Source organism: Astyanax mexicanus, chromosome 1, assembly GCF_023375975.1.
Source record: "Astyanax mexicanus isolate ESR-SI-001 chromosome 1, AstMex3_surface, whole genome shotgun sequence".
In the NCBI taxonomy this organism is placed as follows: Eukaryota; Metazoa; Chordata; class Actinopteri; order Characiformes; family Acestrorhamphidae; genus Astyanax; species Astyanax mexicanus.
Window position 1 is genome coordinate 103,107,948 of NC_064408.1, and position 123,102 is coordinate 103,231,049.

General features: G+C 37.9%; 3 protein-coding genes and 1 pseudogene across 6 annotated transcripts in view; 3 read left to right on the forward strand and 1 right to left on the reverse strand.

Annotated features, from left to right (window-relative positions):
* Window positions 1-517: 517 nt before the first annotated feature.
* On the forward strand, window positions 518-117,844 carry tmem108 (transmembrane protein 108). Of its 3 annotated transcripts, XM_049463290.1 has the most exons (7): window positions 518-788; window positions 1,955-2,126; window positions 80,685-80,768; window positions 107,147-108,361; window positions 110,880-111,034; window positions 113,040-113,086; window positions 114,308-114,394. In XM_049463290.1, the coding sequence occupies exons 3-6, from the start codon at window positions 80,729-80,731 to the stop codon at window positions 113,079-113,081; spliced, it is 1,452 nt and encodes a 483-aa protein (XP_049319247.1). In that variant the 5' UTR covers window positions 518-788; window positions 1,955-2,126; window positions 80,685-80,728; the 3' UTR covers window positions 113,082-113,086; window positions 114,308-114,394. The 3 variants fall into 3 exon arrangements, with proteins under 3 accessions (XP_049319247.1, XP_007258662.3, XP_007258663.3); XM_007258600.4 differs by lacking the exon at window positions 113,040-113,086 and having other exon boundaries at window positions 520-788; window positions 114,308-117,844; XM_007258601.4 differs by lacking the exon at window positions 113,040-113,086 and having other exon boundaries at window positions 520-788; window positions 2,049-2,126; window positions 114,308-117,844.
* Window positions 25,046-29,285, forward strand: LOC125780689 (uncharacterized protein K02A2.6-like; annotated as a pseudogene).
* On the reverse strand, window positions 63,548-72,739 carry LOC125799519 (uncharacterized). Its single transcript, XM_049476446.1, has 3 exons — window positions 72,122-72,739; window positions 70,196-71,890; window positions 63,548-63,586 (listed from the first exon to the last, which is right to left on the reverse strand). Exons 1-3 carry the CDS (start codon window positions 72,737-72,739, stop codon window positions 63,548-63,550), a joined length of 2,352 nt encoding a protein of 783 aa, XP_049332403.1.
* A 5,023-nt stretch (window positions 117,845-122,867) lies between the features above and the next one.
* The window catches only part of cdv3 (carnitine deficiency-associated gene expressed in ventricle 3), an 8,635-nt gene continuing 8,400 nt past the window's right edge, over window positions 122,868-123,102 (forward strand). For both annotated transcript variants that reach the window (XM_007258602.3, XM_007258603.3), the window contains exon 1: window positions 122,868-123,102. This exon is cut by the window's right edge and continues 208 nt beyond it. The gene's annotated coding sequence lies outside the window, so the exon portion shown is untranslated.

The window sequence follows — 123,102 nt, forward strand, 5'->3', positions numbered from 1 at the left end:
AGTATTCATTTACATTGTAGGAAAAAAATTAAAAACATTTTTGTGTAACAACAAAGTGTTTAACTCTCTGTAGTGAATCTGTTGGATGTGTTGTATGTGTTGTCTGGTCCTGCTCTGCTGTCAGTGACCTGCAGGCATGTTTTCCTCTCTCAGGTCAGTTGAGCTGAGGCTGATCTGCGGGGGGGTCTGGGGTAAAGCGAGGCTGTAATGTACAGAGTGAGAAGCGGGAGGTGGAGGTAGAGGTATAGGGCCGGTCTGCTGGTGCAGCAGAGTGCAGAGCTCATTAACATGCAGAGCTCGTCCTGAGTCCGGGGGAAACACGGGGCTGTCAGTGACACGCCGCGCGCGCGCTGCTCCTGCTCCGGTATCGCTCCGCTTAGCGTGTTCTCCTCAGCGGAGAGAGGGAGAGCCGGAGTGCGGGGCCAGCCTGTTGCCCGCTGTGCTGCACCCCGGTCTGCTGCGGGGCTGGGTGGGGGGATTAATCAGCTGCGTGGGGTGGAGGGGGTGGAGCTTCCCGGATAGTCCGGGTTTAGTCCGTCAGCTCCAGTCAGATCCCCCGGGAGGAGGACGCGCTGCTGCTGCTGGCCGTGGCCGGGTTCGATGCGCTGGAGCCGGGCTGAGGCGGTTGCTCACACCGCGGGGGGAACATGTGCGCGGGGCTCGTGTGGTGACAGAGACACGCGCACACTTACATACAGGGGCGCGCGCACACACAACACACGCACACACACACACCGTTCCGCCCGGAGAGGCGAGCTGAGCCACCGGACGAGCTCTGTGTCGGATAGGTAGGTGCTGTTTTCTGACTGATATGAGCTTTTATAGGACGCGTGTAGGACTGTGTGTGTGTGTCAGTGTGTGTTTGAATGCTTAAGTGATAGACAGGATCCCCAGCATTAATGCTCAGTAACACAGACCAGTAACACTGTCCTGATCATCCTGTGTCCTGTATAAGAGCAGGATGAGTCCTTATTCTCAGTCTGCAGGATTTATATTATAACAGGCTTTATGATCTTGAAAAATCATCCGTTTAATCAGGACTTCAATAAGAGAATAAGAATAATCATGGTTTAATTCAAAGACATATCAGAAGATATTTAAATTTCCTTTAATCTCTCTCCTGCTTTTATTTTTATGCTATTCTTTTTTCCTATTTTCTGGATCCTCTCTATGTTTCTGTCCTTTGTTTCTTGTCTTTTCACAATGTATCTTCTTTTGCTCTCTTTTTTTCTTTCCTTTCTTTCTTTTCTGTCTTTTCTTTCTTATTACATCCTGTCTTTCCTTCTCTCTTCCTCTCTCCATTTCTGTTGCTATTTCATTCACTTATTTTCTGTCTCGTACCCTCTCTCTATATATGCTCTCCATTTTTAAATCTTTTTTCTCACATATTTTCTAATCTCTCTGTTCCCTCTCGTCTCCCATTCTTGTTCTCTTATCTATTATTATACTCTTCTGTATTTCTCTTCTCTTGTTCTCTCTTCTCTTCTCTTCTCTTCTCTTCTCTTCTCTTCTCTTCTCTTCTCTATTGCCTCTTCTTTTAATATACCATTCTCTTTTCTGGCTTTCTTTTCTACTTATATTGACTTATTCCTTATTCTTTCATTCTCTCTTTAATTCTCTCATACATTTTCTCTTCTCTTCTCTTCTCTCAATCTCTGTCACTTTATTTCCTTTAATTTTTATGTTTTTTCTCTTTTCTGTCTTCTCCCCTCTTTCTGTTCTTATCTCTTTCTTTCTTCTTTTCTATTTTCTCTATTCTCTCCTTGTCTTTCTCTCCTTTACTACCTCTACTATCTCACATTGTCTTTCTCCTTGTCTCCCTTCCTTCCCCCTTTTTTTCTTCTCTCTCACTCTCTCTCTCTCTCTCTCTCTCTCTCTCTCTCTCTCTCTCTCTCTCTCTCTCTCTCCTCCTTCTTCCCTTCTTGTCCCCCCTTTTATTCTTCACTCACACCAGGGTACATGTGAATCAGTACATGCACTTGACGGTGCAACAGTCTGAGTAAAAGGAGGGGCTTCTGAGACTGTTCCCAACTTCTGTGTTTCTCAAGATCCAAAGGATTTTAATGCTGCCAAACGTCATGCCATGTCCACGGCGTCCCTGATCCATTCTCTCCCATCAGGATAAGGTAAGGGACCATTTCATCCAGCTTCCTTGCAGTTCTTTTGACGTGTTAAGCTTGTTCAGAGTGAGCAGAGTGTCCTAGATGTGGGTGTGCGTTTCTGACTCGCTTCACCGGAGCTCAAAAGATTTTCTGTCACGACATGGAATTGCTGACTTTGTGTACAATAAGGGTGTTAAAATGACTGGACTGGAACTTTCCGCTGGAGGCACTGCACTGTTCTGTAGTCACTTATGGATCACTGCTGATTAGGCCAGTCTAGATGGACTCCAGAGGTGTTGTATAACAGCTATATGCATAACTTCCTCTGATGCTTTATTCTTTAGTTTTTTTCAAAGATGCTGGATTTCTATTGTTTTTCTGGACTTTTCATTTGTTTTTTCAGTCTGGAGCAGTGCGTTCTGCCAAGCAGGATTGTTTGTGCACAGGCTGTTTGTGCACAGTGTTAAAATCCTGTGTTCTGTTTGTGCTGCTTCATTGACATTCAGTTGTAAACAATGGAGTGACTCACTTAAACCAGTCTTATATAAAAACACTCCTGTTGTGAACGGTGTGTGTGTCCCTTTTTTGTAGACTATAGCTGAAAGGTAAACGTTTCGAAGTGCTGGGTCATTAGGAGTCTCGTCGCCAGGGACAATCGTGATTGGAATGCTGGCTAAAGTCCTTAACTGGGCACCCCCAACATTTGCTTTGTTCTGCGGGGACAATCCCCTGCTGCTTTATCCAATAGGAATTTAGGAAAGGGAGCTTGCAGTTGGGGGTTGGGGGTCAAGTGGCAAGGCATTGACATATGTCGCTGACAACTTCTTCAATGTCAGGATTGAACTTAAGACAGCGGGACCTTTTCACATGGGCAAGTGAGCATGATGGAAAACATGCGTTTCTGTGACCACGCTAGCTGGACATTGGCATTCTTACATAAATATCTGGACAATTTGGTGGATATTTGTGTTCTTACACAAGTGGATGGACAATCAGCTGGGTATTTGGATTTTCCACAGAACTTTTGATTTGTTGCTGCACATTTGTTGTTTTCACACGAAATTAGCTGCATATAATTGTTATAATACAATGATATGGACTATTAGTTTAATGTATGTGTTCTGTTTTTATACACAACTCATTCTTAGCATTCTAAGATAGCTTACATAAAATCTGAATAAGTGGCTTGGCTCTTATGCTCTTACACAAATATCTGGACATTTTATATAGACACAAAAAGATTAGGACCAATATGAAGGATTTCTAATACATATCATGTCATGAGCTATGAATTGCTATTATGGCATGATGATTGCTTGATTAAATTTTAATATGCCTATTTCTTTAAAATCAATGTCGAGATTGATTTAAGAGAGCAGGAAATATTTACATGGACATCAGAGCATGATGGAAAACCACATTAGCTGGACATTACGTTTCCTATACAAATGTCTGGGCAATTAGCTGATTTTTGAAGTTTTACACAAAAAATAATTTGTTGCTTTGTACACAACACTTATTTGGACAATTATCTGGACGAATATCTGGACAAATTTTAAGGAAATTAGCATTCTTATGCAAATACATTGATAATTGGATGGCAATTACAAAAAAAATATGATGCCATACACTGTTGATTATGCCTATTTTAATAAAGAAAATCTGTGTCAGGAATACATTTTAGACAGTGGGACCTTTTTACCTGGGTAAGTATGATAAAAAAACATGCTTTCCTGTGACCATATTAGCTGGACACTGGCATTCTACACAAGTTTATGGACGATTAACTGGATATTTGCATTCTTACATAAATGGCTGGATAATAAACTAGGCAAATACAGACATGGTAGACATTTGTAGTTTTTTTTGTAATTTTTGACAAATAAATATGTTGGGTGTTGATGTTCTTATATAATAATTGCTTAAAATGTAATTGCTTAAAATGAACCATTAGTATTGGTCCTTCCAGCACATCGAACCAAATCCAGGATTCTGTTGCTCCTGGAAATCTGCTTCAAGGTGTTGGGTCACTCATACAGATACTTTAATGTTTTTTTTTATTTTATTGTATACAGATTATGGTTATTATGATTATTATAGTCTGTTAAAAACCTTTAAATCTAATATTCTTTTGTTTATTTTTATTGTTTTTAAAATTAAATTTGATTTCTTGATTAAACATTAAAAATTTGAATAATGTATGACTTTAAAAATAATACTCAATATTAGCAGTATTTCCCAAGCAGTACATGTTATGAAATAAATTCTTACATTGTTTGTTTACTGTCCCATTCAGAGAAAGCAGCGTGTCTGAATAGTGGTTACAGGTGCTCTAAGATGACACCTAAAGGTCAGGATGTCACAAAGGATTTCTTTTCGGTGTGCAGAAATGCATACCTCATAAATGTTTGAGTGACACTGGAACCATGTTTCCTCCCCGATGGGAGAGATTATGGCCGTGTCAGAGCCATCGTCCGTCACCCACGTAAATCGGGGTCATGTCAGCTTGAAAGAAGCACCAAAACAGATCGGCTGTCCCGGGTCATAGCCTCTGCCCTGGCTAGGCATCACTCAGGTGTCCGTCGAGGGCAAAGTATCATAGTGACCTGCAGCTGTGCTTTTAGTGCTTTATCAAGAGACTGCCTTCCTACAAACCAGCTAACATCTGGGAACGTCCTTGGCCTCTTATCTGGAAAGCATTTCCCATTGACTTATCAGGGAATGGCCAGAAGAGTGGAAACAATAAGACAGGCGTGTATGCACATTCCGGTCCTGTTTTTTCTGTTAATGTCTCTCTCTCATGTTCTTTCTCTCTGCTTTTCTGTGTCTCCTTTAGGGTGTGCAATATGGCCCTGAAGTAATATCATGATGTTTCAGGATATTTTTGCATTTACAGTATGCTTGGTGATATGACAAAATGTTAAAAAAAAAAAAAAAAGAATACACTTCTAGAACAAAATGAATATAACATTTTATCGGTCAATATTATTGCATACAATATAATGTGGCACACCCTTAAATGAGATTTTTACCAAAAGGATACAACATGTCAGGGTATTTTAGTGATAATGATATTCAAATGTTGTAAACAATTATTGTGTATGATACAGTATGGCACACTCCAGAATATTTTTTACTAGGGATTATTCAGAAAAGAGTAAAATTTACACTGACTGCCCCTTAACTTTAAATTAGCCACTTAAAATACTCTAAACTAAACATTTTTGGTAAATGAAGCTTTACGTTAACTTCTCTAGCTGCTGCATACTAGATGTTAAGAAATCCAGCTGATGTTAGCCAGATGTTATCTACTCTAGCCATTGTTTATTAAATGTGATCTACTCTAGCTGACATTACTTACATGTTAAACAGTGTATTTGATATCTACTAGATGCTAACCACTCTAGCTGATGTCAATTACTTTAAATATTCTAGTTGGTGTTATTAAATTGAAGTACAATTAAAACTGTTCTAGCTGATGTTAGCTAGATGGTAACTACTCAATCTGAATTTAGCTGTATGTAAAAAATACTATAGCTGAAGTTTATTATATGCTAAGTGCTCCAGCTGATTTTATTTAGATATTTACTAATCTTACTGACATTAGCTGGATGTTAAACATACTATGGCAGATGTTTACTAGATATTAACTATTTATGCTGATGTTAGTTAGATATTAACTAGTCTGACTGACATTAGCTGGATATTTTCTACAACAGCTGTTAATAGCTAGATGTTAATTTGACTGTTTAGTAGATATTAACTGTTCCAGCTGATGTTAGTTAAATATTAACTACTCTGGCTGACATAAGCTGGATGTTTACTACTTTAGCTGACATTCGATAGAAGATAACTACTCTATCTGATGTTAGATATGTTTATTATTCCAACTGATGTTAGATAAACGTCTCCACTTCTATCTAATGTTGACTAAATATTAACTTCTTTATCAAATCTAATTTCCACATCAAATACTCTAGACAGTTACTATCCAAGAAACATATCATATCATATCAAACAAATATCATAGTAAATGCCGAGCAGTACTCTAACAACCACATGTGATACCATATAAGCCATCTGAAGAATATTGCATCTGCGTAGCAGAACTGAACCAACATCCTTCTCATAAGCAACAACCTTAGAGCAACCACCTATCAACACACTACCAACCCTAGCATCACTGGGAGATGCTTAAGTTGAGCTTCTTTTATTTGTTACCACATATATTGCAGTGAAAATAAATGAATCAAGAAATCAAACTTCAGACACCCAACATCTCCTGGCTGATGGCTAACTATTACGGCTACATGCAGTTAGTCAGCACAAGTTTCAGCACAAGTTTCCAAACTCAACAGCCGTGCCCTGGAGAGTGGTACTGTGTTGTTTGGAATGTGACCTGTGCGTAAAGACTCCATGGTCTTCCTGCACTGGAGTGTATCAGCACTTCCCTGAGCAACAGACTGGAGGAAGCAACAGGATGCATTCAAATCAGAGAGCGAAGAGCCTTGTTTGTTTTCATGCTTTTTACACAGTGCTAGCTGCTCTGCAGTCTCCTCTGAGATACGTTTCTTCTCGTGAGCCGTGAGGTAGATGGAGGCGGCTGGTTGTAGCATTTGGTAATGCGCAGACTACGGGGCGCTGCGTGCAGGAGGATCCTGGAGGTCTGGAGGGAAATGCATTTCCCCTCGTTTCCTCTTTCCCGCTGATGATCCTATCAGCCAGAGCGCTCTCCCAAAGGACAGAGCCATGCCTCTGGTCAGTCGAGCTGAACGGCAGTAATTGTAAAAAAAAAAAAAGAAAAAAGAAGAAGAAATGGGGTGCAAGGGTGGTTTGACGGAGTATGGGTGGAAGGGGGGCACTACTACAGGACATTTAAGTCATAGGTCTTGGAAATACCCACACGTATAAATTGTCAGGTTTTATCTTGTGAGCGAGGGTAAACTTATGACAAGACAACATGAATTATTGAAGTTATCGAAGTTATCAATGTTATCAAAGGTATCGAAGAGTAAGGCCTGGTAGTGGCTTCCAGATGGATGGCACATTCTATTTCTAAAGTTATACAAGCGTTTGGTTCGAATCCAAGTCATGTAGCTTGCCATCAGCTGCCAAAGCCCTGAGAAAGCCAATTGGCCTTGCTCTGTCTGGGTGGGTAGATAGCATTCTTTCCCCTCATCACTCCAAATGGTGATGTATCGGAACCGAGACGCTGCACTTTCCTCCGAGTGCCCTGAATACTTGACAATCAGCATCAGCATCAGTTCGCATCAGTTGCAGTTTGAGAAGAGGCAGTGACTGACTTGACATGTGTTGGAAGAGGTATGTGTTGTCTTCACCCTCCTTGTGATAGGGGATATACTGACTAGCACCTGAATGGGTGGGACAATTAACCTAGCTAAATTGAGAGAAAACAGTGTCAAATCCACTGCAAACAGAAAAGCAGCTTTTTCATTCAATGCAGAATCTAGGTCCTACTAGCATTTTCACGGGCCAGTGCACTGTTATTTAGCTTCTATGGGACATGGCAAAAGTTTTAGAATACAATACTAGTCTCTGCCCCATGACATGTGGCGTGTCAATGTATTTATATTATGTTAACCTGAACTTGAACCATCCCAGAGTTCAGAATCCATGATGGCTGTAGTTAAATACATTTTATTAGCACTTCTATCTATTTGTGTTTTATTACCATATATCAGGCATATACACAGTCTTATCACATTTATATTTGCGGACATGCTTTCATGGTGTTTGAATTTGCTAAATACTGTACAATTCTGTATAATAATCAATCAATTCGGGGGTGACGTCATTGCTACTTCTGACATCTGACATCTGAGATAAATGGAGCACAACATCAGTAACAAATATAGATATCAAAGAGATAAAAAGAGGCTGGGAAATTACCATGTAAACATTGTTCTTAATGACTTTTTTTGTCTCATAAACCTTTACAAACCTTCGGCGTTGACTTCAAGAGAATCACAGGGTATGGTCCTTTAACAGATCATGGGTTGTATCCCTTTCTAGAAATCCCTGTTCTCATAGAAAAGCATCATGTTGTGATGCAGCAGGTGTGCTGAAGGACACAATGCTGGTGACAGCAGGTCTGTGTGTGCCGTGGAGAGAGCTCAGAAGAACCAAGAGAGTTCAGGCGCCCATTACTACGATTAGAGTGCGAGAGATGGATGGATGGGGTGAGATAAGGGGAAAAAGGGAAGGCCAGGAGGAGGAGAGGAGCAGACTGATGGAGCGGAAAGTGTGTACAGGGGAAATTCTTGGAATTCCTTGCCCGCCATCCCAGCACTCTGGTCTTTGCCTTCCTGTCTTAATGGGCCACACACACACACTTACAGGAATATGTGCATGCCTGTCCTCACCATGCTAATGAGCTAATGAAGAAATGACTTCAGAAGCATTTTTGGTTCCTTCATATCAGCAGATTATATTAAGCAAAAAAAGTGAAGCTTTAAACGGAAGTAGTTTTCAGCCATGTAGTTTTCTTTCTAGATTTTTCCACTGTATTAAAACCATAACTCCCGATGACCAGAATTTCTTCAAATTATCTGTGTCAACACTGTCACGTTATTTAAGTACTGGTATATTGACTGGTAAAGGTTACTGTCTACAGTAAGTAGGGGTGTCACAATATAGTGTTCAATACCATCCACCCATTTGAACCTGTTTTGAATCTCAAAAATCTGGACCAGAGTTCATGGTTCAACCAAGGTATATATTTCTGGAACACTAATTTGATCACAGAGTTGTATCAAAGCCTGCCTCTACAACAAAATCCAACTCCCTTAGTTTGCATGCAAATTATGCAACAGCCCTTTGATATCTTTTATTTTTGTTCACAAATAAGGGTTAGTCTACAGTTACAGTAGATACAGGAATCACCACTGAAATCTGTTGTGCTTATATTATGTGTTTTACAAAAGTCTTTGGTTCAATGTTTCAAAGTACAAATTAACTGGACCATGCTTCAGTTGATCCAAACAGAGACTATGACCAGATTTTGGCTTTTTTACAGCTGCTGTTTTGATTCAGGCCAAATAAAATAGGTTTAAAAGCACTCTGTTTCTGTGATGAATATTAAAAATTCTGCTGGATGACAGCTAAGCTAGCGTAGCATCTCATGAGCACATGTCAAATAAAACCTTACATTTCGGATGATCAACTGCATCTGGGACAAGTAATAAATCATGTTTATTTTCCACAAAACTACATGTTAAAAGAGTAATGCCAGCCTGTGATTTTAGAAAGTTCTATCCCTAGTATGCTTTTAAGAAATACAAAAAAATGGGAGAAACACTCTGGAGCATTTGGTGAACAGAAGTCACCCTCAATGCCTAATCTCTTAATAGTCTGTGTACTTGTGATCTGTTTCTTATATTTCACATTCATTTTATTTTAGAGTAGCGCTAAGTGGGCTTTATCATCAGGCCGGGAACATTGTTTATCTGATTTGCATATTGTGATGTGACGTCCATGCCTAGAGCAAAGTTTAACCTGAGGGGGCTCTGCTGCAGCTGAACTGACTGCAATGAGGATGTTATTTTGACAGTCTGAGAAGACGTGATAATGCTAATGATAACTGAAGGCACAGTGGTACAGACAGGCAGATTGACACAAGGATGAAGAATATTTGAGTGGTACAAACTAGATTTCTAGTGAGAGAATGTTTGTACTTGAATGATCTTTCTCATTTTAAGTGTATTACAGAGTCATTTACAACAATTATGCACCACACATACTGTATTTTGATGCATCTGACCTCAGAGCTGGACTAACTAGAGCTTCAAATGCAGTATAGAAACACTATGAAACACATTTAAACTTCTTGCTTAATGACTCTTTATTTGCATGTTTGCATTGTGTATATCGTTGCCGTCAAATGAAAAACAAGTATCTTCATTTTTGTAAATTTTCAGTTTACTACATAATTTGAACACAAAAACTGTCCCTTGTAATGAGCCAAAATTTCTTGATGAATGGACCAATAGAAATTCTCCTAAATTACCTGAAATAATTGTTTAACATTGACTTCCATCAAAAGATAAGAAGTTTTTTTTATTATTCTCCTGTAGAGTTGCTTTTTTTAAAGATACATGTTTTACATTGGACAACAATGATATAAAGATATGTGCATGCATAATATTTACCTGTAGCTTATTTAATCAGCAGCTGTGCTTAAAGCTTGTTACAGTGATTAGTGCTGGCTGTTAGTAATCAAATCCCTAAAGCCTTATCTAAGACTTATTTATCTTAGACCAGACTATGACATATCACTTCATAATGTGAGCATAAAGAGCTACGGGTATATACACCCATTCAAATTAAACAAACAGGTGAAAACATTTGTCAGTCCATGATGAATGAACATATGTAAAATACATTAAACAGATCTGTTTAATCAGCTAATGCTAATTGTCATTGCATAATAATTATGCTAAAAATATATGTTCTATATATGTCACATTTTGGAATACAAAAGAAAAGGGAAAGAAAATAGCCGAATTATTTTTTTAACCCTTGGAACCCCATTGACACAAATTGCGTCAAAAATAATGCATTGTTTATACAGCCTAATTATGCAGGAATGCCTCAACGCACCAACATGATTCATACATTGTGACAAACAGGGAACCCTATTGTTTCTAAAAATAGCACTGACCTCATGCTGAACTGAAGTGTTTTAAAGAAATCTATTGTGAAATACACCCAAAAGAATAGGCTTACCTTCCTATTACAATGCGTTATTCTTTCATTATAATGCCATTTATTGTCTAAAAAAAACATTATCCATGTGTTCATTCTGTAATTCTCATGACGTCATTGCTGGTGCTAATTTGTCAAAATATATATATATAATAATAATGGAAAAAAATAAAATAAAAAACACCTTTTTCAGCCAATAATATTTACTTATAGTGCTTCTAAACTATTAATATGAGGTATGAAATCAAATAACATTTGAATAAACCCAGTAGTGTTCAGATTAGCCAAAATTACCGAAACTCTTAGCCTGCTATGATTGTCAAGGTTTTAGCAATCTGCACCCTAGAGGTGGGAATATCAAGAAAAATAAAACCGCCTGGTGCTGCTGATGTATTCGGTCACAGTAATAAGCAATATAATGGATGATTATCAAAATCCTTATACGTTCAACCAATATACACTCCAGGCTAACTATTGTTGTGAATTATATGTGAATTGATTTGAAGTCTGTACATTAAAAAAATAAGTAAAAAAAAAAAAAAAGGCACTGGGTAAAAGTTTAATCAAAACATGATCAATTCCATGAAGATTTACAAATTCTGGAAGCATTTGCATCTCAAATGAGGACATTTTTGATCAGCTCAATGTCTTCTGGTATAAAGAAAAATAATAGCATGTGGCCTCTTATAATAGCATGTAATAGCATGTGTGTCTCCTAACATATAACTGTGTTATAACAAGTGAAACGGGAACTGAAAAAACAGAGAAAAAACACACCAAAAAAGGCTGGGGTTCAAAGGGTTAATAAAGCACAGTAGCCAAAAATGCAAACATAAGGCTTCTTTATGAGACATGGTGTTGATTCTGTCTCTTGAGACGTGCCTTTTTACTAACCAGCCTGAGATATTTTGATGGTGAGATTTGTCAGCTTAGCGTACATGGCTAAATCCCCCCTGAAGGGGCTGGTTCGAAAGGCTCTGGTACTCTTTGTACGCTTCAGTCATAAGGCTGAGCTTTTCCCTCTGCTTGATCTTAAAGCTCAGCTCTGTCTGTTACCTAATTTAAGCTACTAAAAGCACAGCTTTGCTACATACTTCACATGCACTGAAAGAGTGAAGACTTACGCAACCTCTTTTGCAGAATGAGTTTCCCTGGTAATCACAGCTAGTGGGCCAGTACCCATTCTCACTGCTTCTGTTCTCAAGGCTTAGAATAAAAAAAGCCTGCATTATGTTGTTTTTTTGTCATTTTGCAACCCCTCACAACCATGTAACCTCTGAAAACGTCAAGCATTGTCACTGAAGACAAGGGCAAGTGTAATCGTGCTTTATGTGATTTATTATTCGTCATGAACATCATCACAAAAGGTTTTTGTTGTCTTTGTTGTTTAGAGAATGCATCTTTAGTATCTTTAGGCATTTTCATACCTACCTTGGACTACAGAACATAGGCCTATTTTTGATCATTTAGTTAAAGTCATTGGTATAATTTAAACTGACACACAATTCAACCAATCTATCTTAAAGAAGTATACATATGGTAAGTAGGATTTCTTGTATTACTTTAATTTTGAAACATGTTGAAATTATGAGTCTCTACTCTTCTAGAACATAATGGGTAGAATATATAGGCTATATAGCTCACCTTTTATTCAGAATGTGAAAAAAAACAAGTGCTTGTGCCGCATTTTATTTTCTATATTTAACCAACACAGTAGGCACCCATGTACATTATTTGGTGCACTTTAGTAAATGCAGAAACATCTACAGACTCATTTCTGCTCAACATTGCTAGGGATGCACAATAATATGAGAATTATATCAGTATCAGATGATGATTGCTTTTTTGTCCAATATTTCAAATCGGTATTTGCTGATGTATATATTGTTTGCCAGAAAAGGACCTAGCGATGCTGACCTCACTACAACAATTGCCTGACACTGGACACACTACTTAATTGTAATATATAATGTACTGATTTAGGTTTTTTTTTTATTTTTTATTTTTTGTTTATTGTATTTGTTTTAAAGTTATACCAGAATGTATTAAAGTGTATATCAGCATTAACATCTAATCGCCAGTGTGTGTGTGTAATATCAGTGTATCTCTAAACATAAAATATGAATACTGATAAAGATGGAGCTTTATCAGTATCAATATTTTTTCCATATTGATGCATGTTTTCTAAAAGCTTATGGATACTGATTGAAAGGAGCAATGCAACTGGAAATTATTGGGGCAGTAAGGAGCAATGACTGGACAACCTTTAGTTGATCAAGAAGTTCTGGATTGAGATGATAGTGAGGACTACTTACCCATCAATTTAAGTAGATATATTCATCCGTTAGCTAGTAGTCTTAGGCCATGTGCTAAGGGCAGTCATGAAAGAACTGTCAGAAGTAGCAGAAACATCTATTCAATTGTTTTTTTGCATGGAACTGGTGGCACTGGACATGCATTAGCAGTACCAGTGGAGCTAGGTATAGACTTAACCACTAGTAAGGCCAGTGTGTCTCTACATGTGTAAAGTTGGTTAAGTGCCTAAAGCCTGGGACTCATTGTTGAACCTTCTGGAAGTGTTGTGGGCTTATTTCAATAAGACTATTTCACTCATTTGGGCCAATTTCTCTACAAGCTGGACTTTTGAATTGCTTCACTTTAATGCTAACACACTTAATGGGCGTACATTGATTCACAGAGACAGTCATTGTTGATTCTAATAGTAATCCCCTAACTCTTGTATTATCTTGTAATTATAGGAACTGAACAATACGAAACCATGCAGAGCTTTTCAAAGATTCCAGAAAAGGAGATAAAAAGATAAACAAAGAAGCCTTTAAAACGACTTGCTCAAAATTGCTTGTTTGATCTGAGAAATATGAAAGTCTATAGATGCGGCAAATCAGCAGTTTTGAGCAGCATGGCCCAAATGAATAAGACTAATAGGATTATCCGGACTGGGATGAGGGATGAAGTTGAGCAGGGGATGAGGGGCAATTTCTGACCCCCCTCTACACCTACCATCACACACAGTGGCCCACACCGAGGGAGGGATTTGGGGAGGGAGTCATGTGATTCAGAAGAACAATGCTGGCAGGTGTTTGGCTGTGATTAGACCTTTGTTAGGCCCAAAGCAGGCCAAGCTCGTCCAAAGCTTCTGGATTAGATCCGCACTTTATAGTCAAGAGGTTATGATGAGCGCTAATGAGCCACCTTAGAGATCAGCCAGACAAATCAGCAACAAAAACAGCCTTGTAGGTGGGAATCGGTTTCAGGAGTGAATGGATGTTATAAGCTAGATGATACTGTTTCCATGGCAATACCTGTGAGAGGAAGTGTGGTGCATCATAGATGTTGCTTTATTATCTGGTCTGATTACTGTGAACTTTCGCTCAGGCTGTTTCGATAAAAGAGACAGATTTTCTTTTTTTTTTTCGAGAGAAAGTTACTTGTTGAAGCTTCTGTTGGTGCAAACTACAAGTGATATGCCATTTTTCATTTTCAATTCAGGTTTGAAACCAGTTGAACTGCCAAACCATAACAAATCCAGGTTAATTTGGGTTTTATAAAATATTGATACACTTGAGTATTATTAGATCATGTTTTGCAATGCTGTATGTCGTCTTTTTTTTCAAATGAAAACTGACAGTTGTTTCTATTAGGGTTGGGTGGCATGACAGTACCATATAACACGTTTTTAAAACCTTTTAGCTGTATTTAAAAATGATGACAGTCTGAGTACCAGGCCAAAAAAACTCATTCATTTATGTGCATTTAGGATGGCCACAGGATGGGAGTGCTCTCTGAATCTGTTGTTGTAAGTTTAGAAATGAGCTCCGTTCAAATCAAAATAAAGCCTCGTATGATCATCCACTTGACTGTGTGCACAGGTTTGAAGCTTTATCTTTTAAGCATGTGTGATCTGAACCTCATTCAGCTGGAACATGGTCTGTGTTGTGGTGTTAGGCTAGCTGTTAGTCTTCTAGTTGTTAGCCTGTTAGTGGGTAGCTTTCAAGCAGTTTGTTTTTCTAAAGGTTAGCCTGTTAGCAGTTAGTCTGTTAGCAGTTAGCCTTCTTGCGGTTAGCCTGCTAGTGGTTAGATTTTTAGCAGTTAGCCTTTTAGGGGTTAGCCTGTTAGTGGTTAGCCTTTTAGCAGTTAGCTTTCAAGGGGTTAGCTTGTTAGCAGTTAGCCTTTTAGCAGTTGCCCTTTAAGCAGTTAGTTAGCCTTCTATTGTTAGCTTTTTAGGGGTTAGCGAACAACTGAATGCTGTGTTTGATTATTTTTCAGTGTAAAAATAACCCAGAATTTGACGGTATTGTAGCCACATATATTACACAGGACTGTATAATACTGTATAACATATGTTTTGACACTGTAAGACTTTATAAAGAAAGTGGATATCGCCAAACCATTGTTCATATGGTTTTTATGTTTAGATTTTTTTTTCCTAATGTTTCATAACATTTGTTTTAAAAATCTATATTTTGTCTTGCTTACAGTATCACATTATTCCTATTTTTATTTTAATTCATATCACCTTATTATGATGCATATTGTTTTAAATGTTTTTTTCTTTTTTCTGCTATTTGGCTACTGCTGATAGAAGCCACATTTAGCTAATTTTACTGATAAAAGCTAAATATCATGTCTGTATTAAGTAGCTGTTGCATCGGGGGTTGTTAGTCCAGTTTGTTTTCAATTTAGCAGATGTTGGTAAGAAGAATTTGTAAAGCCACTGGCCTAGAGTTACCTTTTGATCCTGATCGGATACCTGCTCACCTCCCAGCTGCACACCACTTTTGGCCTCCTTCCTTGACCTTTTCCTGTTTTGGTTATGGCAGATTTTCTTTAAAGGAGACAGCATTGTTTTAGGTTCACAGTATGTCAATTCCATATAAACAAACCCTTTTATTATTATAATATGCCAGGTAAAATAGTTTTCCGTAATAGGACACATTTAAAGATTACATTTTAGGCAAAAAGGTTACTTTGATGTGGTAATGTAGACAGTCTGAAGGTAGCATATTCATGTGTTTTCTAATACCAATCTGTAGATCTGCAAAAAATGACATAAAAGCATCCATTTGTTTAGTAGAAAGAGATGGCTGAAACTGCAGTAGGCTAAGTTTTAACCAAAGTCATTTACCAAGCTAAACAATAAAAATGACTTATGTGAACAAAAAATAAATTTTAAGTATAAGACTATTAGAAAAAAGTGCATGCAAGTGAGGGGCATTTAAAGTGTGTGCTTTCTTATTGAAAAAGAGATGCAGGAAAATCTTAAATAGACATTATCATCATGCAAATAGCTCATTAATCACTGAGAGGCTGCAATTTTGTCATTTACAAGTCAGTGAGATTCAGTTTTACAATTTTTGCATAGGACAGGTTTGGGATTTGCAGGTAATGTTAATGTTATGCCTTTACATCACTCTTATTAATGCTGTTATATAGGGGTGGGCGATATGGCTCTAAAATAATATCACGATATTTCAGGGTATTTTTGCGATAACGATATACTTGGCGATATAGAAAAACAGAAAATTAATTAATTAATTTCAGGAATATAGTATAAGAGTATAACAGCATAACCATAATGTGGCAAAATAAATAATATAGCATAAAATAATATAATGCAGCAAAAAATATTGCAGAATATTTTCATGCATATAAACTGCAAACTAAAACATTTATACAATAAATACACCTAAAGCTTCACAGTAAATAATAGACTACTTTTAAGACAGAACAGCCCTATTATCACGATATGGATTTTTAATATCATGATATTTCTGTGTCACGATATATTGTATACGATATAATATTGCCCACCCCTACTGTTATATAATCATGTCCTTCGTTCAGTCCTTATGCTGAGATATGCTGTTTGAAAAAGAGCTGAAAATGTCATATTATATTTTAGCAAAAGTACCTAGAGAGGCTTCTGGAGGATTCAAAGCTGGAAGAAATTTGGAAGTAACAGTGTTAAACTAATAGAAAAGTACATGCTTACAGCTTACTTGTTTGTGTGATGAGCAGACATAGTGGTTGTGTTATATGTAATTTAGTGTGCCACAGTGTGGTAGATGTCTGGTTTGTGGTCACTGTGGACGAGGCACATGGACTGGTAAATAAGTGTTGGATTTTAATTTTGCATTTGCCTTTGCATTTCTAATGGCAGGATTTCTCCATCTAAGAACTTCTCGTATCTCCAAACACTAGATTTTTATTACCAGATTTCATACATGAAAAAGCTTTTAAGTATGTAAAACTATATTACTATAATATTAATACTGATAATTCTGACATTACCGTGTACCATGGCAGCTAAAGAATGCTTTACTGACCTATGGGATTTGTTTGTGGCCTCCTGCACTGTATGGGCTGTTCTCATGGACCATTCTAGTCAGATGAAGCCATTCATGATCATTCTTCTATCAAATATCCAGGTACACATGGATTATGGAAACACTGTGGATTATTATGTCTTGCTTGAACTTCAACAGTAATTCATGATACTTTGACATGACTTCACAACCTATACAGGCATAAGCATCCCCATGCTGTTCCCTGAGGTTCCGCTTTTCTCTTTCTCCCACCAAAGTGGAGAGTAACTTCACTTCATAACAGAGGCTCTTTAAACTCCTCAATCAAATACTGAGCTGCTTTCAAGTGTTTTAACTAAAGAGCTACTTTACAGGCAGCATTCTGCTCTGTGAACTTAAGCTGATTAAGTTGGCCTGGAAATGGAAGAGTACCAGCTTGACCCTCTCCGCCATTACATTAAGTACAAATCGGTTTCTGCATAAGACCAGGTTATTGGATAATTCGATTGTGTTAGACCCCATGCAGAGTTTAATTCTTAGTGCCATATGCACAGAAGCTGTTAACCTGAATGTATGGCTACTGGTAATCGGTGGGATATCACTGTCGCCTGCTGAGATGGAAGGGATCTGTGGATAGAGCGACCCCATGTCCAACAAACAGCCAAACCTACTTCCACTGTAGTGATTTGGTGTAATGGGTTGTTTTGACAGTATCATGACTTGAATGTTTCACACACTGAACTGCACTTAAACTAATTAACCAGGGCTAATGAGGCTGTTTTTATAATGAACATGAACAACATGAAGCTGGTCGATGTTCTTTAAGTACTGAAGATATGAATGATATCTTCCCTCATCTTGCATTTTCTGTGTTTCTCATTTTCATTCATTGTTTTAGTTAAATTTGGATATTGTTTTGTATGTTATGTAAAAAATTCATGTTTAACAGACCAATAGAAATGCTTCAAAATTGATAAAAACTGATGAAAGTGCACTATGCATTTTTCCACCAGCAAATGTCATACTAGCGCACAAGCATGTCAGACCAAAACTAATTATTTGTATTTAGACATGCGTACTGTTTATTTGCTTCAACTTTTCTAAGGCGGACTATTAGCATTGCAGCTAAACTGCTCAACATTTCCATGCCTGGCTGCTGTGTCTGTTAGCATTGCAGCTCTAAGCCTACTGAGGGTGGCTGTTAGCATTGTGGCTACTGCCTCAACCCTGAAGTCTTCCTGCTGTGGTAGCAATGCAGCTCTGACCGTGATGAGGCCAGCTGTTAGCTTTGTGGCTAAACTGTCCCAAACTTGCCAAGTCTAGCGGCTGTGCTGTTGGTAATGCAATTCTATGCCTGTTGATGCTGTTAGTATCCTTATTAACCTGTCCCTGGTTACTACCTGTGACTACCCTGCTCCAAATGTCAAAATTTTGTAAAGTTGACATTTTAGAGATGTGATTGACATAAATGATAACATATCATCATATTAACATATGAATGAGCTCTACAATAACATATCATATTGCACATCCTTTTTGCACCTTGCCATTCTCTAACCTACTAAACTGTCAGACTTCCTTTAGGTCAGCCGCTCTAGACGCCTGCTTGGTGTCAAGTTTACTTGTCAGGTTACATGGATCCAATAACCAAAACAGTTCAGGTGAATCCAAGTTGGAGTTGGGGATCTGATGCATTCCTCTAGCTGTTCAAAGATGAATGTGCTGAATGGGCCAACTCCTTAGTGTTGAGGGCAATGCCCTCAATAGTGATAGGAGGAAGTCATGTGAGCAGGCATAAGGTAATTGGCTGTCCAAATTGGGGAAAATAATAGGGTAATATTAGTATTAGTATTAAAGTATTATAAGTATTAAAATTGTAAAAAAAAAAAAATTAAAATAACCATAATTGTGTCAGAAATTAAAAGCCTTTTAAAGCTTTAAAGAACCTTCATTTGAACAAATAGGGTCTCTTCAACCAGTAGCAAAGCTTAAATATTTTTTGTTAGGACCTTTACATTTAAGAGCATGGGCCTGGGATTTCTGTCAACATTGACTGTTTGGTACATATTACATTTTAATAACATATATTAAAGTCATATTTTAGATGTTCATCCCCCAGTTTGAGAAACGCTGTCCTTCAGATGATGCAGGTCGATTTTTGAATAATGTCAACTAAAGCAAGTATTGTCCAGCCAGCCGATAGAAAGCTAACCAGGAATCAATGAACTGGTAATTTATTTCTTCTGTAGCCAGCTCGTCTGTTTTCCCTTCTGGTGCTCTCTCTCTCTCTCTCTCTCTCTCTCTCTCTCTCTCTCTCTCTCTCCTCTCTCTCTCTCTCTCTCTCTCTCTGTAACTGTGCTACTCTCAGCTCATTTCATGGCTGTTGATCTTCTGATTGATTGTTTAGAGAGACCCCCAATGGCATTCCCCATGTGCTCTTCAAGGCCAGAGGGGATTGCCCTAGGCAAACCTTTTCAGAGGAGCAACAAGACAACTAAGTCTTCATTCAGACAGCAATACATCAAATATGACTTTCCTCAAAGCATTTGACACACACCTGACCTTCTCCTCAACGTCTACACAGCCAACAACAGCCAACAACAGCATCTCAACAGCATCTCAAAAGATCAATTCAGCTAAAAGATTTGTATGTTTGTATTTGTACAGTCTTTTTCAGCAACACAAGGCCGCTACAGGAGGTCTTTTTTGTCTGCTGCTATTAACAGCCTCCTAGTGATCACACTCAACTAAATCTATCATTATTTTCATCTGCGATCTTATAATATTATGTTTTAGAGCTCACCATGTTCATACTTATTGATCTCAGTATTTACATATTAGATTTTATTTACTTACAATAAACCCAGTGATTATTACATCTAGTTTTTAGTTATTATGGCAGTACTTATCTATTGAACTCAGTACATACTTATTTAACTCAGTACTTAATAATTAAATTGAGTGCTTATTTATTAAACTCAGTACTTACATACTTATCATTCTCAATACTTAGTACTTACTTTCTGCCCTGCTTTCTTATGAAACTATGTACTAATTAGTATCATTACTTATTCATTTTAATACATATTTTCAGTACTTGCTTATTAAACTTAGAACTTAGTTTTAGTACTCAGTATCAAATTTGAGTACTGACTTACCTATTGAAGTTATCTCAATACTTATTTATAATCTCTATTTATTTTCAGTACAGACTTATTGAACCTAATTATTAAATTCACTACTTACTAATATCAGTACTAATTACTCTTAGTACCTCATACTTGTATTCATTACTGATTTACTTATTGAACTCAGTACTTAGTATTAATAAATATTCATCTCAGTACTTATTTTTAGTAGCTGCTTATTAATCTCATTACTTATTTAGTTTCAGTACTTAGTATTTAATTTCAATACTGACTTGCTTATTAATATCAGTACTTATGTACTTTTTATTCCAGTACTCAATATGTTTTCAGTACTTATTATTAATCTCAATATTAATTAAACTCTGTATTAATCGAAGTACTCTATTTCTTAGTTGTTTCAGTAAATTACACGCGTCTTTATTGGTTTGTGGTTCTGGATGGACTGGCCCTCTGCCCAGGGGGTATTCCTGCTTTGCGCTGGTAGCTTCTGTACCCACATTACCCTGACTAGATCAACAGATGATGGACTGGTGTTTTTGTTTGTGGCTTTTGTGTATTTAGAATTTTGTCTGATTTTAAGTGAGTCTTGTTATATTATTGTCTACAGAAGCTGAAATATCTGACAGAGTCAATGTAACTTTAAGAAAGATTGCATGTTTGTGCATATTTAATTTAGTTTTAAAGACGCCTCTGTAGAGATGGGATTTCTGATGCCTATTAAACACTAAATTAATGTGGCTTTCAAGGGAACAGGGTATACCTTTTTTCTATTACAGCACCTATTGTGTGATTGGGTTAAATATGTGCTGTCACTCTTTACTTTTCTCCTTACTGCCTGCTATCTCTTTATCTCTCTGTCTCTCTTTTTTCCATCTGCTTGTGTCTCTCAGTCTGAGCAGCTTCCATTTCTCATGGGGATTGAGTAGAAGTGTCTGGTAATCTGAGATGACATTAACATTGAATAAGATGGAGAGAGGCGTCAGGCTGGCAAATGAATTTCCATACAGCTCACAGAGCTGCTGACTATAATGAATAAAGAAGCAACACCCAGTGTGTCTGTGTGTGTTTGTATGTGTGTTTATGTGTTATGTGTGGATATGAGGTGGGGAGACCATTATCTTGTACAGCCGTGTCACCATGGATACAGTGGAACACTTTGAGTGAGTGCTGGTGTTTTTGGGGGTGGATAAAGAGACCCATGAATGTGTCTGAACACCTTCAGGCTTTAACTGCCAGTCCAACAACTTCACTGTTTAAAATGTTTTTATTATTGTTTATTATGGTGTTCTGCATCAATGCCAGGCAGCCTGTTTAGATATTAGACATTTCTTAGTGGACGAAAAGACATTATTTATTTATTTTTAATTTATTTCTAACTTTCTACTTTTCTAATCCCATTTTCTACTTAATTTGAAAGCCTAATCACCCAATCCCTGTTTATATTAACTCCTATTAACAACAATGCCCCCAACACTTTCCAACTGCTGCCAATGCAACATTACTGTTTAACAAAGAAGAAAGCACAGCTCCCCAGCCCTGATTTATCAGCTAACAGACACCTGTACTGACCAACAATACAATAGGAGTGATGTGGGGAGAGAGTGCCATCTACGCACCTTTCTGACTCCCACTGCTGATGGCCGGCAGCATGTCCCAGGATTCAAACCGGCCTTAGTTCTCTGGACCACTCAGAGAAAAAGCTCTTCTTTTTAACTAAAACTATTGGTGGCTAATCACCACCAATACAAGCCATCCCAAAAAACAAATACAAATCAATCATAACACTAGTATCAGAAAGCAGTTTGCTGTAAAACTAGTTGAATGAAAAAAAAATAAATTAGCATTTCTGTGATCACCCATAACATTAAAATTACTGACATGAACAAAAGAATGAAAAATAGTATTGATTATCTCTACAATGGTGTCTGTCAAGCGATGGGATATTAAATATTACATATTGAGCAGTAAGTGAACAGTCAGTTCTGAAGTTAAAGTGTTGGAAATAGAAAAAACGGGTAAGCTTAAGGATCTCAGTGACCTCAAAGCCAAATTGTGATGGCTAGACAACTGGGTCAGAACATCTTCAAAACATGAAATTGGCCTTGAGTGGTGTTCTTGGTAAGCAGTTGTCTGTACAAGGGAGGACAACTGGTGAACCAGCAACAGGGTTGTGGGTGCCCAAGAGTTAATGTGATCCATGGAAGTGCCAGAATGAGATCCCTTTAAGAATCCCTGCACAAGGAGCCAACACAAAATTAATCAGTTGGTTATATTGTTATGGCTGATTTTAATGTTGCAGATGGTCTGACCCATGGTCTGATATTGAAATTACAAAACTTATCCATTTTGGATTTGTGTCTGTTTATCATTTACAATTGTCGTTTTCCTCTTTTTGGTTTAGTTTCCTGGTTCTAGGTTTCCCATATCAGTTTTGATGGCTATCAGATTGTTACTATGCTTGATTCCTGGTTGTTGCCCACAAGTTTTTATTAATTAAAGCTGATGTCTGTAAGCTTTGGGATTTTCAGAAACTTCACATCAACTACACACTTTGTTTATACGATGGGTGATTGAGCTACTGAGGTAGGAGTTTTCTCTTCTGAAGTCTCCATTGCTTCACCAGCCGCTCGCGTTCAGTAACACTGAGTCGGATCTTCTTTTAGAGGCTGTACGTGTGACGTAAGTACTTAAGAAGTGTGACGTGGCCAGAGGAACAAAAAAGCGAACCGATACCCCAGTTTTTAGAATTAATATATTAGGCTTAGCAGGAATGGTCGTTTCTGCACACTGGTACCATTAAACACAAGATTTTATCCCTTCTCCACTCTTCTCTCACTGTTTATAAACAAAATAATACGGACTGCTGCTTTAAAGTGACTGACAATCTTATATATATATGCTGTCCTATGAAAAATACTTATCTCCGTTTTTGTCGATTTTTAGTTTACTATATAATTTGAACAGCCAAACTGTCCCTTACACTGTGCCTGGTTTTCTTGATGAACGAACCAATAGAAACTCTCTAAAATGACCTGAAATTTACTATTTTACATTGCCTTCCAATGAAAGTTTACAAGGTTTTTTCTCTCTCCTGTAAAGTTGCTGTTTTGGAGATAAGTGTTTTTCATTGGACAGTGATGATATACATATATATATCTGCAGCGGTTACATGTTATCAAGCTGGTCTGTCTGATCCTCAGGGATAGCTCAATATAAAGTTGTGAATGGTGCCTCACTGCACATGTAAATCTCAATACTGGCACGCTTGGACAGATCAATATTATTTTCCTCTGCAGCCAGCCAACCTGCAAACAATCAATAAGCAGAGATGATCCGCTTCGCCAACAGCGTGTCACCTTACCCCTTATTCGGAGATCTGCAGGCAAATTGAGTAGAGGCTTCACAGTTTAGCAGACGACCTAGAAAGAAAGCACAGCTAGTGCAGACCTTGCAGTTCCAAACTGCTTCCAGCTTCTTGTTTGAGATGTTTCGCTCGCAGCACTTTGTGTCTTTGGTACTGCATGAATAATGAATTTAAAAAGATGAAGGCCTTATTTCTTCAAGCGCTTGTCCGATATTGCCTTTAAGGATCCTGAAATGGTTTGTAAACGAGTCTGGACTTGGCGTAATCCCCACCCTCCAGCATATTTTGGAAAGCTCCTTCTCGGCCACAGAGCAAATGGATGACTTGGCGTTTCTCTTTACTTTGCGAGTGACTGTAAATTGGCCAGAGTGATTGTTGCAGTGCAGCCATTTTGGAGCCAGTACAGACTCTGCAGAGGAGAGCTTTTGGAGACTGCAGGGGTGTAAATCTATTGTGTTTAATATGGTGAAACTGTTTGATGTTTTGTTGTGATTGAGTTCAGATGATCGAGTTCCTGTTCAACTAGAGTCAAATCATCAAATCACAATGTGCAGTCAGTGATATCACTGACACTATACACTGACCTGTCAACAGTAATGGCATAGAAGTATGTAAATTAATCATGAAGCTCCTCAGGGGAGGTATGGGAACACCCACACCTGTTTAAGTTGTGAGTGTGATGTATTTGCAGTCAGTTGTTGTTACTATTACAAGACTGCGTGTAGCGCTGTTTTCCCAGAGAGTCATTACTCTCTGAGTGTGGAAATAAAGTTTATCTGAAGAAGTGTAGCCACGGTCTCAGCCTGTTTTTCAGTGTAGCTCTCTCTCTAACTTATACTGATAGGTTAATATAAAGACATTGTCTGGCAAACTAAATGGAAAACTATAATAATATAAATTGGCGACGAGTACGGATTGAGCCCCATGCTTGCAAAGGGAGCAGCAGGAGCCGGTACTGACCAAGCAGGCTAACAAAGGAGGTAGCACGAGAGTGGAGCTGAAGATTTACTTCACACAAGCCAAGACAAAGCCCACAGAGGAAAATGGCGCATATTATCGGACAGATTGAGACATTCGACGAAGCAAGAGAGCAGTGGTCTACCTACATGGAGAGGTTTGAGCATTTTGTTCAAGCTAATGGCATAACTGAGGAAAAACAAGTGGCAGTGTTTTTGAGTGTAATAGGAGCTACTACATACGGCTTACTCCGTAGCCTTATCGCTCCAGAAAAGCCAGGAGAGAAAACGTACACACAAATAGTGGAGGTGTTACAGGCTCATTTTTCTCCAAAGCCCATTGTAATTGCAGAGCGTTACCGTTTCCATAAACGCAACCAACAAGAAGGAGAAAGTGTAGCACAATATGTAGCAGTTTTAAAGAAGCTGGCCGAGCACTGCGAATTTGGAGATTATTTACAAGATGCGCTACGTGACAGATTGGTGTGTGGTCTAAACAATGATGCCATACAGAAAAAGCTCTTGACAGAAGCCACACTCACATACAAAAAAAGCTGTGGATATAGCCATGTCCATGGAAATAGTAGCGAGAGAATCTCAACACCTCAGTAATTCATTGAAAGTCAATGCAATGGCCATCACCACCTGTAAATGTCCAAGATGTGGCAAGACGAATCACAAGGAAAGTGAATGTTTTTACAAGGAACAGCATTGCCACAACTGTAACAAGAAAGGACACATTTCTCGTATGTGCAGAAACAAAAGGATGGTGAAAAACTCAGAAAAGCCTGAAAGTAAAAATCAACACAAAATGTGGAGAGGCAACCGTAAGAAAGGACACATACACAAGGTTGAAACTAACAACACAAGTGAAAAGGATTCAACTACAGACACAGATTCAGAACTGGCATTACATAAAGTTACAGCTGTCCAGAATGGCACTGCAGGGGTGAGTGTGACAAAGGATACATGTTCGATGCTGTCAGTGATTTTGATAAAGCCAGAAGTAGAAGGAGTGTCAATCAACATGGAACTTGATACAGGTGCAGCAGTATCTCTGATCTCCGAAGAGCTGTACAGAGAGAAACTAGCTCTGCGTAACACTAGCATGGTCCTTAAGACTTACACTGGTGAGATGATGGCACCTGAAGGAGTCATTAAAGTGAGAGTCAAGTTGAACAAACAGAGAGTTCGTCTTCCTCTCTATGTAGTAAAAGGAAATGGACCTGCACTTTTTGGCTGTGAGTGGCTTCGCAGAATAAGACTAAACTGGAGTGAGATCAAAACAGTAAGGTGTGTACACAAATCTGATGTTGAGACACTGGACACTCTGCTCAAAAGACACACTAATGTCTTTAAAGAAGGCCTGGGAACAGTCAAAGGTTTCCAAGCTACATTGACTCTAAAACCTGATCAGCAGCCTAAATTTCTACAATCACGCGTGGTACCATATGCACTCCGCTCCAAAGTGGAAGCTGAGCTAGAGTGTCTACAAAATCAAGGAGTGATTTCGCCAGTCAAGTTCAGTGAATGGGCAACCCCCATTGTACCAGTGATTAAAAAGTGCGGTGGAGTAAGAATTTGTGGAGACTTCAAAGTAACAGTGAACCCAGCTCTGTGCGCTGAGTATTATCCCCTGCCACGTATAGAGGATTTGTTTTCATCACTTGCTGGTGGACAGCGCTTTAGCAAGCTGGATCTTTCACATGCTTACCTGCAGGTGCCAGTCAGTGAGAAGTCACGTCGGTACCTCACCATCACCACTCATAAGGGTCTGTTTGTTTATAACAGGCTACCCTTTGGAATTACGTCATCACCCTCCATCTTCCAAAGAGTGATGGATCAAGTGCTGCAAGGACTTCCTAATGTGCATTGTTTCTTAGATGATATCTTAGTCACAGGCAACAATGATGTTCAGCATCTGAAAAACCTGGGGGCAGTTTTAAGTCGTCTCGAGGAATTTGGCCTCCGTGTACAGCAGGAAAAGTGTGAGTTCTTTAAGAGCTCATTGGAGTACCTGGGACACACTATTGATGCAGCAGGACTTCACAAGTCTCCAGACAAGGTACGGGCGATTGTAGAGGCTCCAGCTCCAGTTAACGTGAGTTAACTTCGATCGTTTTTGGGACTCATTAACTATTATGCCAGATTTGTCCCTAATCTAGCTACCGTACTACATCAGCTGAATGCTTTGTTGCACAAAAGTACGAAGTGGATTTGGTCAGTAGAATGTGAGAAGGCATTCCAAGAAGCCAAAAGCCAGTTGGCAAGCAAGAGTGTACTTACTCATTATGACCCACGACTTCCAATCCGGCTAGCATGTGACGCTTCACCATATGGCGTCGGGGCAGTGATTTCTCATGTGCTGGCTGATGGGCAGGAGAAACCCATAGCTTTCGCCTCAAGAACATTAAGTAAGGCAGAACAGAATTATGCCCAGATAGAACGGGAGGCATTGGGGATTATCTTTGGTGTCAGGAAGTTTCATGCTTATCTCTATGGACGGCATTTCACCTTGCTCACTGACCATCGTCCTTTAACAACTATCCTGAGCCCCAACAAAGCAACTCCATCCATGGCTGCAGCCCGACTGCAAAGATGGGCACTTGTACTTGCAGCTCATAGTTACACGATTCAGTACAGAAGTGCTTCTGATCATGGTAATGCTGTTGGATTGTCCCGTTTACCACTCCCAGTACAACACAAAGAGAAAACTGGATCAGTTGAGGCAGACACTATACACTGACCTGTCAACAGTAATGGCATAGAAGTATGTAAATTAATCATGAAGCTCCTCAGGGGAGGTATGGGAACACCCACACCTGTTTAAGTTGTGAGTGTGATGTATTTGCAGTCAGTTGTTGTTACTATTACAAGACTGCGTGTAGCGATGTTTTCCCAGAGAGTCATTACTCTCTGAGTGTGGCAATAAAGTTTATCTGAAGAAGTGTAGCCACGGTCTCAGCCTGTTTTTCAGTGTAGCTCTCTCTCTAACTTATACTGAAGCAACTCCATCCACTTATACTGAAGCAACTCCATCCATGGCTGCAGCCCGACTGCAAAGATGGGCACTTGTACTTGCAGCTCATAGTTACACGATTCAGTACAGAAGTGCTTCTGATCATGGTAATGCTGATGGATTGTCCCGTTTACCACTCCCAGTACAACACAAAGAGAAAACTGGATCAGTTGAGGCCTTTCTTGTCCATCATTTGGAAGTATTGCCAGTATACAGCTCAGACATCTCTAAAGAGACCAAGGCTGACCCTACCCTTTCTAAGATCTCAGAAATGGTGTCGACTGGATGTTTCCCCACCACAAAAGGTTTTGATAGTGACCTAACACCATATCTAATCAGACGGAACAAGCTTTCAATCTTGCAAGGCTGTCTGATGTGGGGTATCCGAGTAATTGTACCACCTAAACTGAGACAACCAGTGTTGGAAGAGTTACACACAGGGCATCCTGGTGTGGTAAAGATGAAGGCTGTGGCACGAAGTTATGTTTGGTGGCCAGGCATCGACGCTCAAATTGAAGAAAAATCTAAAACTTGTGCATCATGCCAGCACAACCAAAGATCTCCGAGTCTGTCACCACTACATCCTTGGCCATGGCCAGGAGCACCATGACAGCGGATCCATGTAGATTTCGCAGGGCCATTCGAAGGACGCATGTTCTTTATTGCAGTGGATGCCCATTCCAAATGGCCAGAGGTTTGTTTGATGGATTCAACAACTTCATCCAGGACCATCCAAGTACTAAGGGGCATGTTTAGTCGCTATGGCTTACCCGAAGTTCTGGTGAGCGACAATGGTCCACAATTTGTTTCGGATGAGTTTTCCAGGTTCCTCAAAGCCAACGGAGTGAAGCATATGCGTTCTGGTCCATTTCATCCTGCAACTAATGGCCTCGCTGAGCGTTTTGTGCAAACATTCAAGCACTCCCTAAAGTCATCCAGGGGATCCACATCTCTTCAAGAAAGGCTGGATGCTTTCCTTCTGCACTACCGAAATTCGCCGCATGCCACAACGAAAGAAACACCCGCCATGCTCTTTGTACACCGAAGACTCCGCACACGCCTGGATCTTCTGAAACCAAACTTAGCAGCTGTAGTCAGTCACGCACAGGACACTCAATGCAGCTGGAGAGCTAAGCATTCTAAAGACCGCAAATTCGAAGTGGGTGATCCGGTGTTGGTCCGCGATTATCGGCGCAGGGAGGAAAAGTGGACACCTGGCAATGTGTCATCCAAAACGGGTCCAGTATCTTACACAGTTGAAGTTGGATCTTCTCAGCTTTGGAAACGACACACAGAGCAGATGTTGGCTTGTCACCCAGAAATTGCCAAACAACCAGAACAACCACAGTCCAGTGAAAGGCTGACACCTTTTGACATGGACAATGTACAACAAACTTCAGGAGCTGTTGAACAACCTGAACCAGAGTCTGTGGCTAGCAGGTCTGTGGTAAATGCTTCAGAACACATTGAAGCCACACCTGCAACACCACAAGCTTCACCTGCACAGACCATAAGAAGACGTCCATTTCGAGTTCATAAACCACCTGATAGACTGAACTTATAAGGCAAATGTATATGGTGGAAAACCTGGACATTTCTGTGTACAAAGTTTAGCTAGTGAGTCGGGTCCCAACACAAGGCAGAATAATCCTTGACCCCACTCAAAGTCTTGGGGCAGTCTACCCCCAGACTTAGTTTAGTAAAAAAAAATTGAATGTGTATGTTTAATAAAAGGGGGGTAGTTGTGATGTATTTGCAGTCAGTTGTTGTTACTATTACAAGACTGCGTGTAGCGCTGTTTTCCCAGAGAGTCATTACTCTTTGAGTGTGGCAATAAAGTTTATCTGAAGAAGTGTAGCCACGGTCTCAGCCTGTTTTTCAGTGTAGCTCTCTCTCTAACTTATACTGATAGGTTAATATAGAGACATTGTCTGGCAAACTAAATGGAAAACATAATAGTGAGCTGTTATCTTGTAAAGCCAGCATGCTCATGAAAAGTAGTAAGGCTTGAAGGTCTGGGAAATATATCAAAAATATATTGTAAATTACCATATCGTAATATTGTGCCTGATATACATGTTGTAGAAACTATAAAATTGAAGGTAGCAGCATGACAGCTAGTTTATAATTTACATCTCATTAAGGTTTTCATCATATTGTATTGTATTTTATATTGCCCACCTCCAAAGCACATGGAGATATGAGGGTTTAGTCATATCACTGAGCAACTAGCATTAACATGCCTAAATCCACAGTGTTACGTGTGTATCGATGAAACGAAATAGAAGGCATCCCCACCTATAGTGGACAGTGCAGGGCATGGAAATGATCTTGACTGGCAGCCTCTGGCTAGATTTGTCCATACAAACAGATTCTACAAAAAAATCACATCCACATTCGATGCTTTACATGCATATCCTCCAGCATGTAGTGTTGTTTCTTATAAGTGTAAATGGCAACGCTAACAGTTTGAATTCAAATAATTCAACAACTCTGGTTCATGTAAAATTAGATATTTTCAAACATTACTAAACTACTCTGAGTAAGGAGAACATTTCCCCAGGCTACCTTAAGTAAAATTGTATATCAAATGTTATGATTAACTACCTGGCCTCAGTGTTTTAGGCTGTAAAACCATGTTATTCAAGAGCTGTTGAGTCTTTGTTGGTTTGTGCTATTACTGTTCACTCTAGCATTTTCTTTTATGTCTTTTTTTTCCTCTTCCATCTCATTTTCTAGGAGTATTTGTTTTAGAGTTAGTTAAGGTTACATTTTTGCTGCAAATTCCAGAAAAACCTTGTACTGAAATTTCACAAGACACTCTTCGGCTTCCATTTCCTCCTCATTTGTCAGCTCTCTTTATCCTGCCGTTGTCTTCGTAATGTTTTTCCTTGCTGTCATCTCCTGAGGAAACTGTCACCACAGAAACCTCAGAGGGAATGTCTCAAGCCTCTGCCCTCTTCCCTTCACCATTCATTTCATTCCTCTCCTCTTTTCCTCCATTAACACTTCTAACTGCCCAAAAGAAAGACACATTCTAGTTAAGATCTCCTCTTAATATGATTCAGTTCTCGCGGGCATTGTAAGGTTTTGTTTGATTTTTTTTTATCCTTCTTGTGAAATTCAGCTCCTGAGAAACAACCCTTGGGTTTTCTCACTTTGATCAAAACAATGCCTCAGGTCTAACTTACTTTGGTCAGACTGATCTCATCCCATTCTTAGCTTTATAATATTCATTTAAGGAAGAATGTAAGAAGAGTTCAGAAGAACTTACTACATGATGATGTTGATCTCCTCAGTGATATATGAAACAGTGATATTTCATTGTAACATTATTGAGATCTGCTTTATGTTTCTATAAAGAAAAGACAAGACAATTTTGTGCTTTGGGAGGCTGTAAAACATTCTTAGAGTCAAAGTTTAGAATTTAATCTAATCTGGTATACTGTAAATTGACATACAACCATTGAGAAAGCTGCACTGACCTACAGGATATGGGTGGGGGGCCTCTGAATGTGGATGTGATTTCTGTGAGTCACTTATCCGTTTCCCAGAAGCCACTGATTACAATCATTACTACCCAATGCACTGTCCACTGTGAGTGGTAATGCCTTATATGAGGATATAAGGATTGAGGAACATTAATTGCCCACTCAGCTTCAAATATGGAATATCCCATTCATCTGGCATCCACTATCAGACCTTGCTTTGATAATTCTCTGAGAATTCATGGTGCTTTGCCATGAGTATACTGGAAAGTGTTCAGCCCTCACTCAAAAGACAACAGCTCACAATGTATACAAGTGTAGACATTTCCAAGCTGTCTCCTGATGTGACACCATACAGTCAATTTATTTGCTGCTATCCCATGACTTTAGGCATACATAGTGTGATTTAAAAACTGTGCTTCATGTATAAATAACACTTGTTTTTATAGAAAAAAAAATTCTATATAATCCCAAACAAGGTTTTATTGTGGATCCTTGTTCAGTAATATAAAGAACTTGTTATATTAAGTATGATATATGTAATAATGTATGTGTAAAATATATCACATAAAAAGTCAATAAACCAACCAAAAAACATAAAAGTACAAATTACCCATTGGTTAATAATGAATGTAACTGGAATAGTTTATATGAACAAGCATTGATATTATACAATTTATAGTTTTTCAGTTGTCTTTTATGAGTCAAATTATTATTTTTACTTCTTTACCTTTATTTAAAAAAAAATTGTGCAGTACTTATAATCCATGCATGAAAAAATAAACACTCTTTAAAAATCGCTTTATGTAATAACCAAAAAAGGCTGTATCAAAATTTTAAGAATACTTTGGTGTTTCATTAGACCTTCAAAAAGACAAACAAGAAAATGTTTTAAATGGTCATACACAAAATTATTTTTTTAATCCTAAAGAAGAACAATCAAATGGTGCTTTATAGAACCATTGCCTTTACTTACAAAAATACAGAAAAAACTGTGCTTAATTTTGGGTTGCTCAGTTTTAAAATCATCAATTTATAAACTTCACATATACATGCTTTCAACACTACATAAAAAGATAATTGCAATTGTTCCATCTGGGTTATTTGAATGTAAGTTGTGTAGAGATATGGATATTAAACTGTTTAAAAACATGTGATGGGATGCATAGGACACATTAAAGCATGGGTGTTGTTGGTGCTGATGTTGGAGCTAGAAAGCTGTTAAAGCACAGCAGAGAAAGAGAGAGAGGTGGTGAAATACCTTCATTTAGAATCTGTGTGCTGTGGGGGCGCTCTCTCTCTCCCAAGGGTGAGGCGTTTGACATTTAACAAGTCCAGTCATAAACAGGCCAGAGGAATGCCATTGACATTCATTCCGTCTGGCAGACTTTTTATCCGGCTGAATTTTGGTCTCCTTGCTGCACTCTGCTGCGATTCATCAAATCCGGCGACACATTTCAGCCTCGTAAAACCGCATCCTCCTCCAAGTAATAAACCATAAATCAAACACCAAATCCACCAGCAAAAGTCACAGCCATAAATTCACTTTGTCTAAAAAACATTCTAATTATCGAAGTTGTGGGGAAGTTCCTAAGAGTTGACTGATGACAACACACTAATGCACTCATTATGGTTCCTCTTTGATTAAGATTTTTAATTACAGAAGGGAGGCTCTGGTCATTGTTGTGTGCATCTTAAATTCATTCCCTCATATTTTAACAACCATTAATTAAATTTGGTCTGTCTCTTGCATACACTTTAAGCTCTTAAACTCTTATAACACTATCAGTATATAATCTGCATTATTTGCATAGAATCATGAAGCACTCCACAAATCTGGTAAATTAAACAGCTATCAAAAAATAAGGTCCAATAATTTCCTCTTTATAAGTTACCAACTTATTTATTAATCTGGACTGATTGATAGTTTCAGGTGGTACATAGTCAGTGGACTACATGTCAACACTTCTCTTTGAATAAATAGTGGGAATTATTTCTGATAGGAAAATGTCCATTGAGCTTTACTTTAATAAAAAATCTTACTAATATGTATAAATAAGTAGGTCAGACTGCAAAATTAATCAATCTTAGCAGTATCCTTTGTTATTTACCTTAGCCATTAGCTGTAGCTGCTTATGGTCAAGGCCTTGTTTGTTTTTAGCTTTAGCTTTAGCTTGTTTGATCAATGCTTCATTTACTGTATTTTTTGTATTTTAAAGCAGCACTTGTAAAGAACAGGGGTGTTGCCATGTTTTCCCTCTAATTCATCAGGTCTCACCGCTGGCTGATGGTGGGGGGTAACTAAGTTGACTAAAGCTAAGCTAATTAAACAAAACTGTAATTCTTAAAAGGCCAGCTAAAAGTCAAACAAGCACTGAATGTTAATCAACACAGATTTCTCTCATGAAAACTGTTTATTTGGATGAGTAAAGTGCTTTCGTTTATTTACAGTAAGCTTAGATTTCCAGATTTCCACTAAGGCTATGTGCAGCAGCATTAGCATCAGTGGCTAACCACTAGCGCTATCTGAGGTTAGTGCTAGTAAATGCCGCCTAAAAGTGCTACACTGAGAAAACTTGAGTGTACTGGTAAGCCAGGGCAATATTAGCTAGTGGTTTGTCACACTTAGATGGGTTTTAACACGGTAAACACACAGACTACAGTCCAATATACTCACTTCTGAATGGCGAAAGAGCTAGCGTTTAGCACAGTCAGTGGTTAATGCTAATATGGAAACTCCTGTATAACACTGTACTTCAGCAGATGACTTAACTGTTCCTTACAGCCTCACTGGTAAAACTCATACATAAGGCATCGGATTAAAAGGCGCACTGGTGATTTTTTGGAAAATAAAAGGATTTTAAGTGCGCCTTATAGTGCGAAAAATACAGTAGTCTTGCTACAGCTTGACTATACTTGACACTGAGATATTGCATTGCTGCTGTTGTGCTTTACTCACATTTCACAGGTCATAGTGGCCCCACCATGGTCATTGAACTGTGCTATGCTAAGCCCATGCTAGCCTGGCAAACTAGACAATCCTGCTGTGTTTATTCATCCATTTATTCAATCAAAGATGACTGATGACATGGCCATACCACAGCTCTCTGTCTTCTGATAATTAAACGTCTGTCTGAGCAAACACACTCACAAATACCCACACATCCCCCTCTCTTCTTACAGGAACTAGCATCCCTGGTGACCAGGCTAGCACTGGGTAATTAGCGTGCTGAGTGGTTGCATTGATTGCTTCATTATGTGTGAGATAAGCATCTGTTGGGGGCGTTTGATTGATGTCATGGCTTTGACATTAATCCATGCTAAAGCCCTTTAATAACACCATCCAGAGCCGAGGACAGGACTTGGAGCTGTCTCAGACTTCAAACTGCCGCTTCGCTCGCGACAAGGCTAACGATGTGTGGAGGAGGCCTTGGCCCTAAAAGAGATTTGATGGTGTCAGAATTTGATCTCCTTGCATCATTCTCTTGTTTGCCCAACATGGTAAAGCAATGGAGGCTTTTATAGATATAAACAAAATTTAAAGGTATGAAGAAACAGCGTTATGCGGCTTAACAGGATGGAGGAGGGGGCTAAACCAAGGAAACATTAATGTGAAGACTGTAGGCCAATACGCTTCTATGATTTTTTTAAATGTATTTACTTATCTACGCTTATCATGCATGGAGAAAAAAAATTGAATTGCAGTGCTAGTCAGAAAGGAAATAAAGGTTAACAGGAACATTAATTTATTAAAATTTAACCAGGGACAACGGATGAAAAATAGCCTTTAGGCTAATTCTGGTGCATTTACAGTAATGTTAATTAATGTACACTGTCCCTGTTAAATAAACTATTACATTTTTATTGTTTTTTCTTATTTATTTATAGGTATATGTTTGAATAAAATGAACATTGTTGTTTTATTCTAGAAACTAAGGACATTTCTTCCAAAGTCCAAATAAAAATATTGTCATTTAGAGAATTTATTTGCAGAAAATGAGAAATGGCTGAAATAACAAAAAAAGATAATGCAAAGAAAACAAGTTTTAAGTTTTAAAAGTTCAGAAATCATTGTTTGGTAGAATAACCCTGTTTTTTAATTACAGTTTTCATGCATGTTCTCCTCCACCAGTCTTACACACTGCTTTTGGATAACTTTATGCCACTCCTGGTGCAGATCACCTTTGATCTTCATTTACATGTTATGTTAACATGGTGCTGCCACCAGTGTCCCTTCCTTTTCTGGACATACACTCTGGTGAACTATTCCACTAGGACAATACTCATGCTCATACTTCTGCCGTCTCAGGAACTTGCCTTGTTCACAGATGCTATGCCTTGGCCATGATTGAAAATGTGTGGGATACTATTTGACGTGCTATAATTCTTGGAATGATTCATCTTAAAACATACAATGTGGTGTTTGTAATTATTGTGAAATAATTTTTTTATCATAGTAAACTCACCATACACTGTAACATAAGAATACATTCAAACATATTAATGCAGAAACAAAAATTGCTTTAATTATCACAACTTTTAATTAAGAGTTGGAAATGAATTAGCTGAATTTTCAAAATTTCCTTTTTATAGCTTGTAAAATATATAATGTTATATAATGTATAAAATAAGATATGTTATATTATATAACAAAATATTTTTGCACAGTAATATATGTACTCTTTTAAGGGCAGTAATAGCAATTTGGACATGATCTTTGGAAACATTTTAGAAGGGACACCGCCAGCAGTCATCAAATGCAAGAAGAATGGAGCTAATGAGAAGAAAACAACCCAGAGCAATCATTATCTTCTTTATAAGAGGACTGCACTCAGAATAGCTCAATGTTTAAACATGACTGGACAAAATAGAGAGGGGTTTAAATGAGGATAAAAGAAACGTGCACAGCATTTCTATCATGCTTCAGCATAAATTCTGTTCTTTGCTCAAGTAGATGGAGGTCAAATGATAAGAGACAAATTAAAACTAAATGCCTGTATGAAGGGTAATTTAATTGAAATCTCACAGAGGTGATTAGTCGTGATTGTTATATACAGTATTTGTTGAATGGAACAGAGCTTACATTCACCCTTTATATTTTCACAAAGTATCTACAGTAAAGCCTTTAATACCATTAACATTCACAATAAAACTAAAATGTACAGCAGATTCTATATAGCACTTTATTTTAGTGCACCTTGTGACTCCAGTCATCTTATAATTCATTATGCACATTTTATTTCAATGCTCATTATAATTCTTAATGTTTTATTCCTAAACGTATTTGATACCTTTGATGTTTTTTTTGTAACACAAATCTTTGTTGGAATTACAAATATATCAATATATACAACAAAGTATATCAGCCTGGCCATTTTGATTAAGGCATAAAACAGGGAAGGGAATTGAAAAGTAGATAATTTACATGCCGTTGTATTGAAAATTGTGTGATGCTAACAACCATCATTGTTAACTAGATTCATTTAATATGTTGATACAAATACATTTGTTATGTACTAATATAAATTAAAATCATCTTCAGGAAAATGAATAAATAATACTTATTTTTTAAAGCATCAGTTTGTATGTTTTGAGGATTTAGGCATTTTGAGTTCTCCTGTTTAAGAATGTGTATTTGCACAGAACATGTTGAAGAGAACATTTAGTGCACATTAATGCAAATAATTGCTGTGTGTAATGTGTAAAATTCTGCTTTTGTGTTTTTAAAATTTTTTTTATTTTTCATTTATTAAATACCATAAAAAAATTAATGTATAGAGCAATTACATCCAACAGACCTAACAGACCACTCTGTTTTTAGAATAAATAAATTAGACATTGCAGATATAGTTGTTCCAGGACACTGATACTGTTAATTGCAGTTAATCCCATTTAAGGAAAACAACTTCTTTCAGTTTAAAATTAAAGAAAAATCTTAGGGACTGCTTCTTTAAACATAGCTTCTATTTATATGCAAAAATTTGAAACATGATCAACCTTTTCCACTAAAAAGAAGAGAAGAATTTAGTACATATATCAGTCCTAACAGTGTAGTAACATAATCAGATCTAAATAGAGCTTGAGTAAATTGTGAAATAATATCCTCCACTGAGGATATATCCATTGCCTGATTTCCATTCAGCCTACAGGCTGAATTTGCCCACACTGACCCCTATCATCTCAAGCACCTATTTATATATAACACGCACAGGGTAAAAGGCACAGATATGAATCAGATGTGGCTGCATATTATGCGTAGCTTGGGTAAATTTTACCATATCCCCAGAAGGACTGACTCAGCCCGTATGTCTGGCTGTGGTGATCGGAGCTTTTATCTAATAAAGTGGCCTCCTCTGCTCTCCAGTGAAAGGTCCTCACTATGATGTATGTGCCTGAGTTTATGCAGAGAAAGGGCAGAGTCTGTATTACGGCCAGTGAGTCGCTGTGTCTGTTTTTTTTGTTGTTGTTGTTTTTTTACCATGTAATGTACATAGCCATATTAATGCACTGTCCTGCTCACAGTCTGAATGTGGATAGTATATGCACAGTTTTAGGAAAAAAAAAAATGATTTAAAGGCAGAGGCCACAGTCCATCTGTGATTTCAGCATAAATATTCAGCATACATTTGTTCATTTTTTAAGTAAGTATATAATGTAGTTAGTACTGGACTACAACTTGTAATAGTTAAAACGTATCATATTTTTCAACAGGTCTTGTCACCCAGTGGCTAAGGTAAGTTAAGTAAATAAAAATGTCATTAAAAAAAACATTCTAAATGAGTCAGGCAAGTCAAACGAGCACTGGAGGTTAATCTACACAGATTTCTATCCTGAAATGTTTTACAGTAAAAAAAAATATTAACAGTAAGCTTAGAATTGAATTAAATTTAATTTAATTTCCAGATTTCCACTCAAGCTAGCATTAGCATTAGCAGCTAACCACTAACGGTTGGAGCCCTGAGTTACACTGAGGAACCTTGAGTGTCCCAGTAAGCCAGGGCGATATAAGCTAGCGTGTTGTCCTATGTAGCTTTTTTTAACACAGTAAACACACGGTCAGTTTTGCCAACTTAGCGACTTTGTCGCTATATTTAGCGACTTTTCAGACCCTTTAGCTACTTTTTTGTAAAAAAAAGCGACTAGCGACAAATCAAGCGAGTTTTTCGTGGTGTTATTAGAGACTTTTGGCGACTCTGAGAACACATGCTCTTCAGTTACTGACCTCCGCGCTTCAGCGGGTGCTGCCTTGAGCCCCGCCCACAACACTCACAGTGCAGTCTCTCACAGATGTAAAGACACAAAAGGCGTTGCATAACAGTCAGACCACACCCACACCGCTCCACGAACACACTGTAAATGAACCGCGCGTGCCCACAGCCACTGCTGACTGACCCTGCCCCATATTTACAAAGCAGGATATAAATATAACTGTCTTCATTGTGACACGAAAAGAAATCACTGAATTTAACTCACACAGTCTCAGTCAGTCACCTCACTCACCACATAGCCTGTCACTTACCTCCTCCACAGTGTCTGCCTGTTTGTAAAAAGCTAAATATCTATTTAACCATTGAACAATTTGTCCATAATAGGTTTAAAAATAAAGAAAACTTAAGAAAACAAACAAAAAAATATCAAACAAACAAAAAAACTAAAAAAAAAATGTGGTTAATGAAGTTATTGTAAAAAGGTGAAAGCTGGTTTTGGGGATTTTTGGAAAAAATAAAGGATTTAAAGTGCACCTTATAGTGTGAAAAATAATATGGTAGCTGAATAAAACTGTTTATTTCTGTTTAAAATCACTTGTTTTTTAATAAGGTATTTAATTTATTCAGTAATAACTTAAGATATGCAGGTGCATCTCAAAAATTAGATTATCATTTAAAAGTTTCAAACCATCACTGACTGTAGAAACTTCACAATAGACCTTAAGCAGTTTTGTATTGTGTGCCTCTCCACTCTTCCTCCACATTCTGGGACCTTGATTTCCAATGAAATGCAAAATATCCTGATGGTTTGGTGGTGGTTTCGGGAGAGACTTTTTGTCAAGGTGGCTCTTTTGCTTCTGTGCCTACATTTCTACTGTGATGCACAGTGTCTTTCAACATTATTCCTATGAGATGTTCTTGTGATTTAGTGTGAGGTTTCATTTTTATTTGGAAAGCTTTAATGATCAGTCAGAGCAGATTCCTAGACAGACAGCAAGAAAAGAACCAAAATGATCCCTTATATCCCTTATAGTGCAAAACTACTTTTAGATCCAGTTTAGCAGTTTCTAACTGGGGCATAAGGCACACAACAAAACAATGTCTGACCTAAATCATTGGTTATGTGAATTTCTAGCTTTAGAATGTCATTATAGGATTGTCACAAAATGTTTTCGAGAGTCAAACCCTGAAATACAATCAGAAAGGGGCTTTGTGCTGTCATTTCTTCACATTCTCAGGATAGTACATTTCTCTTTCTCTCTCTCAGTCTCTGTCTGCCTTTCTGCAGCTGCATCCATCAGTTCCTAAGCGTTAAACTTAAGGAAGTTCTTCACAATGCCTAAACTACTCCACAACACATCCTTCCCGCTCCTGCCTCCATTCCTGCTATTGTCAGTGTGTCAAGGGTCTGTGTGCTACGAGGCAAAATTAGCAAGCTTCGTAATGTGTATGTGTGTGTGTGTGTGTGTGTGTGTGTGTGTGTGTGTGTGTGTGTGTGTGTTTTCCTGTTCCTATAGCTCCTGTGTGTGTATGTGAGTGACGCTAGTAGCAAAGCAAAGCAGGAAATATTCAAGCATGCTGGAAAGTTAATTACTGTGTAATTGTTTTAGAACCGTATTGCTGCTGCAGCTGGCATAGTGACTTCTCCTTCTTGGTAAAAAGTGCAGAAATATAATTCACACAGTTCCCCCCTTTACCAAAATTTACTGTACCATTTGCTGTGATGCTAATGTTGCTTTCAGTGTAAATGTGTGGATTAGAAAGAACTGCATGCATAGTGCAAGTCCTCACAAACTGTGTTGTGTGTTTAAAACAACTAAGAACTTAAACCTATGTCAAGTAACATTCCAGTAATCAATATATGAGCAGCCAGGCTCCTATCTCTATGAATAGACAGATACAAAAAAAAGTGTAAACTACATAAAATTATATAAAAAAAAGAATAACTAACAAAATAAGGGACTTTTTTAGCTTACTCCGGTTAATGTTTGTGCTTCTGCATTTGCACTGATCTCTACAAGCACTTTGACTCTGCTCTGTTTTGGCATAACCAGCAAGCAGATTGTATATTTTTGTTGAATTGTGTGAATTTATCCATAAACAGAACTGCTGGCTGTAGTGGCTTTTACAGGGGGCAGCAGCACCAGAATGTGACATCATCCTAAGGAATTTGCATGTAATAGTAGATGAGGAAAACAGTGATTTATTTGATACAGAACTGACAATACTGTAATTGCAGCAGAGGTGAAGGCCAGATTTCATAGATTTTTGATTTGTATAGATATCTGACATATGATATTGTTGTTGATATAAATATATATAATATATGATATAAATCACATTGGGCAATCTGTTTGGTTCTGAATTAGCATTCTGTCTATAGAGACACAATCTTTGAAACTTTGGCATTTCTTTTGGTTTATTCACTATTATGGGCTATAAGCAAAACAGCTTAAAAACTCACTTACAAATGATGAGTCCCTTTGATTTCATGAAATTTAAAACTTGTGGAATATAATTAAGAGGAAGATGGATGATTACAAGCCATCAAACCACACTGAACTGCTTAAATTTTTGCACCAGGAGTGGCATAAATCAAAAAGCAGTGTGTAAGACTGGGTGAGGAGAACATTCCAAGATGCATGAAAACTGTGATTTAAAACTGGTTATTCCACCACATATTTATTATTGAACTCTTAAAACTTTATGAATATGAACTTGTTTTCTTTGCATTATTTGAGGTCTGAAAGCTCTGCATATTTTTTGTTATTTGAGCCATTTATCATTTTCTGCAAACAAATGCTTTAAATTAGAATATGTTTATTTGGACTTGGGAGAAATGTTTTCTGTAGTTTATAGAATAAAACAATAATGTTTATTTTACTCAAACATAAACCTATAAATAGCAAAATCAGATAAACTGATTCAGAAACTGAAGTGGTCTCTTAATTTTTTGTCCAGAGCTGTATCATGATTTTACCAAAATGGCCTTTTATGGATCTGTTTCATGAACACAATAGTGACCAACACATTAAAACTCTCCCTTTCTCTCTTTAATGAAAATAAAAGACTGTCAAAGCATATCTGGTCCACAGAAGGCAGCTCCTATTCCACAGCAGCTAGAACAATGCAGTGAGTCATGTTATTTCTCAGCTGCACTGCACAACATTATCCTCCCCTGTTTATCAGCCGCAGTTGTTTGTCAAGTAAGCTTTTTCCAGAAGCCTCTCGTGGATTAATGGTCTAACATTGGGGCAGTGTATAAACTGTAATTTCAGGGGCATTGTTTTGGTAGTTGTTTTGGACTTCGGTACAGACGAGGCAACGGGACTGCTGTGCTGTCAGCGTAACATTTTTTTGGGGTGGGAGTTAAATGGATTTCAGCAGCCTTTTGAGGCACTGCTAAATCCAGGGTAAGTGCAGGGTATGCAACTGTTGATTGCTCCTTGATGGATTAACAATGAACCACACATTTGGAACAGCATTCACTGCTGAGGTTTCTCAGGCGTGAATGTACATGTTCTTGTTATATTCAAGCTTTCACAGAGTCAATGAGGGCATTTACATGCACTTCATAATTTGATTACTGCAGAACATGAAGCATGAGTATGAAGACATTTACATAAACTTAGGGACTACAGCTTTTTTTATACAAGAAGTCGTAGTATTCACATACATCAGCTAAAAGATTAAGCTTAATTTAGTACCATAGTCTGTCTTCACGCATACACTAGGGTGACCATATTTTCATTTGGGTAAACCAGGACACCTGGTAGCGGGGGTGTGGATGAGGGGTGGAGCGGTGTGTGTGTGTGCGGAGGACAGTAAATGACGAGCGTGTTTTCATCTCAGAGTGTCCAAAGGTCTCCAATAACACCGCAAAAACTCACTAGATTTGTCAGTCGTCGCATTTTTTAACAAAAAAGGTTGACTGACAGTCCCGCTGTCGACTGCTCTCTGAGGCGGCTCAGGGATTATGTCACACGCAGCGCCGTTCGCAGTGCCCTAGTGCCTGTAAATTTAATGGTCCAATGACGGTGCTTTAAAAACCAGGACATTTCCTTACTTTTAAAAAAAAAAACGGAACACCCGGGACAGAACGTGAAATACGAACATGTCCCGGGAAATACGGACGTTTGGTCACCCTAGCATACACATCTGGTTAAGAGTACACATGCAGAGTTCTAAGTGGTCCGGTGGACTAAGGTGCTGCCACTATAATTCAAGGATTGCTGGTTTGAATCTCAGTCATGCTGTTTGCCATCAGCAGCCAGACTCCGAGAGAGCACAATTAGCTATGCTCTCTCTGAGTGGGTAGATGGCAAAGGTAATGTCAGCCAGCAGAAGGCATCTGTGAGTTGATGGATTGGAGCCGAGTTGCTGCTCTTTCCTCAGTTATAGTAAACATGCTCTGAGAAAAACAATTACTGAGCAAAAATACAGCTTTCTTTATCAAATGTTTTGACCTAAATCAGATTTTTATATCTTACTCAAATCCAAGAAATTGAAATATAATGTTTACATGAATATTTGAATTATCAGATAACTCCAGTCCATGTAAATGCAGTCACTAACATGCTAGAGGTTAATGATAGCGCTGGTAAATCTGAATTATGTAAAAGATCTGCCCCATTCAGACTGAGGAATTCATTACAAATCTAACTTTAATGGACAGGGTTAAATTGTACGTTGGAGATTATTGACTTTTGTAAAGCAACATCATAATGCACCATAACAACACTTCTTTTTCAATAGATTAGTTATTTTTAATGAGTTTTCCAATTAGAGATGCATTAATACTTAAGAGTACTTTGTTAACAGCAGACAGGTGTTGCCCAGTAACATATACTGATACGCCAAAGTCATTGGGCAGAAACAAGTATTGTGTCCCATGACTTTTGACATGTTTTGTGGAAGCTAAAGTACAGTGCAGGATATGCTTGTGAGTTTCCTGTGTTGAATGTGGATGTGATTTCTGTCAGAGTCGTTTTTCTGCTTGCATGGACATTTCTATGCCATTTAAAGTCTTTGACTGTTTTAAATAGAGCCAGTTAGCCAATCAGATTTAGAAAGAACAGGCTTCTTTTTTATGTGCATATTGTGCAGCCCTGTTGCTGAACTATTTGCCCCAGCAACAGGCTTCATGTAGACAGTTCCACAGCATAGTTAACAGCATTCGAACAGAGACCAAGCCTGGCTTGTGCATATTCAATTTCTGCCTCTTTAATGATGTTTGGATTTGCCTTGTAGTGTTCTGAGGGGAAATTACCCTCCAGAAAAAAAGCTGGATAAAATTGAGTTGTTTTATCAGTGCCTGTGTGCCTGTTACTGAAGGCCTTGTGGGAGAGCTCAGTTGGGCAGAGTCAGAACCCATCTCCTGCACTCCTGCTCACGTTTACCTGAACCCTCAGGGATGCTGGTTATCACTGCTGATTTGTTCCATATATTAACATGCCCGTCAGACACCCCCGAGGGCATCTCCGAACCCCCCACACCCCCCTTCCAGCTCACTAACCATTATCATATGTTATAAATCATTCATAAGACTTGATACTTCCATAATTTGCTTCTGGGATTTTAACCCTTTGGGATGGACTGGCTAAAGGAGCGGTTTGCTAATAGGGCAGTTGCATGGTACAGTCCTGATTGAAGTCCTTGAAAGCCATTAGCCATTTAATGAGGGGCAGTAGAATAGTTTGGCAGGTCATTAATTGGAAACCAGAGGTGAATTGGGATTTCTTTGTGGAAGCATATGATTGTAAGTTCCCCATGGGGTCTAATAATGTGTAATAAATTTAGATTTAGGTCTGCGTGTGTAAATGAACACATGGATTGTTAATATAGACCATGTGTATAAACCATAAAGGAAAAAAATAATAATCAGTGTGGCCTCTGCTAAAGTTTAGACATGTTATGCATTAAAAAGGCTGACAACGTCTTGCTAAACCTGGATTAGCAAATAGGCCTGAGGCATATCAATAACTATAATTAGGCTCTGTCATCTGAACAAATTTTCAGGCTTTATAATTTCAAATTTCAAAAAATTCAAGCAGTTCAGATTGGTTTAATGGCTTGTGATCATCCATCTTGCTCTTGATTTTTTTCAGAAGTTTTCAATTTGGTAAAATCAAATAAACTCATCATTTTTAAGTGGTCTCTTCATTTTATTTCCAACCTCATTTTCTAAAAAAAAAAATTAATAAAAGAAAAGAAGTAGCAAATAGCCTGTATCACATATATAACTGCATGTAATACACATGCATTGATATTTGCTGAGCTGTAACGCAGGTGAGATGAGACGCTGTGTGAAGTCTCCCTGTGTGCTGGTTTATTGCATACTGGGAGAGGAGAGATGGATGTTTGTTGACAGCTTCCCTGCTGGCGTTTCAGCACTGCTGTGTCATGTTCCCGCACCAGCCGCCACCACACAGTTTATCTCCATTTACCCAGGATGCCTTGGGACGTCCCCTCTTCCACTGCCTACCCCCCCAACCACGTGTATCTGGGGCTGAAAATGCATCTGCTTTGGTCATCTGGCCAATCAGTGGAGAGAGAGCTGGGGAGGCAGATGCTGATAGATCGTTGGACAGGGAAATCACTCCTCTCCTGTGGCAGTTGCAGAGTTATGTGCACACACACCCCATGACTCACACCCACACACACCACATTTGTGATTATGCGATATGAAATAACCTTGAATCAGAGGTGGCCAGTTCAGTATACTGGCACCTGGATGCAATCTGGACTCAGGGTTTGCCAGAGTCGCTTATGCTGTGATAATAATAAATTGCAGCTGTTTTAAGGCTTCACTGATATAACATTTGGCTAATGAAAATCAGCCGTTATTACACATTTGTTTATGGTCTATTTATACCAGACACACACACTATTATCTGTTTATCTGGTTTATTACTTTGGGTCACTACTTTAAACTCAACTCAAGGACAGGGCCACTAGGGCAGCTGCCACCCGTACCCTATTGAAGGCTCTGTCTCTGTCAGTCAATATAACTTGTTTAGTTTGTATATATATATATATATATATATATATATATATATATATATATATATATATATATATATATATATATATATATATATATATATATACTTTATTTTTGTTACTAATAATCAATTTGTTTCTTCAAAAGAAGATTTTACTCATCAATTTTGTACAATTCGAGAAATGTGCAGTAATTTAAACCCTTTCAAACCACAGCTTTTATTCAATTTATTCCTGTAGGGATTAAAACAGGACATACTGGCTAGAATTTTTTCAGTTTCAACACTACAGCAGACTTGGGAAGAAAGGAAAAAAATTACTCAGAATTGTGGAGCAGTTTTATAAAAATATTTAAGAGCAAATAAACCAGTAGGAGGGGCTCTTCTCTATAGAAAGCCTTTAATTGTTCAGATCTTCCTGATTCGTTATGTCCATTAAATGAAAATAATTGTCAACAAAAGTTACATTAAATTAAATTTAAATGTCACAAATTAATCAGAACCAAAGATGATGAGAAATGTGCAGCAAGGCTTTAATAAGGAAATAAACAAACAAAAGGTATTGGTAATTCAAAATCGAGGTCTAACAAGCGAGGGTCCAAACACAGCAGTAAACTCTAGCAGAAGCTAGGCTAAACTTGTAAAACTAGAAAACAAAGCAAAGGGGTTAAAAAGACTAAACAAAACAAAACATATACTAAAACAGAGAAACAAGGTCAATACACGGAAAGGTCAAAACACAGGCAGGACAACAGGTGTGTATACTAGTGTATCTCCAAAAACTTGAATATTACTAAAACAAATGTTCTTTATTTCAGTGATAGAGCCATGTCGTCTGCTGGTGTTGGTCCACTGTGTTATATCAAGTCCAAAGTCAGTGCAGCGTTTTGCTTAAAATAGATCACTCTGTGTTTAATACATCTATATGATATATTAGTTTCACATTTTAAAATGTAACTTTTCAATTATATTTTTATTTTTTGAGATGCACTACAATATACAGGGGAACACAGGTGGAGACAATCAGGCAATCAGATCAGACTGGGGAAGAGACATGTGACGTGTAGAGTAATAGTCTGGGGCATGCTGGGAACTATTGTTCTTTGACAATAGTTCAGTTCTGAAGCCGGTTCTGCCCCCTTAGCAGTTCCAGAATAAACAGACGTGAGGTGAAATAAAAACATTATTATTACACAACCAACCCCTATATCCCAAAATACGAGTTACAGCTACCAGCTATTTTCCACTGTAATGTTTCTTTAACCACAATGCTTACATTATCTAAAACAAATGTAAAAATGTATTATCGGAATATTCTCGATAGTCAGAACATAACTGTTGTTCAGTATGACATTTTTCCAGTCCTCTCTATCATCATTCCCAGACTACCGATGCTGTGACCTCCCAGAAGTATTATTAAATCTCTTTAAATCCGAGTTCACAAACTCAAATCCTGGAGAACTGCAGCGCTGTAGTGTTGTTATCACTCTGGCTCTGTGCAGGCACTGTGGACTGCATTTCTACACAATCCACTTAGTGCTATAATACCTAGTGGCAGCAAGAGTATTAAAGGTTGATCAGAAATTTACAGCATTGTACAAACAGTGCAAAAATACCTTTAAAGGTACAGAGTGTTGCTTCCGGTCCAGGTTTGGCCCTTAAATGTAGTGGAAAACCTTTGCAAAGTAATATAGTACATAAATATCTCCATTAACTAAAGGTATTGATGACGTAACCTTAAGGGGAACTATTCGACTGAGAAGAGGGGGACTACTCCAGTGACAGCTTTGTACAATTTTTGATGAGAATGTGTATCATCTAAAATCAAAATTGCTCTTTCTTAGTTTTCTATTATTTTATTTCACATTTCATTCCATTTTCTCCACAATTTACACGGCCAATTACCCAACACACTCATTAGGAGTCCCCCTATCACTAGTGATGCCCCAACACCAGGAGGGTGAAGACTAGCACATGCCTCCTCCGATACATGTGAAGTCAGCCACCGCCTCTTTTTGAACTGCTGCTGAGTAGCATCACAGGGTTTAGAGGAAAGTGCCCCTTATGCTGCGGACATCACCCTTTGGAGTGATGTGGGGAGAGAGTGCCATCTACCCACCCAGAGAGAGCAAGGCCAGTTGTGCTCTCTCAGGGCTCCAGTAGCTGATGGCGAGCTTCATGAACAGGATTCGAACCGGCAATCTTCTGATTATAGTGGCAGCGCTTAGCCCGCTGGACCACTCAGAGCCCCTTTCTTAGTTTTCTAATGCAACATTAGAGAAAAACTGTCTAATCTCTTTGCAAGCAAAATCTTTGAATGTATTTTGTTTCTAATTTGTTTAAATTCATTTATTTCACCTAATTTTCTTCCCAATTTGGTAGGCCAGTTACCCAGTCCCAATCCATATGGACTCCCCTATCACTAGTTATACACCATAAGAGACCACATGGCCAAAAGTGGTCTCTTGGACTCCGGCTGCTGATGGCAAACATCATGATCTGGAATTCGAATCGGCAGCACTCTAATAATAGTGACAGTGCCTTAGTCAGCTTTACGACTTGGAGCCCTTTACAGCTCCAATATATTAGCTAAAAGATGCTTGTTCCAGAAGTCATTTCCAACATCAAGAGTAATGTGAGGAAAAAGTGCCATTAATCCACCCCTGAGAGAGCAATCATGCTCTCACTGATGATCCAAGATTTGAACAAGCAATCGTCGGATCATAGTAACAACGCCTTCGTTTTCTGGAGGTTTTAAGGAAATTTAAGATGTTCAGATTTTGTTGATCTTGTTGACTGGTGATGTAAAGATTTCGATAGCCTCAAAATCCGCCCAGTAGAGCAGATATTCTCTTTTATCAGATAGCTTTGAGTCTGAATCTTGTGAAATATTTTCTTTGAAAAAAAAAAAGAAGATTTCAGCATAACATGACCTGAAAAGAGAAGACACGTTAGAGTGCAGATATTTTGCATCCCATTTAAGAAGTTACTTGGACCTTTCAAACATGGTGTTCATGAATTCGCAGACAGTGCTGGGCAGCAAAACTTTCCCCCAGTGATGAAATTTCAGACGAGAAAGAAGGAAACGAAAGCAAGCTCTCTGTGGTGCCAGAGTGATGCAGGGAAAAAGTAGATGCATGTAGACGTTAGATAAAATCCACCTCTGCTGATCTATCTAAAATTCCACTGTGAGAGTGTGTAGTTCTTAAAGACATTTCATAGCTTAATGTCTCATTACAGCAGAATTAATTATCAAAAATGATACTTATGAATTTTTAAACTGACTGTCTCTGCTACCTCATTTAGTTTTCAACCTTTTACAAATACATATTCTGATTTTACCTTCAATTTCAGTTTTAGTTGCTCACCAAGATAAAACAAACTCCACTCTTATAAATAAGAGACATTAATAAAGAAAATTAAGTTTTTTTTAAATATCTTTTGTTTTAACACTATAAAGTATTTTAGAAAATAAAATATAAACCTTCAGTTAAATTACGTTTAAAGCTCACCTTCCGCGAAAATCCAATTTTTCTTGGTTTTTGTGGAATACAGTAGGTCTCTCCGAGTTGAATGTGTACACCTGCACATGAAACTGTTTTGCAGCCCCCATTGTCTGCAGGAGCTAAGCAAAGAAATCCCCCCTCCCCCCCTCCGAAAAACGGGTGAATTTTGAATTATCTTTCTGCCTACGTAGGCAGAAACTCACAGACCAGCCCACCTTGGCTCGAGAAACTCCCAGAGGCGGAGCTGAAGCGATGCAACATCACCGCTCATCAGTTAGGAGGTGGGAGGCAGTGAGCGGCAGAGCAGTGGAGGGGCGTCGCAGTGCTCCTAGCCAATCAGAGGAGAGATATTTGCATGCTGTTTGCATGTATGAATATTCATGAGCAAAGCTGGAATCCGGTCATTTTGGACACACCCCTAAAACAGTCCATTAAAAAAGAGCTATACAGAGACACCTGAGCACTTTTTTTTTTTACAAAAACGGCTCACATGTCATTCATTCATACTAGAGACCACAACTAGACATTTTAAAATGAAAGAAAAAACGACGGAAGGTGAGCTTTAACTATGTTTAATTTATGTTCAACTATGTCAAGTGTAATTAAGCAATTTAATAATTAATGATTAATATTCACAGTTCATATCTTGATGTTATCATTTTTAACATATGCAGAGACTTAATAAATGAGGATACCAATATTTTTTGTCCATTGCTGAGCCTGATGCTTCAACCTGTCCAGGTTTATATTACATTTTTTTCATTTATATCAGTATATATATATATATATATATATATATATATATATATATATATATATATATATATATATATATATATATATATATATTTTTTTTACGGGGTGTTGCTCTCTACTCAATAAATATTTAGTAATTCACTCTTTACATTCACTGCAGCCTCCTACTGTAAAGATGGTCTTTAGTTAATAACTATATTCTTGTGGTTAATGTTAGACCAGAAATTGCACCTTTACACTAGGCTCCTTTATTCCTCCTCAGGGTCAAAGCTGCTAATTAAACGACTAGCCTAGCTGAGCACTTTTAAATGTAGTGTCTGTGTGGACCCATATTGGAAATAGGTTAAAGTATTAGATTTCCCATTGTTAGCTTATTAGAGACCAGTTACTGCTACCAATAATCAATATTTAAATTGAGAAGGGGCTTTGTATAAGCATGCTCACTAACTAGGGATAGTCATTCAAGGCTACTACAGTCACATTAGCATTTACGTAAACACAGCTACTACAGAATGTAGGATACAGCAGTGTAGGCTAAGTTAGGAGATAGGCTTAATGTGCATCAATATTGCTGGAGGTGTGTAAAATGTATGGTAGGCTAATAGCATAATTAGCACAGCTCTGGAAGTAGTATTAGCAAGAGTCTATTTTTTTCCACCGCTTGTAGAACTTGACCTTTAGGCTAATCGTACACATGTTTTGCATTTCAGAATAAATCTAAGCATAATAACTTTTAATATAAGAATTGATCTGTTGAGGCCCTGTAGCTCTGGACACTGACCACAGATCAATCCATGTGAAGCTGAACAAGGCTGCCACAAATCAGATTAACATGAAAACCCTGCCAGCTTTATGGATTCGCTGCTTAGTTTTTGTTTTTTTTAACCCCAGCAGTTTAGCTCAAGCAGGCTGAATGGTCAGTGTAACGTTTAACAGTTTAATTTTCTGACCATATCAAGATAAATTAAAAAATGTAAAATTGGGTATGAAACGTATTTTTTTTTCCATTCAGTAATAGTGAAGAATAAATGTGTCTAATTTAATTATCTAGTTTTTCGTTTCGACCTTTTACAAACAGAATTTTAAGAAAAAAGAAAAGTTAAATCTTCTCTCAATTTTTAGATTTGTCCATTTTTGTATCTTGTAACACAAATCTGATGGTATAATCCAACTTAATAAATGCAAAAATTAAAAATTTGAAAATATAAAAAATCCTAAAATTCTGATTGTGAGGGGCAGAGATGAAAAAACTAAAATAAAAAATAGATAAATACTTCCCTTTTGTACAATAAACTACATTAAAACAATAAATAATGAGTTTTTAAGTTCAGTTTTCTATTTTTGCTTTTAGCCTAAAATAGTCAGAAAATATAACTATATATATATATATATATATATATATATATATATATATATATATATATATAACCATACCTGTCAAGTTTTATATTTAAAAATAAGGGATATTTTCCTCCGTCCGCTTAAAGTCGTCCCACCAGCCCAACCAAGATTTAGTATTCCTTACATTTTAAGACAGGTTTACAAGAAATCTAAAATAACCACATGTGAACCACTTACACACTAAATTTAGATTATCAGAATCTGATATACCTCTGCGCTCCGCGAAACCAGCAAGCTGATTGGCTGTTTCTCCTGAAAGGCGAGACTTTCTCCTTGAACCGGCACCACGATTGGTTAAGAGACACAGATCGGTCAGTGCCCTGTCTCCTCAATAATAAAGTTTTTTTAATTTTAATATAATACGGGAAATTTACGGGAAAATATTAATACGGGAGGACGGCGGGAAAGAGGAGTAAAATACGGTAGTTTCCCGGCCAAAACGGGAGACTTGACAGGTATGTATATAACTAATATAACTAAATATACACTCTTTAATAAGTACCTGTGTGTTTGATATGTCAGAATCCAGGATGGCTTTAATACACAATATTACATGTAATATTAATGTGCAAATGAACACCAGTGTTCCCCACTGCAGCCTGGCCTCCATCTCTCTTGGGGGGCTGCAGTCATGCCGTTTCATCCTTCCAGCGCACTCCTTTTCTTATCTTTCTTTATTGTCCTTGTTTATTTTTGATGTGCCCGTGGGCAACCGGGAGCCTTCCTATTAAAAAATCTCCCCCCTGTGATCAAAGATGGTGGTGAATATGAGACCTGTGGAAGCCATTCTGTAAGTGTGAGAGAAGCCCATCACATTATATAACAGGATTTTGGCAGCAGCATGTCACAGTTATTGTGTCTCCCCGGGGTGGTTGTGATTTTATACAGTGACAGTGACCTTTGTTCAATCCCCAGGTTGCTTTTAATGCGTTGTGAGCGTGCCGTAGGAGAGAAGCAACATGAGGCAGAGCTGCTCACTGGTTTAGCTAATGGCTAGTTCTAGTTTGTAGTTGTTTCTGAAACAGTAGTTACTTTATAGACTACCGCTGAGAACCTGTTTTAACTCTGCATGGCCTATTCTGTTGTTGACAGCCCATAATAGTCATTCAAATGCTTTAAAACCAAATTTTATTGAGTTTTATTTTGCGAATAGATTAATGTAGTGTATATAAACATCACTGCTGTGCACCAAAATGTAACATACATCACCCAGTCTTTATAGATTACTGTATACAGCTCGGGAAAAAATTAAGAGACCACTTCAGTTTCTGAATCAGTTTCTCTGATTTTGCTATTTATAGGTTTATGTTTGAGTAAAACAAACATTGTTGTTTTATTCTAATTCTAAAATATTGTTTTATCATTTAGAGCATTTATTTGCAGAAAATGGGAAATGACTGAAATAACTAGATGCAGAGCTTTCAGACCAAAAGTACATATTTATAAAGTTTTAAGATTTCAGAAATCAATATTTGGTGGAATAAACCTGGGTTTCAATCACAGTTTTTATGCATCTTGGCATGCTCTCCTTCACCAGTCTTACACACTGCCTTTGAATAACGTTATGCCACTCCTGGTGCAAAAACTCAAGCAGTTCAGCTTGGTTTGATGGCTTGTGATCATCCATCTTCTTCTTGATCATATTCCAGAGGTTTTTAATTTGATAAAATCAAAGAAACTAATTTTAAGTGACCTTTTATTTTTTCCAGAGCTTTATATGAAAACGTGTCTCTAAAATCTGTAATTAACTACACTGTATATCAACTCCAAAAATACAAAGAGGTCTGTTTGAATGAAGCACAATGGAGTTTTTGTCATGTTTCCATTTACTGAAATATCAAACGTCAAGGAATATCAGTCAAATGTTACCTTAGAGATTGACTTGGGAATTCCCAAGTTGAGTTGTGAGGTGGTATATTGTAAGTAACATTGAATCATGGCAAGACAACATGAATTATAAAGCTTGTTCAACAAGGATGAACAAGGACCAGTCGTTGCCATATAGATGGGGCATTTGATTTCTTAAGGTGTGTGGGCCTTTGTTGAAATACTAATCATAGATTATGGTCTGATTTCTTTTCACCTTCAGAAAAAAAGATAAATATGAGAGCAGCCTTGGCTTCAAATGAATATTTTAAAATATACCCTTTTGTCACCCTTGTATATTTCCTTTACTTGCAATAGAAAAGAAAACCCATTGACTAGAAAACACATTTCCGGCTAAGACATCTGCCCACCCTTTTTTTTTTTGTAAGTGATTTTCAGTTTAACAGGTTTTCTGCTATTTTCAAATTACAGAGAAATTATTTTCCGTGGTAATTGACTGCATGCTACAGTAGTGCCAGATTGAAAAACACTGTACTCCTTAAAAAAAACATAATTCACAAAAGGTATTTTAAATGCATTCACACTGAGGCATGGTCCTTTTACTCTTCTGGACAATAGTGAGTGCTTTGTGAACACTGAGGCTCCGAAATTCGACCCTGGCCTTTCCAGAACGATGCCCTGCCACTTATGATGCGCCTGTCCACTTGATGTTCAGCATATTAAGCGTATAATAAAAGAGCGTGATCCGTAGATGATGAGCGTGACGAGTCTCATGAAAGTGCAGCGAATTCAGGTGACAAATATAGTTTATTTTATCTTTGCTCAGCTGTGAAAAGAAGTTCTGACAAGCATAACTGTTCTGTATTAGTGATTATATAATATGGGGACCTCCCTTTTTGTGTATTTACTCAGACACATAGTGGAAGTTGTGAGATTTAATGGAAGTTTAGATTAATTTGCAGAAAATTGCTTTTGTTATATGAGCACTTCAAACCAGTAACCATTTATCAACCTTTTCTCTGTTTGTGGAGAAATCAGTTTTCTTTTTTTCATTTGCACTTCTTTTTTTATATAACAAAACTAAACTGTGCTTGATTTTGAATTATAGGTGTTGTTGAAAATGAATGGGAGTGAATGGGAGGAGTGAGGGATGAAACAACAAACAAATAGATGACTGTGGGTCGGTATGGCTGTAGATCATAGCTTGGGTACCTGTGCTGAAGTATTACAGTTTGGTGGCTGTCAGGCAAAAGGAATACCGGGATTTGGTATGGGTGAAAAAGAATGGGAGACAATAGGAGGAAAGAGGGATGAAATTAAAATGTGACACAAAGAAGCAGTGGTCAAAAGTACAGTGAATTTGTGCTCTGGGGCCTGTTCTGATGGTGAAAAATGGTGAAAATTGGTCAAGCAGAAGTGCAGTAGATGGGCATGCACGTTTCCTTCACATTCATTCTTAAAAAACTAAGAGAATTCCAAAAATTGTATGACAATATAGTGTGCATTGCCTCCCAAAAGGTAGGAATGGTTAATAGATGGTTATTTGTAAGAAGTTCTCATATGTTTTTAGTATTTTAGTATTTTAAAATGTCACTACTGTAAGAAATGTACAGTAATTTAGAATATAGTTTCTTAAATTATATTAAAGCATTTAAGACTACATTTGTAGTGTGTTAGGCTATGGTCAGACTGTCAGCCTAAATCCGAATATCTAGCTAGATTGTAGATTGCTTTTCTTTTTAATAATGTAAAGCAAGGGCAGGTAACATCATTGTTAGGTAACTGTTGAGACAAAAAAAACTGTTGAGGATGAGGAATCCAGTGCTGCAGTTTAAAATATCACATAACATATGGCAAATAACATTGATGAGTAGTTTTAAGCCGGAATTCCTCATTAATAGTATGAAATGTGTGAAGAAAATGAACTGAATGGATATTTTCAAGGCTTATTCAGTAACCAGTACATTCCAGACCGATGCCTGCAGCTATCATGCAGAACATTTGTTAATTACTATATCTCATGCTTGCTAGGATTGAATTGATTACATCGCAATTTGCGTTATTCCAGCTTCCATTTGCAGGAGAGCTGCAGTATTGGCTCATATTTGATCTCAATCTCCAGCTCCCTCAAGGACGTCTGTGACGGCCAGCAGTCGCGCCACTGTGGAATTAAGTGGAGTCTCTGTGATTGGTGTGGTTTGACATGGTCACTGGTACAAGGCTTGAGTGACAGTGGAGAATGAAGCCACAGCTTTATATATAATTAATTTGGTCTGAACAATCTTTATTAAGTGCAGAGCAAGACAAGTTTGTGTCAAAAAAGATTATAGGTCAGTTAGAACAATGCTTCTTCTAAGGTTCCTTACTAAAGAAAATTGTTCTATAAAAACTGTTACAAGCACAATTTAACCATGCTGAGAAACATCTGATCATCTAAAACATTTAAAAACATTTTCTACATATCACCAAAAACAGTTTTGGCCCTGATTGTATGCAAAATAAATATATTAAATGAAAAATGGCTGAAATAAAAAAGTATGCAGAGCTTTCAGAGATCAAATAATGCAAAGAAAACAAGTTTATATTCATAAAGTTTTAAGAGTTCAGAATCAATATTTGGTAGAATAATCCTGTTTTTTGATCACAGTTTTCATGCATCTTGGCATGTTCTCCTCCACCAGTCTTACACGCTGCTTTTTAATAACTTTATGCCACTCCTGGTGCAAAAATTAAAGCAATTGAGTTTGGTTTGATGGCTTGTGATCATCCATCTTCCTCTTGATTATATTCCAGAGGTTTTCAATTTGGAAAAAATCTAAAAAAATTATTAATCACTGTGCTGTCCACTGAGGGTGGTAATGCTGTCTGTGATGTATTCCCAGAAACTGAATTGTCATCTCATCCTTTTGGAACTCATTAACAGTCCTTGCTCAAACTCTGATAATTCATGTTTAATTTTTTTACATTTCTAATTTAAGTTTTAAGATTTGATACAGAGCTAAATGGTGGAGTGTTTAATTTAGTCCAGAGTGAATTGCCTCACAGGACACATGGTGACTGCATGCGCTCTTTAACGGCTGTGAATATGTGTGCATCTGTGTGTGCAAACACCCACCAGAACAGCCAGACACTACATCACTCTGCTCCTGTCAGTCACTCACAGCTCTATTTTATCAGGCATGCTGCAGTGTGAGTGTGACGGTCTGCCACTGTCCCTGTCAGCTCCTCCGCAAATCTATGTATGCCTAGTCACTCTTTTCCAACAACTGAACCAGTTTAATCCCTACGATTCTGTAGAAAACAGCGACGAATTAACCACTGTAAGGGTTAAACAGAAACTGTTTAATATCAAGAGCAGACATTTAAAGGGGTCATTTTTGATCTGTTTGGATTGAGCATCTTGAAAACATCTCAACTGCAATTGGGATGAAGTTTTTTTTTTTTAAGGTTAAAGAATAAAGAATACATTGATGAGATATATGTCTGATGTTTTGATGAATTGTCATAAACTCAGAGCATTCATATAGTTTTTATGGATGCTTTTACTTTCACTTTTAGTCTTGCCATTGCCTTTGATAGTGGCAGGAAATTTCCATTACAGTATTTCCTATTCATATATGATTTTTTTTCACTATAGTGATATGTTGCTAAATTGTTTGTTTATCAAATATTTGTAGTTATTTATTCTGTTGCTTATTTGTTTCTGTATTTTACCCAACATATTTTTTGCATCATTTACTTAAACTTGTGTCTCTGGCTGTGAGGTAATTGGACCCAAAAAGATGCAGCATTGGTCATTATCTCTTTGTGGATGAAAATTGTGCTAAAATTTCCATGTTTCCTGATGTTTCTAGTAATATGTCTGACATAAGACTGTGCAGTGGCAAAAGACGGGCTGTGAATCCACAATATATAAGACTTATTAGACTTATACAAGTTTCTCAATTACACTGTATTATTGCAAATATATGAATAGACACAATGAATAATAATATTGGATGTATTAAAAATAAAGTGGAAAAATATATATGTACGTAAGTAAAACTGTAAGGTTAATCTGTAGGTAAACTAAAGTATAAAACTATAAACCTATAATAAAATTTAAAGTAAAAAAATGGCTACACAAAAAGTTTATGAGCAGGTCAGTGAGCTACATTATCATGCAACAATGGCACTCATAGAATGTCACATTTCAGGTTTGGAATTAACTCATTTTGCACTATGCTAACTTGTTTACCATAAGCTTTGATTATAGGTTCACTAGTTTCATAACTAAAGTGAAAAAAGATTCAAGTAAACAGGTGTGATTTTTGGTAAAACCCTTGCTTTAAATAGCAGTCCTTAATATTTATTATTTTAAATTTACGTTTACATTTACATTTAAGGTATTTAGCAGACGCCCTTATCCAGAGCGACTTACAACAGTGCTTTGATGTTATTTCAAATATCCAGAGCTAGTTTGTAGACTAGAAACAAGAGATACACAGAGCTTGATCGTGTTTAGAACCCTATGAACCTTTTTTTTTGGATTAGTTTAGGAACTCTTTGAAAAGATGTGTCTTCAGTCGGCGTTTGAAGACCGCGAGTGACTCTGCTGTTCTGACATCCAGTGGAAGTTCATTCCACCACCTTGGTTCTAGCACAGAGAAGAGTGAGGATGTCTGTTTTCTGTGTGTTTTGAGTGTAGGTTCGAGCCGAGCCGTACTGGAAGCTCTAAGAGCTCTTGGTACAGATCTGGCTTTGACCATCGCCATTAAGTATGAAGGAGCTGGTCCGTTTTTTGCCTTGTAGGCCAGAGTTAGGGTTTTGAATCGGATGCTGGCGGCAACAGGAAGCCAGTGGAGGGAACAAAGTAAAGGAGTAAATTAAAAGCAGTAGTTTTTCTCAGTAATGAGAGAACAAAACTTTATAATAAATTACATCAATGTGCATCTGCTACCATTCCTGCAAAGCAACATATATTAATTCCAAAAACAGAGAACAGTGTCTTGTAGGTCACTGGACTTTTTTCTGCCTAGAACAGCCTTTGCTGGTTACCTGAAATGAACCTGGTGCTGCTAACGCTGCTGACTCAAGAGTTACTGCGAACATGAAGATTTTAGAACAGCAATTTCAGTTTTCATCTGCTCATTCATGCATTGTTAAACCAAAGAAACACAGAATTAGACTTGAAAAGACTGTCTGAAAAGAGCCTGCACCACAATGCATGAGACGTTTTTCATACTTAATAGCATGCTTAGTGCAATAACACATTCTCACCTAAAAAGAAGGTACTGTCACTTTAAGATTATACTTAAAAAATACATTAAAAGTGTACATTGTGTCTCATACTTCATTGGTTTTCTAATAGGAATAGTTTCTGAGAGTGAATGAGCTCATTAAGAAACAGGAGCGTCACAGAACCGTCTCAATCAGCACCACTGCGCCCACACAAGCTTATTCTTTAAACATCCAGCACTCATAGCTACAGGCAAACACATCATAACCACACACATACATGCTTTATCCCTCTCACTGTGCTTTATGACACCATCCACAGCTCAAAGACCTCAAGACCCACGCAGCTCGCTGCAGACAGGTCTGAATAGCAGCAGATGATTAGCATGAGTGGCATCTGCGTGTCAGTGGCATCTGTTCTTCCAGTGTTCCTTCAAGCTCCCTGAGTTTCAGTCAGTGTTTCTGTTACGGAAGGAAGTGACACAGTACTGAAGGATTTTTGTTTTCGATTCTGCTTGAGTTATTGGCGTAAGATTGAATGAAATGTTTGGTTTACAGGCCTCAAGGAGAATCTTTTTTAGCATAGTCTGTTTTAAATCCTGTTTTCAGTTCGGGAGAGCCAGGGAGAACATGAAGAAGCGTCTTCGCCGTCGTCGTCCTTGCGGGAGCAGTGAAAGGCATGCTGGGGAGCTAATGCGTGTTTAATGGCCTGGTGCAGAGCCCTGCAGCCATGCAAGCCCGGCAGAGCCACAGCTCTGATTGATGACCCGTCTGGCGGGGACCGGCGAGAGTGACGCAGCAAGCTGGGCACTGCAACTCACACAGCGCCTGCAACTCATCCTGCCACCCGGGCTCACTGGAGACGCCGCCATGACTCAGCAAATTACTGCACCACTCTCTGCACTGGTGGCAATATCCTGTACTTCTGAGAGAAGCTATATATAGGATTAGACGTAGTTTAGCAATTAAAATTCTAATTGAATCAGTTTGCTTCCTCAGTTCTGCTCAGAGGCTACAGGGCTAATGTAGCTAACAAGCAATAGAAGCTTACAGCCTGTCAATTAGCATTACATAAACTGTATCACTAAATTAAAGCACACTTACCTGAGATAGTGCTGAGATATCATGTAATCTTGCTTGGTTCTTTTTACTAGGGATGTGCATTCTGACTACACAATCACTCAAATACAGGGTTGTGCGTGAACGCTGAACTAAACGTCTAGAAAAAGCCTGGTAGTGACTCCAAAAAATGTGAGTGAATTGAGCAAAAGGCTAAAAATTCAAATTAAAAGTATCAAATGAAAGCAGAATTCTGTATTTTGCTACAAATACCAAGAAAACTTAACTATATACTGCAATGTTTCTACACTAAACAAGTTTTAGGCAGTAAAGATGCTAGTATTGCTGCTACTGTGAGAACTGCTTAATTTTGTTTGCAGCAGGAGTGGCATTAAGTTATCCAAAAGCAGTGTGTATGACTGGTGGAGGAGAACATACCAAGATGCATGAAAACATTTCTTTTTTATTCGGAATTTGGGAGAAATGTTATTTTACTCAAACATATACCTACCTTCTGTAACATACTTAACAACACAAACTTGGCCATATTCTCACATTGTGGCACTCATTAGTCAGTAAGAGGAGAGCAAAGTAATGTACATTAGTAATGTAATGTTGTGTTGTGTTTTTCACAAATGTAAACCAAAGAGTCATATTTTAAAATCAAGATTTTGTCAAGTTTTGACAAAATATTCTATAGTAAACCTAATTTGACCAGTAGTTAATTATTTAAACACTCTAGCTAGTATAACAGTTGAAAAAAATGACTAAAGGTATAGGCAGAATAAAGACTTCAATATGCCAGGTACTATCATTGTACATTGTGCACATATTATTCAAATGAATATGTGATCTGGATGTAGTTTGGCTGGATTGCATCAACGTTTTGTTCTTAGTGTGACCTGATGCGATCTACTTTTAATGTTCTGTATAAACAACATATCAACACGTGTTTCCATCTTATTTCCAGTTACTAATTGTAAACTGTTTTTTGCTTGTTAGTTTCAGTGAATTATTACATGTTTTATGTGCTATTTTCATTCTCTCTGGTCCCCAGATACTGTATGTACTGTAGGGTGGCCCACTATCTAACTGCACACTTATAATGAGCTCATAACTTAAAATCCTGACAGTTCTCTCCAAAGTCAGAAGTCAAAATGTAGGAAAAGACACACCCTCTATGTTTATATTCTATTATGTTAACCATGGAAAAACTATTGAAATGTATGGTTATATTAATAGCCATCTGGCAGAACATCAGTATATGACGTGTGCAGCAACTTTAAGTGAGAGATCCCGTTTTAGTTTATAGTCAGGAAGATAGGAAGATAATGAAAATATGGTAAACGCTGAGGGGTCATAGTGGGGTTATCAGAGGGTCTGCAGCTTGGCAAACATTCCACACGCTCGATCACAATCCTGTTACAGCCCTTCTCTACGCTCACAACAACAGGAAGCACATGTACAGCAGCGCCTTTTGTTTTTCTTTACCCAACACCTTATCAGTTCTGTGTGCTGATCAACATTAGAGCCCTGCGGCATGAAAGCGCCAAACCAAAGAGGCTAATCCAGACTCATCATACACTCTCGGAACCGCCCTCTGCCTTTACAGAGCCCCCTCGGGATGAATTAGACCCCCTCATCTTATCCCCCCAAAGCTAAGTTTGCTCTATGATGTAATAATGCTGTTATGCTGACACCAATGGGATTTGCTTTTATCTCTTCCTCCCTGAAGTTCTCACAGCTCTCCGGGCTGTCTAAAGGGTTGTGAAGAATTTTTTTCTATGAAACATTTAATGTTTTTTTGGGCTTGAAAAATATAATTTGTTCAGTTGGAATCTCTACAGTATACTATATGACAAAATCTACTTTTTAATTAATTGCTCGTTTAGTTAATGTTAATGTGTAATGTCTTTATAGTTTAGGCCAAAAGTTTGAACACCTTTTCCTTCAATGCGTTTTTCTTTATTTTTATGATTATATACATTGTAGATTCTCACTGAAGGCATCAAAACTGTGAATGAACACACATGGAGTTTTATGTACTTAACAAAAAAATAATAACCTGGCCTCCACAGTCACCGGACCTGAACCCAATCCAGATGGTTTGGGGTGAGCTGGACCACAGAGTGAAGGCAAAGGGGCAACAAGTGCTAAACACCTCTGGAAACTCCTTTCTTCAAGACTGTTGGAAAACCATTTCAGGTGACCACCTCTTGAAGCTCATTAAGAGAATGATGCAAAGAGTGTGCAAAGCAGTAATCAGAGCAAAGAGTGGCTATTTTGAAAACAAAAAAAAAAAAACTAGAATATAAAACATGTTTTTAGTTATTTCACCTTTTTTGTTAAGTACATAAAACTCCACGTGTGTTCATTCATAGTTTTGATGCCTTCAGTGAGAATCTACAATGTAAATAGTCATGAAAATAAAGAAAACGCATTGAAAAACGAAAGGTGTGTCCAAACTTTTGGCCTGTACTGCTAGCTAGCAGAACTCCACATTGGTCACAACCTCAAGAATCATCAAATACGTTTCTCGCACTTGTACCTCTGTAGCTGTAGCTCCAAATCGTTTCACTAAAGATCCTTTCTTGTCTGCTTGTCTCTACTCTGCCTATTCTGTACCATGTCTGATTGTTGGTGATTCGATCCAGCCTGACCTTGCTGATATCCAAAAAATAAAACCATATTTCAAAACACTATAAACTATTAACTAATATGCTGTTATTTTCATACGGCATGCTAAATGTCATTGAACAGAAAGTAGTATCAAGTTCCATTATTTTGCCATGTCTTATGGAAGTTAAAGAATGCTGCACTGACCAGCTGGATATATGCATTGAGTCAGATTTGCTTGTCTGTTTGCATGGACAATTCCAGCCAGACACCACCGATCACAATCATTACCTCCCAAGCCTTAAGAGGTTAACAGACACACACCATACAGGTGCACTCTACAGTTTTACAGCCACAGGCTGTAGTGCAGCTGTTGCGGCACAATTCATCAGGCACTCTCTACTCCATCCATCAATGGAAAGGGTACACCACAGGATATACTGCATACTATATTTTAGTGGTGATGTACCAACCTGGTAGAACATGATAACATGGTAAGTGTGTCTACTATAATCAATTATCCAATCATGTTTCAGACAGGGTCTGGTTTAAACACCTGACTGAGCACCAATAACTGTAACAAGAAATATTAAAAGACATTTTTACCAAGAGTTTGTTACCAGAAAAGGAAAGCAATCGCCAGTGAAGCTTCCAGGAGGCAACTTAAATGTTAGGAATTATCCTCAGAAGAACCATAACCCAGACATGCCACAAAAAAGGTTTTATTTAAAAGAAGGTATGTTGGTATAATTTGGTATTCATGAGCAAACTGCTAAATTTGGCATCGTTCAACTGTCAAGCATGGTGGTGGTAGCATCATGTATTCTGATTCTTTTAACATCAGTAAGTGAGAAATTGAAGAGTTTTTCTGAGGTCAAGTTAGATGGAGCATAATACAGAAAATTTGAGAGAGACATGAGATTTGGATGAATGTTTACCTGCTAAAATGACAGTGACTTTACGCACAATGCTAAAGCTAGACTAGATAATAGTCAGAGCGTACATAATAATATAACTGAGAATCTGTGAATCGAAACTGATGTCCCAATCCAGTGTGACTAAATCTGAGCAATTTTGCCAAGACTGGCCAAAAAAGGGGGATCCAGATGGTTAACTCTGATTGAATCATATCTCAGAAGACAACCAGCTGTAACTGCAGCCAGACGTTATTGGCTTTTTAAATTGGCTTTTTAAACACATGGATATTTGACCTTAATTTTAACTACATTATTTTTGCACAATGGAATGGCTTCTTTTTAATGTTTTTGAGATCTTTTGAAATCCCTGCCCAGTCCTAAATTCATCTACAAGCTTTTTTCTGAAGGCCTTAGAGAGCTCTTTCGAGGTTTAAATAAGATCAGACTCAAGCTTGTGTCCAGATGGCAAATTAGCTACTCTGGCCCCATGGCTCTCCTCTCTTGATCCACAACCACCTTGAGGCTCTCTCTGCCATGTCTGTGGCACTGCAGATGGCTATTCTCCTCCTCTCTCTCCTTTGATACCCAAGACACTTAGGACTCTAAATAGAGATTAGACTGTAGAGTCACTGAATCCAACCTCTACTGGCCAGCAACTTGCTCTCCAGCCACCTTGTGGACATTGGCTGACTGGATCATACATGGCGAGCTGCCTTTCAAATCCATGTGATCATTTTAGGAGCACAACTTGCTTTGAGAAATCAGACAACAAAACTACCTCAGGTCTTTTGGTGGAGGTTGCTATGTACTGATGAGTAATGAGAGTAATGAGAGTTGCTTTTAAAAGTGTATCGTTATCTCCCAATCTCCTGCAGAGGCCAATACATGTTATGCATGTCTAATGTAACATGTCAGACTTCTATGGAGTTGTAGAGGTTTCTATTGGTGCCCTACAATAATTACATACAGATTATACATTCACAAAGTTAATGCAAGTTCTGCAGTAGGGGTGGAGTATTGATAGTGTGCCCAATAGCATTTAGTCATTGTTAGGTCTGACAATGTGGCTGGCAATGGCATAGTATCTGTGTCTCTAGTAGTGCTGCACGATATTGGATAAAATGTACATTTCAAATGTTCTTTTATCGAGGATATATATCGCGACATTAAACAATGCATCTAGACTGATCAAGAGCTGAGTCAGCGTCGAGCACTAAACACCCGAGCAAAACAGCAAAACAACAATAATTAGCCCTTTAATCAGGCATTTTAAAAGGTAAATAAGAGTGTTTTTTCTAGGATTAAAAGCATGAATTCGGCTGTAACTGGAAATATCTGTGCAAATCTGTGCTGGATTGAGGTGCACAGCTTTCGACACGCACGTTTACAAGTAGTGCCTAACCATGTGGATGGAGGCCATGCGGTTACCTTGTGTTTATTTCTGCCACCCCCCTTGTGCTTCTCAGGCAGCAGCAGCCTGTCACTCACACAGACACAGAGACAACGCTGTGTATCTACTTCTTGTGTCAAAAATCAAATCACTGCAACATGACGTGTTTGATTTAATTGCCTTAAGTGACATGTGGACGAACATTGTCCTGTTGGAATAGCACACCAGAGTGTGCTTTCAGAAAAGGTTGATCCATTGGACCTTGCAGGACCTCATTAGCATAATGTTGGGCTGTCAAAATGCCTGTAATGAAGACAAGACCATAGGTGATCTGGCATCTTAAAAAATGGCATCCCACACAATAACACCAGACCATCTGGGGGTGTGATGTGTAACAGCAAACTGATGATCTCACATATGGATTCCTTGTTCATCTCCATCAAGGAAAAAGGCAAAAACAGGCTTTCTCTGTGTGACTTTGTGACAGTCTAGAATTACTACCCACCAAGTTTCATTCCTCAAGGAATGAAAACACAAATATCCATTATACTATTTTAGTTCCAGTTGCTCTCCCTTTTCCAGAATAAGTCCAGAGCTTTCTTGGTCCTGTTTTTCTGTGCCCTCCACTTAGTGTGCTGGCATTGAAGTGGGGAATAAAAGCATTGTTATTCCTCTGGGCAGCAGCCCAAAGAAGAGCCACACACACCTTTATTTCATTACACTCTCTGGACTGACCCTGGTTCAGCCCTTGCCCTCACACTCCCACTGTGACTGTTTACAGCTACCACCTCACAGCTGAACAGGGACCAGTCCAACACCAGTAGCTGTGAACACTCACACACACACACACACACACACACACAAATGCACGTGCCATCACCAGTGCACATGTCAGGAAATGAGGGCTTGTCTTTGAGAAAGTGTGATCTCATCTCAGCGGCTCAATATGCCGATATCTGGGGCTATTTAAGTCTGATTGGTTTCCCTCCACATATTAGTTTGCGCAGTTGTCATCGTGTGGAGATTTGAGTATAATGTACTGTTATTGTTGCCATGGTGACTGAAGTGAGGTCTCGGTGTGGATCAGTTGCCATGCAGTGATTTGTCATGTAGCAGAAAAGGACAAGAAACAGCAGGGCACGCTCACTCGACATCCCACAATACAAAGCTCTGTACTTAAGAGGCAGTAGTTTGCACTTTTCTTGTGATATTTGCTATGCTTTGATTTTATGTGATAGAATATAATGTATTCTTTTTTAATTAACATATTCTAACCCTGTTTAACCTTATCCTTAATTTTGATAGACTGATATACCATATGTAGAAGAGCTCTGAGCTCTGTTATGACTGGTGAAATCCTGCAGGCACTCCCTATATCTTCTATGTGAATGGGTAGGGCTAAACTGCAGTAGACTTAATGGATAACAGTGAATTCAAAACATTGATGTTCCTGCAGTTTGTTGATATGCATGGCTTTATAATAAGAGATTGGAATAGTACCAGTTTTGGGGGCTGTCACACCCACCTTGTTTGACTGGACCTTATATAAGGAGTTGTGTAAGAGGAGCCATGAACCATAGTCCAGACCAAAGTACCAAAATTTGGTCTGAACAAAAGTGGTGGTCTCTGTCTGGATCAACTGATCAACTAGACCATGATTTGATTAATTTTCAGAGATGTTGAGGCAGGCTATCATGATCCATTTCAGCAGCAAAAAAAGAAAAAGAACTGGTGTTTTGCCAAAATCAGACTCCCTTTCACATTTATGGGTGTTATGCAGCAGTTTGGGTATAACAGATCATGCTGGTGATTTCTGTATCTAATGTAACTCTAAATTAATTCTTATTATAACATATAAATAAAAGAAATCCAATGCTAATCTGATAGGCTCATTCTACACTATAAAGGAGTTGGATTCTGGTAGGGAGACAGAATACAGTACAACACTCTGAAAGGCAACTTACCAACTTGATTGATTGGTTTCAATTAGTATCTAGTATAGAGAGACAGAGCACGCCACGTAGGAGATAAAGGTCTTCATTTAATTAGCTTAATTTTATAGGCATTGTCAAAAATAACTAAAATTCCAATTTTAAATAAGCATCAAAATGTAGGCAATGCGAGTGTGTAGTGTTTCAGGATTGATTTCTTAAGGACTGAATACATTCTTTCTGATTTCCTGCTGACATCAGTTTGATATGATACCTGTCAATACCAATATGCCACATCTATTCGGAATACCCTTGGAATGAATATAGTGTTGTGTGAGGATTGATCTTTTGGGAGATCTGTGATGAGGTTGATGTAAAAGGACAGGATGTATTGCAAGCAGCATGAGCTTCACTTAAAGAACAGGAATCCCAGTGTCTGAGGTCTTGACCTTTCTAAAGGACAATGATTACACCATGTCAACTTAGACTTCTGTTTCTACACAGCTGAACTGAATAGATGTTTCTCCTTATCTCCTTGTAAAGGGAGGACCTTGTAGAGGGAGCTGTGATTTATGAATATAACTTTCATTTAATGCATATCTTATGTATACAGCTCTGAAAAAAAAATAAGAGACCACTTCAGTTTCTGAATCAGTTTCTCTGATTTTGCTATTAATAGGTATATGTTTGAGTAAAATAAACATTGTTTTATTCTATAAACTACAGACATTTCTTCCAAATTCCAATATTCCAAAAAATAATGTCATTTAGAGCATTTATTTGCAGAAAATTAGAAATGGCTGAAAAAAAAAAAAAGATGCAGAGCTTTCAGACCTCAAATTATGTAAAGAAAACAAGTTCATTATGCTGTCCTCACTAAAAGTTGTTGCAGGCAACGTATTTTCAGCTAAACAGCTAGTATAACATAACAATATTTTCCAGACTTGCATCCTCCAAGGAACAGACACATTGTTGTATTTGGCAGGATTTAATGTAGGAAAATATGTAATTTCTTTGTAAAACTGCAAAAAGGAACACAAAATACAGGCTAGTAAGGACTAGAGCAACACTGTAAAATATGTCTAATACAGTTGTATGTAGCTAACAATGAAAAGCATATCATCAGAAACCAAGAACTCTAATACAGAAAATACTAACTAAAATGCATGAATATAACTTTTAACAGTGCAAAAACTTACAGATGAAGCTGTATTTGTGAATTTTAAGGGAGGATGGGGAGGATTGCTCTGCAGATGCTCATTCCATGATGTACAAGGCAAAACAGGACTTCCTGAGACTGCTACTTCCTGCTAGGTCATATACACCTACTTACCACTAGGTGGTGCTAGCAAACTTAAAGAAACAGTATACTAAACCCAATACACTCCCCGCCTGGCATATTAACAGGCCACTATACACATAAAACAACACTCCTTAGTCTGTACTAAGAGAGTCACTGCGCAGCATTCGAGTATCACCTATCATTTACAGTCCTATGCAGAAGAGGTCTACGTCTTACAGTTTTTCTCCATTGGTTTGGCTCATTTCTTGAAACTGAGATGACATTCTCAAAATAACATGGACAAATTCCCAAACTATCTTGCAGTTTCTCATAACAGAATGGCATTTCTCATTGCTTTCATCACATTTCAAATGCTTTGTACATGTCTCAAGCACTTAGTACATCTTTGCAAATTGTTTTGTACAAGTAGCCTGCACTTAACACAATCATCCTACATTTAGTACATTTCCCAAAAGAATGCATCTTGTTGATCTATCTTAATTGGTTGGTTCTCAGTGTAATGGTTGTTCTCTTCAAAACATGTCAGCACAATTACATCATATAAGTCATCATCTGCAGAATAGTCTGCTCAATTCTCAAAATGAATTAAGAAATTGTAATACAATACAGAACACATATTTTGGAACATTTCATAAATTCATTACAATCAGGTGAGTAGGTAACAGGTGAAAGCAGGTTTTGACGAAAATGAGTGTCCCACATTACTGGTGACCAATCCATCAGTTTGTTGTCTATTATTTTGAATGCTGGCATTGCTCTATATACAGTGGATATAAAAAGTCTACACACCCCTGTTCAAATGCCAGGTTTTTGTGTTGTAAAAAAATTAAAGCAAGACAAATAATTTCATAACTTTTTACACATTTAATGTGACCTATAACCTGTACAATGCAATTGAAAAACAAACATAAATCTTTACAGCGAAAAAATATAAAACAAAAAACTTAAAATCACCTGGTTAAATACATATAACTAATACTTTGTTGCAACATCTTTTGCATTTATTACAGCACTCAGTCTTTTTGGGTAGGAACCTATCAGCGTGACACATCTTGATGTGGCAAAATTTGCCCACTCTTCTTTGCATCAACTGCTCAAAATCTGACAAAATGTGAGGGCATCTCCTGTGCCCAGCCCTCTTCAGATTACCGCAAAGTATGATGCTGCCACCACCATGCTTCACTGTAGGTATGCTGTTCTTTTGGTGACGAGCAGTGTTGCTTTTGCGCCTAATATACCTTTTGGAATTATGTCCAAAACGTTTAACCTTGGTTTCATTAAACCATAACACATTTTCCCACATGCGTTTGGGAGATATCAGATGAATTTTTGGAAAATTAAGTAGAGCTTAGATGTTTTCTGGATGTTTGTTTTGCACAGACATATGAAGAAGTCGGCAGATTGTTGTCACATGTACTACACAGCCAGTACTTGCCAGAAATTCTTGCAGCTCCTTCAGTGCTGCTGTCGGCCTCTTGGCAGCCTCCTTGACCAATTTTCTTCTTGTCTTATCATCAATTTTTGTCAAATGTCTTGTTCTTGGTAATGTCTTGTTGTGCCATGTTTTCTCCACTTGATGATGACAGTCTTCAAAGTGTTCCATGGTATATTTAATGACTTTTGTAGCCTTCACCTGACTGATATCTATGAATAATGAGATACCTCTGATGCTCTGGCATCTCTTTGTGGACCATGGCTTGTGCTGAAAGATGTGGCTACAAAAATATCAGGACAAGCCTACTAGAACAGTTAAACTTTATTTGGAGTTGATCAGAGGCACTTTAATCGTTGACAGGTGTGTGCTGACTCCAATTTAAAGTGAGTTTGAAGGTTATTGGTTAAATTTGAACACAGCAACACCCCTAGTTATAAAAGGGTGTGCACACTTATGCAACCTCAATATCTCAGTTGTTTATTTTTACTTCACCTCCCTGAAAGATTTCTGTTTGTTTTTCAATTGCATTGTACAGGTTATAGGTCACATTATAGGTAGAAATTATTTGTAGACTTTTTCTATCCACTGTATACATCTTGGCCTGGTGCTAGTTCTTTGATGCTAGTCCTGTGATGATATAATGATTATATAGTCCTGTGGCGATCAGTGTAGAGGATGGCTCAGGCATTCTTCCCACAGTGCATTGCTAAAGAACATATCAGATGCAATGTTGATGAGAATTTATGGCTAAACAGACTGCAGCGGATGGATGGCCAGGAAGGTGATGGAGAGAGGGGAGTGACACAGAGTAGTCAGAATGTTACTGTATTGCATTTGTGATGCTTGACTATTTTTTTACCTACTGTAATGTATTTTGTTTTGTTTTTGCAGGTTTTTGTAATTTGTATACATAGTATATTTGATACATTTTCCTTAGTATTTTCTTTTCTTTCTACCTACAGTAATGTGTAAAAATGTACTTGTAAATAAAAATAGTTACAATTTCCTCAGCAGAAAGAGTGCAGTGTGTGTGGCGTGTGAACATTGTATTCCTTTAGCTAGACCTCTGCCATAAAGACAAAACATCTAAGCATTTTGACTTGCAGTACTTACACAATGCCAAAGGGACACTGCATTTTGGGGGCACTGATGATTTGTGTGAGAAAGGAAATCAGTTTTGACACGTGGGTAAACTGTTTTTGGAGTGATATGAGCAGTGATGAGGATCCATGTAGTTTTGCTGCACCGTCCAGTTTATTTTGACAGATGGACAAAATTAATGAAAATGTGCCAAAGCAATTGAGAAGGATCTATGCCATTTTTATGGTACTGACTATTTATATGGGAGAAAAACTTCATTTTGAAGCAAGAATGAACGTTTTGGGAGACATATGACATTTTGCTGGTTATCTGAAGTGTTGTGAAGAACTGTAAGTCTGTTTGGCCAATTTACCTTTTAGTTATAGGAATGTCATCTCAGTTTCAAGAAATGAGCCAAACCAATTGAGAAAAACTGTAAGAGGGAGTCTTGTAGGAGTTTCCTGCCTCTTCTGTTAAAAGCAGGACCACCTCCGCAATGGGTCTGGAGAATATCTTGACCGATTTATTCCTCGTCACTTTGACTTCCACCTTTCTTACCAGCCCGTCTTTGCTGGGTATGGCTTTCACAATAATCCCCATCGGCCACTGATTCCTTTTTGCCTGACAGTCCTTCATCAGAACAACATCTCCTGCTTTGAGATTGGGTTTTAGCGACTGCCACTTCTGTCGAGTCTGAAGAGTGCTCAAATATTCACGTCGCCACCTAGCCCAGAAAGTTTCTGCTAAGGCTTGCACTCTTTTCCACTGGTTTTTGAGCAAATCTCCTTTTGTGAACTCAGTAGCAGGAGGAAGGGATGTGCTGGTTTTCTGTGTCAGCAACATAGCAGGGGTTAAAATGAAGGGGGATTCTGGGTCAGTGGATACAGGCACTAGTGGTCTTGCATTTACAATGGCACAGACTTCTGCCATAAAGGTGGTAAGGACTTCATGAGAGAGCTTCGAAGGTCCAACCTTGAGGAGCATGGAGCCCAGAATTCGTCGCGCAACGCCAATCATGCGCTCCCATGTGCCACCCATGTGGGAGGAGTGAGGTGGGTTAAAAACCCACGTGCATCTTTGTTGACTGAGGTAGTCTTCAACACTATGGGGACAGGGACGCTGTGAATCCATTTGTAGTTCCTTGAATGCTCCAATAAAATTGGTCCCACAATCCGATCGAAGTTGTTTAGCAGGGCCTCTGATGGAGAAAAATCTCCTGAGTGCATTTATGAAACTTGAGGAAGTCATGGTTTCGATTACCTCAATATGAATGGCACGTGTGGACATACATGTAAATAAAACTGCCCACCTTTTGTCCCTGGCTTGACCACCCCTGGTACGACGTGTAAGGACTTCCCAAGGCCCGAAGACATCAAGTCCTACATAGGAAAATGGGGGGTCTACTTGCAGGCGTTCGGCAGGTAGATCAGACATTTGTTGTTGTGCCATTCTTCCTCGCAGCTTTCGACACGTGACACACCTGTGGATGCAGCTACTGATGAGACGTTTTCCTCCGACTATCCACAGACCGCTAGCACGAATTGCACCTTCAGTGAAGTGCCTACCCTGATGTTTCACACATTCATGATGGTGGCGGACAAGCAGAGTTGCTATATGGTGGCGGCTTGGGATGATAAGAGGATGAGCTTCCCATCTTTCAACTTGAGCTCGGTCAATGCGTCCACCTATTCTTAGCAGGTCTTCACTGTCAATGACAGGATGAAGTTTATAGAGAGGACTGGTTTTTGGAAGAGCACAGTTTGACTTGATGCATTTCAACTCTTCTGAAAAGCATTCTTGTTGCACACATTTTATAATGACATGCTCTGCTTTGGTGATGTCAGCAACTGACAAGCCATCCTTGCACATGTGCCAACCAACACATGTGCGACTGCTTGATGGGTGTGAGAAGCATTGTAAGATGTGCAAGAGGCGGGCCACAGCTTTGGTGAGTGACCTCCACTTAGAAAAACGTTCAAATCTCTTTGAATCCAGCTTGTGTCCTTCAATTTGTGTGGTGAGGGTTGTTACCTTGGAATAGATCTCAACATCAGAATCTGGATCTACAAGGTTGTATGTCGTGTCATCTTCAGTGGTGATTTTGGAACTTGTTGGCTTGGTTAAGAAGACCGGACCAGTCAGTCATTTAGTGTTTGCAAGCTCAGCAGCTGGAACAGACCGGGACCCATGATCTGCAGGGTTTAACTCTGTGGGAATATAACTCTATTGCTCTGGCCGTGCAGACTGTCGAATACGTTGTACACGATTATGTACATAGACGTGAAATCTTCTTGTCTTGTTGTGTATGTATCCCAACACAACTCTGCTGTCTGTGTAGAATCTTACTGCATTCACTTTCAGATCAATCTCCCTGATTACGAGATCTGCAATCTCGACAGCCAGCACAGCTGCACACAACTCTAATCTGGGGACTGTCAAGGCAGACTGAGGAGCAAGCTTGGACTTCCCAAAGACGAAGCCAACTTCACTATGACCATGCTCATTTGTGACCTTCAAGTAAGCCACTCCAGATATTGCTTTTACTGAAGCATCAGAAAAGACGCATAATTCTGTGTTATGCGCCATGGAAGTGGAGAAAGATACATATGTGCGTGGGATCTGTACCTCCTTCAGTGCTGACAATGATTTATGCCATCTTTCCCATTCATCATACTTGGCCTCTGGAAGAGATGTATCCCACTCTTGAGTTGAAAACTCCCTGAGAAGCAATCTGCCCTTAATGGTGACTGGTGCCATAAAACCCAATGGATCGTAGAGACTGTTCACTACTGACAGCACTCCTCGACGTGTAAATGGCTTTTGACTCTCAGGCACATCGAAAGTGAAGGTATCAGATGTAATGTTCCACTTGATTCCAAGGCTTCGTTGGACAGGAAGATCATCCACAGAAAGGTTGAGGTCTTTGATGTCTTTTGCTCTTTCCCCTGCAGGAAACACATTCATCACTGCTGTTCGATTGCAAGCAATCTTGTGAAGCTTTATGTTTGACACAGCTAACATTTGTTGTGTTCGACGCAAAACATCAATGGCTTCAGCCTCAGTTACAAATGATCGAAGCGCATCGTCCATGTAAAAATCCCTCTCAACGAAGTGAGCAGCATCACTGCCATAAGTATCCTCTTGATGTTTTGCTGCCTTCCTCAGGCCAAAGATTGCTACTGCAGGTGATGGGCTGTTTCCAAAAACATGGACACGCATACGGTAATCTATCACCTCCTTGCTGAGATCATTAACTTGGTACCACAAGAACCGTAAGAAGTCTCTGCAGTCTTCTCTCACCACAAAGCAGTAGAACATTTGACGAATGTCTGCTGTTACAGCAACAGAATCTTTTCTGAATCTGAGCAACACTCCGATGAGATTGTTGTTAAGGTCTGGTCCAGAAAGTAAAATGTCGTTCAGAGAGATTCCATTGTATTTCGCACTGGAATCAAAAACTACACGAATCTGGTCTGGCTTTTGGGGGTGGTAAACTCCGAAGGTAGGGAGATAGCAACATTCTGTTCCTTTTTCAAGTGGTGGTGCACACTCTGCATGTCTGTTGTCCAGCATTTGTTGCATGAACTCTGTGTAATGCGTTTTCATTTCAGGCTTCTTTTCCAACATTCGTTGCAGTGTCATAAGACGGTGGTGAGCATAGTCTCGATTGTTGGGAAGACGTTTCCGTGGGTGACGAAACGGTAAGGGAGCAACCCAGCTCTTTGTTTCATCTTGGACAAACTCTCGTTCCATGATTTGAAGGAAGATAAGATCTTCTATGGAGTGAGCAAACAGGTTGTCATCCTCAGTTGTGCAGAAGACAGTTTTTCCCAGGTTGTCTTGGTTTGATGCTACTGATGCACTGTGTGTGTTTTTGTGCTGAGAAGTATGCATGCCATTTTCACTGACACTATAGATTTCTTTCACATGCATCTGATTCTCACATGGAGTAAGGCAAGTTGGTCTACCATTTCTGAGGATGCAGGTCTTCATGACACTCACTCTGTTGAACATATCTGTTTTGTGAGCACCCTCAATACATACATCACCTATTATGACTGTCCCAAGGTCCAACTCTTGTGCATATGGAGCATTGTGAGGGCCATTGTACTGTTTGCGAACTTTGTGTGCTCTTATGATGTCCCTTCCCAATAACAGCAAGATGTCAGCATGTGGATCAAGTGGGGAGATCTTGTTTGCTATGTTTCTTAGGTGCTGGTGATGGTATGCAGCTTCAGGTGTCGGAATCTCTGACCTATTGTTGGGTATTTCATTACACTCAATGAGTGTAGGTAGTGGGATGGGTATTTTTCCATCTACAGATTCTATCATGAACCCATGGGCTCTTCTGCCAGCTGCTTCCACTATCCCTGCACATGTCTTGAGTGTGTATGGTATTTCTGTACCCTGAATGCCAAATATGTCAAAAAACTCTGACCGAGCCAAAGACATGTTGCTTTGGTCATCTAGGATGGCATACATTTTTCTCTGCAGCTCACAATGGCCATAAGGATACACATTCACAAGACAGATCTTAGAGCATGACTTGCCTTTGAAGTTTTTTCCACATACCTCGGTGCAACTTGATGTGATAGCTGGCTGCCCTGTGTCATCACTCTCCCCGCCGTTCTCTGATGAAGGGGAGGAACCTGGATATAACTGTGGTGCAGGACCAGGATGAAGAGCAGCAAGGTGTTTCTCACTCTCACACTCTTTACACTTGATGGGAGTTGCACAGGATTTTGCTTGGTGAGTTGTAGAAGCACAGCAGTGAAAACATATATGGTTCTCTTTTAGAAACTTCTTTCTGTCATCAATCTTTTCTGTCATCCTTCTAAACCCTCTGCATTTTTTCAGTGAGTGAGGTTTGTTGTGCATGGGGCACATTTTATCAGGACTTGCTGTGTTGCTTGCCTTCTCTGCTTTAGACCCTGTATCAAATGATGATATACTTGTTTTGTGGACGAAGACAGGTTTCATTTGACCTAACTTCTCTTTCCTGTAAGTCATTGAAGAGAGAGTGGATGTGTTGAAACTAGGATCATTTCTTTCTTCAGCTTCTCTGCAGATAAACTCTTTGAAGAAGCAGAAAGGAGGAAAGGCAACACTACGTTCTCTCTTGTATTTGCTTCCCTGAGATAACCACTTATCTTGCAGATGTAGGGGAAGCTTCTCAACAATAGGTTGTACTCCACGTGCTGTGTCAAGGTATGCTAGCCCTGGCAAATATCCATCACTCTTGGCAACATTCAGTTCCATCAGTAAGTCTGCCAACTCTTGTAGCTTTTTATTGTCTCTGTTATGGATCTTGGGAAAGTTCTCTATTTTACTGAACAGAGCTCCCTCTATTGCTTCTGGAGAGCCATATGTTTTGTTCAGTTTCTCCCAAATTGCCTTAAGACCAAGCAAGGGTTGTCTTACGTTAACTGATCTTAGTCTGAGTGCTTGTTCACTTGACTCCTTACCCAGCCATTTAATCAACAGATCCATTTCTTCACTTGGTGATAGCTCAAGATTCTCAATTGTATTGATGAAGGTCTCCCTCCATGCTTGGTAATGTTCAGGCAAGTCGTCAAACTTTGTCAATCCTGAGGAAACAAGCTGGTTCTTTGCTAGGAATTTGGCAAGATCAGCTGCTGTAGCATTATGGTTTGCATTTGCTGAGAATGATGGGTTGTTTGGTTGCTCACCAACATTGGATTCCTCTGTCCACAGAACACTCTTCCAGTAAACTTCTGGGCAGCAGAGTTTTGTTTGGTGACTCATGGCTTCCTCCTTGCTATTCTGTCTTGCACATGCTTCTTGTTCAGTGTTTGTCTGCTGCTGTACTTGCTCACTGTGAGAGAGGTGTGTAGGTTGTTAGATGCTACCCTGAGGTGCTTTGTCGCTTCCAATAAAGTTATTTACTGCACACTTGGAGGGATTTTTGCTGGAGAGTCACTCTACGGGACAGTAAGAGTGATGCAAAATTTTCTGAATATGCCTTACTTTGGATTGTTGGAATACATAACTTTAGAAATGGATTTGTAACCTTTATTCAGATTCAAAAGCTCTTTTTCTGAGATTTTCAAGAATATACTATGTTCAAGACATAACACGCGTTATATGATTATGTGAAGACCCAAGTTTATGGCTGACTTTAATGAGTTCTGATTAAGAACTCATGCTCCCAAAGAGTAATTTTCCTAACCATAATGCTACAGCTGCTGTAGCATTATGGTTTGCATTTGCTGAGAATGATGGGTTGTTTGGTTGCTCACTGTGCTGCTGGTCATAACTTCTCTGCTGTGGCAAATCTCTGTGAAACTGCTTCATATCACTTTGTTGGTAGATCTGTCTCCTGTTGATAACCTGCGAGTGGGCTCCACTCTGACCAATGTAATCTTGATTGACTCTGACTATTGGAGATAAAGGATGATAGACCACCTTCTCCCTTACAGGTGTCTGGGTGCATAGTTGAGGTGTGAGCACTGGCGGTGGTGGGTAGTAAACATCCTTCTCCTCTTTAAGCTCTTGTGGAAAGTGATTTAGGGAATGGTGGTTAACGTAGTCTTCTGTTCTTTTTTGCACACTTTCTTGAAGGTCTAGAAGCTCAGCTTCTTTGATGTGACAAGTGCCATCCATATCTGCTGCTGCTGACTCCAGTACAACAGCTTCTACATGAGCAGCTTCAGCTTCCCGTTGAAGATTTATAATGTCACTTTTGGCTTCTAGCTTGGCTTTCTCAATCTTGAGTTCACTTTCCTTTTCTTTGAAGGCCAGCCTGGTTTTAGCTGCCTCTGCTTTGGCACGGGCTCTTGCTGCTTCTAAGCTGACTCTAGAGCTTGTTGATGAGCGTGATGAATGTGAAGAGCGTGATTTCCTGGAGCGAATGTCTGAGAGGAGTGAACCTGTTTCAACGCCATCTTCTGAGCCTTTCTTTATGTCTTGAGCTGGAGCACCTTCTGATCTGTCTATGGCCTCCATAGCGATGAATGGTAGTGCAGCTTTGTCTATCCCACAATCGTCTTAAACTCCACACCAAGTGTTCATCTTTTTACTATGCTGTCCTCACTAAAAGTTGTTGCAGGCAATGTATTTTCAGCTAAACAGCTAGTATAACATAACAATATTTTCCAGTCTTGCATCCTCCAAGGAACAGACACATTGTTGTATTTGGCAGGATTTAATGTAGGAAAATATGTAATTTCTTTGTAAAACTGCAAAAAGGAACACAAAATACAGGCTAGTAAGGACTAGAGCAACACTGTAAAATATGTCTAACACAGTTGTATGTAGCTAACAATGAAAAGCATATCATCAGAAACCAAGAACTCTAATACAGAAAATACTAACTAAAATGCATGAATATAACTTTTAACAGTGCAAAAACTTACAGATGAAGCTGTATTTGTGAATTTTAAGGGAGGATGGGGAGGATTGCTCTGCAGAATCTCATTCCATGAGGTACAAGGCAAAACAGGACTTCCTGAGACTGCTACTTCCTGCTAGGTCATATACACCTACTTACCACTAGGTGGTGCTAGCAAACTTAAAGAAACAGTATACTAAACCCAATACATTCATATTCATAAAGTTTTAAGAGTTCAAACATTAATATTGGAATGGAATAACCTTGGAAACACCTGATTTTTAATCACAGTTTTCATGCACCTTGGCATGTTCTCCTCCACCAGTCTTACACACTGCTTTATTTTTTTTTAGAGCTGTATGGTGGTGCTAGAAAGTTTGTATTTTTCTGAAATGTAATTCGATCTCCAGTTAAGTTCTGAAACTATAAAACTACATAAATTAAATGTGATAAACAAATTAAGCAAAACATTTTGAGAACATATTGAGAACAGTTACTGAATAAAAATGGTACTTGATCTGATTGGTACCAGTATTGGTGCACTCAATCAGTCATGTTGGTGAGTTTCCTTTTAGATCCTTCCAGGTCTGGACCTTGACCTGGCTTTTGCAAAACTTGACTTGTCTTAAAGAATTTGCTGGTACAATTTCAAATTTGAACACTTTTTTCTTCAAAGGCAACAAAGCTGACTCAAACCATAATACTGCCAACATCATGCTTTACTGTTGGATAAGCGTCTTATAATGGAATGAAGTGTTTGGTTTTCACAAAGAATAACTCTTTATATCTAAACCAACATTGGATTCCTCTGTCCACAGAACACTCTTCCAGTAAACTTCTGGGCAGCAGAGTTTTGTTTGGTGACTCATGGCTTCCTCCTTGCTATTCTGTCTTGCACATGCTTCTTGTTCAGTGTTTGTCTGCTGCTGTACTTGCTCACTGTGAGAGAGGTGTGTAGGTTGTTAGATGCTACCCTGAGGTGCTTTGTCGCTTCCAATAAAGTTATTTACTGCACACTTGGAGGGATTTTTGCTGGAGAGTCACTCTACGGGACAGTAAGAGTGATGCTAAATTTTCTGAATATGCCTTACTTTGGATTGTTGGAATACATAACTTTAGAAATGGATTTGTAACCTTTATTCAGATTCAAAAGCTCTTTTTCTGAGATTTTCAAGAATATACTATGTTCAAGACATAACACGTGTTATATGATTATGTGAAGACCCAAGTTTATGGCTGACTTTAATGAGTTCTGATTAAGAACTCATGCTCCCAAAGAGTAATTTTCCTAAAAAATATAAAATAATATATAAAATGCTAGAACTGTCCTCAACAAATGAATGTAAAATTGTAATATTTTGTATTTTGTTTATACTCCTTAGTTCTCCTTAGATCTCCATGAATGTCCGAAAATGTACATAATCACTTTCCAAGTCTAATATATACAGAAATGCACAACATCGGCAAGTGTTCTCAATTGTTCTTCTGATACGAAAATATAATAGACAATTATAATATGAATCCATAAATATTCAAATAATACACTGATGTTTTGAATTATACTAGTTCCTGTCCCACGACTTTCGCCACGTTTCATGAAACCTAAAGAATTCCCCATATGGGTGTGGGCCCTCCTACACTGAAAACATATGTGATTTTTTTGGCGCTTGTCTATTCACAAGGACAGTTCCAACCAGACACTGCCAGTCATGATCACCCACTGTTCTTTGTACACACATGACCATGTGGATCGATGCATGCTAAAAGTCACAAAGCACAACTGCATCCATGTGCATATATTCACATGTCCTTGTCATGAGTATGGTGTCAAGCACTCAGCCACACTCACAAGATAACACCTCAAAACATACATAGGTTTGGGCATTCCCAGGTTGCCCCTGAGGGACACTTTGTAAATAGCTTACATACTGCTATCTAATGATTATTGGTATGTCAGTGTATTTTAATTCATATTCATATATTTTATTTTATCCGGTCTGATGTTCTTTAATTTTTCTTAGTTTTTATTTATTTATTATTATTTTATTTAATGTCAACTCGTGAGTTAGTATTCATGGCCTCGCCCACAATGGTTCGTGACCGCCCACAGCCAAAGCTGAAGTCCTAGTCTTAGAGTCTCTGTAAAATGCGAAATCCACAGGAGATCCTACGTTAACACACAGAGATGGGTAGTCCAAGTCCAGAAAGTAATAATCCACTCTAGGGTTTTGTTCCAACTGCTTGGACGGCTCTGCTGCAGCTCAGCCAACAAAACCCCTGAGTGGATTTTTATTTTCTGGACCTGGACTACCCACCTCTGTCTGTTTACATTGGATCTCCAGTGGATTTTGTGTTTTACAGAGACTTTAAGACTAGGTCAGTGGCTGACCAGCATTTAGCAGGGCATTACACATCTTGTAAAGTAACATATCAAGAAATACAGAAATGTGATTACAGGACAAAGAATCAGGCAAAATATTAAACATAAAAAATGCAGAATAAAGAACCCCAGTGAGAACGGAGGCAAGGAAAAGGGGGAGGACCCTGCTACCACTGGTCAGACAACTTTTAAATGAATTTTAAAAAGTATTTTATACATCCACATAGGTCTTATATATTCTGGTGTATAGAAGCACCAGTAATGGAAGCAGTTCATGTGAGTTCATGTGAACTTGGATGTAATCTATAGTGTGAGAGTGAGACGGACAATGGGCAGCTGATCTGTGGTGGGTGATGGAGAAGGCTGACTTCAGAAACTACATATGACATTGTTATAAGTGTGTCTCAGTGCTGTTAGCCAATCAGAGGTGATATGTTTGCAAGTATGAATATTAATATTTCAAGTACTTTAGTATTTTAGTGTACCTGGCTCTGGAATTTTGTTATTTTGAAGCTGAGCTAGGCCTGTGTGTCAGTCTCTCTCTCTCTCTCTCTCTATAACCCAGAGGGATATAAATCCCATTTCACATCTGCCATCCACTCCATATTTCTTACGCAGTGGATCTGGTCAGAGAGTGAGCCTGAGTTCCCCAAGGACACAGTGACACCATGATAGTTGTGACGTCTTGACACCCCAGATTACTCATGTGTGATGCGCACACAGACACACAACCTCGCAAGGCCTTTCCTCTTGAAAGGTGAAAGCTAAATGTGTGCACTGGCTGCTCTGTGACTGTGAGATTTTGCTACATTTGGGATTGCACTCCGACAGACTGAAAACGTGTCTGTAAACTCTGTGAAAGGAGGTGTTGACGGACTTGCAAGATGAACTAAACTGGCAGTTTAACTCTCTGTGCCTGTACTTCAGGAATACATGTAGTTTGAAGTGTTATAAAAAAAACACTTATACGCTAATTTTACTTTGTTGGCAAGATGTGCATTCCTGTTTGTCCATTTGGAAGAAAAATACAACCATAATTGTGTTCAATATATTATTAAAATTCAAGACAAATGTAGGATATAATCTATATAAAGATTGATGTCACATCTTATAAAATAACAATGGCAGTTTAAGCTGTTTCTAACCACTGTGTATTTTTTGTGTGTTTGTTCCCTCAGAGAACCATGAGCACTGTGGAGGAAGAGCCGGACCACATGATACCATGAAGAGAAGCCTGCAGGTCCTGCCTCGCCAGCTGCTGAGTATGTTTCTCGATCTTACTCAATTATTGTTATTATATTTATTTATATATTATTTGTAATTATTTATTTTTACTACATTTTGTTACTTTCATTGTTTTGTGCATAAAGTGCTGCATCAATATGAACAAAACATTCTAAAAAATTGCATTGTAAGTCACTTGTATGTTACGTTTGGGATAAAGTTGCAATATGATAAATTAAAAATATAATTTTTAATATCCTGACAGTTTAGGATTGGTCTGAAAAACTCTGGTGCTGTGTTTACATTGATAATAGATTGTCCAGTCAGTCTAACAGAGTTTAAGTCCAGGTTCACCAGGATATATCAAGTTAAATGAAGAAATATTTAAGATTCTGTAAAGAGTCTATCATCTTTTTCTCTGAATGTTTGATCACCAGAGGCTTTCACACAAACTTGTGGAGTCTATGCCACCTTAAATGTATACTTTCCTTAAAGCAATGAAGGAACACACCACCAAATATTTAGATAGTTCTGAAAACTATAGTAACATTTATATAAAAATTCTACTCATTTCAGATTTTTTATGCTGGCATTATCATTTATAATAAATTAATAATAGATTTGTCCTAGTGTTCTAGACTTGTGGAGCTTACTGTACTGTATTCGTTAACCTTTTAAACATTTGGTTTATTAGACTTTTATTAATTTAATTATTTGGTTTATCCCAGTTTAGCAGTATATTTTGTGGCATCCCTCACTGTTCGATTGCAGGGTATTTTAGAGAGAACTGCAGTTATGTTACTGAAGAAATGAACTGTATGCAAATGTACAGGTGGAGTCAAATTGCCTGAAAAGGTGTGCAGTAAACAGATTTCAGACCTTTTTTTTAACCTTTTTTTTAGTTTTATCTTTTACATCTTTATCTTTTACCTGTTTAATAAGTTAATAAATAAAACACATGAAATACTGTATATTAACAAAATACTTTATATCTAAAGTCACACTTTAAAAAATTGCTATTATGTACTGAATAAAGCAGAAAATACAAACAAAATGAAAGAATACTCAAGTATTTTAATGCATCTGACTAGCTCTGGTATTTTGTTATTTTATATATACATACGTATATATTTAAAAAATATTTATACCAGCTAACTGGTCCTTACATAGTTTGGTTACAGTTTTATATCCTCTTTTTGTAAATTACCAGGTTAGGTAAAACAAAAGATCTATTTAAACGAATGAGAACAAATAAAAACAAGCTTAAATTAATTCATTTTAAAGTACTGCCAATTGTGGTAGCACGGCCAGCATTGCTTAGTCCTTTTCCAGCTTGTGAAAAATACATTAGCAAATATCCATTGATCTGATGTTGATGATTCTAAAAAAAAAGTATCGTATGAAAATCAATTCTGATTTTAATGGTCATCCATACTCTTAAAATATATATTTTTGTGATATATTTTAACAACCACTATTAAAATAACACTAAACTAGCAAATATTGTTCAGTGTTACATTCACTAAAGACAAGCAAAAAAAACAAAAAAACAATAAAAGCTATATGACGTGTGCAAAAAAAAACTTTAGGTAATTAAGATACAGACATGATGGAGCTTGACCTGATCCAGATTGTTATTAGCACACTTTTAAGCCGTAATGCACCTTTAATAGATCATCTGACCTTTGTAATAATCAGCACTAGCACTCAGCGAGCTAGCAGCAAGCACTCACTGCTCATCCACTCTAGAGCCTGCATTACATTTAGCTCTCCAAGCGTAGCAGCACTGGGTGCGCGTGCTGGAACCGATCCAAAATGAAAAGTGTGAAATGTAGCAGGAACATGAGGTCAGGTAAAGTAAAGTAGCTCTCTGGTATAAATGTGCTTTTAGGAGATGCCCTGTCGTCCGCCTCGTCTCAGTTATAGGAGAATGCATCTGTGAGGACGCCCGTAAGAGCTGGTAATTGAAAGAGACTGTGCCTCAAGTTAAAAGGAGGAGTTATGAATGTTACTTCAGCTCAGGTGCATTTCTTTCACTCAATCATGCTATCCTGGGTCTGTCCTTGATGGAATTTGGCTGGGAAAATATGCTCCAGCACCTGGAGTGAGTGTTCAAGCCTATTTTTCATTCATGTGTGAGGCGGGTTTCACAGCTGAAGCCTGCTCTTTACAGCTGTTGTGCAGAAATGGTTAGACCAGCACTGAGTGATATATTGTCTTTACCACTGTTGGAGTCTATACCGTGTTTGGGGTCTATACCAGAGACGTCATACAGCCACTGACTGCACTACTTTTTATGGATAAATACCTGCAGTTCAAAAAAAGAGACAATCTGTTTGCTGGTTGTGCTGAGAGCAGAGGAGGGTCAGCATGCTAGCAGGGAAGCCCCCCTCAATGTGGAGATTTGCGCAAGCCATACAAAGCCTGTGCATCATATTGAGACATGACCAAACACTACAAACTATTAATGAGATTTTTATCAGATGTAATCAGTAAAATATATTTTTGACCTTTAGTTTTTAGTATTTCATTCCCTCCTCATTTAAATAAATAGGTGTCTGGTATTACATGACAGGAAATAACTGCTGTTGTTTTGTAAAGATGGCCGCAGAATGAACTTGCCTATAAGGACTGTTCAGGGGTTCAGTTAAAATAAAAAAAATTCTACATTTTCCAGTGCCTGCACACATACAGTTAGAAATCTGGAGTGCCTACCATCCCACAAACTTTGTAATAAGTTAAACCTGTCAGTTATTTTTTTTATGGAGGCTGCCTAAATCTGGAATTCAACATATTTTTCTGATTTGGTTCCCCTTACTACATCACAAGAGGTAACAACATATAAGTAATATCAGTGTAATATGTAATGTGACACCTTCACATAAAGATTTTTTTGATGCCATCGTTCAAGTTACAGTCAGCAAAAACCTGCGACCAAATGAACTGGCTCTGCTTACCTTATTGCCCTAATAAGCACTGGTTTTGCACGTCTTGTTAGCATTAGCAATAGCTTTGAGAAGTAGTGGCATGAGAGATGCTAACACAACAACCTCTTGGTGTTTTTCAGCTTTGTACTGAATTTAATGTATTGTTAGACTGTTCCTTGGTTTGCTTTAGGTTTTGCTTTGTGAAGTTTCGTAACTCTGCTAGACTCCCCTAGCTTCAGCTTAGCATGATGTGCTGTTCCTGGTCTATGGTTCCATGATGAATATTTTTGTTTCTTATAGAGTGTTTTTTAGAAAAGGTCTGTGGCAACATGGAGAATCTGATGTACTATAGTTAACCATCATTTGTTGGTAGTAGTCCTGAGTTCTGTTGCTTTTAATGCTAAACCTTAAGCAAAAAAGGGTCTTCTTTTGAATTGTTATGTGTTTTCACATTTTTTCCCATTTTCTCCCCAATTTAAACAGCCAATTACCCAACCCACTCATTAGGACTCCCTCTATCACTTGTGATGCCCCAACACCAGGAGGGTGATGACTAGCACATGCCTCCTCAGACACATGTGAAGTCAGACACCACCTCTTTTTGAACTGCTGCTGATGCAGCATTGCCGAGTAGCATCACAGCGCTCAGTTCTGATACATCAGCTCACAAATGCCTTGTGCTGAACGACATCACCCTAGCAGTGATGAGGGGACATAGAGCCATCTACCTACCCAGAGGGAGCAAAGCCAATTGTGCTCTCTCAGGGCTCCGGTAGTCGATGGTAAGCTACATGAACAGGATTCGAACTGGAGATCTCCTGAGCATAGTGGCAGCGCTTATCCCGCTGGTCCACACAGAGCTGTTGTGTGTTTTTAATAGAAGATAAAAAGGCATGGCTGTTCTCTTTCTTCGCAAAAGATTTTTGCTGATCTAAAAATTCCTATTGTTTTTCATACGATTAGCAGCTTCTGACTATTATATTAATATGTTGCTAGTTTAGAAATATCATGTTCGCCCAATGTTTTTTTTTTTTAACCACTTTATCATCAGATGATCCATGTTTATTACAGGGGCATAGCAAACAGCCTAGAAACCATTGAGTAGGATAGATCAATACTTTGCTTTATTCAAAGCTTTTAGGGTGTTTTTTTGGTATTGAACACTTTGAGCTTTTGCCTTAATCAATTCTTCAGGGGAACCTCACATTTTAAAAACAGCAAAACAACAAACTTGAAAAAGAGGAAAGCTTTTGCCGTCTGTTATTTGTTTCTGATTTTCATGAGTAGATGAAGGCTCTCTGCCCACTTCTTGTTTTCTTTCAGTTTTGAATGTTTCTGTTCATCTGTGTGGACATCAACAGTGTCAGTACAGTTTGTCCTGGGTGAATTGTTCTTCACAAAAAAGGCTGCTTTCCCTGAAGCGCAGACTGCATTGTGAGACTGCTTTACGAAACGCTTCTCAGGGACGTCAAATAACAATCACAACTTGGTAGAAGGTCCTCTACAAAACCCCAGCGGATGGTTGGCCGCTCCTGTGACAACATTACATTGAGTTTCTGAATGTTCCCGAATGGAAAGATCCATTCTTGTTATGCGATAGCATTTTTCCTCAGCCCTTGCAGCTCAAGTCCAGCTATCCCCTTGGTGTATGAACTTCCTGTTCAAAGTCTGTACTTCCTGTGAGACCAAACTCAAGGCTTTGGAATGTATCGGTGCCTCTATGATGCTAATTATGCCAAACTAGCTTCCCGGTAAACAAATCAAGCATGGCCGCATAGTCTTTTATGCGCGTCCTGAAAGCCGCCCTGATGGGATACACAGGCCTGAAGTTCAAACACTTCTGCAGGACCAACAGAACTCAAAGCACAAACAGGAAGCTGTTATCGGAATGGCGTAATGCTTTCCACCTTATCTGTGAGCTCACATCTGTCCCACCCAAGCCCCTCCCTCACCTCAGGAAGTGGCACATTTACTTCACAGTCCTCCGAGTCTGCCACTGTCTCTTAACTTCACTGCCAAACAGGGACTGATGGAATGTGTCTGTTTGTGCGATTCATTGTTAAGATTTCGTTCGCATTTATAGCTCAGCACAGACCTTTGTACAATATGTCAGCACCAGAAATCTCTGGTGAAATGGCTGAAAATTGTTGTGTAATTAAATTAGAAATGGCACCATATGAGTCATGGTTAAACACGAGCCAACCAGATAACAAGAGCAACATCACAATGCTTAATACTAAGACTTTGTTTCCCAGAAAGAAATTAATTCCTAAACTAACCAGTATTCTGAATAGAGAGTCTCCAAAGAAAAGACAATTTAATCCAGAAATTATTGTTTGATCAAAAGTTTGAATCCTGTCTGGGAAACCAACCAAAAATACCTGTCGGATTGAACACAGGCAGACTTTTCACTTACAATCAAGTGTTAGGCCCCACCCACACACATATAATCTATATATAATTCCTTAATTTTTTTAATTAAGGGCCTTTTTTTACATTTTGGCCTCCTGTCCACACTAAAAAACTTTTAATTTTTTTTAAAACCTCTGTTTTTAGTTTTGAGGTGTTAATGTAATTTCAGTGTAAGTCATACAAATACAGTGTCTACACTCACATATCACTAGATTATAGATTTTGACTGACTCTATTACTGTCTCTTTTTTTTCAAATCAGGTTTGAGTCTCTTTCATATGGGGTCCTAAATCGGATACGTATCCGATCCACAGATATGCGACATGAATGTAAACAGTCAAATCAGAATTAATGCATCTTTTGCTTTTACGCTGCGTTACGTGCTTCTCTTTCGTACTCCACACATCTCTCAGTGCAGCTGTGCAGCTATAGCTGCAAAAACAGCTAAAGAAAGCTGTCTGGCCTTTTTTCACCTTCTCGACCTGAGCATGTACTTCAGACCAGCTGTTTACTCTCCACTCCAGCAAAATATGCTCCACATATGAGCTGCTAACTCATCTAATACCCTTTATAAAGGCACGAGTAATCTCTCAAATGTGAGATTTTTTGATGTTGGTGAAGAAGGAGATGTTTATACATGTATCAATGTGCGCATGTGAGATGCTTCAGGGACAGATTCGTTTACATTACACACAGATACAGATCACTTTCATTTGTGAATGTGAACCGTCAAGACAGCCAAATCTGATCTGAGCAAAAAAATCGGATTTGAGCAATGTGGCTTGTGATGTTTTTTCCACCAAGTTTTTCTGAAACCTCTTTACGATTTGATTGGTACTAATCACCATGTCTTTTGTCCTGAGGTTTACCTCTTGTTTCAATCAATGGTAGCAGCTGTGGCCTATATATTAGAGAAACATGCTTGGGATCAGAATGTTGACGGTTCACTTTCTTGAACTAGAAGAAGCAGGGCTTTCTCCGCCTCCAGCATGAACCACTGAGGTGCTTTTGAGAAAGCCACCTAACTTCCAATCTCTCCTCTGAAACTCTAAGGACACTAAGATGGCTTCATTGCATTACATGTATTCATTACATCAATTGTTCTGAGACCCCTGTCTTAGACCTAAACATGGTCCTAATCACCAACTGCAGCTTTTAATTTTGAGGCTGTAAATGTTTCTAAACATTACATCATTTGTTCAAAGTCTTTCCATGACTGTAATTGGTTTTAATCACTGTGTAATTTGTTTTAGGATTGCCTGCAGACTGTGATTGGTTTAAATCACCACATTGTTTGTTCTACTTGACATAGCTGCCCATAGAGTCACTGTATAGAGAAAGCCTCTATCAGTTCTTAAGTCAGAAACAATTTACACTGATTTTTTTGCAACAGAGCTCAGCAAGAGTTTTTTTGTTTAGTTCTTTCATTGCTTTAAACAAACTGACTTTAGAATTTCCAATCAGAATGTCTCCCAGGCTTTCTGTGCTTTGAGCTTTTCATGGGGCATAATGTGTAGCACACTGCAGGCAGTCAGCTCCTACTGCTCTACTTAGTTTAGTTGGCATAATGGCTGTAATGGCTATATATATGCATGAAGCACAGCAGGCTCGGGCAAATGTTTATAGATCCATTCCCAAATCGACAGTGCTGGTTCATTTTGGAGCTGTTTTCATTAGCTACCGATGATGCATCTAGTGAATAGGCACTCTTCACTGGCTTGCCATAAGGAATTCATGCTAATTAAACACTACCACCAGGATGCTCATCAACTCTTATCCACAACTCCATGCTCAAGAACATCTTCATGTTTATAAATATCCTTTTAGTATTAGCAGCCTAATATATCACAAGTGTTTAGCTCTGCATAACGGCTTGATCAAATTAGCTCTCTGTAACTGGCACACAGAGTGGGCACGCTAGGGATACGTAAGGGCTGATATTCTGGGGATATTTCATAAACTGGAGGTGGTGTTTGTTTGCCGTCATGATACTGACACGGCGCAGCCGAGACGTCTGGCACATCTGCACATTTCATGCTTCCGTCCCGCCCTAGAGCTCTGTCAAATGATGTTTTCAATGAGGGAGCTCCAGCTCATGCTTAAAGTCTCTCTTGGATTGATCTCTAGCCACCCTGAGGGGATATCCAGAAATCTATACTCCGCCAAGCGATAAGTGGACTTCCTGGTTTGATTGATTTTGTCGGCAAGCGCAGGAAGTGTTGGAACTCTGAAGGGAATTGGCAGCCAAAAAGGGAATTAAAGAAGTGGTGCTATTTCTGTCGTCAGTCTACTTGGCACTGTATGTGTAGTCATAAGTCGCTACCACCCAGAACTGTTAGAGTAGTGTTCACCTGTACGGCCAGAGGATTATTTCTGTCTGAAAGCTGGAAAAAGAAAGTTTTGTTTTAACTTTCTGACTGTAGGGTCCTGCATCTTGATGTTATTAAAAGAAATACTGTTGCATTGTTTCTAACTACTGTCTCTGCAACATCTGTATTCCACCTTTTTTTTTGTTTCTGTGAACAATGTATTTGCGATTCCCTGTATATATATATATATATATATATATATATATATATATATATATATATATACAATATATAACACACCATTAATTCCCCAGTTAAAAATTTATGGAATGCACACTAAGAAAAGTAAGTACAGAGGGTACAAAGCTTGTCGCTGGGGCTGTACCTTATATCGAGGTACAAAAAAGTACCTTTCAGTGAAAGTCCTTTTTTGTACCCATGTTTTTTGTGCCAGTAAAGATTATAAAGATTATGATCATTTTCATCAACTAAATATGGCTCAAAAACTTGATGATCCAAAATTGTCTGGCTTTCAAATGAAAAATGCGCAATTTAAATATATATTGTTTATTAGTACAGTGATGCAGAACACTGAATGTACCCTTTGGCTGGTTAAATGGTACAAATTTGTACTTATTGCTGTTAGAAATGACTTTGTACTTTAGAGGGAACAAATCTGACCCTGTAAAGACCAATATTGTACCTTTGAGGGTACAATTATGAAGATTGTACCTTTGAGTACAAAAAAGTATTTATATTGTACCTGTGTTTTTTAGAGTGTGTAATACAGAGAAAGATGGATGGTTAAAAGCTGAACTGCTTGAATTTTTGGCCCAGGAGTGGCTTAAGGTCACCCAAAAGCAGTGTGAAAGACTGTTGGAGAGCATGCCAAGATGCGTGAAAGCTATGAAGCTATGATAAAAATCAGGATTATTACACCAAATAATTATTTTTGAACTTTTCCTGAGTTATACTGTAGTAGATTAAACGGCAGAAAATATTCAGTAACTATGTGACTTGGAAACTTATGGCAAAAAATACAAAGTGAGATGTTTGACCTTTGCCTATTTTTTTATATTCTTATTTCTGAATCTTGTTTAGTTAGCCTGGCTTTTGCATTGTAAGACATGTAATAGGACAAATGGGCGAACCTGGCCAATGCTGCTCATACGTTTAACCATATTGAAAAATAATCTAAATCATCTTATTATTATAAATCATTAATAGAAACCCTTGTTTCCAGTCTATAAGCAACACTTACTGTTCAGTACAAAGGTTTGCATGCTTACAATTACTGTACATGTTTTGCTTACTAGCTAAATTTAACATATTGGGAAGAAAGAAAGAAAATTTATGCTTTATTTTTTCACAGTCTTTTTTCCATCTGCTCCTGGGTGTCCACTATCCTTCACATTTTAGTGCCTCTTCTGCCCTCAGCACATCTGCCTGAACTAATTAACAGGGGAAACACAGAAATGTGCAGTGCAGTGGGCCTTCAGGACCAGGATTGGATACTTATATATGTCCCTAGCTTACTGAATCCCCCTTAATTCTGCACTGATTGACAGTAAGGCCGATAACTAGGACAACTTGTGGAAAACATTTTGGGTCTTTATTTGTGTCATTGACTATAATGGCGAGAGATGAACGAGGAGCTGAGGGACCACAATGCACTGGATGCTTTCCGATCCCCATGATTTATGAATGTCATAACCATGGATCAGCACAGGACTTTATGAAAGTCACAGGCTGCTTATGTATTCCAAAGAGCTTTAATTTTGAGTGTTTACTGCATACATTTCTCCTCGTCTATAAATCTTCCCCTCAGCTAATGGATATAAGGTTGGCTCTATCAGAAGCATAAATCAGGATGTAATTTAATACTAATTTTGCATCATCCTAAAACCTCTCCTAACCCTGCATATACCGGCTTAAATAAATGACATCCCTGACGGGCGCATGATAAAGGGGTTTTGCATGGTAAAATACCTGTTCTCATGCACTCAGCATTTGTTAATGTTGAGTTGAGTTGGGCTGTGTATTGGCAGGAACTTGATGATCCTTAGTTTGGGCATAATGTGTTTTTTGGCATAGATATGTTGTGTAATTTTGGCCTTCTTTTTGGTACATGAATTTGATAGTGTATTTAATATTGATTAAGACTCTGTTTTGACTTTGGCTTTTAAATTTTGCAAGGAAAACACTGCCTTTTTATATTAATATGCACTGATTAAAAATACAGTAATACAGTTCCTGATCAGCAAAATGTTTGTTGCATTTGATTGTGGTCAAGCAGGTTGTGTTTCATGCAAACCCACCAGTATTGCCAAGCTTCGTCATACTGGTAGTTTAGCTTCGTCTGGTTGATCAATAATCATTTTATAGTGTTTTAAATTTATACACTATAAATTGCATTCTGCATACCATGCTATAGTTTTATTGTGCTTTTATTGTACAGCATTAATTAAAATTAGCTTAACATGACCCAGTTTCCCAAAAGCATCTTAGCATTAAGAACATCTTAAAATGGAGAGAGAGGGTGCTCAGTATTAAAATCCCTTTATAATCTAAGAATCATCTTAGTGCTAAGAACCTTTTGGGAAACCCATCCCAGGTTTGTATAGTGTCTTTGTTAAAGTCTTAGAAACATATACAATATGGCCAGATTATGCAGCATTTAAGGGCGCTAATATGAATAATATGGCTAATGGTCACAGTGTACTTTGAAAAAAAAAGTGCTTTGATGTTAAAATCATTAAAAATGGGGTAAAATATTTTGGTACTTTTATACAGTGTTAATTAGCTTGTTTCATTCAAAATTATTGGAACTTAAAGGGGAAATATTATACCTCTTTTTGTAAATAATAAAATCTATACAATAAGCTATACAAAACATGTTACTGAGGTTCTTTTTAGTGTTTTAATAAAAATATCTAATTAGCTCTGTTCTTGCCAGTTTCAGTCCCCATCAGAATGAGTTGTTTAAGAGCTCTGTCACTTTTATTTAAATAAGCTGTTGCTGGCCACGCCCCAGGAGTTTTTACTACATTAGTGTTAGATTTTGCTAACTGCAATAGAAGCACAAACCTCATCATTTAAAATTAGTTACTTCTGCTTTATCTGCTGACTTGCCATAGAGAGTAGGTACAGATCCCTCCCTCAGACAAAGTCTGCTGGCTAATCTTGCTGGGTACTCTCCAAGGTTCTTTAATAAACTGATCTAGTGAGTGGGGCTCTGGTAGCAGTTTATTTTGATTTAACTCCTCATGCTCTGTAGCTTTTATTACCTCACGGATTACTATTACCTCTGGGGTTCGATATTTTGTTCATTCTTTATTTAGTATTCTTAGTATGTATTTCCACAGATTCAGAAAAGAAGAAAGATACCAAGTTCAAGCATAGTGGAAACAAAAACACTGCAGATTCTTCCACTTTATGATAGTATTACACTGCAGACATTTAGACTGATTCATCTTTTAAAGACGCACCACACTACTGCACGTAGTGAATAAGATATATTTTATAGAGGCTTTACAAAACTGGCATAAATAGTTTGTAAGGTATATGTGGTATATTGGGAGGTATATTGGGACTAGTATAGCCAGAATCAGATCCATTAAAATGTGGCTGCCTGGATCAGCACTGATCTTAGTACTCAATCCTAACCCCAGTGGACTGAAACACAACAGTTTATATATAATATTTATAAATACAGCCTGTGTGTGGCTTGTGCACAGCACCATGTGGGCTTGTGAAGGAATAAAAAAAAGATATCCTCTCCCTCTCTCTCTCTCTCTCTCTCTCTCTCTCTCTCTGTATTATCACAGTTAGGTAATGTATACACAGTTAGGCATTTTCTACTCTACTGCTAAAATGAGTAACAGTAGAATCACTGCATTGAGCTAATGTATTGGAATATGTTATTTCCCAATTCTTCTTGTTATTGACCACCCTCTCCCTCTTTTATTATACATTAATCACTCCTCCAGCCCTCCTCTCCTCCCCCTCTCCCTCCCTCCTCCCGTTCTCTCTCTGCAGCAGCAGCAGGACTCTGTTTGGTAATGGATGTTAATAAAAGCATGTTCACTTTTCCTGGCCTCGCTTTATCATCTCACTCTGGTAATTTGCTCTCACTGTACCGAGGCTCAGCCACTCTGTCTGTGTTACAGCCAGTTAGAGCTTTACTCCATCAGCACAGAGGACCACTGCTGAGATCAATCATGCCCCTGTGACTCTCTCTCTCTCTCTCTCTCTCTCTCTATATATATATATATATATATATATATATATATATATATATATATATATATATATATCCCTCTCTCTCTCTCTCTCTCTCTCTCTCTCTCTCTCTCACACACACACACATATTCACATATTCAAGCCTTCTTTGAGCTAACATGCCTGCATTTTTAAAAATAACAGTGCTTCAAATGGTTCTTTGAATGGTGACACAGAAGAACCACTTTTGATTCCATTAAGAACCATGGCTGTGTCCCAAATTAGCACGACGCAGATGCTAATACTGTAAAGCAGTGTTCCTCAGTCCTGGTCCTGGCATTCCCCCTTGCCCAGCACATTTTAGAGAATTGCCTGCTTTAACAAACCCACTGCAACTCTGAAAGTGCTGGTTAATGAGGGTTTGGCAAGTTATGTACTAACACATTTTGTACTATTCAGAAAGTTCATTATATCATCATATGGGCCCAGCAATCAAACATGACCAGTTTTTTTCTTTAACTGGTGTTTATTCAGGATCAAGCATTAATCACTATGTTACAGTCAGGCCTTATAAAATGTTTACATATGATTAAATGCACATTCACATTGATGGTCACATACATTCTGAGTAAATTCTGAGATAAAAGAAGGGAGTTTATGAGAAATTGAATAGAAATTAAATATCACAAAGACAATAGTACAATTACCCAATTACTGTTTCAAAGTATTATTAACATTAACATATTTTTGCCTCTGTAGTCTCAGACTCACCCATATGCAGACATGTGTAAAGTATTAGAGACCCAGGCTTGAGTAAAAGTACAAATGTTCTGTCAAAAAGTGAAAGTTCAAATGTATTGCAAGTGTTTTATTATAAAATGTACTACTGAAGTACTGAAAGTACAGTATTCAATAAATTCAATTAAATTGTATTTATATAACGCTTTTTTACAACAAAGGTTGTCACAAAGCAGCTTTACAGAGAAAAACAGGTCCACTGCTCTTATGAGCAGCACCACAGAGATGCCAATTTTTATGGTGACACAGTGGCAAGGAAAAACTCCCTTTAAGAGGAAGAAACCTTGGAAGGAACCAAGACTCAGTCCGAGGAACCCATCCTACTCGGGTTGACCCGCTCAGTACAAACAAATAACAAACAACAAACAAATAACAGAACAAAACAACAGTACAGAGAATTAATGTGAATTATGGCTAAAATCAAAGGTACTAATTTTTTACTATAAACATGTAATGGGCACAAACTATAGAGCTATGGCTAATACAGAAACAGATACTGAGTGTGTTAATGTTAATCAGTGCAGGGTACTGTACTACAGTACTGTGTTATGAAGTTAATACAGAATAATAAGTTGTTACAGTTCTCAGAGTGAAATACAGAACTGAAGTATCAAGGTCTTCTTATAAGATCAGCTTGATTGTTTGATTTACTCAATGATGAGAAGCTTTATCAAACCCGGTGACAGTACAGCATATCTACTGCTCGGGCTTTAGTGATAATGTGGGTTTGAAATGATTCATAACATTTTTATAATTGTAACATGTAACGATGCAGCACATAAAAAAATTGTATCAGAGTAAAAGTAATAAACTCAACAAAAATATTTGGAGTATTGCTTTCCATTGCTGATAACGATACTGTGTGTAGTGCCAGTATCGATGCTGATATCAATACAATATTGGTATCAGTGAAACACCAATAATCAATAGCATAGTCATCATATTGCTCTTCACTACTGTAGGGGTTCCTCGGAGTGTGTTATTACGTTTTCATTGCCACTGACAGTAAGAGCACTGTTGCCGGGGTGAAGGCTGAAGCTCAGACTCACAGGACTTTCTCTTACAGCCTTCACAGAGCGAGCTCAGGGTCAGACACGAATGATCATTAAAAACACACTGCTGAAGCAGTCCGACTAAGCTCGCTCCTCCACTGCCTCCCCCTCAATACTGGAGTGTGAGTCAGAGCTGTGTGTGTGTGTGGTGTGCGTGTGCTAGGTAGTATAGTTCCAAATGCCACTGCTGGCACTGGAGGGTGAGTCACCCATTGATGGATGAGAGATAACTTCAGCCAGGGACAGGTTTTAGTACTGCAAATCCTCTGTTTCTCTTTCTCTTTCTTTCTCATCTACTCTTTTTAGCCCTTTTTAGAATAGATAAAAAAAAACAAAGAAATACAAGTTGACAAGTTGAAGTAAAGATGGGAGCGGCTTTTACATTTTTGACTCAGCATTTCAACAAAAAATGCCTTTTCCACCCTTTTCTCTCTCTTTCTCACTCCAAGTTGCTTTTTTTCTGTTGCCCATTGTTCACTATTTTCTATTTTTCCTTTCCACCACTCATTCTTTCTACACCTCTATCTACACTATATGGACCAACATATTGGGACACATGCTCATTCATTGTTTCTTCTGAAGTTTATCCTGCTTTTGTTGTAGAAACCGTCTATACTGTCCATAGTAGGCATTCCACAAGATTTAGGAGTTTTGCTGTCTATCTATCCATCCATCTATCCATCCATCAGATGATCATGATCACCACCAGCCACCTCATCCCCAACTTCAGAAGTACCGGACGGAGCATCATCATTCCAGTGAACACTGTTCCCCTGTTCCACAGCTCAGTGCATTGAGAGGCTTTATACCACTCTTACCATACCTGGAATTAAGCATGATGCTCCAGAGTTCTATTCTCTTGGTAATAGTTAAAGAAGCTCAGTGCGTAAATTTGAATACGTATCCACAAACATTTGGACACAGTTAGCTCCTTCTCACCTGTGAAGAAAATCTAATTTCTGCAACCATTACACCCTTACTCTGCAGCTGATTCACCTGAGAGGCCATCCAGTGCGGTAACTTTCAACTTTCAACTGGTTAACTCCAGACTGTGTCTATGTCTGGAAAGTGCTGGAAAAACACAGCACACACACACACACACACACTGTCTGCCTCATGTTCTCAGATGTCTTTTAAAGGCTGACATACTTGGAAGGGGTTTCACGCCCTTTAACTTGATGCTTCTGTTAATAAAACATGATCCTTCCAATGAGGCCTGATCATGAATATTGATATCTTTAAAGTTTACATTAGGCCACGAAGGAGCGCACTCTGTGGTTTTCCACGTCTGCTTCTCAAGACCTCACGCCAGCAGACTGCTTAAATGCTCGGCGAATCCATCCACAGTTCCCCGTGGAGGAGAGCCAGCTGAGACCGCGTGTCAGATCTAAACACGCCACTTTGTTGTCTATTGAGCAGCGCTTCATGTTTTATTCATGAGGCTGATGTTTTATTAATGCAGTTTCAGATTTCTAGGCATTTCGGGGGGTGCGTGGGGGGTGTTACTGCATCCCACTGATTCAGGCCAAAACCTCAACACAGCAAACACTGCCAGAGCTTATTGACTAATGGAATGAGAGGGAACACAATGGCTGACATGGTGGCTGGAGGTTGCCAGCATGAAAGCATGTGTTCACCATATTGGTAATTAATAGTGCGTGAGTGTTTGTATAACACTAGAGTTTTTGTTGGTGGATTCTGTTTGTTCAAATGCCATTTGCCACCCTTTTGGCTATCTGAGGATCAGAGTTAACCAACTCAGTTGACATGGAATGCAGAACACCTAAATTAGTCATGCTTGATTCAGATGTATCAATGTGAACAAAATCCAGGACTGGGAGCTAAATTTAAGGTCCAGAATTGAAGATGTGGGCCCAATAAAATCCACATTGATACATTAAATGGTCACACAATGTCACACCTACCAAGCATTATGAAGCATATAATACAAACAGTTCTATCAATTGAGGGTTAAAACTTCCCAGTACAAGGCTTTGTAGCACAGAAATATAGTTCAGATATGTGTGATGTTTTTTAAAGGTACCCAGGGAGGATTAATTTGTGTTCAATAAAATATATAGTTTATAGATAGTTTAGGAAAGTACAACTTTATGATTTTTATTCAGTATATTTTAACAGATTTTCTTAAATTAAAAAAAAAATATTTTCTATTACAATTACAATTTTTTTGTAATGTTTCTTAAAAAAACATGAAACCTTCTTATGTAATGTTTAAATAGCTGTTTTTAAGATGACTGACAAATAAATGGCTGTCAATTAGGGGTTAATTAAACATTCGTCGATCTTTAAAAAGGTATAAATGCATTATAAAACGGTTATATTTTGACATAAGGGAATAAACACATCAGCATTCTTAAATCATAGGGATTAAAGTTTTATTACATGTTAACTACTTCATCCAAAGAACAGCTAAAGTAGCAAAAAATAAAAATCCAACATCAGACATTTCTATTCATGATCCGTTACAGCTGGAGATATTGCATCAGTTAGACTTTTCTCAGTGATGTGACTGAAAGTGTGAGATAAAGCTCGGTTTCTGCTCTGTGTACAGTAGGTGGTGTCTGCATGGCCATGCTGAAGGTGGGGGTCATTTTAAATCACTCTCCTTCTCCTCTGTTATCTCTCGACTACGGACCCAACCAAAGCCTCATGCATTACCAAGCTGACAGCTCCTGTAAATAGGTCTCCAACACACACACACTTGCACACACACACACACACACTGTATAATGTATACAATGATGTGTTGGTATATTTACTGTTATTAAATGCTCATACAGGAGGTTGCAAGGTCTTTTTAAAATGAACACCTGCACATACGCATCATGTGCTTTTACGTATTCAGTCAGGGTTTTAATGGATATATGTGACTTTGAATACTAATATTTATGTGTGAGTAAAGGAGGGAGCATGAGAGGAGTAAAAGGGTGGAATTTTATTTCTGGAGTGGCTATGATTGCACAGCTAATGTAAGTGGTATGTGACAGTATTAATGGTTTAATCTATTAGTCATTTTATTTATAGAAATCTACTGTAATAGTCCAAAGTTTGAACAAACAAAATTCAGTGTTTTTTTTTTATTATAAAACAACTGTATTGTAGATTGTAAATTCATCTAATATATGAAGAAAAACATAAAATATTTAGTAATCAAAAAAGTGTTAAACAAACCAGAATATGTTTTATATTTTAGATTCTTTAAAGTAGCGCCCTTTGCTTAGACAGAAACATCTTTGCTCATCTTGGCTGGATTTTCTCAGTCAGCTTTATGAGGTAGAGTCACCTGCAATGGCTTTCAGTTAACAGCTGTGCTGAACTTATCAAGAGTTTATTACTTAATTTCTTGCCTCTTTGAAGGCATCAGTTGTAAAGTTGTGAAGAGGAATACAGAAGTTGGTGTACAGTGAATAGCTCTATTTGAGTAATATTCTAATCCAAATAATTGCAAGAAGTCCCAAAGACCATCAAAAACGGCCCCCATATCACGACTGCCCAAGTAAAGGAAGACCAAGAGGTGTCTCTGTTGCACAGAATAGACTCATCAGAGTTACCAGACCCAGAAATTGCAAGTTAACAGCATCCCAGATAATACCACCTAAAGCTTCACAGAGTATTTTGGTTTGTTTAACTCTTTTCTACATGTTTTCTACAAGTTTGTACATGATTCCTTATGTGTTCCTTCATAGTCTAAATGACTTCAGTATTGATTTACAATGTAGAAAAAAAGAGTGTGTCCGCACTTTGGACTGGTACTGTATATGTTAATGGAGTAAGTGGAATGTTACTTTAGTCATATTATACAAACATAAATATTGTACAATAAAGATATGTTTGTTTTTTGATTTTTTTGACAAGTTTTTTAAGGAGCAGCTGTGCTTTAAAATGTGTCAAAATGTTATGATAAACAGATAAATAGAAATGCACATAAATTTGAATGTTTTTACACTTGCGCTCATTAAACGTTGTAGATTAATGGCTCTTGAGAAGTTTCCTTTGATGTGAGTCTACGTCATATTTCACATTTTTCGTTACACATGAAAGTAAACATATCTATTTTTTATCTACTATTAAACTAAAGATCATATTCCTCTTTATCACGTACTGTGCTGTATTGTTCTGTGTGGTAATGCCTTCTATGATGATATGATGGTAGTTTTCTTACCACTATTCCATTACTTTTAGCATATTTAAATAGAACACATAGAATATTTACTGTTTACTGGGCAGTATGTGGACAATATTATGTTAATTGTCCATATTAGAATAAAATAATGAAATATTCTAGATTACCCCCTAGTTTTTATTGTTTGTAAATAGACAAATTCACCCTTCAATTTACCCAGCAGCCAGTAGGAACAGAGAGCATTTACATATCAGCAGTAAGAAAAAAACATGTTTCATTTTTTACTCTAAGAGAGGTTAAGAAATCATCTAAACACAAATCAGAAATTTGTGTTTTTGCTTTACGAATTGACTTCAGAGTGGAAATGGTAATCGTTAAACTGGAGTGTGAGAAAGAGGTGTGTGGGTGTGTGATGGATATTAGATCCTTAATTATTGACCTGTTGCAGCTTTCCTGTTATTCACATCCAGAAACCTGTTGTGTATCTATAAATAAACATACTGCAAATTATAGATGATTGAATAATGATATTATTCAATAACCAGCTGATCATAAAAGGATGACTGTCTTGTTCACCACACCTGCTGACTATATAACACACATACTGTCTTCATTGTTAATGTGTGTGTGTGTGTTTTGTGTATTATTACTCTTCAGTTTTCTCTCTCATCGTCTGCCGTTCTTCATCACATCTCCCACCTCTCACTCTCTCTTTTCCCCTGAGAGCTGAAGCTTGGTCTCCATAGCAACTGAGGTAGCACGTTGATGAAACAATGGCCTAACTCTGGGGTCACAGCATTGGGACGATGCATGAGTATGTGTGTGTGTGTGTTTCTTAAGTATATTTACAAATGTTCTAAGCTATTCTTAGCTATTAGTGAAGTGAAGTTACAGTAACATCAAGAGCTTATCAGCTTTTTCACCGGAAACTCAAGAGTCATTTTTGGTAAGTTTAAAGGGAACATATTATGCAAAGTTCACTTTTTCCTTTAGTATTTCCACTTGGGTCTCGACTACCCCTATAAACTCTCCAAGTGCAAAAAACAAAAAAAATCCATCCATGTGTTTTCTGTGAATCAGTTAAAAGAGTAAAAAAGGTGTCAGGAACCATATGCATGTATGAGCTGTTTGGATGGCTCCCTTATTGTGATGTCACAGAAAGGAAACCTTCATAGAACCACCCTGGCACCACCCCTCAACTGTCAACCACAACCTTAGCCCCACCCTCTAGATTCAGACTTTGTCTGAAGGAGGCATCTGTACCTTCTGTCCGTGGCAATTTAGCACGTGAGGGAGATAAGTAAGTACTTTTAAATAATGAGTTTTGAGTTTCTATCGCAGTTAAACATGAACTAGCATGTTTGTTTTTTGCCATTACTTTAAAAGTGACTGAGCCCTTAAATGGCTCATTCTGAAAGGAACTGAAACTGAACCATGGACCTATTCTAACTTGACTTGAGAGGTATAATATGTCCCCTTAAAAGAACATCACATACTCAATCAGGAGCATTGACAAGGTCTTGGCATAGGTTTTTGTATTAGGGATGTCCTGATCAGGTGTTTTGCACTCCTTGTAATGTTATGTTTTTTAAACACTGAGAGTATTCTTTTTAAAATCATCCATCACTGTACAATTAGATATTGTTATATTACCCAGCTTAACATGTTAAATGAATTTGCTGGTTAATGTGCTCAATGTGCTATGATTTCAGTATTATAACAGGTGTGTTTTAGCTTTAAAACATTATTCCATGTTTTAATGCTATGCTGTAAAATAGTTCCACACTGCAGATACTAAATAAACTCCTTTATTGTCTTCTGAGAACTCTTCTCAGTGTACCTAGCTAAGCAGTTCGCTATCCGCTAATGGTACCTTGAGGATGCCAGATGGAGCTGTAAACATTATAGTCCAAAGACCCAGAATCTATTAAATCTACTAATATGCCTGAATTGTCCCCAATCCTGAGTCTCTGGATTTGATCAGCACATCCCAAGTGTGCATGATTGTGAGTGAAAACATAATATGAACATTAAATCATAAGTTTAAAGGAGAAACATTGATTGGAAGTAAATCAAACCACCAGCTAATGGTGTAAGTAGGATACACATTCAAGCCTTGCTGCTGAATATCAGGCTGAGGAAAACATATTTGGAAAATTGTTTTAATTATATATATAAATCATATTGTTTTATTGTCCAGATCTGTGGACACCCTTACTGATGCATTCATTCAGCTATTCAGGCCATTGCTGACACAGACGTGGAAATGCACACACAGCTTGCCTAGTCTTTGTAGAGAAGTATAGCCAATAGAATAGGACTTTCAAGGCAGATAAATATGAATCTACCTGTGCCATGCCTAATGTTAGGTGTGGGCTAGTGTAAGGTAAATATAAAAAAAAATTGCTTTTCCTCTAATGCTGCCATTTTGTAGATTTTTTTCTAAAGTTTTGTGTTTAAGTTTTAAATGATTAATATCTAAAAAAAAAAAAAAAACTCACCTTAACAAACTCTCCCAGACATATGATGATACTTCAGACTCACTTGTTTCTACAAGCAGGAGTGACCCAATGTAACACAGTCAGTAATGTAAGGTCAGGATGTCACTCAAGCGCAATGCTACATTTTCAGCCCCCTCCGTTTTTCTGGATTGCTTTTCTCTGTCCTCCTGCTCTCTCTAGACCTCTGTCTCAGACACAATTACATGTCTCGCCACCTTTCAGTGCCCACAGTTGACCACTCTTTCTCCTCCTCCTCCATCTCTCTTCTTCTCTTCTTGTTCTCTGGAACTGGAGAGTGTGCTTCAGCAGCACTTTGGCCACATGGAGGCTACCACAGCCTACAGACTAATGAGCCCTTTCAAGTCATAGCATATATAGTGGTTGGTTCACATTTTCGGCCAGTTTTCATTTCACCAGCTCACCGGCAGTTTCTCCAATGCCCTTTTCATAATGGTGCACTCTGACAATTCTCACAAATGCCTGAAAAGTGCACTCAAACAGAAGACAAAGAACTAAAGTGGAAGTTCATGCACCAAAAATAAAGGTGACAGAAAGGACTGCATGCAGTGATATTACACATCTTTGAATGGAAGGTCCTTGAAAGAACAAACTGTCTTTGTGAAGAATGTCCTGTAGTGTTGTCCTCAGTCCTGTGGTGACCACAGGTTGTTTCTGGAACAGTATAATCAGACTAAGTGACATTTATTTATTAAGTTCTGTTATCTGAGTTTAGGAGTTGTGATAGACCACCAGACAGTATGTGTTGGCATTTGGCCATTTTAGTGAATAATCATGTTACATTAGAAATAGCCAACCACAAATAGTAAATAACAATGATGAGACAAGACAAGACAAGATAGATATATATATATGTATATATTCACTATATTTGTGGCCTCTGCCTTTTTAATCCATTAATGCAGTGAGCACGCATATACACAATAGTAAAGACACACACACACAGTGAAATTGTGTAGACACATGCTTGATTTGGTGAGCAGACATCACTTCAGTGACCAATAGTGGCAGTTTTCCAAAACCGGGTATCAAATTCACAACTGTGTCATCTATAATCTGGTGCTCTAACCAGTGAGCCACCACTGCCTATGTGGTAACACAACTAGGGCTTTATTAGGGCTGTACGGTATATCATTTGCACATTGTTATGCATAATAGTCACATGGCAGGGTGTGCAGCTTAATACAAAATTATTTTTTGTATGTTAAAAAAAACTCTCACTTTCTCATTTTAATCTATTAAAATAAATATGAACATTATGTTATAAGCTAAGAAAAACATTGATTGGAAGTAAATCACACCACCGTCTAATGGCGTAAATACGGTAAGATAAAAGCTTCATGCTTTGCTGCTAAATACTAGGCTGAAGAAAACATATTTAGAAAACTGTTTTTCATATATATATATATATATATATATTATTATTGTTTTATTGTCCAGACATATCTTTGACTCTGTAGTGATGAATCATGTACACTATATGTGGACAGCCCTACTGATGAATGCATTCAGCTATTCAAGTCTTTGCTGACAAAGCTAACATTTTATGCTGCTTAATAAACAATTATTTTTTGTACGTAAAAAAAAACTTTCTATTTTTAATTAAATAAAATAAAAAATTAAAAAGTGCTTTCTTTTTAAACAATCTGCTCAAGTTGTTCAGCTGGCTTGATTTTTATGTTCTCCTACATGTTGCTTCAGTGTCACAGAATGCATGAGGTGGGGCCACACATGTAAGGGCACAGTACATGAACACACAGTGGAAAAGATTTATCAGAGGTCTGCACTGTAGATTAATATTAAAGCCATGAAAACAATTAAGGGACACTTAACGTTTGTCCTCCACAATCCCCTGATCTAAACCTCATCAACTGAGATGGTGATTTGAGGTGATTTGGGATGAGCTAAAGCTTCACAGCATGAAGGAAAAGCAGCAACTATTGTTCAGCACCTCCAGAAACTCCTTCAAGAAGCTGAGAAAACTATTCCAGGTGACTCTCCCTTATGAAGACATTAAGATTAAAATATCAAGAGTTTGCAGATCTGTCCTCAAAGATAAATGTGATACTTAGAAGAATCTAAATATAAAACAGATTATTTTTCTTTAACACTTTCTGTTTATTAAATAATCCTGCATGTGTTCATGTATAGCATGAATGTGTTCATTAACAAATTTACAATGTAAAAATCAATAAAAAGAAAGAAAAAAACACTGAATCAGAAAAGGTGTGTCCAAACTTTTGACTGTTATTGTATGTATATAACAAAATAATAATAATGCAATCAGTCAGTTTTTATCCAGTTATAAGAATAGCATTGTTTTGTAGATCCTTTAACAACATACATATGGGAGACAAATCCTGTGTATTTATATACTAAAGCCGGTGAAAACCTCCAACTTTCTCCTGTAGATAAAAAAAATAGTTCAATGTAATTTAATTAAATTTTATTTATATAGTGCTTTTTACAACAAAAGTTGTCACAAGCAGCTTTACAGAGAAAACGGGTCCACGCCTCTTATGAGCAGCAGCACAGAGATTACAATAATTGTTGTGACACAGTGGCAAGGAAAAACTTGCTTACATTAAGAGGAACAAACCTTAGGAAGAACCAAAACACATTCAAAGTTCAAAACCAACATACATGCTTGTAATGTTTAAAAGCATCTGAAGATTCATTACATAAGCGTGAGGAGCAGTGGCGTGCACAGACATTTTGGGGGGCAAGTGCTCAGGGGGGAAAAAGGGCACTTTTTAGTGCTCGTGGAACACTTCATTATAAAAAAAATTACACACACATGTTGAATGAAATTTGACTTTTATTTGTAACATTCTCTAAACGTGAGTTTTCAATGGAAAAATTTCACACCACCAACTGATAAAATACATAGTAGTTTGGTGCTGTATGAGACATTTTACTGCACATCAAACTGATTTAAAGTTGGGTTTTGAGGGCAAACGGTAGGATTTTACTTGATGTGTATGTTACCTGGCTGGTGGGACACGGGGGAGAAGAAGCCTATCTTCTGCCGGGCGTGCTGTGCTGAAGACTCGCTGAACTGAACTGCTGCTGCAGCGCATCTAGTGTGCCTTGCGCGCGACCGCGCGGGGTCACATGACAGAGGAAGAGAGAGGTCGGGTTTGTGCGAGCTGATTTCAGAGCATTCTGTTTTCACGCGTTTTTAATCGCTCAGGTTTTCAAAAGATCATTTCAAACCGGACTCTTTTTTTTAAACGAAGTTTCAAAAGGGCACTTTGGTTGATAAAGGGCAGAGTTGGTGGTGCTTTAGCAAAGCTAAACACTGCTGGACGGTGCATCGGTCAAACCAGGACTGAGAAAACTGAGGCACAGGTGTTAACTGTTTGGGGAATGTCCTCCTAGTGGTGAGTGAAGGAAATGTGCCCCAACAGAGATACATGTTAGTTTATTAAATGCAGCTAATAATAAATGATTATATGTGGGCATGGGTCAGTTTCTCAAGAACAGAAAGAAATAACCTAATCGAGAAAAAGTGTGAACTCACCTCCTCCCATTAAAGATTTAATGCTACTTTAATGACATCCTTCCTGGTATTTAGGTGCCGCTTGCATCTTACCTATTCTATTTGTGTCACGTCCCTGTTTGTGTCCGATATGCCTCATAGGCTTTCCGCAACTCTGCATCGTCTCAAGGGACAAAAACAGTTATGCCCAGCGACAGTATTAGGAGTTGACTGCTGTTTATTAGACTATAAAGGAACACGGAAGCCTGTCTCCCATTCATTACACCCTATCAGGGTCTAATCAAGCAGCCCAGAAGAGACTGACCTTCTGCTGATTTCACCACTGCTCTGTTTTAACCTCATTATACACTTAATGTAGCACTACGTTCTACCTCTGCTGTTTGTGCACTGGCAGGGTGACAAGCAGAGTGATGCTTACCAAACAGGCAGGGGACATTGTTATAATGTATTCAGACCTCTGCTGCTTTACGTAGAGGGACTGCGCTAAACACACTCGTCACACTTTGAATGTTGAAACAGTTGTACTCTTTTGTATGGCCTGCTGCACATCATCTGCAGCTCAGTTTCTCTGATTTTGCTATTTGTAGTTATGTTTGGGTAAAATGAACATTTTTTTTGGTTTGGTTTTATTCTATAAATTACAGAAAACATTTCTCCCAAATTCCAAATAAAAATATTGTCATTCAGAGCATTTATTTGCAGAAAATGAGAAATGGCTGAAATAACAACAAAAAAAGTTCAGAAATCAATAATTGGTGGAATAACCCTGGTTTTTAATCACAGTTTTTATGCATCTTGGTATGTTCTCCTCCACCAGTCTTACACACTGCTTTTGGATAACTTTATGCCACTCCTGGTGCAAAAATTTGATGGCTTGTGATCAGCCAACTTCCTCTTGATTATATTCCAGAGGTTTTCAAATTGGTAAAATCAAAGAAACTCAACCTTTTTAATTGGTCTCTTATTTTTTTTCCAGAGCTGTATATTGCTGAGATGCACCTAATAGTCAACAACCAAAATATTTTACAGAAGTTATAAAATTGTGATTTACCATCTAAATAATTCCAGTTGCCAAATATTTGGTTAAGCCCTAACAGTATGCATATTAAATAGGTCTGATAACGTATGCCAAACAATACATTTAAAGCTTATTTAAAGTTATATTTTGCTTTGCTGGTATGTCTGCTTTGATGTTAAAAGCGCGTACACACAGCCAGCTGATAAACACACCTTGATTAAGATACACTGTGATCTGTTTGCCTTTAGCATTATACATTTTTGCTACTTTCTCACAATTTAAAGCAGTTTTATGCAAGAATTCGATTTTTTTTGCTATTGGGCAGCACCTACAGATGTGGTGTATAATTCTACTATAAAAATAAATAATGCAAAGAGATCCCTTCTTTTAGACAGCTATAATCATGCTTTTGTTGATAAGCTGAGAGATACAGAACTGACATCTTAAGTAAACTAAGTGTATAGACTTACAAGGAAAAGTAATATTACTGTGTTTTTAAAAATATTCCTCTTCTGTTGTAAAAGGCCTCATGCAGCTTCACCCAAGGAAAAAAGTGCAGTGTTCCAACCTAGGGTGGTGACCCTCCTGTTATGTTAATTTGTCAGGAACAGCAGTGGTATTCCTTGGTCAATTTGACCTGGTGCATGTTTAACTATCTGAAAAATATCTGAAACACAAAAAATCCTAACAAGCAGTGAATATTTCATTACTAACTCCATTACTAATTATTCTATCAATATTCAGTGCAATGGTGTTCTTTACCTCTAACAGGTAATGGTTTAATTTGGATTGTTTTTCATTCAAAAAAAATATGTTAACACGTTTAAAAAATGGTTCACTACTGTATTACTTTTGAAATACCAACATATAAAACACAATAATTTTAAACTACATTGAAAAATAACATTGCAAATTTGTTTTACTTTTAGTTTTTGCAGGGGGTGGTTGCAAATATGTAAGATGAATCATTTTCATATTATATGTTGATTACACTAATTAAGGCAAGCAAAAGAAGTTTCATACTGAAAAAATACTTTTAACTATTTTTCCTAGATCTTCTACAGTTTGTAGAACTTTAAAATGGGTCAATTTTACCTGTAACATAACAGAAGGGTTAAAGGCAAAAACAGTATCTTCGCAAGTCCCTATAAGTAGGTGAAGTCATTAAGTGATTTTAAAGCTGTTATTTAAAGACACAAATGGACAACATGCTGCTTTAAAACAGTTGGCTAAACTAATAAAATGCAGGACTAATTTAAACCCAAACCTAAGCTGTTGCTTCTTCTACTTTTATTAACATAACCAAAAAAACGTGTTTTTTATTCAGCCAAATGTTTTATTTTGTTCCGATTCAGTTTCTGAGAAAATGTTTAATTTTAGTGCATTGCATTCCTACATACTGTATAAGTATAAGTGCACTTGGAAACAAATTAGTCATAAATGCATTTCTATAACTGGTCTCTTTCTTTCTCTCTCCCCACTTCCCTCTCCCCTTCTGACCTTCGCTCTTTCAGGTGTTCTTCTGATTCTGTCAGTGCCAGAGAGGCTGGTCTCCTTTGCAGAGGACCTCTACCCCAGCTGGACCCCCAGGAGCTATGTCTCCATGTTAACAACGAGCAGGGCCCTCCATATGGTTCCAACGAACCTTCCTGGCTGGACCCAGACACCCCCACCCAGTCTGGATCACACCATTCTAGCCAAAACTACCACTGGGTCGAGACCTGATGTAGTCGCAAAAGACCAACCCTTTGGAACTACAATTCAGAAACATGGGCCTCACTCGACTGGACCCCAGTCTAACAAAACAAGCCCTAGTTCTGTCATTGCACCATCCCGCACCCAGAACTCTGAAAAAGTGCCCAGTAACCCTTTGCCCAAAATGGAGCAACCAGGGGTAGTTAAAAGAAAGCTGACAGGATCTTCTAGTTCAGGCACTGCTGACACTGCTCTCTCAGGGACTGGCCATAATGTGACCTCAGTGGCTGGGGGGCCCCAGAGCACAGAGCCCACCCAGCAAGGGTCACCAACTGAAAGAGGGGACGCATTGGATCAGGGAGAGGTGGGTAACCAAGGGTTCAAAGACCCTAAGGACATGAGTGTCGAAGATCCAACCAACCCTAGTTGGCCTTATGCTTCATCTGCATCATTGTTAGCGCCGTTGTATGTAAAGGCGAAAAACCTCAGGGAGCATGCTCATGCTATCACGCTGCGCAATGCGCCCCCCAGTGATGAGGAGCCCACCCTCTCTAGCACTACAGTGGATGACGCGACTGTGACCCAGCATGGATCCTCACCTCCCACTCGGGCCCCCATTTCTGCCCCAGCCACGAGCAACATCCCCAACCCAAAAACTAAGAACAACGTTGCCGTCGCCAACTCTCTAGATAGCAATGCAACAACGACCACAGTTAGGGGCGATAATACGCCCAATGATACGTCCACAGATACTGACCATTCCCAGTATCAAAAGGCAAGAAACACTAATGAAAGCGTAAGTGCTTCGAGGGAGGCCCAGCCACCCCAAAATGACTCGAATGCATCAGAGCCGCCCTCCACGGCTAATGGGAGCTTTCTGAACAGGTTGGTTCCGGCAACCACACGAGGGCCCTGGGGAGCAGGGAACCAGTCAGGCCCTGCTCCAGACTCTCTCCATGCCACCACCATCTGCCTGGGCAAGATGGATATCATATGGGTGGTGTTGGCCATCAGTGTGCCTGTGTCCTCTTGCTGTGAGTATTCAGTGTAAAGCATCACTACATCTGACCACACTTTAGTTTAGTTTATTGACTCTATATTATTATATTGGGACAGTTTCCCAGACATGGATTAAGCCTAGTTCTGGACTGCACAGCATTTAAAAGGAGATTACCCTTGTAAAAAAAGTGTATGAAGTAATTTTTTTAAAGTATACTTAACATGGAAAAGTGCATACTTTTTAAAATTAAAATATGTACATAAATACATACTAAATGTATCATTTGGTAACAACTTATGGAAACTTAAGTATATTTCTATTGTAATTAAGCAATATATTTGAATACATAATAAAAGCATTAAATTGTGCTTTTGAGTGCTTTTACCGAACAACTTTCACAAACCTAAATAGATTTAGGTATGTGTTCTTGAAAAAAACTTTTTTATACACTTGAATTATATTGTAAATTTACTACTTTACACATTGGTGCACATATTGTGTACACCCTAATGCTACTGGAAATATACACTAAAGTGCACTTTAAGCAGTATTTAATGCCACTGTATATTTTTTTCTATCAACACAATGTATAACTTAAAGCATTGCTTAAAAATACATTTTATGGAAATACAGAGAAAGTATATTTAATGTGTATTTTCATAAAGTTTAATACTTTGAAAATGCACTTTTAGTATTCTTTACCTAATTTGAACAAACTTTTAATGCTCTTAAGTATACTTCCATTTCACAAGGATAGACTAGGGCTAGGAAGGAAGGACTAGGCTAAATCCCAGTTGGGAACCTGACCCATAATAATAGAGCTGTGGAAAATGCACAGACAACTGGATGTTATTCGAGATGTCTTATAAAATTGAATTGGTTAGAAATTAGCCTTTTAACAAATATGATTTAGAAATGTTGGCTTGTCTTGGTTCATCATAACTACAGCACAACTTACACAAGTATGCAGATTGCAGCCTTCTCAGATAGCAGCATAATGCAGGCCAGTATCGTTATAATGAATCCCACTAATTACTGCACTGCGCACACAGGCAACAAATGATAATAGAGTTTTGTATTTTTCAAAATGAGCCTCTCAGTTCATTATGCATGGGTATTGCACAATACACTTAACAGTCTGGAGTAAATAAAGTACTCATTTTAATACTCATTACACAGCATTTAGCCTAACAATAATTACACATGTAAGGGGGAATATACACTCTCAAAATGTACCAACCAGTTATACTATAGTGATTGTAGTTATTAGAGATCGATCCCAACCAATATTGGTATTGGGGTTGATATTGTCATAATTTAATGTACGCTTCAATCCTTATCCTGGGCCGCAGCTTGTGCTGGACCATTATCCCATAACATTATCGATAATTCCATTACCATGAACACGCAGCTGCTCCAGCCTAAGTGAGCAAATATTTAGCTTCTGCTTTAACTAAAAAGCTGTTTGTTTGGAGATATTTTAGAGTAGAAACGCTGAAAATACACTTTACTTGTAATGTGAGTAAAGCCAGCATTCTGAGGGGTAGAAATGCTCTACGATACAGTTTAGCCAGTTTAATTAAGCATCTGCCGAGGCATCATGTGAAGGAGCACCAGAGGTTTAACAAGCTACAACACTTTATCTTATACTTGATGACAGGTTACTGTCTACAGCCCAGATATAATCAGTTATAATAAACTGCCTTAAAATGCATTTAAATTGAATGCATTTATGTATATTTTTGCTCTCCTAGATGTGCTGCGTAGTCTTTTTTTAGCATTATTCCATTGTGCAAGCTTAAACACAACTATTGATATTGATAATGTAAAACATTTTTTTTACAATAACTATGTTAAATAAGTAAAAAGAAGAAACAGGAAAAAGCATGTGTATCAGAAATTGTATCTGTATTGACCGCTCTGTATCGGAATTGGATCAGAACTGAAATATTTGTGGATCGGCCTATCACTAGTAGTTATATTATATAACTTGAATCTAAAACTTCTTTACAGAAGTTTCCTTAACCTCCAATTATGTACATCAGTGTAAACATATTTTGTTCCAAATTACTTTTGGAGCATTTCTTTTAGTTTAGTTATACTTATAGTTATTTGTTATAAAATTCACACAATCTAAAGAACAACTGCCAGAATTAAATTATGTAAAAAACGAGATACAAGGTTTTGTGTGGTAGCAAAATCAAAGTTTGGTTTGTTTATTTTTATCACACAGTTCACAGGCTCTACAGAGATGTACTTTTGTTTATTTTTCTAATTTACCTATTACATGTAGCAATTACAAAAATGTAGCATATTAAAACAAAGGTTTGTTTTTACTAATATATTAAATTGATAGCTATTTTGATACAGTCTGTTTCTTTTGACTTCATTTTACTTAAAAATAAATATATACTGTATATACTTGTAGCCTTGAATGAACAAATCTTTCTAATTAGAGGGAACCTACAATTCCCAAATGGTCCTCTTTTGTAGCCAACATGAATTCAGTATGAACTGTGATCTGACTGTTGCTTTCCTTTTCTCCTCTATAGCTGTGCTGCTGACAGTGTGCTGTATGAGGAAGAAGAAGAAGTCATCCAGCCAAGAGAACAACCTGAGCTACTGGAACAATGCCATCACCATGGACTACTTCAGTCGCCATGCTGTGGAGCTCCCGCGCGAGATACAGCCACTGGAAACTGCTGATGTACGACTTACACCACAGTCTTAGATCTAGAACCCACAGATCCAGCCCTAGACTCCATCCTCATTACAGAGGATGGGTAGAAGAAAGGTTTTCACAAGTTTAGAGATGGGATCAGAACTAAGCATGCACACTTTCAGTGAGCCTATTCTGCTGCAGCTGTGATTACAGTGTTATGGTATTTATTTGTGTCCAGCTGGACTTAATGATCACTGTAGGAGTTAATGCAGTGCTGACTATTTTGCTGAGCTCTGCAGAATTTGTTGTAATTAGCAGGTAATTAGTAAAGGTGTTAATGAGATGCTTCAAGTGTGTTGGCTCAGGGAATAGACCGAAATATGGAAAGTATGAGATGCTCAGTTCTGAAATTGAGAACAACCAGCCAGCATGCTAATGACATGGTGAAATAAATGATTGGACCTTGTGTGAGGACTGATTACGGGAGCCAAATGAATGGGATATTCCATTTCTGTGGGCATTCGTTGTATGTACATTTAGCATTTTGTTACTAGCGGTGTCGCGTGAGTACCAGGAATGCTTTAATGAAAGCATTACCACTCCCAGTGGACAGCACAGTGGGTTGTATTGATCATGATCAACAGCAACTGGCTAGAATTGTCCCCTGGCATGATAGTGCAAAATAAATGATCTTAAAATAACTTTCCCAAAACAAGAAATACAGTATTATCTGTTTATTGACCAAAATTACGATCACTTTACTTACTAACATTTGTCTTCTTACCCTATGTTGTTTTTCCGTTCCATTAGCAACAAACTAGCTCACAGGATGCTCCCCTCCCTTAGTCAAGAAATTAAGAGTCATAGGGTTTACTGGAGTTTTCATTAATAACATTGCCTGAGTAAGATCTTCATTTAGAGCAAAAATAGAACTTCACAGACTTTGCCTTGTAGGGCTTCAGTAAATTAATAATCAGCAGAGCTCAGTAATAAGATCACAGCATGCTTAAAATCCAGGCTCTAGGATTTGTGGTTGCAGCTTTGTACCAGGGTTCTTTTAAAGCCATGGTCCCTATAGTTGGTCCTGGGGTTCCTGTGGTCTCACATTCTGTGTTGACGCCACACCGACACATCTGACTCAGCACATGGAGAGCTTGTTAGTTAGTTGGGTAGATAAAGGAATGATTCTGGAAGTCCAAATTTTGCTTCTATAGTGTGCTGAGAGTACATACTAACATAGCTAACATTGCTAACAAACATTAACCATCAGTAGTCACTCAAATCGTTTCTGTAAGTACATGCCCACATACTCTAGGTTGTTATGAATGTGGTACAGACATGACAGTGTGGTTTTGGTCTCAGTATGACTTACTGTAAAGTATTAGAATGAACCAAACTGAAGCTAAGCACAGGTTTACTCATTCACTGTACTACAGTTCAATGCTGGGGGAGTTTAACTCTCCTCTAACCTGTTCCTCACATTAGATCTCAGGACTTGGAATGGGAAACCCTGTTTTAAAACCTGGTATCAACAACTGGTAAAGATGTTAAAGGGGAAGCCAATTGAATTATATTGGCAATGGGCTACTAATGTCTTTTACCTTGTTAATTTGTTTGTGTTGAGCTTTGTCACTAAATTTAAGAAGCACAGTTTTGACATAAAACATGCAATTTCTATTTAAATATGTGGAAATTTGTGTTTATTTTATCGTAATCAAAATAAGAATAATAAATTAGGTTAAATAAGGTGTGTTGGTGGTTCTCAGGAATGGGAAACCCACTTCCAGTGTGTCAGGGGTTCTCAGGACTGGGAATGAGAAACCCTGTTTTAAGCCTGGTATCAACAAATGGTAAAGATTTTAAAGAGCAAGCCAGTTAAATTATTTTGTTAAACTTTGTCGCCACCTGGTGTTCAGACACCAGCGTTATTGGTGTCTCAGATTTTACTGTAAAATTCTAGACAGATCCACTTTTGCCCATTCCAGCTCATTTACATTCCATTTTTCCTTTCTTTCTCTCTTTTCTTTTCCATTCTGCCATTTTCTCACAGGATTGTGATGATGAGGAGGGATCTTGTTTGGCATGCTGGTGAAACAGGTCTTCTGCTTTCCCTGTTTTCTTTTTGTCACCTTTTAGGAGTGTTCCTTATTTTTCTTCTGCTCATGCCCATTTTTAGCACATACATCCCTCCCTCTTCTATTTCTCTTTTTTGACACTCTCTGTAGTATCTGCTCTTGATACTCCCCTCTTTCATCCAGAGGGCTCATCAATCCTCTCTACAATAATGAATTTAATGGTGCTTTACCTGAGTGCCCATCTTTCTACCACCTCAGTTTTTAGCAGAGTAGCTCCTTAGCTAGCATCCCTGAGTGATTAGTGCTGTGAATAGAGGACTGTTAGTCAGTTAGAGATGGTTTTCGTTTGTGTTATTCTGCTTCATTTCTATTGATTGAACCTGCTACAACAAAATCTTATGATAGATTAAAATGGAGTACAGTAATTTAATTTTACAACATACTTTGTTTATGAACCCTTTAATAATTACACTTTTTCTCAGATTCTCTATTGGTTTCTGTGCAGTTTCACAAAACGGACCCTTTCACAAAAACCCTTCTAGTTTCTAATTTCTAATCTCTGGAAGAGATTAACCATCTTCTCCTCCGTTTTAATGTTGTTTTTTAGCATAGCCTCATTTGCCAGCATTTGTCCCTAAAAGTCATCCATAACTCCATCTTAAAAGCTTTTCCATTGATGTATTAGCTTAGCTGAAGTTTGATGACTCTCAGATGAGTGAGAGATAGAGTCAACATAAAAAAACCTAATGTCTATATAATTTGTGGACACTCCTTCTAATCAATGCACACCTAGAGAGTAGATATAGCTACTTCAACAAAAGCAGGATAAACTATTTTTATAATAACCTTGCTTTTGAAAGAAACAAAGAATAAGCAGGTGTCCCAATACTTTTATCCATTTGGTGTAAATTACCTGGCTGTAAATCAACTTCAAATCGGTCAGTTCTAAAATAAATGCAGAGAAGATATTAGTCTCACATTTGTATGCTCTAGAATCTAGAAAAAACAAATGGTTTGAATTACATGTGTACAGTTACAATCTGTTTGGCTAGCTACTTAGTACAGTATGTACAGTACAGTATACACTACTACTTAAAGTACAGTATGCTATTTTTAGGTACAGTATGCTATTTTTACGGGCTTTATGCTATGTTTAATTACAGTATGTTACAGACAGAATTAAAAGGAAGGGCACAATTTCTCTAGCCTACACTGATAACCATGATCCTGTTTTGCTTTGCAGGACCAGGAGACATGTCTGCCCCCAAACGGCGATTACAGCGACAGTGGCGTTGTGCTGGTTAACCCTTTCTGCCAAGAGACTCTGTTCATCAACAGAGACAAGGCGTCTGACATCTGAGCCCCATCAAAGAGAGACTCCACAAGTCTCCACAGCTCTCCTGTCTCTACCCTTCTTCTCAAAGGTGTTTTTTATAACCTGGTGGACCTTCAGAGACTGAGCTTTATATATGATATATAAATATATATATATATAGAAACTGGTTTTAAAGAGATGAATGAAGAAGACAAAAGCACTCTACTGTGAGGGTGAGCCCTTCACCTATTTTTCTGATGTACATTTTCTACAGATGCTTAATTGTGATAAGGGTTTTTATGTCTTTTTGAATCAAAATGGTATGTGTGTGGTTTCTGTGGCGTTCAATTGGCTTGGCGGAGAGTGGAACGTAGAGAAATGCGATGCGTGGTCTTACCCAAAACACTTAAACTGATTACTTAAAGGAATAGTTAGGCAAAGGATCAATTCTTAATGTTTACTTCACCTCAGATGTAGTCAGACTGCGATGACTGAAGTTCGCCTTTGTTGTGTTGAACTGGGACCACAAGGCTAATTTAGCTAACAAGTAATGAAAGCTTGCAAAGTTCTTAACTGCAAATTTTGGAAACATATTTAAGACCTTGCAATGAAAAGGATTCTTTAGTCTTGCAGGCCAATGCTTACAGTGTGTCCAAATGGGACAGGTTTGTGTAAATTTTATGGGAAGGAGTATATTTCTAATACATTGAGTATACGTTCTATAGGGAGCTTTTTCCACTTTTAGAGAATGAAATGTCAACCAATCAACCAATGTTTAGCAACAAGTGTGACAAAGGCTACCAAATCCGAGCAGTCAGTTGAGTAGATTCAGCTCTGGATGGAGATCATGATTTAGCCCAGGTCATTTGATATTGTATTATATATTGAATATATTGAAGTCCACTGTGGATGTAATGCAATGTCATGAATTGTTCTGTATGACCTGCTCTTATACCCGTATACATGGTGTGGATGTTTACACTTTATAATCCCATGTCCAGAACACACAAAGAAAGAGACATGACTTTCCAGTATTTAAAACTCTAGAGGTAAATCTGCAGCCTCTGTATTGTTTAGAATTATGTTTAGTAAGTATGAATTTAAAATAATTTGGAATAAAAATATAAATAGGGGATAAAGAGAGCATGAGTATATCTACATTAGCCTCTTGGCTCCAGTGCAAAAAAAATAGAATATAAAAAAACGCAAACACAACCCTGTCTGATGGTCTACATTTAGGGTAAAATTAAATGCCCAAGAAAAATGTCCTATAAAATGTCTAAATTTGATTTTGCGTCAAACTGTTTCTTTAAAATCTTAAAGCCTGCTGAACTTGAATTCTGTCTGAGGAGATGTGAAGGTAGATGGCACTGTGTCGTGGACGGGTTCAGAGGGGTTACCAAAGTAGCTCTGGTCTTACTGTTGGAAGAGGCTTCCAGCTGTAGACTAGTAGTTGTTTAGTGTGGAGGTCTTGTGAAATGGAGAAATGTGGAGATGGCTTCTCCCTTATTAGTCACCAGCGCAGGGACTAAATAAAAATGTTTAAATAGTCCTGTAGTTAAGCTGTTGCACACAGCACTCTGTGTTTCTGTGTCTGAACGCATGTCTCATTTCTGGTTTCTCATGTGTGTGTTTGTGTGTCTGTGTGTATGTGTGTGTTAGATTAGGGGTCAGTATAAACTTTACAGAATCGCTTTAATAATGCTTGAAATACTTAACACAGCATTTGGATGCCAATGTAGGAAGTGTCCACTACGATCAATGCATTTTTTTATTCACGTATTACAATGTTCCTCTGTTTGCTTGCTTGTTGTTTAACATGCCCTCGCCCTCATTGCCTTCAGTGCCCAACAACCAACATCCAGAAAGGAAAAGAGGAGTCATAGTAGATTTTCCATCTATCAATTTTTTGCATATGCATAAATAACTGAATATAATAGGGTCAAAAAAAACAAAAAAAAAACAACAAAAAAAAACAACAACTTTTTAAAGGGGTTCTTCCCCACATTCTGAAATGCTGACCTAAAGCTCATCTGCAATATGGTTTTGCACTGAACTTCCAGAACTGTCTGGTGCTTTTGCACTCCCAGATGTTCAGTGGACATAACTGAGGTGGTGCTATGGCGTCAGATAAATGTCAGATAAATACCATGTGTGATCAAATCATACTATGCGCAAGCACAACCACTATTCGAGCATGCACAGTCAGTACATGCACGTATGAAAAAATGCACCCGTCATCTAATGTTTCTTAGCATAATCATAGTGGGTGGAAACACAACCTATTTTACTATTTTTCCTGCCTAAATTTTGTGATCTAAAATGTCTGAAAGGAAACCTGGCATTTGAGGACCTAATACATTTTAAAAGGGACACACTCAACTAGGCTAACAAGCTAACTAGCCCTCTACCCATTGGCTAATCTGTTAGACCCAGGTAAAGCTAGCCACATGCTAACATGCTGGTCACGGCACAAATGTAAAGCTAGTTGTTTTGTTACATCCCTGTTCAGTCCTGTAAGAGAAAGTTCATTTTACCTAACAAACTTCACTTGAACCAGTACAGTAACAGAACACCCATTAAGACATCTTCATGAATTCACACAAGATGTCGTTGAGCGGTGAGGGCATGTTAAAAACAGACTGTGAGTTTAGCTACGTTTTTCAGCGTAGTGACAGTTTTGTATACTTACATGCTTAAATGCGTTTTTTTTCTTCTTCTTTTAAACCATTAAAGCAGGCTTGTTACATATATGTTTTAACACAATGCCACTACTGGGTTTTTCATGACGCAAACCAGATGTTTGAAAAGGACGAGAGAGTTTGTGTCTCTGCGTGTGTCTGTACGGCTTTCTACCATTAAATAGAGTCTTTTGTGAGCATTGAGGTTTGTTGAGTGTTGGCCTGCGTTGTTATGTGGTGAAAGAATAAGACCAAAATCAAATCTTATCGTCACTCTGTACTTCTCCTCTGGTGTTTATTGCTGTATTGTACAGGTTTTTTTTCTGAATGATTGTCAGTATAAATCACTGGGTGTAATAGAGTTAAAGATATTAGAAATAAATGATCAGAGATACTATTTTATACTGCAATATTTACTTTGAGCACATGTTATAACATACAGAGGTGAGTAAAAAGAATTTTATCAGCATATAGCATCATTATCCAAACAATCTTTCTTGAAGTGTATATCATGTTTTGCTCAGTAACTCATGTTTGAGTGGTCATATACTGCTTTTTTTGTTTGTTTGGGTTTTTTCATTTATTTTTCTTTTGTTTGCTGTCTTTTTTGTTCTTTATGATTTTCCTTTTTTTTAAATAGATTGGGGGGTAAGTGTTTGGGTTTTTTTCATTGTTTTAGAGTTAATAGAGGTATTATAGAGATGGCATCACATGTTCAACTTCTTTTGTATTGTAGCACCAACACTGTACTTTTTACTGCTGAGCAATAAAAAAGAAAATGGTTGGGTGGTCTTTTGTCTCTCAATGAATGTTAGGGATATTGTTATCCATTGTAAGGTTTGAAAATGAACCTTTAAAATCTGGCATATAAACAAACATATGCAAAATCAGTATGGTGAATAGTCTGAATACTTTAAATAGTGCTTTTATATCAAATACACTTTTTCAATTTATCAAATGTTTTTGTATGCTTTACTAGCTTTCCAGTATGTTTGTGTGCTAGAAAACCTCAGGTTATTATTCTCAGCTATGGCTCTGTAAATGAAAAGGCATATTTTTGCTTTCACAGACATAAATAGGTAATGTTTTGTCCTGTTTGAGAATGAGCATTAGCAATTGTAGCGTTTGATAATGATAACCAACAACTTTACATTTGTCAGGAGGAGCTTCTGAAAGAGCACTGAAAGTAGGGGTGAGTTTATTTAGCTCATGAAATCAAACATTAATAGTTGGGCTACAGAATCGTATATAGCACATTTAATCATTTGAGAATATGAAAATATCTCAGACTCACAAGCATATATTTTAACATGTGTCATGATTAAAAACTCTACTTAAACAAGGCAAGGACACACATTTAATTGCCATTCAATGTTTCTTATATAATGCCAAAATATCAGCCCAAAGAAAAATTTGAGAATAGTGAGTGCCTGTAGATGTGAGTTGGAAAGCCTACGAATGTACTCACCTCTGAGTGCCGCACATGAACAAATGTATAAATTGAAGTGCTTAGCTATTCTTAACAGTGGCCCAGAAATTATGTCTATTGGCCTGGGAATGTGTTTAAAGTGGAAATAAAATAGTTTGAAGTGAACAAACAACAAAAATGATGAAGAGTTTTATGTACTCTTTGAAACGGTTCCTCTAGGGTTTTTAGTAAAGGCAAAACGCTAGTCTGGCTCATTGGCACAAAGCAATAGCCGAAAGCTGACCCCAAGAAAAGATCACAGAGCCAAAAAAGCAAAACTAAGCATCAAATCAGAACTGGCAAGCATATCTCTTAACATGCCCCTGTATCGACAAGGAAACTGAGAAGACGCTTGTTTCTGGGTAACTTGCATGATTTCAGCACATTCTGCAACTACTTAACACTGCACTGCATCTGCAGGCCTGAGTTTAGCACACAGCACTGTATCCTTTCTGAAACTTGTACAGCTGTACCACAGTTCTGACCTCAAAGAGTGTGACTGGCTGAGAGAATTCTATTAGTGCAAACAATGACACTCTGATTGCATATCTTTCTAAATATATATAATTATCATTCCACTTTATTCACTTGCTTTTTTCTCATAATTATCTAAAAAGCTAGTACCAAATATCAATAATGTAGTAACTGTAGTAGTGTGTTTTAAATTAGATATAAATACTGTATAACTTAAACACATAACATCAGTGATGGTATAGTTACTTTGAAAAAGTTATCCGATTACTGATTACTGATTACTCCTTTAAAAAGTAACTTAGTTACTTTATGGATTACTTGATTTTAAAAGTAACTAAGTTACTTTACAAGTTACTTTATTAGTTACTTTCAGCAGCTGCAGACACCACCTCCCGCCGCCTTAACATAAACATTATAACCAGTTTTGCCAATACTCCCTTTACTGGAAAATGAACTTTTAACAGCAACAATTTATCTCTATTAAGTTGAACTATTTCCTAAAAAAAATATATATTTTTAATAAAAATAAAAAAAATAACTTAACATATAAAAAAAAAAATATATATATGGTCTTTCTTGATTTTACTAAACATAAATACTTGTTTTTATAAAAAATATATAAAATAAAGAAAGTCTTTTTTGACCTGACATATTTAACACTGTAAAACTGAACATTGAACTTGTTGTTCTCTGCAGGGCAGCAAGGAGTGGTTTTATAAAACAGATCCGTGTATATGGTCTAGACCAGGGATCACATATTTGCAGACTGCGGTCCGGGTCCGGACCCAGACGTTGTCCAATACGGACCCATACCGGACCCAACTACTGAGAAGGATTTAATTCTGACAGTGTTCATTTAGAGCACTTTATAAAGAGATACTGGCGAAACCCGAGAACTGGCGAAAAACGAAAACGGGCGGAAACTAAAGACACGCCGAGCGCGAGAGAGAGAGACAGGGGAGAAAGCGAGACGCGTGTGATTGGGGAAGAGCGGAGGGGGAATGGGTAAGGGAGCGGTGTGTGTGTGTGTGTGGAGGAGATGAGGTGTAGAGAGAGAGAGAGAGAGAGAGAGAGAGAGAGAGAGAGAGTAACGCACAGTGACTTAAATAAGTAACTTTAATCTGATTACTGGATTGGAAATAGTAACGCGTTAGATTACTCGTTACTGAAAAAAGGGTCAGATTAGAGTAACGCGTTACTGCCATCACTGTATAACATTTATACTATATTTTTATCTTAACATAAAATTAGGCTAAATATAAAATAAAATAAAATAAAATACAATCTAGTACACAATACAGGGCCCCACCAGCATGCAAAAACCTATTATTCAAAATGTATAATAAAGCAGTCTTCATCCTTGATTAACATCCTTGATTAACATACTTGATTACATAATTAGGCAATGTAAATGGCACATTAATTCTATAATTCACTTTTAAAACTATTAACAGTGCCAAAATATGGGCCTTGAAGGGGCACTGCATCATATTTTCTCATTTAAAAAGGCATCTAAAAGGGCACTTCATAATGTATTTTTTTATTATTATTTCCCAGCAGAAAGTTCCATTTAGGGAATGACAGGTTTAATCCATTGTAATCTCATTTTATTCACTAAAGGCCATAATTAGGAAACATCCACACATTGTCACAGCCGACTCTTAACAGCAGTGCACCACAGTGGCACATCTCTATGAGACTGTAGTCCCCCAAACAAAACACAAACAAAACTGAGCTATTTCTACAATACAGAAAAAAAGAAAAAAAAAATACAGCCTTTTAGTAAACTTTTTTAACCATGGGAGAAGAAGGGGGCCTTAACCTACTCTGAATCCACCAGTGTCAATGCCTCCAGTTTAACACAGACAGTACCAGTGTATCGTAGTGTATCGGTTCCAGTACAACAATACTTTAACTACTTCAAAGACTTAAAGAAATAGTTCACAGCTCTAAGAATAATGTAATGTAAATCTACAGTAAATCTAAAGTAAACATTTGCCATTAAACATGTCCTGGACGATTGATCTTACAATAAAGAAGACTATATAGAAGAGCAATTTAGCATAGACACAAATGGTTGTTTTCCTGTTCAAATGGCTCTTCTATAGGATGGGAAATCTCTCGGTTGTATACATGGTTTTATAACTATTTTAGCTAAAAGTGTCCAATTGATGTAAGTGTGCATTTCCTTTAATACCTCAAAGAACTGACACTTCAGGAAAAGCATAATAAACTTATCATTAATTAAATATATGTAATAAATTAAATTAATAAAAACAAGTTAAATTCAATTCAGGAAAACAAGATGATCAAACACTCAAACCGCAGCTTACTTGACAAATAAGACTAAAAGAGACATAAAATGCAAAAGCATTTCCATTTAAACATATAGCAAAACACACATTATCTCTGTACATTCTCACAACGTTCTGTAATACTGTTGATACAGTCCAGTCCAACACAAAGAGCAACCACTGCAGCAGCAACTCTACCTTTAAAAAGCTCGTTTAGAGGCCCAGTGCTTCTGGAACCTTTTCTGTTTAGTGCATGTGCTGAATGAAGCTTTTCAATTCACACTGCCAAACAAACCAACACAGCATAGACTTTCCATTCAGAACACTCGTTCAAAACATCAGCCTTCCAAAGCATGACTGCACACGATTCTCAAAAATATTGGCGGTCTCCATATGTTCTGAAACTACTTTCAAAAAAAGTACTTCAGTTAGTATACTTTTTAATTCAATTTAAAGTATTTGTGCAGAGAAAGGTAAAAAAAAAAACGTAAAAAAATGGCTAAATGAAATATTAAAATTTATAATACAATAGACTGCCTATATAAACATTAGTTATATATATATATATATAAAAAAAAAAAAGATTTTTAAAGGAGTTCACTGAAATCCAGTCAGGTAGTGTAGCTGAATGCCATGTTACAACAAGACTTAGTATCTTAAAATATTGATTTATTATCTCAAAATTACAACTTAGTATCTCAAAATAACTACTTAGCATCTCAAAATAACGACTTAGCAGTTCAAAATAATTCATTTTGCATCTCAAAATAAAGAAATAAAGACTTAGCATCTCAAAATATTGATTTATCATCTTAAAACATCTTAATATTTCAAAATAACAACTTAGTGTCTCAAAATATCGATTTAGCATCTCAAAGTAACTATTTAATATTTTAAAATTACGACTTAGTATCTCAAAATATTGATTTAGCATCTTAAAACAATGACTTAGTATATTAAAATATTGATTTAGCATCTTAAAACAACGACTTAGTATATCAAAATATTGATTTAGCATCTTAAAACAACGACTTAGTATATCAAAATCCTGATTTAGCATCTCAAAATAACGACTTCTTATTTCAAAATAACTACTTAGTGTCTCAAAATAACGACTTAGTATCTCAAATTATTGATTTAGCATCTCAAAATAACGACTTGATATTTCTAAATAATGACTTGGGTGTCTCAAAATGTAGATTTAGCATCTCAAAATAACGGATTAGCATTTCAAATGAACAATTTAGTAATACAAAACGACTTAGCATTTCAAAATGTAGATTTAGCATTTCAAAATAATGACAATATTTTTTTTAAATAACGACTTAATGTCTCAAAATATTAATTTAGTATCTCAAAATAACAGTTAAGTATTTTAAAATAATGACTGTATTTTAATAATATGGCTTAGTCTCTCAAAATAACGACTCTGTGTCTCAGAATACTGAGAGTAATGTATGTAATGATGGGGTAGGTGCGGTATTTTGTATTATATTTTAGATGGGGGAGTTGGTTGTCCGTGACGAGCTGTTTTCTCGTTCCGGGGTACGGGGCTGGGGGAGAGTTTCTATCCGGTTTGTGAGAAGAGTGTCAAACAGCAGCACTGAGAGAGGAGGAGGCGCCGCCGCTTCAGCCGCTCCATGTAGAACAGCGAGCCGGCCGGGCATGCGCTTCAACTAAACCCTGACACCCACCCGGAGCTGAGCGACCCCCCGCACCCCCTCAGAGCCCGCTATCTGATGTAGAGTTCACCGCTTCTGAAAGCTTGGTTACTCGCTGAAAGGGTTTACGCCTCAGATCGTGTGA

Bases quoted from the DNA above. Each gene is read 5' to 3' on its own strand.
- LOC125799519 (XM_049476446.1), bottom strand. From the start codon at position 72,739: ATGAATGTGTTTCCTGCAGGGGAAAGAGCAAAAGACATCAAAGACCTC. The intron at 71,891-72,121 runs GTAAGATTCTAC...TTCTTAACCAAG, and splicing joins TTGATCTGAAAGTGAATGCA to CCAACAAGTTCCAAAATCAC. The intron at 63,587-70,195 runs GTTTGGCTCATT...TAATTATTGTAG, and splicing joins CTTACAGTTTTTCTCAATTG to GGCACCAATAGAAACCTCTA.
- tmem108 (XM_007258600.4), top strand. From the start codon at position 80,729: ATGAAGAGAAGCCTGCAGGTCCTGCCTCGCCAGCTGCTGA. The intron at 108,362-110,879 runs GTGAGTATTCAG...TCTCCTCTATAG, and splicing joins TGTGCCTGTGTCCTCTTGCT to CTGTGCTGCTGACAGTGTGC. The intron at 111,035-114,307 runs GTACGACTTACA...TTTGCTTTGCAG, and splicing joins AGCCACTGGAAACTGCTGAT to GACCAGGAGACATGTCTGCC.